The sequence below is a fragment of the Salvelinus sp. IW2-2015 genome, linkage group LG36, assembly GCF_002910315.2.
Source record: "Salvelinus sp. IW2-2015 linkage group LG36, ASM291031v2, whole genome shotgun sequence".
Lineage (NCBI taxonomy): Eukaryota > Metazoa > Chordata > Actinopteri > Salmoniformes > Salmonidae > Salvelinus > Salvelinus sp. IW2-2015.
In genome coordinates, this window is record NC_036875.1 from 14696204 (window position 1) to 14840382 (window position 144179).

Genomic DNA, 144179 nt, shown 5'->3' on the forward strand with positions numbered 1-144179 from the left:
ATAATAAAATTGAGATTTTAATATACACTCAGTGGTCAGTTTATTAGGTAGACCACTCCATTCACAAAAATGGTTTTCTCCTATAGACATTGAGTCAGGTGGCTGCGGCTTGCTATATAAAGCTATATAAAGTAGGCAGACAGGTATGGTATGATCGTAGGTGCCAGGCACCCCAGTTCCAGTATCTCAGAAACGTCTGGCCTCTTGGGCTTTTCACGCACGACAGTGTCTAGGGTTTGCCGAGAATGGGGCGACAAACAAAAAACATCCAGTCAGCGGCAGTCCAGTGTGCGAAACATCTCGTTAATGAGAGAGGTCGAATAAGAGTGGGAAGAATCGTGCAAACTAACAGGGGGGCCACAAACAGGCAAATAATGGCGCAGTACAACAGTGGTGTGCAGAACGGCATCTCGGAATGCACAACTCCTCGGTCCTTGTCACGGACAGGCTGTTGTAGCAGATAACCACACTGGGTTCCACTCCTATCAGATAAAAACAAAAAGTGGAGACACGATCACCAACACGGGACAATTGATGAGCGGAAAAACGCCCGGTTTGCCGAAACCCAGTTCCTGTTGCGAGTGAGGATATGGCGTAAGCAGCATGAGTCCATGGCCCCATCCTGCCTGGTGTCAATGGTACAGGCTGGTGGTTGTGGTGTAATGGTGTAGGGAATATTTTCCTGGCACACCTTAGGTCCCTTGATACCAATTGAGCAACATTTGAACGCCACACCTTGTAGAATCCATGCCACAAATAATTAAAGTTGTTCTGGAGACCGAGGGGGTCTGACCTGGTACAAGATGGGTGTACCTAATAAACTGTATTTGAAAATGACACAGGCACCAATCACAATGGGCATACAAAACAAAACAGGATGTGATTGGTAAATGAGTTGCACACACAATCTATTGTTCAGATATTTGTGACTAATTTACCAATCACATCCTGCTTTTTTGTATTCCCATTGTGATTGGTCCTTGAACCCATAGAAGGGCATTTTGAAATGTATAAAAGTCTCCATGTTTTATTTGTAAAGTAAGTAGGCTGAACACTGGCACTGATGAAGTAAGGGCTAAAATATGGTGGTTTTACTTTTAACAATGAAAAAAGCACTTTTTATGAACTTCCACTGTCTACCGAGAGTTGCTGAATTCCCTCTTCACTTCAGTTTGCTCCTCAATTCATGAGCCTTTGTAGAGCAAGTTAGCAGCATTGTTCCCTTCCTCCTGTAGGCTATCCTAAGTAATTAACCCTAAAAGCGCCAACATATTCTTTGCTTAAAAGTGACAACTGGGGTCATTTTTAACCCCAAATTGGTAATGATTGCAAGAGACACTGTCAAGAAATCTTTTGTGACACAAGCAAATTGTTTAAATTCCCCAAATAAACATATATTTCTTACATTTTCACACATTTACAGACAAATTTGATGTTTAAAAATAAACGTTTGTGTGTTTCAAGATTTGAACAGATATGTTGATACATTTCATCCATATCCATGTGATGAACATTTCTCTGTTATTCATTTAAAGTGTTTCTGTGATAGTCAGAAGATGAAAAATTGGCGATTGGGCTAATCTGACCGATATGGGTGATATAGATGATATGGGCACCTGTGCCATCCGACTTTTAGCTTTAACTCTGGAACCCTATGGGACTATCAACTCAGTTCCAAATGCATCTGAAAGATGAGGCTCACTGTCTGGAAGCTAAATATGTCTTAAAATTCTTGAGTTATTCTTTTGTTATAGTGGCTGCCATGTCCCCCAGGGAGCAAATCTGGGGTGGCTCCATATCTATACATTGTGCCAAATCACAAAGTTTACTATTGAGTCCACATATTGAGTCCACAAAGGAGAGATACTTTTTCATTCCTCCATATTAACACAGGAATCATGGTCGTTGGTATTTTTTTGTTGTCGATAACTATTTGCTTGACAAAGTCCAAACATTTCAGAAGGAAACATTTACCCCTGTTGGAACTTTAATTATAAATACAAAATAAAAACATTGTCATAGCCTACAATTATTAACAACTATTGCAGTTCGTTATACATTTGGCATATGCTTGAAACTATTTTGCCGTACAGTCTTCTTCCCGCCCTATCCAGTGCACCGCCAAACAGTGATTCTACCACACCGGCTTTCATAGAGGTCCATGCGCTGGATGGCAGAGCCATCACCATAGTGAGCAGCTGACCACCAAGACCCAGACAGACGGAGTGGGTAGAGCAGACACTTCACAGACAGCTGTCAAGGCAGTCAGACTGTCAGACGTTTGGGTTCAAATGGGTCACACTTTTCTGCTGCTCTCCCCCTCTGATGACTCAAACACCTGTCAGCTCATTCCTGCAATTATTTCCTCTCTCCTAGTTCAAAGTGAAGTGGAGAAGTTTAAGTCCAAAGCCTTATTGGGCCAGATAAGGTAGGCTAATGTATATGATTAGTTATTAGAAATGCAATCATAATGTAGGCTAGCTAGCCTATTCTAACAATCAATTTACCACCAATCCGACAATCAGAAAATAGATAATAACAAAACTGAAAAATCTAATGGTATGGTGGCATGAAAGGATACAACTTTTGTGTCCTTTTTTAAAGAATGAAGAGATAGATTTGGAGAAGGAGTAGTAGTTGTATGGTATACCTATTGTTGGGCCATCTACCCTGTTGGCCTACAAACCAGAGTTGAATCAACCTCCTGTTCAGTTTGAAAAGGTAATCAACCTCTATTTCTCAACCTTTTTCCTCTATACCAACAGTGTGTCTTGCATTCATGATGACGCATTTCTCATTCACAAGTTACATACATACCGGTAATATAGTATTGTACAATATTTTTGCATAATTGAGAGGAGTAAATGAGTGATGATGATGGTGAAGATTCTCTGTGGTGTCCAGCTCTTGATCCTCTGGGGATCAGTCCGAACAGGAAATAGCGCTTGTTCTATGTGACTACTGCCAGCAACCCAGTAAGCCCTTCATATGCCGTGAACAATTGGAAACTAATCCTGACCTGGATTTGGTGAGTGTTGCTGAAGATTATGTTTTTCTTCAGACTATCAATTCAAAGCAAATCAACGCAGGTAACAATGGGCCAGTCTAAGCCTTTTGGTACTCTTTTCAGAGAGAGACTGGAATGATTGCAGTCTTAGGTTCCTTTATGGCTCCTGGTGTGGATAACATGCTTCTAAGATTGTAGATATGGGTTTGAATTAAGATCTCTTCTACACCCATAGAAGAGCCTTGATTTGATGTTGTGTGTTTGCCTTATTTTTCAACTCCAACAAACGCAATAGTTTCTCCTGGAATTGGAGTGGGCCTTAGCTGTCGTGGAAGGTGAACAGGAAGATTGATGTGGGTCCTCACCCACCCTTTATGAGCAAACAGTAGAAGAGAGCTGCAAAGGAGCGGGCAGAGCAGAGGTGAGAGAGAATTTAATTGATGTTATACCCTGTCCAATTGATGTTATACCCTGGTGTCAGCGACTTGAAACCCCTGCAGTCAGCCCCTCTAATGGAATGATGATGCGCCTCAATCACCTCTGACCGTACATGTGCAATTGGACCTTCTTAGACTTAAAAGCTAAATATGGCCAAAGGAACCGCTTTTCTGTCAAAGTCTGAGTTTTGGAGATATTCAAAGAGATTTCCACTTAACCTCCCAGTGTCCATCACTCTAACATTTTCTGATGGTGCACTCTGAGGAAAGCCAACCTCTGTTTTAAACTATTTTAACTTAAGGTTGCTGGAATGGGGACTCCAGAATACCGGCAATCAGAAGAGCTTTTTCTCACGCTGTCACAAAAAACCCTTTATACATTAAATTGTAATTTTTTTAATAATCTAACTGATAAATGAGATACAGTATATTGACTTAGTACTCTCCAAGTCAATACATGTTTATTTTCCTGTGTTTATAAAGGTGGTGGTCTGTTCAAAACCATCTCCTACAGACAGTTCAATGAGGTTTGAACCATCTGAGAGAAGCCTTAATTCCCTCAGATGGATATCAGAGACTCCTCAGACATCTTCACCTTACAGGAGGAGACAGAAAGGCAGAAGGTACACCAACCCTGTACTGTCATTGACACCAGCTTCACTCTACACCTATTCCATTACTGTTCAGGTCCATGGACTGTACCATTTTATTAGTGACTTATTTGTTTGTTTTTTAGAGATCACATTTGCTTCTGAGGTTATATCCAACTGGCAAACACTTCATCACCCTATATCAAGATGGAACTGGCAATGTTTTGTGTCCTTTTATTAAAGGCTGAGGCTGTGGATCCGTAGGTAACCGCCCCCTTCCTTCCCCCATGGATCCCTTTTCTCCAGAGTTGAAAATTCTAATCACGTTCTGCACATGTGTTTCTTTACCTTTACATTACTCACAAATGTTGTTCTTCTTGCATGGGCTGTGTCTCAATGGCCCGCATCCGCCAATGGCGGCCTTCCGCATCTGTGGTGGAAGGTGGCCGAGCTACAGCGGTGTTTGTCAGACTAAGAGACGTTCCGAAAAACCAGTGATTGAGATTTAGTGTATTGATATTCGAGAGAGAGAGGAGAGAAGGCTGCCTAGATAGATATTTCTCTGCTTGAGCAGCCTTATATGCAGCCTTCTCAGGGTCCAGGCGAATCTTTTACATAAGAACATACAAACAAAACATAATTAAAATACGTTAGGATCACTCTGACCTGCACTCCTATAGTCCCAGTTGGTATTAGATAGATTGTGTAGTCACCTTGTTTACCCTATTGGCTCACAGCAAAAACTTGACATTTTTCAAACACAATTGTATTGTTGTCTGCTTGTTTTAGTCAATTACAAACTACATTTAAGAAGAGTACAACATGTCTAAAGGTTACTTTTCAGCATTGCATGCTCCCAAGCATTACCAAAACGTAATATTGTAGAGCTCCCTCATGCCCCTTTTCGCCACGTGAGTAAGTGTATTACTCTAGTGGTTAGAGTGTTGAACTAGTAACCGAAAGGTTGCAAGATCGAATCCCCGAGCTGACAAGGTAAAAATCTGTTGTTCTGCCCCTGAACAAGGCAGTTAACCCACTGTTCCTAGGCCGTCATTGAAAATAAGAATTTGTTCTTAACTGACTTGAATAGTTAAATAAAGGTAAAAAAAGTGCTAGCTACCAACCAAAACATGAATCTAGCCAAGATAAACAAATGGACTATAATGCTAGTGAGTGGAATTACGAACAGACTATACTACACAAGTTAAATGTCTTACCTGTGACTAAATGTTTTCCACACGTGTAGCCTACTTGGACACTGGGTCCCCACAATTTTCCCCTGTCACACGCCAAATAGCCTGAAGCCACATGGCTCTGCATTACGAACCATAGTTTTTTTTTTTGTGACCTGGTACATTTAATAACACACCAGCTTTTCGGAATGTTTTGTTATTTCTGTATAACAAAAAATGTACGATGAAGTTGTCTCTTTTACACTGGGGGTCAATGGGAAAGAATGTTTGTTTTCCCCAATTTGTGGGCGTGGTCGAGGGGAATTCCTTATTATTACGTGAATATCGACTCTGAGTATTCCTGTTCATAAGAGTTTGGAATTTTGGAATGTTCAACAATCTTTAGTGAACTGGCAGTTGATGCAAGACTCAAAACAACAGTCTGTCAAACCTGGAGGATTTATAAACTGTTTTTCAACTTGGTGTAAGCAAGCAAAGAATTTTAATGTCTAATGTATGTTATTCCAGATTCATATTTTGTCAATATGAAGAAATATGTTATTGACATCTTGAATTTAAGACTACCACAATGTTATATTAAAGACTCTGTTTGGCTAGCTGTCTAACAACTTGCATCAACTTAATTTAGCTAAATTAGCCAGTAGGCCTAGAGAATAAAAAATATTTAAAAGCAGGTTGTTACATTGTTTTAGTTGCCTATGGAGTCCCTGTCAGAGACAGGGGAAGGGATCATGTCAAATGTTTCAACTTCAATGAAATCTCAGGTGAGAGTGCAATTCTGGGCTTTCCTTGGCCTTTTACTGCATTGGGCTAAATCAGGGTCACACAAAGTGATTCTTGTTGGTCTTAAAGAAATCTGCTTTGAAACAAAAGTATACACCTCACACACATGGTTATGGGCTTAAACAAAAGAAGTGACCTGTACCGTGTCGGATAGAGTATAAATGTATTCCGTTTTGAGTTTGCATCCCAATATTACACTTTCTATACATCACAGAAGACTGAAATATAACAAAACTGTTTGACATAGAAACACTGTTTTTTTTGTTGTAAATGTTTTCAATATACTGTATATAATTATTATTTCTCAAAAATATTAATAACCTTCCACCCATGAAGCCAAAGAGGGTGCCTTTGGTCATTGAGTGCAGGAAAGTGCTACATAGAGGATACATCTATAGTACTTGTTATGCCAAATATATCCCAAATATAAATTATAGAGAAATGTCTGGTCCATGTATTGATTGTTTTGTCTTATTAATCAGGGATGCCAACATCACATGCTGCAGAGTAGATAGAATGTATTTGGATGAACTGATGAAGTAAGTTACGACTGTGCATGCATCTGACATTTTTTAAACATGATAGTTATTGTGTTTTGAACACAGACAATTTTTTATTTTGTCAGGATACAAGGATGGAAGACTGCATGTCAGCAACTCAACTCAAGGTAAGCTGTCACCTAGCAAATACATGTGAGAACACGCCATTGCAAAATATAACATAACACAGGCAATGTTCACTTCTTCCAATGAAAACAGAGTGCTTAACTGATTCATTCTATTTTCTGACTTGACATACGATAAAGCTAGGGTCCTAACTTGTGTCAAACATTAAGCCCTTACAGACGGTCGGACTTTCTGCTTAAGGTGAGCTATTTCTAATTACAAGAAAATTGCAGGATAGATGTGATGTTGTTATTGATGTTACTGTATTTATTATTTGATATAGCTAATTACTTTTTTTCTTTCCAGTTAGAATTTCATAAGGAAGCTTTTTATGTTTGTTCTCTAAGCATCATGATGAATAGACACAGTGATCTACTTTTGTAATTTGTCTTCAGATTTGACATCAAAACAACAAAGATGGGGTCCTACCTCACCGCCAACATTGAGCCGTACCCCACAGCAAGACAGAAGGCTACCAAAATATGGGAATCTGCCTCAGGTGGTACTGTACAGTGTTGTTAATCTCATGGACAAGCTCCATCCCATGTGGTCTGACTGTTTTCTGTTGTGTTTGTCTCTCCCAGCTCACCCATCCAGAAGGCCTTGTGATGCTGGGGCCAGACATCCTGCAGAAACATCTCCAAATGAAAAGCCTGGAGATATAATCTCTGCTGGACCGGATTCAGACCAGCATGGCCTACCAGCATTTGGCCAATCCCCACAACATTAAGCCCCCGTACAGCCTCATTGCCCAGATGCAGAGACTCAGAAGCAGATGGAAAAACAAACCTTGCCCAAAAAGACCAAAGCACCCATGGCCTCTAAATAAATATAGTATTGGTAACAACCCAAAGCCTGTGTTGTTTTGGTATAAATCTTGTTGCTATGGAACCAAGGCAATTAGCATTTTGCTAACTAGAAAGAACTACAGACCTGTGTAGTTGTGTTAAAATGTTACATAGAAAAGGCAGGTCATGCTTCTTGTCAGATGCATTTTGAATATATTTGTTTAGAAATGGTTGGCCTACTGTAAATGAAATAATGAGCCAACAGTCCACCGAAAAAGAAGATGAGGGACCTCACTCTACACAATCACAAGTAGGCCTAAAAGATGAAGCTGAGGTGCCAACCACCCTTGAACTCACAGTTGAAAACGTGCAGAGGTTGGAGCAGCAGTTTGAAGGCACAGAATGGCTGTACAGTAGCAGTCGCAACTTGGAGGAGTATGTGGAGCAATGCAGCCAAATGGACTGGGAGGCAAGGAGAATCGAGGAGATCTGTGAGCAGGATAATAATGGTAGGACTACTAGTATTATGTACAGTGCCTTCAGAAAGTATTCCCACCCCCACATTTTGTTGTGTTACAGCCTGAATTTAAAAAAGGGTTACATTTAGATGCTTTCGTTACTGGCCTACACACAATACCCCATAATATCAAAGTTAATTTTCAAAATAAAAATCTGAAATGTCTTGAGTTAATAAGTATTCAACACCTTTGTTATGGCAAGGCTAAATAAGTTCAGGAGTAAACATTTGCTTAACAAGTCACAATAAGTTACATGGACTCAATAATAGTGTTTAACATGATTTTTGAATGACTACCTCATCTCTGTACCCCACACATACAAATATCATTAAGATTCCTCAGTCGAGCAGTGAATTTCAAACACAGATTCAACCACAAAGACCAGGAAGGTTTTCCAATGTCTCGCAAAGAAGGGCACCTATTAGTAGATGGGTAAAAAAAAAGCAGACATTGAATATCCCTTTGAGCATGGTGAAGTTATGAATTACACTTTGGATGGTGGATCAATAAACCCAGTCACAACAAAGATACAGGCATCCTTCCTAACTCAGTTACTGGAGAAGTAGGAAACCGCTCAGGGATTTCACCATGATGCCAATGGTGACTTTAAAACAGTTACAGAGTTTAATGACTAAGATAGGAGAAAACTGAGAATGGATCAACAAACATTTTAGTACTCCACAGTACTAACCTAATTGACAGAGTGAAAAGAAGGAAGCCTGTACAGAATAAAACTATTCCGAAACATGCATCCTGTTTGCAGGAAGGCGCTAAAGTAATGCAGCAAGAAATATGGCAAAGCAATTCACTTTTTGTCCTTAATACAGTGTTATGTTTGGTGCAAATCCAATACAACACATTCCTGAGTACCACTCTCCATATTTTCAAGCATAGTGATTGCTGCATCATGTTGCATGGGTATGCTTGTAATCGTTAAGGACTGGGCAGTTTTTCAGGATAAAAAATACACAGAATGGAGCTAAAGCACAGGCAAAATCCTAGAGGAAAACCTGGTTCAGTCTGCTTTCCACCAGACACTGAGGGATGAATTCACCTTTCAGCAGAACAATAACCTAAAACACAACGCCAAATCTACACTGGAATTGCTTACCAAGAGGATAGTGAACGTTCCTGAGTGGCCCAGTTACAGTTTTGACTTAAATCTACTTGAAAATGGCAAGACCTGAAAATGGTTTTCTAGCAATGATCAACAACCAATTTGGCAAAAACTCACAGCTGTAACCACTGCCAAAGATGCTTCTCCAAATATAGACTCAGGGGTGTGAATAATTATGTAAATGAGAAGTTGCTGAATTAAATTTTCAATAAATTGGCTAATATTTTTTTATATATATGTTATTATGGGGTATTGTGTGTAGTAGATGGGTGAGATTTTTTATTTATTTAATCCATTTTGAATTCAGGCTATAAAACCACAAAATGTGGAATAAGTCAAGGGATATTAATTCTTTCTGAAGGCATAGGTGCAGGTATATAGCCATGAGATAGCTAATAAGCTCAGAATCTTCAATGCAAATAGGCCATGGCAGGTAGATTGCCGTGGTAGACAGATACTTAATTACTCATATGTGCAGTAGACTCCGGTTAAAATGATAGGCTAAGACATTTCTGAATAGTCTCTTCAGAGGAGCTGGACCTGCGAGACCACATGAGGACAGCTTCTCGGGATCTGTGCCCACGGTATTTACATAATTTATGTTAAAAGGAATCTTGTGACCTAATTTAAGAGTTGGCATATTATAAATCTTTTTTGCTGAATAATTAGAAGAAGTTGAAGGAAAAAATGACAGTGCAAGTTTTCATGTTAGTGATATTATTTTGGTTGAACTGAATGCCCTGAACACCATCTACAGTAGGTTTGACTCTCCTGAATATGTGGAGGTCTACGCATTCGATGGCAGAGTTATATCCAGAATCAGCACGAGGACACAAACAGACTGGGATTGGGTGGACCAGAGGAGACATGAGGAGCATAGCCAAGGTAAGAGAAAAGGGTCATTTTACTTTACGGTGAAGTAACGTTGTAATTACTAGGGGAGAGATGATTGGTGATTGTTATAGGTCAGACTCCAGAATTATGGTGTTCTTCAAAGTGGAGCATGTTGCTTACTTAGTCTTCTACTTTATTTTCTCTTGACAAATTCTTCCTTTGCAGACAACATTCAGTCAGAAGAAGTGACACCAAAACCTGCAAAGGAATCAGGGACCCCCTTGGAATGTGTGGATACCACGCTTGACTCCACAATGCTTGAGGTAGATGGGCAAAACAAGGATGTTTTAAAAGAAGGCACTCACTTTGACCAATGTAGTACATTTCAATGTAGTACATTTCACTTTAAATGTGATCCAAGAAATTGCTATTGCCTGTCTCTGAGTCCCTGAAGTGCTCCAAGAGTGCACCTTGTGTTGAGGGGAAAAGTCTACATCTTCATCTAGGGCCATTTTAATTGTTACCAATCTAGCAAGCATCCACATCAAAGATTAGCATAACTGTAGATACAATATCCTGAAATCTGGAGTTTCTCAGTTTTCAATGATTCATGATGAGCAATGTGGGCACTTCTGTTGAGAGTTTAATAAATGATGAACTGCCTTTGTTGTCTCTCTTTAGAATCTTCCTAAAAACGAGGACCTGGAGATACATATGTCCCTCGATAATGAAGTATTGGATACTCTGAGCAAGCATCCCCAAACTCCCACAGCTTGTAGAGTAGAAACTAAACAGTCACCAACACATTTTGAGATGGTAATGTTTTATATTATCACTGTTGGATTGTTTTATATAACTTTCTCAATACAGTTTTTTCTAAGGACGTTATGACTTAGCCTATTCAACTTAACACTGTCGCGACACTGATAGCTGCATTACACCTATCATCATTTCTTGCAGCAAATTTGCATAACATTTTCTGGGGAAAATAGCGTACCCTTGGTACATAGGCCACTGGCTTGATGGACATGCCTAAAAGGCACAGGTTTAGTGCACTGTACTGGATGTTGTCAGCCGAGCTGATTGCCTGGTCTGCTTCTAGATCAGAAGGGCATCCAGCTCAGACTCATCAGGGGAGATGCTGGAGAGTGAGATGGACTCTATTCCCTGTGAGTACTGCCTGCAGCCCAGGAAGCCCACTGTGACCAGAGACCAGATAGTCAACAATATGGACCAAGAGGAGGTGAGGCCTTCACAAACCACATAATGCTCTCACACAAATCTTATACAGCCAATAAGGACAAACATTTTGTGTGTAACTGAAATTCACTGTAATATTTGTCACCATGGAAATAAGATCCATGGCTTGATACTTTTATATCTCTATTAGAGGCAGAGCCACGTCGTAGGTCACTTAGATTGATAAACAAATCACTTCGATAATTACATTATACATCAATCATGTTTTTTTAATATGTCTTTGTGTATTTATATTATACAGCTTTTATTCAAATGAGAAGGCATTTCAACAAATTGGATCTTAATTCCTGACAGAGGCATGTTTGGATATCTCTTCCTCTGATGGGTTTGACATGTTTTTTTAAATTTTATTTTATTTTATTTATTTAACCTTTATTTAGCTAGACAAGTCAGTTAAGAACAAATTCTTATTTAAAATGACGGCCTACCAAAAGGCAAAAGGCCTCCTGTGGGGACAGGGGCTGGGATAAAAACAATAAAAATAAATATTTATAAATAAATAAATAAATATATATATATATATATATATATATATAGGATAAAACACACATCACGACAAGAGAGACAACACAACACTACATAAAGAGAGACCATAAAGAGAGACCTAAGACAACAACATAGCAAGGCAGCAACACATGACAACACAGCATGACAACAACATGGTAGCAACACAACATGGTAACAGCACAAAACATGGTATAAACATTATTGGGCACAGACAACAGCACAAAGGGCAAGAAGGTAGAGACAACAATACATCACACAAAGCAGCCACATCTGTCAGTAAGAGTGTCCATGATGGAGTCTTTGAATGAAGAGATTGAGATAAAACTGTCCAGTTTGAGTGATTGTTGCAGCTCGTTCCAGTAACTAGCTGCAGCGAACCGAAAAGACGAGCGACCCAGGGATGTGTGTGCTTTGGGGACCTTTAACAGAATGAGGGAGAAGCATCGGGGATAGTCGCATTAGAAGGGGTGGGAGATGAGTAAATGTTGGACAGGCAGGGAGGCATAGCTGAATCAAATAGGAATCCTGACTTAATGAAGTGGTGATTAAAAAACTCTTAAGGATCCGCCCCTTTAAAAAAAAAGCCTAAAATGACACTCAAATCGAACTGCCTGTAGCTCAGGCCCTGAAGAAAGGATATGCATATTCTTGGTACCATTTGAAAGAAACCACTTTGACGTTTGTGGAAATGTGAAAGGAATATAGGAGAATGCTGATGGAGGACGATAGCACCCGGCAACAGTCAACAAAGCTCTATTTGAAAGTTTAATGCTTAAAACCAGCAAATCAAATTGTTTGGGCACAGACTTGGTGGAGACAACCGAGCACTGAAGGTGATCCTTGGTAAAGATTGCCACTCCCCCACCTTTGGAAGATCTGTCTGCTGAAAAAGGTTATAACCAGGAAAGTAAACATCAGTATTCAAAACACTCTTCCTTAACCACGTCTCAGTAATGACCAACACATCTGGATTGAAGCTGTGAACCCACACTTTCAATTGATCTAGTTTAGGTAATAAGCTTCAAGTGTTAACGTGCAGAAAACCAGTCAGTAAAGCAGATATCAGAGAATTGGGGCTAGCAACTGTAGACAGGTCAGGGTGTACATGCACATTTCCAAATTTCATCAACAGTAATACAATAAAGGCACGGCATAGGACAGGGAGAGCTCTGCAGTGCTGATTTATGACATCTGAACGTGCATCAGATGGCAACAAGATCATAATGTACAGCAATTTCATCAAGTAATATGAATACAAAGCCGGCGAAAGGTGGTTAGAAATGGTATGGGAGGCCAAAAGTCTAGGTAACCAATAGAGAGTCAGAGTTCCGAGTGCGGGGACAAACATAGTCTGTCCCACGGTTGGGTAGAGAAAGTTCGTAGTCAACAAAGCATGCAGGAGTCATTAGGCAAATAGCAAAATGCACAAGAAAATAATTAAATATATAACGACTTGTGGCTAGCCATTGTAAGATCAGTGTCACTTGCCCCAACAGTGTGGTGGGGGAGATAATCAGGGCAGACGGTGAACAGATCGCCAGGTGGAATCCATAGCAGCAGTGCAGCAGGCAACGGGAGTAGTTTGGGAGAAGCTTTTATTTCTGGAGGCAGAGTTCTTGTAGAAAATGCCAGTGTGTGGTCTCTGAACAGCAGGAGGGGGCTTCAAGGTCTCTGGATTTGGGTGGGGTAGCCTGCCATTTGTTGGGCTCAAAGGCTTCGACACCTCTCACTTCACACGTCAGTGCTAATTGAAGTTGTATCTTCCTGTCAGTTGTTTTGTTGTGAGTTGGCCTGGAAGATGACTAAGTTTCTGATGGAGGAGAAGGAGGAGGCTGCATTCGCTGCAATCCAGGGGAGCAGGAAGATTGATGTAAGCCCTTACCCACCCTTCAAGAAGGCTGCGAAGGAACGGGTGAAGCAAAGGTCATGACCAGTCTCTCGTATGATTGATGGGGCACTGAAAAGATCCCAATATAATACACTCTAATTTAGTGTAACTTTGATATGATATCCCACAGCACTACTTTAAAACATCACTGAAATCTTAATGGTACTATTSTCAAACATCAGGTTGAAAGAATGGGAGAACCAGAATTGCCTGTTTTCAACTAAACAAAGTAAGTCTACTCACAAGGTCACAACCCCTTTGTTACATGACATGTATTATATAATTCTTTAAGATACTGAAAGTTGTTTGGAATCCACTGATTAAAGTGAAAAACTTTTAATATAGTAGAGACAGACATCTTAGGCTGGTGGACTTTACTGACTCATTGTGTTGATGCTTTTAACATTGCAGGATCTAAAGTTAACTTGCGTAACACCATTTGCTATCGACTTTCAAATGAGGTCTGGACTGCAGAGAAGGAAGACTCATTCGCCGAAATGGAAATCATTGATTCTCCAGACACTCTCACACTTTATGGAGAAGAACAAGGACACAAGGTATACTAACTGAACTTTTAATGACAATTTTCAGCACGGGTGATGTTAACAAATAGATTATCTCACTCAATATACTTCAGTGAAGGCCAATGGCTATGCTTGTGCAGTACATGTCAATTCATGATTGCTGTTTGATTTTACAGATCAAGCACACACTAATCAAGCTCTATGAGGGTGGTCAATCATTTGTCACCATATTTCCAGATGGAACAGGACAGGTTTTGTATCCTTTCGGAGASATTATTCAGAAAATGTATTCAAAATATACAATATATTTATTTTGAGTTATATGTTTTATAAAATGTTTAAATGTATCGTTGATCAGAGAATACGCAGGATGGTCAGATCGTTTACCTTAATGGAGTGAAAGCTATCCATCAGGAAGACTTGCCGTTCTCATATTTGCTGTCCATGGTGCTGATTACACCTATGTGATCCTGGAGGACAAAGATCTGGTACCCAACATCCAGGCCATCTTTACATCCAGGGGTCAGGCCACCTGCTATCATCCCAATGGTCTTATATGGTGTGTATAATATAGTATTAAGCAAATGAAGAACGAAAATGGTACCCTATAGATTTTCAGCTTCATTGGGGGCTGTGTAGGCCTATATTTGGTAACTTGACATATAGGGTGTTTCTCAAAATGCATGCTACCATGCTCCGAGCATGCAAATTCGAGCATGGGAGGGTCGGAGTATGAGTCCAAATCGAAGTATGCGAAATGGCTTTTCAAATGTGTACTCYTGTTTGTACATATTTTGAAGCATGCATCAATGGAAGTTTAAACAGAAAGTATGCACAGAACATGTAGCAAACACATTAAAAAAATGATGCACAATTTCTTGAAATCAATTGCGGCCATTATTAAATATAATATATATTAAATATATTAAATAGCTGAAAYGAGAGAAAATACACTCCGACTTCGGAATGAAATGTTGACTATTCACATCTTATATGTTGCCTGACTACAATATTTTATCTTCATACATACATGAATAAATACACACTGCGTTAATTTTGGAAGGTTTACCTGCCTACAATACCCCCGGTAGTAAGTAAGTCAATAGGGCTAACTGGCTAGCTACTACTGTTAGCTAGCCATATAGCCACAAATAATTGTTTGCTAGCTAGCCACCTACGAATAAATGACATCTACCTTGCATAACATTAGTTTTAAGTAATTTTGTCTGTTAAACTATCTGGTTAGCTACATTATTACAATTCACATACAGCTAGTTGATAGTTATGAAGTCAAATGTTTGCTTTGTGTATATCTTGTTTGTTGTCTGTATTGTTGCCATTGTCCTGGCTGGAAGAAGGTTCAGTGAATGGGAGGTGCAGCGTGAGGTCATACAGTAGGGGGAGTGCGAGTGCTTCTCAAACATGGTTGGAAATGTTACTTTCTAAAACTGTATGTTACCAATTGAACGACATCTATTGCAGGATAAATCAATGTTAAAGTTTACATAGCTAGCAATATATGGATGTTAAAATGCACTTTATGGGTTGGTTAGGTTTGCTTCTTCTAACCCATCGCCAGGGTTGGGTAGGTTACTTCTAAATGTAATCCGTTACAGTTACTAGTTACCTGTCCAAAATTGTAATCAATTACGTAATTTTTGGATTACCCAAACTCAGTAACATAATCTGATTACATTCAGTTACTTTCAGATGACTTATGTTATGGGTTGGTTATGTAGGCTTCTTATAACTAATCGCTTTCTACCTCATATAATAATACGATCAAATTTTATCTTTACATTAAAAACCAAAGTCTATCAGAATTCCAATAATTCCATTAAATATTATATTCCTTGATCTTCAAGAACAGGACTTGGAAATATGGAAGTTTAGATTTGCCAAATTGTTTTACCTGAGCATAACCCCAAAACGAAGGACTTATTAGCCAGCCCTACTCTGTTGTTTATGCTTTTGTTGTCATGAAGGACTGATTGAGCTCATTGATTCGAGTTGGATTTTTTTTCTTCTGGAATGGCATGCTTTTAGCACTACTGAAAAATGAATGTCATATGCTGCATTTGCTATAGGCCTATTGTTTACCTTTTTGTTGGTGACACTTTGATATCTTGATAATATGCAGCTGTTTAAAGGGCAAATTTATTTAAGTCCAAAAAATTTAAGCCCAAAAATGGAWGTAGCAAATACAGATTGCCCCTTTAAGTCTATCAAAAGTGTGCGAGTTTGAGAATGTGTCCAATGGATTTTATTTTTTATCAGCACGAATTAGATTGAGCAATAAAAGCCCCACTTTTATTCCACAGGCTGGGATCCACACTATGTAGTTGTTGCAAGAGCGCATTTTTCACTGGCTGCCCACTGGTTTCAAAAACAACGATTGACAGGCAGCTTAAACTTGAATTCAACCATTATTGCGTTCAAATACACATTTAGATTTGTGAACAGCCATCCACAACAACCACAATCCATAAGGCGCAAATAGCTAAATGAGAGAGTAGCAATGTGATTCACATCAATGCGCTATGTAGATATCAATAATAAGTGATATCCTTATCGCCGTAGACTACACCACTGCTGTCACCCTGACCTCCAAGTGTTTATTAAAGTTGGAAAATCTTTGGATGCCGACAACAGTCGCACCATTGGAAGACATAGCTTTGACTGTAGCCTACAAAAGCCTATTCCTGCTCTTTTCTCACGATCCATCAAACACATTCGGTGTGTCATCGTAGGGGTCTCTGACTTGTGGTCATACTCGCTCAGGTGGAACAAACTTAAACTTGGCCTTTTATCAATGCTGATTTGAATGTCATTGAGAATTCAGAGGGGTGTCAAATATTTTTTCCCACAAACATCCTTTCTGAATTTAAAAGTAATCCACGAAGTAATCAGTTCGTTTTTCAAAAGTATCTGTAATCTGATTACAATATTTTTGCTGGTAACGTAACAGATTACAGTTAMAWTTTTTTGKAAACAAATCAAATCAAATCACATTTTATTTGTCACATACACATGGTTAGCAGATGTTAATGCGAGTGTAGCGAAATGCTTGTGCTTCTAGTTCCGACAATGCAGTAGATAACCAACAAGTAATCTAACCTAACAATTCCACAACTACTACCTTATACACACAAGTGTAAAGGGATAAAGAATATGTACATAAGATATATGAATGAGTGATGGTCAGAACGGCAAGGCAAGATGCAGTAGATGTTATAAGTGTACAGTTATAATATGAGATGAGAATGTAGGGGATGTAAACATAAAGTGCATAGTTTAAAGGGGCTAGTGATACATGTATTACATAAAGATGGCAAGATGCAGTAGATGATATAGAGTACAGTATATACATATACATATGAGATGAGTAATGTAGGTATGTAAACATTATATTAAAGTGCATTGTTTAAAGTGGCTAGTGATACATTTTTACATAATTTCCATCAATTCACATTATTAAAGTGGCTGGAGTTGAGTCAGTATGTTGGCAGCGGCCACTAAATGTTAGTGGTGGCTGTTAACAGTCTGATGGCCTTGAGATAGAAGCTGTTTTTCAGTCTCTCGGTCCCTGCTTTGATGCACCTGTACTGACCTCGCCTTCTGGATGATAGCGGGGTGAACAGGCAGTGGCTCGGGTGGTATTGTCCTTGATGATCTTCATGGCCTCCTGTGACATCGGGTGGTGTAGGTGTCCTGGAGGCAGGTAGTTTGCCCCCGGTGATGCGTTGTGCAGACCTCACTACCCTCTGGAGAGCCTTACGGTTGTGGGCGGAGCAGTTACCGTACCAGGCGGTGATACAGCCCGACAGGATGCTCTCGATTGTGTTGTTGAGTGCTTTTGGTGACAAGCCAAATTACTTCAGCCTCCTGAGGTTGAAGAGGCGCTGCTGCGCCTTCTTCACAACGCTGTCTGTGTGGGTGGACCAATTCAGTTTGTCCGTGATTTACACCGAGGCACTTAAAACTTTCCACCTTCTCCACTACTGTCCCGTCGATGTGGATAGGGGGGTGCTCCCTCTGCTGTTTCCTGAAGTCCACAATCATCTCCTTTGTTTTGTTGACGTTGAGTGTGAGGTTATTTTCATGACACCACACATATAACGGATGACATGTAACACGTTACTCCCCAACCCTGTTCTCAAATGTAATGCTTTATGTGTTCCCCACACTCTCGTCTCACAAGAATGTACTCAAGAGAACGTCCTCGGAGAATGCACTCGGAGCATGAGAGTGTGGAACATGGTAGTATGCATACTGAGAAACACCGATTGTATCTGTGATCTTGCTGTTCTGCATGTTGGATGTGATTTTGAGTTCCCTTTCAGTCGGTCACTCGGTATATCATACTATGGAGAGTCAACGACCAATCATATTCACCTGAAGAAAAGTGAAATTACTCCCAACGGGCCGATGGATGCCGAGCCTACCCTTGGAAGCTCCAGCCTTCCTGGCTATAATACCGGGGCTCGCATTCATATCCTCAATTCTTCTCTCTTCAGCTCGCCTGAAGGGAGAACGTGTCACACAATTTACAAACTTTTCAAGCACATGAAGACTACGAGATTCAGCTCTGACGTAGGTGTCTGTTAGTGGTGAGAGAGTACTTGTCCCCCTAGATGTTGCGAGTTTGGGTCTTGGTATCGGTTTCTGTGTTTGCTAAAAACCCACTACTTTCTGCTCTACTTGTCTAGTCAGTACTTCCTTGCTTGAGTAAGATGGCCAGTGGTAAGAATATGTCAAAAAAGGATAACAAGCCAAGTTTGAATCTCCCACTGTGCCTTAGGGCATGTGGTTTCACAAAGAAAAGTATAGATATTCACGAGTGCTGTCCCGTTTGCCTGTGGTGGAAACACGCTCAAGATGCTTTGGCTCGGACCAGTTAGTGTGACCATTGTCTCAACTTCCATTAGGCATTGGGTTGACTTTGTGAAAAAGATTGGAGCTGCTGGCAAAGGGTCTTCCAGTGAAACAACCTCGAGAATGGGACTGTCTGAGGCCAGGAGAGTTCAGCATTTGATTTAACCAGGCAAGTCAGTTAAAAACAAATTCTTATTTACAATGATGGCCTATTGTGTGCCGCCCTATGGGACTACCAATCACAACTGGTTGTGATACAGCCTGGAATCGTACCAGGGTCTGTAGTGACACCTCTAGCACTGAGATGCAGTGCCTTAGACTGCTGCGCCACTCGGGAGCCCTATAGCTGTGGTTGGAGTTGATAGGGGTGTCATCCCATTCTGGTTTCTCTTTGGCAGTGTTCAGAGTCCGGATTCCGGGGATGATATATCCCTGGTTGGCCCTGGAAGGTTTTCAGTGTGAATCGGATAACATCAGTCTGGGGCAGCCTAAAGTCCCGACTTTGTATTCGGCAGGGGGGGGTGAAGCATTGGTGGTTAATGCGCCTTTGATGGAGCTGTGTCGTAGGGTGGCAGATCACCTGGGGTGGATTGGCTGTCTTCTCCCCCGCAGCAGAGTTCCTACAGGTTTGGGGGAAGGTACTGTATTTAACTCCTGTCCCTGCAGCGGTGAAGCGTTGCTTACCTCTGTTTAAAGATTTCACCAATGAGCTAAAAGCGACCTGGGATTTCCCTCATTCAGCCAGGATGGTGCTACCAGGTTATGGCGGGGCTCGTTTGCACACTGCTGATGGATGGAAAGCAGGCAAGTTACTTAGCTCCAGAGGCTAACAATGGGGCTAATCCTAGCAAGATGCTTCCTAATAAACAGTGGAGGTTCTTGTTGGATCAGCTGGACAAAGTGTTCCAGGCTGAGGGTGTGGCGGCCCGGTCGTTGAATGTGGTCACAATGTTGCAGATTTATTATATCAATTTGCTGCATGAGCTGAATAAGACCGTGAAGACGGGGAAGCCAGTTTTAGAGCTTCTCCTCAAAATGTTGTTCTGCGTCTGTCCCGCTGTACTATCTTGGCCGTGGGGAAATGTATGGGGGCGACAGTGGTGGTTCAGCTCCACCTCTTGTTGACATTTTCCTGGATTTGTAAGAGGGACAGGCAGATGTATTTGGACAAGCCAGTTTCGCCAACAAGGGCAACAGTTCTCCCAAGTGGCTCAGCCAATGGGGGCAAGTTACTGGTTGCCGAAGTCCCTAAACCAGGTGTGGGTCGGGTATCAGAACGGCAGTACCATGAAAGCACATTGTTTCTACTCAAGGTTCCTCTGTGTTYAGTGGTATTGAGAGTGTGGTATCGTCCAGGTGTGGGTATAATAAACACGGTTCCTTCCCCACATTCAGACACACGGTTCTCAAGAGTGTTGGATCTGAAAACAATTATCCCAGTCCACAGGGTGGCGCTCTGCCCCTTCGGGACATAATGTATGGGAGACTGGCAGCGTGCTCCGTACGGTGGGAGGCATGGAGAGGGGGCATGGTCTGTAGATCGCTGTGTGCCCCCTCCTTTTTGTGGTGTCATTATGTCAATGGTCCACGAGGTCCTAAAGCCTGTCTTGAGTGAAGAGATTTCCTCTCTCCTTCAAAAGCAGCAGTGAGAAGTGCAGAGCGGTTGGCACAGCCAGTACTTTTTAGTTCCAAAGAGCAATGGAATGTTGCGTTTCATCCTGGACTTGTGCGTTTTAAACCTCAAGATGTGCAAGTTCAAAATGCTCACACTTCGGTGGCTATTGTAGTCGGTGCGTCCCAGCGAATGGTTCACGTCCATAGTTCTGAAGGATCCATATTTTCATGTGGATATACACTGACTGTGCAAACATTAGGAACACCTTCCTAATATTGAGTTGTACCCCCTTTTGCCCTCAGAACAGCCTAAATTCCTCAAGGCATGGACTGTACAAGGTGTCGAAAGTGTTCCACAGGGACGCTGATCCACGTTAACTCCAATTCTTCATACATTTGTTTCAAGTTGGCTGGATGTCCTTTGGGTGGTGGACCATTCTTGATACAGACTGTTGGACTCTAGCTTATAATATACTTATTCATGTTACCATACTTATTGATTACTTTACATRTATTTAAAAAATAWTTTTTACCCCTTTTTCATGGTATCCAATTGGTAGTTACAGTCTTGTCCCATCGCTGCAACTCGGGAGAGGCGAAGGTTGAGAGCCGTGCGTCCTCCGAAACACAACCCAGCCGAGCCGCACTGCTTCTTGACACAATGCCCGCTTAACACAGAAGCCAGCCACACCATTTTGTCAAAGGAAACACTGTACACCTGGCGACCGTGTCAGCGTCGCCAGAGTGCGATGGTACAAGAACATCCCTGCCGGCCAAACGCTCCCCTTACAAGGACGACGCTTGGCCAATTGTGTGGGTCTCCCGGTCATGGCCGGCTGCGACAGAGCCTGGACCCGAACCAGGATCTCTAGTGGCACAGCTAGTACTGCGATGCATTGCCTTAGACCACTGCGCCACTCGGGAGGCCCTACTTTACATGTATAATGAATAAACAGTACCAGTCAAAAGTTTGGACACATCGACTCATTCAAGGGTTTATCTTTATTTTCTACATTGTAGAATAATAGTGAAGACATCAAAACTATGAAATAACACATATGGAATCATGTAGTAACCCAAAAAATGTTAAACAAATCAAAATATATTTTATATTTGAGATTCTTCAAAGTATCCACCCTATGCCTTAATGACAGCTTTACACACTCTTGACATTCTCTCAGCCTGGAATGCTTTTCAATTAACAGGTGTGCCTTGTTAAAAGTTAATTTGTGGAATTTCTTTCCTTCTTATTGCATTTGAGCCAATCAGTTGTGTTGTGACAAGGTAAAGGTGGTATACAGAAGATAGCCCTATTTGGTAAAAGTTCAAGTCCATATTATGTCAAGTACAGATCAAATAAGCAAAGAGAAACATCAGTCCATCATTACTTTAAGACATGAAGATCATTCAATCCGGAAAATTTCAAGAACTTTTAAAGTTTTTTCATGTGCAGTCGCAAAAACCACCAAGCACTATGATGAAACTGGCTCTCATGAGGACCGCCACAGGACAGGAAGACCCAGACTCACCTCTGCTGCAGAGGATAAGTTCATTAGAGTTACCAGCCTCAGAAAMTGCAGCCAAAATAAATGCTTCACAGAGTTCAAGTAACACACACATCTCAACATCAGCTGTTCAGAGGAGACTGCGTGAATCAGGGCTTCATGGTCTAATTGCTGCAAAGAAACCACAACTAAAGGACACCGATAATAAGAAGAGACTTTATTGTGCCAAGAAACATGGGCAAATCTGTTCTTTAGTCTGATGAGTCCAAATTTCAGATTTTTGGTACCAACCGCCGTCTTTGTGAGACGCAGAGGATTATCTCCAATTGTGTGATTCCCACCGTGAAGCATGGAGGAGGAGGTGTTATGGTGTGGGGGTGCTTTGCTGGGGAAACTGCCTGGGATATATTTATAATATAATACACACTTAACCAGCATGGCTACCACAGCATTCTGCAGCGATACGCCATCCCACCTGGTTTGCGCTTAGCGGGACTATAATTTGTTTTTCAACAGGAAAATGACCCAACACACCTTCAGGCTGTGTAAGGGCTATTTGACCAAGAAGGAGAGTGGTGGAGTGCTGCATCAGATGACCTGGCCTCCACAATCACCAGACCTCAACCCAATTGAGATGGTTTGGGAAGAGTTGGACCGCAGAGTGAAGGAAAAGCAGCCAAGAAGTGCTCAGAATATGTGGGAACTCCTTCAAGACKGTTGGAAAAGCATTCCAGGTAAAGCTGGTTGAGAGAATGCCAAGCGTGTGCAAAGCTGTCATCAAGGCAAAGGGTGGCTACCTTGACTAATCTCAAATATAAAATATATTTTGATTTTTGTAAAAAAAAAATGTTACTACATGATTCAATATGTGTTATTTCATAGTTTTGATGTCTTCACTATTATTCTACAATGTGGAAAATAGTAAAAAATTAAGAAAAACCCTTGAATGAGTAGGTGTGTCCAAACTTTTGACTGGTACTGTATATGTTCGGGTCAATGGAGGTTGGTTAAGAACTTGGTGTATGGAAAGTTACTGAGTCGGGCAATGGAGGGAGGCAGAAAATTTAAATTTGGTCAAACATGTTATTGTTTATTCTCATGGATCCTATGGAGGGAGGCAAAGGGCAACAGTCTGGTTTCAGTCAGTGATAAGGTAGGACAGCCGTGGAGTAGGGAGGAGTGAGGAATTCGGCCCGTGGTCAGGTCAGATGAAGTGAGAAGGAACACACATATTACACACATATACTTACATGCCCACTAGATATCCCCCTTTCCCTTTCCCTTCATTAGGGGAAAAAGGTGGCTTGTGTAACCCCTTTTTGGAGATGATGGAACCTGTGTGTACGTGGGCTGCCATGGGCCTCCTAGTTTGGTACCCTCTGGGCTGGCTTTGGACGTGATTGTATGTCCCCATTGTATGTTATACCAAGTGACCGACTCAAAGGGAACTTACAGTTATGAATATAACTACTGTTCCCTGAAGGAGGGAACGCAGTATAACATATTTTGGCCCCATGACGTCAGAGGGTTGATGAAATTCATGCGAGCCCCGCATTATAGCCAGGAAGGCGGGGCTTCCAAGGGTGAGCTGCATTGGCCCGTTGGGTGTTTTCTTCAGGTGAATATGGTTGGTCGTTGACTCCCCATAGTATGTTATCCCTCGTTCAGTAGTTATATTCATAACTGTACGTTTGTGTGTTTTTTTTGCTTGTTTGGCAGGGTGAACCTGACCCAGCTGGGAGGCTCCTGCTGCAGTGACACCGGGGCTATGAGGAGGCGCTGGAGTTGGCTGGACCACGAGCCCCATGTCCACGCCCCTCCCTTCCAGCCCATCTGTCTGACCCTCAGCCCCAACATCAGCCTCCGCATCCAGACCCAGGACTGCATCTACCTCACCTTCACCTCTCGCAAGAGCAGTGTGAGGTTCAACGTCGGTGCCAAACTCAAGGTGAGAGACACTGACATTGTCAACTACAGATTCAATAAAGACACCAGGTGAGTGGCGTATATTACTCTAATCATGCGAGAAGCACAGGAGAATACCATGCTTTATAATGAGCACTGAAGTTGATCACAGGTGTCACATCCTTCCACAGCGTTCTATTAAAACCCACTCATATCAGAGCTGATCACTTTGCTTTTCCCCAGCTGGAGCACTTGAAGAGCCTGATGTTGCCTGGGCCAGACCTGGACCAGAGACACCTCCACATGAAGAGTGCAGAGATCTACAACCTTCTGCAGAAGATCCAGGGCTATATCACCTACCAGCAGGCCCCAAGTCCACAGAAGGTCACGCCCCAATATAGCCTGGTCTCTCAAATGGAGAGACTGAAGACACCTCTGGACAAGCACCACTCAGTCAAGAAGAGAGTTCAGATAGCTACCAAAGCCAAATAATTCATTTTTCATTAAATTATATTGGATACAGCAACTTATCTAGTCTCAAAAACTGCACAATGAGACAATAGTGCTTATGTATAGTGTGAACAATGAGACAAGGACAGCAGATATACTAATTTGTCATCCTTTTTAATCAGATTGTTCATGGATAAATACAGTAGTTACACTATACACACACACACTTCTATACAGAGGATGTCAAAGAAAAAGCTGCAGTTAAAGTTTACATTAACTTTGTAATTCATTGAATGTGGGAGTAGCATTAGGCAAATATATCCATAATATATTACATTTCTGAGTAAGACCACTGACTTCTCCATTCCTTTACAGTGCAAAACTGCTCTCGACAAAGGTCCATTAACACCAAGTTATAGAGAAGTTCAAGCATCCCAAATACAAAAGAAAAGGTAAAAAAAGAAAATTAAACAAGTTCTCAGGGTACTTTTTTTTTTAAACATGTATGCAACAAGTTGAAACATCAATGGAGAGAGCAGGAGGAAGAACTACCATTTGGAAACCACTGACACAGTAAAACAGAAGGGTTCCTTTATTAAAAACAGACCAAGGGAGCAGTGTTAAAACCTGAGAGCCCTGCAGCACAGGCTGTCATAGACCAGAGATCTCCATGTTCATAGAGAAAGGCGTAGAGATGTTACATATCGTGCAGCATGTTTTCTTTTCATTCCGTCTCTTAATCCATGAAGCATAAACGTGGTGGCTGCTCGTCGCTCATTAGCTACCCGACTAATGAATAAAGTTCTATCTCCTCTATTAGCCTGGTTAGAGTGTCCTTATTCCAGCCGCTCAACATTCACCCTTGTTTCCCATTTGCTACGCTCACTGAATGTGCCAACTTATCTTGACTCAGAAATGTTTTATTATGATAAGAGAAATACAGTTGATATAGCCAATAACCCTAGTCTGTGTGGATCTCTCCCACATAAAAAAGTAAGCCCAACACCTTTAAATTTTAGTTGAACAAATTGATTCAAGATCAGTACCAAAAAGAAAGTCTTCATTTCACCTGATCCTACCAACTGAGTGATTGAATGCCTAACTAGACCACAACATGCTCGGAAGCTGTTGGTTGTGTCTGTGTTTGGGGTATCTTTGGCCTTGTGTAGGATCTTTGCAGGTCGAGGGCCAAAGACTAGCACAGTCCTTCTCCTAGACTTTTGCTCCACAAGCTCCAGGTCTGGCTAGGTCAGGGCTGGATTAACTCTCCTGTCCACCCTTCTGTCCAGACCAGACAGAGCTCTGCTGACCAGGCCTTCAKGTTACTTATTCACAGACAACAGCAGGTTAATCTGAAGAAGAGAGAGAGCGAGGACTCACTCCACTAAAAACATCCAGCATGACTTTGAATGTCGCTTCAGACACCACTACACACAGCGAAAAGCTGAATAAACCAAGGTTGAATAAATACACTTGAAAAAAGATCTTGAGATCGAACAGCCATTTCCAGGAAGAGATTGTAAAACCTTGTAATACCTTGCCCTTGGTTATGATTTTGTAAGTGTAGCTAGTACCAGCCTTACCTGTTCCATAGAAGGGCAAGCGATGATCTGAAGGTCCTCGCCACTGTATTCCTCCTGAAGCAAGGCGTGCAGTCTCTGGAACACCTGCTGGATGTTGTTCTGTGGGAGAAAACAGCAGGTTAGTCAGAGAGCTGCTGGAGAGAAATTATCCCCTCGCTGGTCCCCTTTGTATCCCAGTTGCCATGTCAACGGTGTTATTGTGCACTTAGATTCACTTACTGTAGATTAGCACCTAGCTGTGCACAAAGAGCCATGATAATTACTGAATAATTATTCATTTTTAATAAGCAGGAACAAGGCTTAAAAAAAAAAWATCTGCAAATTGCTCAGCCTGAGCACCTGCTGAAAATATCCTATTTGTTATGTAGGTGTGTACTAAAAACCCCTATGAGCTCCTGTTACGCTACAGGGTTAGCCTGGCCCAAGATCTGTTAATTTGTACTTTGGCAAGACAGCAGAAACATATCTGGGACCAGGCTAGTACAGGGTTGGCTAAAGGAGGAGAGATTAAACTCCACTGTCTAACAGACACCCACCCGGACAGGCTTGAAAAGGATAAACTCTGTGTCTCTGTTGGCCAGGTACAAGGACATGCTCTGTAAYGTGCTTGGCAGCTTGCTCTTCATCACCCTGTAGGTAGCCATCACTATGTCGTTGATCTTGGCTAAAAAGGGGAGAGAGAGAGAGCGTGAGTCATTTCTCAGTTCCAAGCCTTCATTCCACCATATGATTTAGAGGTTTCACTGAAATATGATGATACGGTTTCTTACCTGGCTGTGCCCAAGGTTGTTGGGAGAGGTTGTACGTGGGACCTCCTTGGATCGCCATGGTTTTCAGAGCGGACACCTGAAACAACACAAGACAAGTTCCCATCTTCCTCAGTGAAGGACAACGTGAGTTAGACTTGACTATAAGTCCTATTCTAGATTGAGGAAGGCATTTGCTGAAAGTGCTATATACAGGTACCTGCCAAAATAAAAAGAAACACTTGAGTAAATGAGGGACACAAAAGTAAAGTAGGTGCTTTCACACAGGTGTGGATCCTGAATTAATTAAGCAATTAACATCTCATCATGCTTAGGGTCATGTATAACAAAAAAAAGCCCAAGTAGCCCATAGTTTTGGCTACCATGGCTGGAAGAAGAGATCTCAGTGAATTTGAAAGAGAGATCTCAAAATAGCTCAAGGGGTTTAAAGGGTGTGTGTAAGTCACCAGATCTCAACCCAACAGTTATGGGAGATTCTGGACCAAATTCTGGAATTGCTTGTGGAAGAATGGTGTCACATCCCTGCAATAGAGTTCCAGACACTTTGTAGAATCTATGACAAGGCGCACTGAAGCTGTTCTGGCCCAACACCCTATTAAGACACTTTATGTTGGCATTTCCTTTAATTTGGCAGTTACCTGTAAGTCCAATTCATTATAACCACTTTAAGACTGTATGACTTTTAATACTGTATGAGAAAGACCATGGATGATAGGCACTGAGTAGATTCAGAACAGAAGGTCACAATGTTTTAAAACGAAACCCATCACATTTGAAAAGGCCTAGATTCCAGTAGAATAAGATTCACCTTTGAATAGCCCTTTATCTTTCAGTTTTACTGCACAAAATCATGACCCTCAGTCAGTAGTCAGTGAATTACCAGAAAAAGAAAAGAGAAAGTCCAAGGTCATGTTTTTGAAGTCTGAGCCCCAGGCTATCGGTCTGCCTCTCCTCTCTGTCAGACTGACACGTTACCTTGGTGAGAAACTCCTCCAGATTCCCAACAAAGAGGTGAGTCTGCTGCTGGATGAACTGCTCACAGCTAAACTTCAGATGACGGTCCACGTCCTTCTTAGAATCTATGTAGTGCTCCTTTATCTCCGGTGATCCCTAAGGTCCAACAGAGAGAGTTAGTAACTAGTAAGTGGTAGTATAGATGAAAAATGACATATACTGCCAGGTTTTCCTGACATAGGGATAGGACCAGGAGTTTTTGGATTTCTTAACCTTATACTGTTTTACAAAGTGGGATTAAAATCGATGTCATTTTTTGTCAACAAATTACACAAAATACTCTGAGGTCTAAGTGGAAGAATATTTATTTTGAATTCTTAAGATGAAAAAAATTCATAACTAAAATAGTCGTTGCATAAGTGTTCAGCCCTTTTCTTTCAGCAAGCATAAAATTAYTTTACGAGCAACATTTGGCTCAACAAATCACAAATTACATGGACTCACTGTGTGAAATATTAGGGGTAGAATTTTTTTATTGCCTAACCCTTCCTCTGTCCCCATACATATATCTTTAGGTCTCTCAGTCAAGTATTGCATTTCAAGCATAGATTCAACTACAACGACCAGGGAGCATTTCAAAAGCCTCATAAAGAAGGTCAGTGGTTGGTAGATCGGTAGCAATAACAAATCATAAGCATGGTCAAGTTAATAATTATGCTGTGGATTATATATTAAACCACCCAGACACATCAAAGAAAGTCAATCTTCTGAACTGAGCTGCAGGACAGGAATGAAACTGCTCAAGGATGTTACCATGAGGCTATTGATGATTTTAAAACTGCTTCAAAGTTCATGTCAGTGATGGTAGAAAACTAAACATGGATCAACAACTTTGTAGTGACTCCACACTAATGGCCTCAATGACAGAGTGAAAAGAATACAAATATATAGAATAAAACTATTACAAAACTAAAGTAAAACTGCACCATCAAAACAAAAAAGACAGGAAATGAACACACTTTTTGGCCTAAATGCAAAGCCTTATGTTTGGAGCAATTCCAACACATCACTGAGTAACTGTATCCTTATTTTCAAGCATGGTGGTGGCTGCATCATGGTATGGGTATGCTTGACATTGGCAAATACTGGGGAGTTTTTCAGGATAAAAAGAAACTGGATGGAGCTAAGCACAGGCAAAATCCTAGAGTAAAACCTGCTTCAGTCTGCTTTACACCAGAGACAGGGAGAGTAAATTACTTTTCAGCGGGGCAATAGCCTATAACACAAGGCCAAATCTACACTGGAGTTGCTTACCAAGAAGACTGTGAATGTTCCTGAATGTCCACGTTACAGTTTTGACTTAAATCAGCTTGAAAATCTATGGCAAGACTCCAAAATTGCCATCTAGCCATGATCCAACATTTTGACAGAGCTTGAAGAATTTTGAAAGGAATACTGGGAAAATATTGCACAATCCAGGTGTGCAAAGCTCACAATAAGACTCCGCTGTAATTGATGCCAAAAGTGTTTCTAACATGTATCGCCTCAGGGTGCTGAATACTTATGCAACGACTATATTTTAGTTATTTAATTTCTAGTAATCTTTTATTTTTTCTCTCTCCACTTTGACATTAGAATATTTTGTATAGATTTTTGGGAAAAAAGGACCAATACATTTTATCTCACTTTGTAACACAAAATGTGAAGAAAGCCAAGCGGTCTGAACACCATTGTAAGGCACTGTATATGTATTCTATATTTAAACCAAATCAAAAACTTTACCTCCAATAGAAATTCTAGGATAGCGTTGTGGCTGTTGAGTCTGAAGAAACCAGGGACAGATTTTGGGTTCATCATTTTGAAGGCAGCATCTGATTTGAGACAAAAAAAAGAAGATTAATCTTGCTGAAGAAGGATTAGAGTGCCCTCTAGTGTTACAAATGAAATACGATGGCTGAAATGAGTGCTAAAACAGGAACACTTCTACCAAAAGCTACAAGTTATACAGTATCTCAAGTTATTACCACTATTATAATAGTCATATGTGCATTTGATGGACACAATGGGCATTCCCCACTGATAATGACAATATAATGACAGGTTTTATGGAGCCAGAACATACATCCGCTGGCCTAATCTCTCCCTCCTCACCTCTGGTTCTCTTCAGGTCCAGAGAGATCTCCTTGATGGCAAAGTCTGTGTGGAAGGGAGCGATCTGTTCCCTCATGATCAGCAGGTGTTTGATCAGAAACAGCTGACCGTCTACCTGCGTCTGGACAAGATGAAGTCATAGCGCTAAATATAACATCTGAATAATCCAAATGTAACCTTGTTCCAAAAACAAAACTAGTATTGAGCCATTTATGGAGGAAAAAACGAATAACATGCTAATCGTAAAGCTGCAGTTGTATTTCTCAATTACACCGTATACAGGCAGAAACGTATAATACAACACATCACATGCACTGCGCCAACCCAAAAATAAAAAAAATAAAAAGAATCGGCACCAACCTTGTTCTTCAGGATGACATCGGACGCTTTGAGCAGGGAGTGGATGCAGGCAGACAAGGCCTCTTGCGATAAGCCCTGGAAGACTGCTCTCTGGAGGGCCAAGAAATTCAATGCATCAACACAGGGACAACATGGTGGATGGTAGATTAAAGAGATCAAGAGGAAAGGTCAAATAGCATCATGAAATGGACTAGGCTCACAATTCATTCATATGACTATATCTCATATGCTCTCATACATCGAAGAGTAAACATGCAAAATGCCAGATAATCCAAGCACTCACATCTATGCACCTATAGAGCTTGGACAAGCAGACCAGCGTCCGTCTGACTGTGGGGTACCACATGCCATGCAGGTCAGCGGGAGAGATGGATGGCTGCAAGCGGGACGAGTCTATACTACCTGTATGTAAGGAAAAGAGAGGAGGGCAGAAAGGTACAACAGTAAGACTTATGCTTCTACACTTGCATTGCTTGCTGTTTGGGGTTTTAGGCTGAGTTTCTGTACAGCAATTTGTGACATCAGCTGATGTAAGAAGGGCTTTATAAATACATTTGATTGATGAACAGAATGCACTATTCACAACATATAAAGATAAGATATCCCTTTACACTCATTTGTAAACACTGACTTGCGTTACTGGCTCTCCTGTCATTTGGATCTTCAAGCTGCACGTCTGAGAATGACGACTCCTGGGCCATTAGCTTCATCTGCTCTTCCTTCAGGCTCTGGGCAATTTTCTGTAACCCCACGAGCGAGAAAGAGAGAGATGGATTACAAACTGCCTTTATGTTGTATCGAAGACAGCTGCAGGTAGAACTTGCCCGTAGGCACAGATCTAGGATCAGCACACCTTCACCAAATCTTAACCATTAGGGGGGGGTTGTAATAGGAATTACTAGGTGAAAAGTGAAGAGCAGCCGCAGATAAAGTCAATCATAAATCAATCTGGTTAATTACAAGTTGCAACAGCACAGAAGCTGAGAAAAATGTAATGTCTAGCTGGCCTCTTAGAGACAAGCCCTTTATATTTTAAATCAGACAGCACCAAGTGTTCTGTAAACACCAACCCCAGAGGCTTGTAGGAAGACAAAACTAAATGCAGTGACTATCAGCTGCTACAGAATCACATAATACAATAATAATCAAGTGGCCCCTGTCCTTGTACCTCCAGTCTGGCGTAAATTACAATCAACAAAACATTGCACAAACAGAACACTGGAAATCATGTGTATTACAGAAAGGGAACACTTAACTGTTTAACTCTTCAATATTCTAATTACAGAGGGGAAACAAATGTACAGTGGCTTGCGAAAGTATTCACCCCCTTGGCATTTTTCGTATTTTGTTGCCTTACCCCCTGGAATCAAAATACATGTTGAGGGGTTTGTATCATTTGATTTACATAACATGCATACCACTTCGAAGATGCAAAACATGTTTTATTGTGAAACAAACATGAAATAAGCCAAAAAAAACAGAAAACTTGTGTGCATAACTATTTTACCCCCCACCCCCCCCCCTGCAAGTCAATACTTTGTAGAGCCACCTTTTGCAGCAATTACAGCTGCAAGTCTCTTGGGGTATGTCTCTATAAGCTTGACACATCTAACCACTGGGATTTTTGCCCATTCTTCAAGGCAAAACTGCTCCAGCTCCTTCAAGTTAGATGGGTTCCACTGGTGTACCGCAATCTTTAAGTCATACCACAGATTCTCAATTGGATTGAGGTCTGGGATTTGACTAGGCCATTCCAAGACATTTAAATGTTTCCCCTTAAACCACTCAAATGATGCTTTAACAGTATGCTTAGTGTCATTGTCAGGTTTCCCCTCAAGAATTTCCCTGTATTTAGCATCATCCATCATTCCTTCAATTCTGACCAGTTTCTTGGTCTCTGCCGATAAAAAACATCCCCACAGCATGATGCTGACACCACCATGCTTCACTGTGGGGATGGTGTTCTTGGGGTGATGTGAGGTGTTGGGTTTGCGCCAGACATAGCGTTTTCCTTGATGGCCAAAAAGCTCAATTTTAGTCTCATCTGACCAGAGTACCTTCTTCCATATGTTTGGGGATTCTCCCACATGCCTTTTGGCGAACACCAAACGCGTTTGCTTATTTTTTTCTTTAAGCACTGGCTTTTTTTCTGGCCACTCTTCCATAAAGTCCAGCTCTGTGGAGTGTATGGCTTAGTGGTCCTATGGACAGATACTCCAATCTCAGCTGTGGAGCTTTGCAGCTCCTTCAGGGTCATCTTTGGTCTCTTTCTTGCCTCTCTGATTAATGCCCTCCTTGCCTGGTCTGTGAGTTTTGGTGGGCGGCCCTCTCTTGGCAGGTTTGTTGTGGTGCCATATTATTTCCACTTTTTAATAATGGATTTAATGGTTCTCCGTGGGATGTTCAAAGTCTCTGATATTTTTTTATAACCCAACCCTGATCTGTATTTCTCCACAAATTTGTCCCGGACCTGTTTGGAGAGCTCCTTGGTCTTCATTTTTTTAAATTTATTTTTATTTTTTATTTAACCTTTATTTAACCAGGTAGGCAAATTGAGAACACGTTCTCATTTACAATTGCGACCTGGCCAAGATAAAGCAAAGCAGTTCGACACATACAACAACACATAGTTACACATGGAGTAAAACAAACATATAGTCAATGATAGTGAAAAAAAATAAGTCTATATACAATGTGAGCAAGTGAGGTGAGATAAGGGAGGTGAAGGCAAACAAATATATGTATAAATAAATAAAAATATAAAAAGGCCATGGTGGCGAAGTAAATACAACACAGCAAGTAAAATAAAACTAAAAACACTGGAATGGTTGGTTTGCAGTGGAAGAAAGCGCAAAGTAGAGACAGAAATAATGGGGTGCAAAGGAGCAAAATAAATAAAATAACAGTAGTAAAAGAGTAGTTGTTTGGGCTAAATTATAGATGGGCTATGTACAGGTGCAGTAATCTATGAGCTGCTTCTGACAGCTGTGTGCTTAAAGCTAGTGAGGAAGATAAGTTTTCCAGTTTCAGAGAATTTTTGTAGTTCGTTCCAGTCATTGGCAGCAGAGAACTGGAAGGAGAGCGGCCAAAGAAGAAAATTGGTTTTGGGTGACCAGAAGAAAAACCTGCTGGAGCGCTGCTACAGGTAGTGTTTGCTATGGTGACCAGCGAGCTGAGATAAGGGGGGACTTTACCTAGCAGGTCTTGTAGATGACCTGAACAATGGGTTTGGCGACGAGTATGAAGCGAGGGCCAGCCAACGAGAGTGTACAAGGTCGCAGTGGTGGTAGTATATGGGGCTTTGGTGACAAAACGGATGGCACTGTGATAGACTGCATCCAATTTATTGAGTAGGGTTTTGGAGCTATTTTGTAAATGACATCACCGAAGTCGAGGATTGGTAGGATGGTCAGTTTTACAAGGGTATGTTTGGCAGCATGAGTGAAGGATGCCTTTGTTGCGGAATAGAAGCCAATTCTAGATTTAACTTTGGATTGGAGATGTTTATGTGAGTCTGGAAGGAGAGTTTACAGTCTAACCAACACCTAGGTATTTGTAGTTGTCCACATATTCTAAGTCAGAGCCGTCCAGAGTAGTATGTTGGACAGGCGGGCAGGTGCAGGCTGCGATCGGTTGAAGAGCATGCATTTAGTTTTACTTGTATTTAAGAGCAATTGAGGCCACGGAAGGAGAGTTTATGGCATTGAAGAGCTCGCCTGGAGGTTGTTAACACAGTGTCAAAAAGGCCAGAAGTATACAGAATAGTGTCGTCTGCGTAGAGGTGATCAGAGAATCACCAGCAGCAAGAGCGACATCATTGATTATAACAGAGAAGAAGAGTCGTCCAAGAATTGAACCTGTGGCACCCCATGGAGACTGCCAGAGCCCGGACAACAGACCCTCCGATTGACACACTGAACTCGATCAGAGAATAGTTGGTGAACCAGGCGAGGCAATCATTAGAGAAACCAAGGCTGTCGAGTCTCCGATGAGGATGTGGTGATTGACAGATCAAAAACCTTGGCCAGGTCAATGAATACGGCTGCACAGTATGTTCCTATCGATGGCGGTTAAGATATCGTTTATGACCTTGAGCGTGGCTGAGGTCACCCATGACCAGCTCTGAAACCAGATTGCATAGCGGAAAGTATGGTGGGATTCGAAATGGTCGGTAATCTGTTTGTTGACTTGGCTTCGAAGACCTTAGAAAGGCAGGGTAGGATAAGAATAGGTCTGTACTGTTAGGTCAAGAGTGTCCCCCCCTTTGAAGAGGGATAACCGCAGCTGCTTTCCAATCTTTGGAATCTCAGACGACACAAAGAGAGGTTGAAAAGGCTAGTAATAGGGTGGCAACAATTCAGCAGATAGTTTTAGAAAGAAAGGGTCCAGATTATCTAGCCCGGCTGATTTGTAAGGGTCCAGATTTTGCAGCGCTCTTTTAGAACATCAGCTGACTGTATTTGGAGAAAGAAAATGGGGAAGGCTTGGCGAGTAGCAGAGGGAGGGCAGTGCTTGTCCGGTAGGGTAGCCAGGTGAGCATGGCCAGCCGTAGAAAAATGCTTATTGAAATTCTCAATTATAGTGGATTTGTCGGTGGTGACATGTTTCCTATCTTCAGAGCAGTTGGAAGCTGGGAGTAGTTCTTATTCTCCATGGACTTTACAGTGTCCCAGAACTTTTTTGAATTTGTGTTGCAGGAAGCAATTTCTGCTTGAAAAAGCTAGCCTTGGCTTTTCTAACTGCCTGTGTATACTGGTTTCTAGCGTCCCTGAAAAGTTGCTATCACGGGGCTGTTCGATGCTAATGCAGAACGCCATAGGATGTTTTTCTGTTGGTAGGGCAGTCAGGTCAGGAGAACCAAGGGCTATATCTGTTCCTGGTTCTAAATTTCTTGAATGGGGCATGCTTATTCAAGATGGTGGGGAATGCATTTTTAAAAAATGTCCAGGCATCCTCTACTGACGGGAAGATCAATATCCTTCCAGATACTCGGCCAGTCGATTAGAAAGGCCTGCTCGCTGAAGTGTTTCAGGGAGCGTTTGACAGTGATGAGTGGAGGTGCATGCAGCAATGAGCAGTGATCGCTGAGATCTTGTTGAAACAGCAGAGTGTATTTGGAGGGCAATTTTTAGGATGATATCTATGAGGGTACCCGTTTTACGGAATTGGGTGGTACCTGGTAGGTTCATTGATAAATTGTGTGAGATTGAGGGCATCAAGCTTAGATTGTAGGGTGGCTGGGGTGTTAAGCATGTAAAATTTAGGTCGCCTAGCAGCACGAGCTCTGAAGATAGATGGGGGCAATCAGTTCACATATAGTGTCCAGAGCACAGCTGGGGCAGAGGTGGTCTATAGCAGGCGCAACGGTGAGAGACTTTTTTAGAGAGGTGGATTTTTAAAAGTAGAAGTTCAAATTGTTGGGAACAACCTGGATAGTAAAACAGAACTCTGCAGGCAATCTTTGCAATAGATTGCAACACCGCCCCCTTTGCCGTTCTACTTGTCTGAAAATCTGTTAGTTGGGGATGAAAATGTCAGAATTTTGGTGGTCTTTCTAAGCCAGGATTCAGACACGGCTAAAACATCCGGGTTGGTAGAGGCTAAAGCAGTGACAAAACAAACTTAGGGAGGAGCTTCTAATTTAACATGCATAAGCCAAGGCTATTCGGTTACAGAAGTCATCAAAAGAGAGCGCCTGGGAATAGGAGTGGACTAGTACTGCAGGGCCTGGATTCACCTCTACATCACCAGAGAACAGAGAGAGTAGGATAAGGGTACGGCTAAAAGCTATGAGAATTGGTCGTCTAAACTTCTAGAGCAGAGAGTAAAAGGAAGTTTCTGGGGCGATAAAATAGCTAAAGGAATAATGTACAGACAAAGTATGGTAGATTGAATACAGTGGAGGTAAACCTAGGTATTGAGTGATGATGAGAGAGATATTGTCTCTAGAACATCATTGAAACAGGTGATGTCATCGCATATGTGGGTGGTGGACTGTGAGGTGGATATGATAGTGAGCAGGGCTAAGCTCTACAGTGAAAAAGCCAATAAACACTAACCAGAACAGCAATGGACAAGGCATATTTACATTAAGGAGAGGCATGCTTAATCGAGTGATCAATAAGGTCCAGTGAGTAGAGGTTGGTTGGGGTCACGGCGATCCAGACAGCTGCGCGGTAGATGGCTATCGGTAGCAAGATAGCATAGTATGGAAGTCATTTGTAGATACTCGTGCGTTCCTCGTATAGTTAGTGGGGTTCCGTGGTAGAGGGATCAATCCAAAATGGCAAAATAGATATAGTGACCCAAGAAAAAAAAAAAATAATAATAATAATTGTCCGATATACTTATTCAGATAGCAGCCGATAAGACAGCTAACGGTTAGCGGCCCAGATGAGCGTTCAGGTAACGTCGGGACGGAGGTGCCAGTTGGATAACCCCTCGGGCAGATAACGTCGGCAGTCAGTCGTGAAGCCCGTGGGGCTCCGTATCTGCAGAACAAACAAAACAAAAAAAACGGGTCCGGATAGGTGACTGTAGCCCAGGAATGGCTGATGGAACTCCTCAGCTGGCTAGCTCCGGAATATTTGAGTTTGCTCGGGATCGACACGTAAGCCAATAAAGGTCAACCCACGGTTTGCAGCTAGCTAGCTGCAAATGTCCAGAGCCTGCGGCTGAAATCCGGGGAAACTGAGAGAAAAAAAGTCCCGGAATGCTCCGGTCCGAGTCGCGTTGCACAAAAGTGCCGGTAGATTATCGAGCTAAAGGAATAGCTGATGACCACAAAACGTGGGCAGCTGAAACACCAACGCTAGCCAGCAGACCGGCTAATTTCTGGGCAGCTACAGATTAGCTTCTGGCTAGCTATCGGATAGCTTCTGGTTAGCTTTCTGGCTAGCTTCTGAATTAGCCCCTGGCTAGCTTCCACGGTGGATTTTCAGATTTGAGGTAAATAATACTTTTTTGTAATTGGTGAAGCGGGTTGTAGGAGAGCTTTTGCAGGAAAGCTTTTGTAGTTGAGTTCTTGGATATGGTGCCGCTTGCTTGGTGGTGCCCCTTGCTTAGTGGTGTTGCAGACTCTGGGGCCTTGCAGAACAGGTGTATATATACTGAGATCATGTGACACTTAGATTGCACACATGTTGACTTTATTTAACTAATTATGTGACTTCTGAAGGTAATTGGTTGCACCAGATCTTATTTAGGGCCTTCATAGCAAAAGGGGTGAATAAATATACACAAACCACTTTTCCGTTTTGTTATTTKCACTTCACCAATTTGTATTATTTTGTGTATGTCCATTACATGAAATCCAACATAAAAATCAATTTAAATGACAGGTTGTAAAGCAACAAAAAAGGAAAAACGTCAAGGAGGATGAATACCTTTGCAAGGCACTGTACCTTACATTTGTATCTAGTGGTGACTCACTGAAAACAGCCACATCAGACAGACCCACCTCCATCATCTCCAGTTTCTCAGGATAGGCCAGGTCCCCGGGGGCGGGGTTGTATCCGATGATGTCAGTCTGGATGTAGATGTGTGTCCTGTAGACCAGCCTCTCCTGGACATCCTCCAGCATCTGTTTCACCACCGCGTCAAAGGCCCCCAACTGACCAGCTACAAACATAGTCAGTGTATCATTTCAAATCCAAAGTGCTGGAGTACAGAGTCAAAACAACTACATTTGTCACTGTTCCAATACTTTGGAGCTCACTGTATATTGCCATCTTGTATGGTAAGATGTTCTGGTAAATGTAACATAGAAGTGCATATTTCCTACAAAGAGTTAACTGTACCGGATCGTTAGAGTAACCAGAGTAGGTCCTTTGTATTGTGAACAACAGTACCGTTGTTGTGGACGTGGTCCTCCAGCATCTCATTCTTGAGGATGCCACAGAGCTCTGACAGGGTCTCCAGGTGGATAACGTGGATGATGAGTGGCCGCAGGACGTCGTAAAGCGACAGACACAGCTTCTCCAGCAGCTCACTAGAGGGGTAAACCCGACGACAAGCTCCATTATTTCCATTCACATGTCAGACTAGCAAGCACAAGGCTCAGTTTGTTAACTCACTGCAATGTAAAGGTCATATTTGAGTCGTCCTCTTGAAATAATATGTTGGAAGTGTATTTGTTGCTCCAAGCGAGAAACACTAGCTAGTATATGAGAAAGCTAGATAATGATTTGCGTCTCATTGTGTTGAATTGTAAAGCTGCCGTTTTAGATAATGAATGCCTAAGTTAGCAATTACTACAGTAGAGCCATCACATGCTGTAGCAGATACTATTGAGAATACTGACCAGGAAATAGCCATTCATGTGAGCCTTGCCTTCAAGACAAACACCCTGTACATATACTGAAGTAGAACGGGCAGGGCTCTTTGCTTCTCAGTTACAGACACAGCTTCTTCTGCAGCCCACTGGAAGGTTAGATACATTTACATGACACTGTGTTGAATTGTATGGCTGCCCTCAGCAAATTCAGTTAATGAAAACCTGAAGTCAGCAATACAACAATAGAGGTGTCATGAGCTTCAGCAGATACTATGGTGAATACTAACCAACCAGGAAATAGCCCCGCCTCCTTGACAAACATATGCAGAATGTGTTGTAGGACAAACTGTACATGCTTCTTACTCACTCCTATACCAGCACTAGGGGATGGTGCTACTTACTCTAGTCTGGTCGTGGGTTTGGAGAAGAACTCATTGTAGAGCTGGTGCTCATCCTGACAGACGTGAACCATGAAGGCACAGCCACTACGCACCTGGGAGGAGAACACAGGACAGACAGAATCAGCACTGGCAAACCATGTTGAAGGCTTCTCAGATAATCAAAAGTGAATGGATTCTAGTAAAAAAAAATATATATGTGGTCTTACTAATGCACAGTGGTCCTTGTTGTTTTGACTGGTCAGGTCTGTGATGGTGGATGTGATGCTGGGGCTGAGGAGCTGCTCTCTCTGGTCCAAGTAGCACTGGTGGATCTCCTCTAACAGCTGGTGGTACCTGGAGATGCCAGAACGTGGGAAATAATTATACGTAGATGACAGAAAACATTACATAGGTGAGGTGCWCCTGATAATGGCGTTTTAGCATACAAGAGCCCCATACTTACTCAGGAATTCTCTCTGACCTCTGCTCTATTTGTTCAATCAGTGTCTGAAAGAACAATCACACAATTATTAATCTCTAGAAAGACAACACATAATTGCATACCAACAGAAGGGTGGCTTAGAATGTTGATGGTAATTCCAAAAGAAAAAATAAGTAATTATACTAACTCTGACTTTGGGTGCAGCTGCTCTGAACTTGACATAGTACAGTGTGAAGGCATTGTCTGCGTTAGCCAGACCCAATGGATCCTGAAAGAAAAATATATTCTAATCAGACATACAACTCAAGAGCGAAGACAGTTGATTGTGTACCAGTACCAAGTCACAATCGATAATAAAAGTGGCCGAGGAGTTCTTCCTACCCTTTTTGTTAACTGGTTGGTGAGATTCTGCATAGTGTTCACAGTGTGAGTCTTCATGAAGTGCATAGCTTTAGACAGACATTGTTTGAACTTGGCCAGATACACCGGGTAGTCCTTAAAGTTTGGCTGTAGGTGAAAAATAACAGAAATAAGTAAGTCATAACACAATATAGTGACACAGCTCTACAGTAGAATACGGACACTTTCCATTGTGAGCTGAAAATATACTTACATGGGACGAAACATACTCTATACAGTCATCCAATTTTGAAAGCATTGGTATAAATCCTTCACTGTTTACAGACAGTGTGGGTGAGTTTAATTTCTGCAAAGACAGAGCGAGAGAGATGATGACCTTTTGCAATGCTCGGGTTAGGAACAAGATTCCCCTTCAGAGACATTTGCTCAAGGATTTCAAATGTCACAGCAAAGGAGGATGGATAAGAGGTTTAATCAGAAAACCAGCATACTGTGTTGAGGTTCTCCAACTCATTGAAATAGGAAAGCTTCTGCTGTATGCTCTCAGCCAGATCCACCAGTTCGGACTGTTAAAGAGAAAAGTATATGTTGGCAGGGAACTATGATTTTGATAACAGGCTGACATTTCATGTCCGATGTTGCATTCCATTACAAATGGAAACAGGTCCATACTACTATGATCTGTTGGTACCTTTTGTGCCGCTGACAGTCTCACAGCCTACATGTAAAATGGTTCTCTACCTGTTCTTTAAGGAGCTGTTCACAAGCCTCATGGAGGGTGCCTGTCTTGTTGGACACAAACAGGTACTGCTTCTGCAGAGAGTCCAGGTGCTCAAGGGCAGCATTCACGTCACTCAGAATAGCATCACATTGTTCCTGATAACAATTGAGATGGTCTCTGGTTTTCCTGCAGGAATAACACACACGGAACTTTCCAGTAAATTCCTCAGAGATAGAGATCTAATGCAGTTTAGGATGCACTGTATACAAATCTACTTTCAATTTGAGAGATCAGCAAGTGGAAAGACATGAACATCAAGTTCACCTGTGCTTAGCTCCTTCATCTTGATCCATTTGTGTCTGTAGCTTTGAAAACCAGGAGAAAAACTGCAACGCAAAGAGCACTGAAATAGCTAACTACTACACAACAAACTAACACATGCAACAATCATATGATACGAAAAATAGTAGACAGTAAGGGCATGTAATGACAGTGTGTACGTCTCAGAGGCTGCGTTTATACAGGCTGCCCAATTCGTATCTTTTCTCACTAATCGGATCAGCTCTGAAAAAGAGCTGATGTGATTGGTCAAAAGACAATTTGTGGAGAAAATATCAGAATTATTAGGCTGCTTTTGTAATCACAGCCAGAGTGGTAGCATTGAAGTGTAATGAAAAGCAACACACCTGTTGTGCTGTCTCTATCCTCTCATTCTCCAGATCAAGCATCTGAAAGCCCTTGAGCAGGACATCTTCTGTGGAAGCTGGTACAGTTGTCGTAAATGGGGAACGTAAAGAGCGGGATGTCAGGCTGCACAAGTCTTCAATGGGCAACTGGATAGGGAACGCAAATGCGGTTTAAACCAACACATGACACAATCAATACTGTCATAGATCTCAAAATATTAAACAGTTAGAGCTATCTTTACCAGGTTTGATTGACAGGTTACTATGATATGAGGTTATGATTCGATGACTAATGGTATGGTATGTTAGTGAGAGTTAGCTAAGCCTACTCACAGAAGTCATCAAACAAGCATATCAACTCTGGCAAGTTGTTAGCAAAGTAGCTCGTTAGCCTAGCTGGCTAGTGGCTACTAACTAAGACTCAACAAACGACGTGGCAGACGGTTGCTAGCTAGCTATATATTTGAACTGGCAGCTAGCTAGGTTGAGTTGTGACACTAACTAATGTTATGCTCCTTAGCAAGTCCCTCCTGACAATCCTACAATGTAATCAACCAATTTGCCTTCTGGAATGCATCTTTGCACCTGTCAACTAACTGCTAAATCGGTGGTAGCCTAGTTAGCTAGGTTATTAGCATTAGCAGCTAGCTTGTCAACTCACCTCTGCGGGAATAGGGAGGGTTTCAGCGGCAGCTCGGATGTCCAGAATAGAGTCCGTTTGTTTCTCTGTCAGGGGAGCCATGGCATCTGTCCGCCGGTCCCACTGTGACAGTTTTTCACGCGTTTCTTTATCTGTCAGGTCCAGAAAAGAATGGTCTGTAGACGCCATCATCATTCTCAGCAACATTAAACGTCAGCAACAGAGTACTTCCTCTTCCGGAAAAATAGGGGGAGGACTCTGACTACAGCATCCAATGGTATGACTACTTTTCAGAACAATTTCTTACTCATTGGTGGTTGAAACGCTTAAAACGTTGCACACATAAATAAAGGTGATAAAGGAGTGGGTGTTCTCAGGAGACATTTAGTGAACAGTGTCCCAGTACATAACTGGGACCGTGCTCCGACCCATTCAGGACACCTACTCAAAACTGTGCCTGTGGAAGGACCGCAGCATCATCAAGGACCACATACACCCCAACCACGAGCTGTTCACTCCCTTACCGTCGGGTAGATGGTATCGGCTCATGAGTTCTGATACTAACAGGCTCAGAGACCGTTTCTACACAGCAAATGTTCTAGTGTTAAGTCAACACAGACTATAGTCTATATTGGTCCACACTTTTGAGTGTTAAATTAACACTGTGCTTAGTGCTGACCCTGTTACCCTTTGTCAGTGTTAGAGAATTAACACTTTCATTGTTATGCAATAACACCCTGTGTAGTATTTTTAACACTATGAAGTGTATATAGTTTACACCAGTGGTGTTATGCAATAATACCTCATATAGTATTTTTAACCATTACACAAGCATTTCGCTACAACATCATCAACATCTGTTAAACAAGTGTATGTGACCCAAAAAATATATTTTGATTTGAAGAGTTGCGTAACTCTTGAAAAGGTCACTCAGTGTTGGGTTAAGGACATTACAATAATAGTCTTTATTGCCACATGCAAGTGCTTATAAAGACTTTACAACTGGCAGGAGACGTACTCACACTTTAAATAAACATAACAATAACCTACTAAAACTGGTACAACACTTCCACTCACAGGTCACCACTAAGCCATTCCTCAATATAATTACCCAGTGTGCCTTGCCTTTTCAAGTGAATTGTAGAGTTACCACCTATTACTGTATTTGTGACATGGTTGTTGAATTCATACTGTACATGTTCAGTCCTGTGGACTTCAAGTGAGTTTATACTTTAGGCAAATGCCATCATTGAAATTAATCTCTTTATGACAATACATTACATACTGTATATCATACGGCCTTGCTTTGATGACCAAGTTTTACCCTAACACAGTGGTGTTAGGAACCTCCTGGTTTACAGCCCACATCAGGACTGCAAATCACATTATTCTGGCTTGCAAAGTGATGTGTAATTCCTATTAGAAACCAGTCAGAGTTAGGATATCCAACAGTTTTTATTCACCCACAACCTGCATTCAGAATGACTGTCAGGGTTAGGAACATTGACAAAGGAGTCTACCTAAACCATTTAAACTGGATCAATCATTTCAGTAACAGGCACATCTAACTAACTGATTGGATTAGTTTAGAAGTTTAGATAAACATTTTATTTATCTTTGTGCTGCATAAAATTAATTAATTAATCAATGTACATGCAAAAACAGTTTGCCCAGTAGAGCATGCTGGGCAAAACGATGATGATGGACATGGTTTTGATGGGAATGTTTTACTCTCCAAAGAATAAAATGGACACAATGACACTCAACTGATTATTAACACCAACACTGGGGTTATTTTACACCACTAAGTATTCATTTCATTTTTGTTGTTGTTAATTGAACTCCTGAATCAACACTAGAAGTGTTACACTAGAAAATCAACACTTGGTAACACTGGCATATTTGCTGTCTACAAATGACCAACAGAACTTGAGACTTCAAACAGTGAAATGCTTACTTGCAAGCTCTTCCTCAACAATGCAGTAATACTAAGTCAGATAAAAATACACACGTGAATAAAGAAATATACAGTGCCTTCGGAAAGTATAAAACCCCTTAACTTTTTCCACATCTTGTTACGTTACAGCCTTATTCTAAAATTCATAAAATTCAATGTTTGTCCTCTACACACAATCTACACACAATACCCTATAATGACAAAATGAAAACAGATTTCTTTAAATGTTAGCAAACAGAAATACCTTATTTATGTAAGTATTCACACCTTTTGCTATGAGACTCGAAATTGAGCTCAGGTGTATCCTGTTTCCATTCATCATCCTTGAGATGTTTCTACAACTTGATTGGAGTCCACCTGTGGTAAATTCAATTGATTGGACATGATTTGGAAAGGCACACACTGTCTATATAAGGTCCCACAGCTGACAGTGCATGTCAGAGCAAAAGCCATGAGGTTGAAAGAATTGTCTGTAGAGCTCTGAGACAGGATTGTGTCGAGGCACAGATCTGGGTAAGAGTACCAAAACATTTCTGCAGCACTGAAGGTCCCCAAGAACACAGTGGCCTCCATCATTCTTAAATGGAAGAAGTTTGGAACCACCAAGACTCTTCCTAGAGCTGAGCAATTGGGGGAGAAGGGCCTTTGTCAGGGGGGTGACCAAGAACCCAATGGTCACTCTGGAAGAGCACAAGAGTTCCTCTGTGGAGATGTGAGAACCTTCCAGAAGGTCAACCATCTCTGCAGCACTCCATCAATCAGGCCTTTACGGTACAGTGGTCAGACGGAAGCCACTCCTCTGTAAAAAGCACATGATAACCCTTTTGGAGTTTGCCAAAAGGCACCTAAAGAACTCTCAGACCATGAGAAACAAGATTCGCTGGTTTGATGAAACCAAGATTGAACTCTTTGGCCTGAATGCCATGTCTGGAGGAAACCTGGCAACATCCCTAAGGTGAAGCATGGTGGTGACAGCATTATCCTGTGGGGATGTTTTTCAGTGGCAGGGACTGGGAGACTAGTCAGGTTTAAGGCAAAGATGAACGGAGCAAAGTACAGAGAGATCCTTGATGAAAACCTGCTCTAGATTGCTCAGGACATCAGACTGGGGCGAAGATTCACCTTCCAACAGGGTAACGACCCTAAGCACACAGCCAAGACAATGCAGGAGTGGCTTTGGGACAAGTCTCTGAATGTCTTGAGTGGCCCAGCCAGAGCCTGGCCTTGAACCCGTTTGATCATCTCTGGAGAGACCTGAAAATAGTTGTGCAGCGACGCTCCCCATCCAACCTGACAGAGCTTGAGCGGATCTGCAGAGAAGAATGGGAGAAACTCCCCAAATACAGGTGTGCCAAGCTTGTAGCGTCATACCCAAGAAGACTCAATTCTGTAATCGCTGCCAAAAGTGCTTCAACAAAGTACTGAGTAAAGGGTCTGAATACTTACATAAATGTGATATTTCCAGTTTTTTTGTTGTTGTGCAAAAACATATGAAAACCTGCTTTTGTTTTGTCATTATGTGGTATTGTGTATAGATTGATAAGGATTTTTATTTACTTAATCCATTTTAGAATAAGGCTGTAACATAACAAAATGTGGAAAAAGGAAATGGGTCTGAATACTCTCCGAATGCACTGTACATGCTACCGGGGTGGCAGAAAACATTACATGCTAAATACACCGTCCACGAGCATACGCCATCGCACGCGTGTTGATTTTGTCCATCCACACCCAACTCGATCAGTACACGCAGGTTAAAAAAATTAAAACCAACTGTGAACCAACTATATTATAGCTGAAATGTGTTAATTTTTGAGCAACCCAACCAAAACCACATGTGAGTTATAGATCTGTCATTTTCATTAAAAGCAAGTCTAAGAAGCGGTTGATCTGTTCTTTGTGTGCTATGGCTACGCTAACCATCCTTAAGTTTAGTTTTTGTGTATACCAGCTTTAATCTCCTGAATGTACAATACTTTTGGTTGTTGAAAATATTTCACAGCGGAGCGATTTTTGCATTTGCACCTTTAATTTGGGGGCATGTCGAAACACACTCGTGGACATTAAGGTAGCTTGCTACTGCTAGCCCATTTGTCTTGTGTGGGAAATTGTTTAATAACATATAAAATGTCTATGGTCCTTTTTTATGCAGAATCGGAACCTAGTAAGTTATAGTTAGATTTAAGTTATCTTTAATTAATCTCTCCTCTTTTTTCTTTCAAGCAACCACTTGGGTTTGTATCTTCCTGATTTCCAATAAGGAGGGGACTTGTCCATCTCAAATTCAGACGATCATTCATGTGCGCAAGCGGTGTGGGAAATGAATTACATGTATGTGTACATTTATTTTGCAGCGCTTGTGCACTCAAGGTGGCCGGTGAGGTTAGTAGTGCACAGGTCAGCGGTTTCTTCACTTGCACCCACAATTGCACCCACAATTGCTAATAACCCATCCGCAACCACCCAACTACACTACATGACCAAAAGTATGTGGACACCTGCTAATCGAACATCTCATTCCAAAATAACAGGCATTAATATGGAGTTTGTCCCCCCTTTGCTGCTATAACAGCCTCCACTCTTCTGGGAAGTATTTCTAATATATGTTAGAACATTGCGGCAACAAGAGCATTAGTGAGCTCGGACACTGATGTTGGGCAATTAGGCCTGGCTCACAGTTGGCTTTCCAATTCATCGATTGAGGTCAGGGCTCTGAGCAGGCCAGTCAAGTTCTTCCAGACCGATCGCGACAAACCATTTTTGTATGGACCTCCCTTTGTGCACAGGGGCATTGTCATGCTAAAACAGTAAAGGGCCTTCCCCAAACTGTTGCCACAAAGATGGAAGCACAGAATTGTCTAGAATGTCATTGTTTGCTCCTGAGTGGCACAGTAGTCTAAGGCACTGCATCTCAGTGCAAGAGATACAGTTCCTGGTTTGATTCCAGGCTGTATCACATCCGGCCGTGATTTGGAGTCCCATAGGGCGGCGCACATAGGCCGGGGTAGGCTGTCATTGTACATAAGAATTTGTTCTTAACTGACTTGCCTAGTTAAATAAAGGTTCAATAAAAATAAATGTAAAAAATTATTCATTATTCCTCATCCACCAAACTTTACAGGTAGCACTATGCATTTGGGTAGGTAGCGTTCTCATGTCATCTGCCAAACCCAGATTCGTCYGTTGAACGGCCAGATGGTGAAGCGTGATTCATCACTCCAGAGAACGCGTTTCAACTGCTCCAGAGTCCAATGGTGGCGAGCTTTACACCACTCCAGCCAATGCTTGGCATTGCGCGTGGTGATCTTAGTCTTGTGTGCAGCTGCTCGGCCATGGCAACCCATTTCATGAAGCTCCTGATGAACAGTTATTGTGCTGAAGTTGCTTCCAGAGGCAGTTTAGAACTTGGTAGTGAGTGCTGCAACCGAGGACAGATGATTTTTATGCGCTACTCGCTTCAACAACAGACAGTCCCGTTCTGTGAGCTTGTGTGGCCTACCACTTCTTGGCTGAGCCGTTGTTGCTCCTAGACTTTTCCACTTCACAATAACAGCAAAACAGTTAACATACTAAATAAGCTTTTATAAAGCTTAAAGATCACACCTTAACAGACGGTCCGTGTATTGATTCTCTCAAGATGTTGAAAGAATAAATCATGTCTCTGCCCCAGTTCCATTTCTATTTTACTGCAAGAAATGCTTAATTCTGCACAAGTTCATATTATATTAGGCTATGTGAGATGTTATAGAGCACATAGTCAGTGTCCAGAGTTTTGTTAGGCTGCTATTCCATTAAATAATCTGAACAGTATAGTTCCCTTGACGTGCAATTACCCGCCTTGTAGCCCCATGGAGAACCAAGCTGTGTAAATCAATGACACAAAATGTCAAACCCATCAAATGCCTTGCTTGTTAGTGCTCACTAGATTAGTGTCATAGCTGCAACAGTGCGTGAGGATTGCCAGGAAATCACATATTAAAACCCCATCAAAATATGTTGATGTATGTCGATTTTGTGTATAAAGCACACTTCTGGCAAAAAATKGTTATGTTTTTCCTCCAGGTTTTCTTCCATTTTCTGCAGTTACAAACTAGGATGTGGAACAATGTCACATTCAAAACAACTGGGAACTGGGAACTTAGAAATCTCTGACTTCAGTGCGTACAAGACAACTAGGAACTCGGGGAAAAAACAAGCTCCGACTGTTAAAAATCCTATTGAACAGTCATTCAGCTCAAATTCCCATTCAGGAACTTGGGCCCCTTTCTAGATCTCCGACTATCCGTCCTGAAGATTACTGACGTCATGATTTGACCTCGTTTTTTTCGGACAACTCTCTGCAAAATGCTTCCTTCACGGTTTGAAAACAGTGACGAACATCACACGTAGCACCAAAAGGTATGTGGGGGGAGGGTTCTTGAAATGTAACATCTCATTAAAATCTTGGAGCTGGGAGCCAGCGGACCATTCAAACCGTTTTTGCAATACAAAATTCTCCATATCCCCAAGGGAGGCGTGACAGCGACATGATTTCAGAGGAATGGCGACATGAGACTACCCGTCTTGTGGCTGTTGAATATGTACAGCACCTCACAGTCATCTCACATACAGTATGTAACGTAGCAGGCACTTCAATCATCCTCTTTTACTACATCACCAAATCTTTCCCAAACATTAAAATACTGTTCTGGCCTTCCCTTCTATTTCTGTTCAACTCTCCATTTTGCATATTTTCTCTTATTGAAACTCTGACATTGTCCTTTTTGCCTCAGTGAATCAAGTTAACTTTTTCTTCCCAAGTTCCCAAAATAATTTGTCAATTGGTGTGTAGGCCTATTTGGTGTGCTAGTTAGGCTCTAAAGCTTAGGCTACGCACTAACATGCTGTCCACACCGCGGGCGTTGCAAAAATAAATGTACATAAATGTTATTCAATCATTGCACACACACTGCTCGCGAGAGTGTGCGTGGCCAGGCGCTAAAATGGAAGTTGGTTATATTTATGACGCTCAACGCACTGCAAGTCCTGTCTCTCAAATCTCCTCATTGGTTTTTCGAAGCATATACCCATGTGTCACGCCCTGACCTTAGTTATCTATGTTTTCTTTATTATTTTGGTTAGGTCAGGGTGTGACGAGGGTGGGTATGCTTGTTTTGTTTTGTCTAGGGTTTTTGTATGTCTAGGGGTGTTTGTAAGTCTAGGCATATGTAGGTCTATGCTGGCTTGAATTGGTTCCCAATCAGAGGCAGCTGTTTATCGTTGTCTCTGATTGGGGATCATATTTAGGTTGCCATTTTCCCTTGGGTATTTGTGGGTTCTTATTCTATGTTTAGTTGCCTGTCTGCACTAGCCATATTAGCTTCACGTTTTGTTATTTTGTTTGTTTTGTTCAGTGTTCATTCTTTAAATAAAGAAGAATGTACGCTTATCATGCTGCGCCTTGGTCTCCTCCCTACGACGGCCGTGACACCATGTGGGTGATTGAAAGACACTCCAGTCGGTTGTAGTAATGCACCGTAAAGTTGGTTGCCAACCGCCATATCAAGTCCAAAGAAGAAAAAGAAGCCTGTAGGAAGGAGGAGAGATGATGAGAAACAAATTTGGTTTACCATTTTATCTGTGGATTAATTGTCAGAGTAGAGGACCTTGTGCATTTCAGATAAAATAACAACCTAATGCTTATATCCCAGGACAAATTAGCTCGCAACAGCAAGCTAGCTAGCTAAATTGCCATAAATGTTTAGTGCTTTTTGACCTGTCCCCAAATTAAAATATTTGGTTCAGAGTTTGTTTTGATATTTTAACCTACGTGTCCTGATTGCTTCTGGTGTGGGTGAACAAACCCTGTTCCTGCAGCTACCCAGTACTTAATTTGGAAACCAAATGAAATCTGTTCAATAGTAACATGTTTTCACAACGAAACATATTTCATTAAACTGTTGACTGCCCCTGTCTCTGGGCTCTGGAGAAACAAATAAAGGAGATAGGGGACAAGATGGAAACTCATGGTGGTTAGATATTCTGTAGCTAAACGTAAAGTGTCAGTCTACTAATTATGAACATTAAAAAAATTCCCTATTACTAGGCTATTCAAAATCTAAAACAAATTCACTATAATTGTAGGCTAGATCTGAATGTGTTCAATGTAGACCAATTATGTAACAATGATATCTTAAATCAGTATTTAAAAGAAAAAATATTATGCTATGTGTAATATGCGGTTGGCTATGTATTTTATAATGGCACAATCATTATTTTAATTCAGTTTTTTGGGGGGGCTTGGGCTCATATATAGGCCTATGCTTATGTATAAGCTCTAATATGCATGTGAGTTTTTTGAAATAATCATCACCTTAGAAAGCGCTGTCCATTTTGTTGTTAGGCTTTGAAACAACATCACCAATGACCATGTTTTCCACTCAGTTTCAACCTATTGTTCAACCTATTGTTGAACTTCTTTCTTCAAATTGATCATTCACAGTGAGGTGAGTTTTAAAAGCACATACTGTTTTGATGATAAGTCTTTGATGTGATTTTCGATTTGCATTTGCATTTATACCAGAGTGGTTAAAGAGACAATAGAGCCATGAGTACCAGGCCATTAGCCTGATGATTGTTGGCGAGTTGGGTAGGCTACTACTAATGCATGCATTATTTGCTCGCTTTGAGGACAATACAGTGCCACTGACACGGCCCGCTACCACAATCTGCGGGCTCTCCTTCACGTGGCCAACGTAAGTAAAACATTTAAAGGTGTTAACCCTCGCAAGGCTGTCGGCCCAGACGGCATCCCTAGCCGTGTCCTCAGAGCATGCACAGACCAGCTGGCTGGTGTGTTTAAGGACATATTCAATCAATCCTTATCCCAGTCTGCTGTTCCCACATGCTTCAAGAGGGCCACCATTGTTCCTGTTCCCAAGAAAGCTAAGGTAACTGAGCTAAACGACTACCGCCCCGTAGCACTCACTTCCGTCATCATGAAGTGCTTTGAGAGACTAGTCAAGGACCATATCACCTCCACCCTACCTGACACCCTAGACCACTCCAATTTGCTTACCGACCCAATAGGTCCACAGACGACGCAATCGCAACCACACTGCACACTGCCCTAACCCATCTGGACAAGAGGAATACCTATGTGAGAATGCTGTTCATCGACTACAGCTCAGCATTTAAACACATAGTACCCTCCAAACTCGAGACCCTGGGTCTCGACCCGCCCTGTGCAACTGGGTCCTGGACTTTCTGACGGGCCGCCCAGGTGGTGAGGGTAGGTAACAACATCTCCACCCGCTGATCCTCAACACTGGGCCCCACAAGGGTGCGTTCTGAGCCCTCTCCTTGTGCTCCCTGTTCACCCACGACTGCGTGGCCATGCACGCCTCCAACTCAATCATCAAGTTTGCGGACGACACTACAGTGGTAGGCTTGATTACCAACAACGACGAGACGGCCTACAGGGAGGAGGTGAGGGTCAGGAAAATAACCTCACACTCAACGTCAACAAAACAAAGGAGATGATTGTGGACTTCAGGAAACAGCAGAGGGAGCACCCCCCTATCCACATCGACGGACAGTAGTGGAGAAGGTGGAAAGTTTTAAGTTCCTCGGTGTACACATCACGGACAAACTGAATTGGTCCACCCACACAGACAGCGTTGTAAAGAAGGCGCAGCAGCGCCTCTTCAACCTCAGGAGGCTGAAGAAATTCAGCTTGTCACCAAAAGCACTCACAAACTTCTACGGATGCACAATCGAGAGCATCCTGTCGGGCTGTATCACCGCCTGGTACAGCAACTGCTCCGCCCACAACCGTAAGGCTCTCCAGAGGGTAGTGAGGTCTGCACAACGCATCACCGGGGGCAAACTACCTGCCCTCAGGACACCTACACCACACGATGTCACAGGAAGGCCATAAAGATCATCAAGGACAACAACCACCGAGCCACTGCCTGTTCACCCGCTATCATCCAGAAGGCGAGGTCAGTACAGGTGCATCAAAGCGGGGACCGAGAGAGACTGAAAAACAGCTTCTATCTCAGGCCATCAGACTGTTAAACAGCCACCACTAACATTTAGTGGCCGCTGCCAACATACTGACTCAACTCCAGCCACTTTAATAATGTGAATTGATGGAAATTATGTAAAAATGTATCACTAGCCACTTTAAACAATGCCACTTAATATAATGTTTACATATCCTACATTACTCATCTCATATGTATATGTTATACTGTACTCTATATCATCTACTGCATCTTGCCATCTTTATGTAATACATGTATCACTAGCCACTTTAAACTATGCCACTTTATGTTTACATACCCTTCATTACTCATCTCATATGTATAGACTGTACACTATACAATCTACTGCACCTTGCCTATGCCGTTCTGTACCATCACTCATTCATATATCTTTATGTACATATTCTTTATCCCTTTACACTTGTGTGTATAAGGTAGTAGTTGTGGAATTGTTAGGTTAGATTACATTTACATTTAAGTCATTTAGCAGACGCTCTTATCCAGACGACTTACAAATTGGAAAGTTCATACATATTCATCCTGGTCCCCCCGTGGGGAATGAACCCACAACCCTGGCGTTACAAGCGCCATGCTCTACCAACTGAGCCACACGGGACCGTACTTGTTGGTTATTACTGCATTGTCGAATAGAAGCACAGCATTTCGCTACACTCGCATTAACATCTGCTAACCATGTGTATGTGACAAATCAAATTTGATTTGATTTGATAATTAGCGGAGGAGTGGTGACCACCCCTCTGATAGCTTGCACATTATTTGAAAAATTTGGAGGAAAATGTACTTAAAAAAAAAAAAAAGTTTGGGTTTGGAATTTGTTCGAAGCTGCAAAGACAAGTTTGATCTTTTTACAGATGTTAACGAACCATCAGTACTGTACCAGTAATGTGGGAGTTGGACGTGAATAGATTTGCAAAAGCAAATTTAATTAATTAATCAATGATAATGAATAATCTACCTTGATAGGCTATCTGGGAATTAAACTTTAATTTACCTGAGAAGTTGGTTCATCTAGGTTAATATGGGAAGTTTAGAAGTGTCTCATTTGATTGAAAGAACTTTAAGGTATGTTCAACAATTTAACTTATTAAATTTAATTAGACGATGATATCCAGTCAATGGAGATTGTATGGATTATCATAAGTGTAAACAGCAGTTAGATGTTAGGGTACATTCACCACTAAGTTCACTTCTTAGTAAGGCGAAGACACATGGGATTCCTGCTGGAGGCGGGACTTCCTTCAGTACTGGGTAGTTTGGACTGAGCTTTGCACAAGCAAATTTTACTGATGAATTAATATTAATGATAAATCAAACTTGTATATGCTGTTTGGGAATTAAACTTTAAATTAACCTGAAAACCTTGTTGATCTAGGTTAATGTGGAAAAAGTTTACATTGTCTCATTGTAGAAAAGTAATCTATTTGGATATTATTTAAAAGATCCACTTGAGAAGGTAAATCTGGCAATGTTACTTCTTAGTTAAACTTCTTATGGCTGCAATCCCGGTAACGGGATGATATGACAACAGCCAGTGAAAGTGCAGGGTGCCAAATTCAAAACAACAGAAATCTCATAATTAAAATTCCTCAGACATACATGTGTTTTAAAATTTTAAATGTAATCTTGTTGTTAATCCCACCAAAGTGTCGATTTAAAATATGCTTTTCAGCGAAAGCACTACAAACGATTATGTTAGGTCACACCAAACCACAATAAGCACAGCCATTTTTTTCCAGCGAAAGATAGCAATCACAATAAGCACAAATATAGCTAAAATTATCACTAACCTTTGATGATCTTCATCAGATGACACTCATAAGACTTCATGTTACACAATACATGTATGCATATATTAGCAACTATGACTGAGGAGCAGACCGTTTACTCTGGGCACCTCTGTGCACCTTTCATCCAAGCTACTCAATACTGCCCCTGCAGCCATAAAGAGAACATCCCTGGTCATCCCTACTGCCTCTGATCTGGCGGACTCAGTCAATACAAATGTTTCGTTTGTAAATTATATCTGAATGTGACCCTGGCTGTCCGTAAACAATTTACAACAATGAAATTGTGCCGCCTGGTTTGCTTAATACAAGCAATTTGAAATGATTTATACTTTTACTTTTGATACTTTAAGTATATTTTTGCAATTACATTTCATTTTGATAGTTAAGTATATTTAAAACCAAATACTTTTAGACTTAATAATTTTCTATTAAGGTATCTTTACTTTTACTTAAGTATGAATATTGGCTACTTTTTCCACCAATGGAGTGCCAAAGTGGTGTTGGCTTGTGGAGAGATGTATACAGCAGTGATAATTATGGATGAGATCTCTATTGGTTGATAAAAGGGTCTGCAGCTTACCGTGAGGTATTCTGTGTCAGGTGAGCAAAAGCTAAAGATTTCCTTCTCACTGGAAGTAGCCCACCAGTTGGAGTTTATGAAGAGGGACTTGCCCAAGGTCGCCTTCGTCCGATTGTGACACCACATGGAGAAACCACTGAGTTCTATGTACATAGAGTCATTCAGCCACATCTCTGCTAGGAATTTTTTTATTTACATTTTTATAAAAAACATTTTTTTTATTTAACCTTTATTTAACTAGGCAAGTCAGTTAAAAACAAATTCTTATTTACAATGACAGCCTACACCGGCCAAACCCGGACGATGCTGGGCCAATTGTGCGCCGCCCTATGGGACTCGGTTGTGATATAGCCTGGATTTAAACCAGGGTGTCTGTAGGGACGCCTCAAGCACTGAGAAGCAGTGCCTTAGAACGCTGCGCTACTCGGGAGGCATATTCTGTAAGATTGCAGCTTTTCAAGTCCATCTGATAGAAGACTCTCAAACAAAGCTCATCCATCTTATTCTTGAGTGACTGGACATTTGTCAATAGAACGGAGGGGATTCTCTTAGTCTCAATCTCACCAGGATGCCGGCTAATGTATCGCATATACGCATGCAGAATTTTGTTAGMCCATGAAACAAAGCAATGGGGTCCGGTATGAGTAAGGGAACAGCTGAATCAGAGTTGAAATCGGATTTGAAGTCAAAATCAAGTTTAGTAATTGGCAATCTGATATCCAGAAGTGCTTGGTGGTCATATGTGATAATAATATGAACTTTCTGTACAACAAAAGTAAAGATTAACATGAAAAAAGTCACTAAATAGCAAAGTCGGGTTGGAACTTGTAAGATGTCACCCTTCTTGCCATCTGAATACACAGCTACAGACCCACATACAAACATCTTATTCTGAAAACTAGGTAGGCCTAACTACTGCACCTGCTATTTTTACCCAGTATAATTGTATTTAAGAAATATAGGTATGTTATGATACTGTGTAAATAGCACAAATACAGATTTGATCAAATTGACCGGCAATAATATTTCACTCATGTTTTTTTGTACACAAATATTTACAGATGCCTCCAATCAAACTACGCAGGTCTCTGTGACATCATTGTAGCCAGGCGATGTTCGTGCACTCGAGCTATGTCATGATCCATGTCTCGAGGGTGTCCGATGGTGAGGTCACAGTAAAATTCAGATATGTTCTAGTCTACTTTAGTTGAAAGGATTGGGGTCCAGTGGTCTTAAAGCCATGTTACTTGAGCACAAAAAGAGATGTCAGAAGGAATCTCATCACAGCTTAATCATTGTTGTATTGTGCTGAGGAGTTATTTAGAATAATAGTGACACACTTTTTAAAAAGTGGGTTAATAAAGGATACAGTGTGACATTAATGAGACATTTATGGTCAGTGAATTTAATCACAGCTAAAATACATCAGGTGAACCACATTGTTTTACCTACAGGGGTATCTGAATTCAATTAAAATTACTGTTAAGATTAGGTAGCAGACAATTAAAAATCATTATCATTACAATTTAGATGTTTTATTACAAATTCACTACGTGAAAAGTTTGTTGATGTCACTTTATTACATTTTTAACGAGGAATGTATACTAGTGTGAAAATAATGATGCAGGCATCAGAAAAAGTCAAATTGCTCAAATACCAAAAGTATGTGAACATACAGAGCCAATATGTGAGAAGAAACCAGCAAGGTATTTASAGAGATTGCACATGGTGCATTTAATTACAATTAACCCCCTGTAGGTCTAAGCCCTTAGATCGTCATATCTACTAAGCTAACATATGGAATTGGTCATAAAATGTATAATTTAGCCATTTGATTTAGAATTTTAGGGCGCGTGTGAACAGGCACAATGGTTTCCACTAGCTACCACATACACAAAGTTAAAAGTACAGTATATATCATCAAATAAATCCTTAAAAACCTTTGTGGCCGTGGTAACTASTGACGACCAGATACAATTCCAATTTAAAATGTTTTTTCTCGAAGTGGCCTGCATGTCACGTGTCCTACTTATATCAGTACACACGTAACAACCTAATCATTCTGAAAGTTATATTCAATCAAATAAGCCACATGTAGCAAATAAGCGCATTTTTCAAAACCAAATTCGACACACTTTCTTTGACCAGACCAAAAACTCCTGTGCTTGGTGAGCAAAAAATAAATAAAACACTCAGTTATCCCTCTCGCTTCACCTCTTCTTCTCGGGTCTTTAGCAGAAACACACAAGGAGCTATTCAATATTCAAAATTCCATCACCATGTGACGCGGTGGTGCGTCAAGTTATTTCTGTATCGAAATTTCACTTAAAATGGCTTCTATTTCAAATGTACATTTTCGACAATAAKAAGATTTTTAACATCATAGTGGTTTTTAACAAAGAGAAGATGAAGAATTCTCTCTGTTAATTTGTCAATCATAGTCAAGTTGTCAGTGCACTAAATCACCTAAGATGAACTCTTAAAATAACTCTTAACATGTTTATTATCATTCTAATTGTAGAGAGGATCTTGGTACACCTGCATGAAACAGAACAGGTGTAGATGACTAATCCTGATATGACTGCTTTATGAAGTAATCTGTGGTACTGCTGCTATGATGCCATGTCAAAATCAACAGGTTACACATAAAACGTTTATCAACATGCTGCTAACGATGGATACATGGAAAGACAGAAACAACCTTCTATATTTGTAAGAAGGAAATAAACTATTCTCAGAGCTGCATGAAAATAAGTTTGACTGAATTTCAAAACGTTATATCCATCTTCCTCTCTAAGCGCACCCCAAAAACCAACAAGCATACATATAGTAGTGTGCATGAATGTGCAAAGCAAGAAATAAAATCCAATAAATGGTTTCCATAAATAATTCAAGAAATTCATTTACTTCTAATAAGAGCATGATTAGAGACATCTGGGACCATGGCTTTATTCTGTTTTATACAGCATTGGTGCTGGGACAAAAAGGCAGCCAGGTGAGGCTGCAATCAGTCTGTTCTGCTCCCTCTGTGTCTCTGTGTTCTATTAGCTGGACTGTTAATCCCGGCAGTCTGTTCCCTCTAGGTGGTCTGGGATGGGCAGCCCTGTGAGGACAGTCAGACACTTGTTCCACACGTTGAACACGGGACAGACTGGCTGAGCGAAGGCGATGTCGAACGTGTACAGGTGCTGTGAGCCGGCGCCATCGTAGAAGGCCAGGGAGCCAGCATCGTAGTCCAGCAACACCCCCACACGACGCAGGTGGGGGGACGGTTCGATGGGCATCTCCTTGCTGTTGTGACGTACTACCCAGGAGTTGTTGCAGCGAGACAGTACCCACGAGGCAGAGTTCTTGCCAATCCACTCATGTTTCGGTGCTGACTTGTAAGCAACGCCCACAGCAAACCTGATAAAGATAGAAAAATAGAATATTGAATGTTGATGGCTCATTTTCTGGTAGTGGTCAAATAGCACCGATGGGAAATGATAGGCCTAACATCCTAGAGATTTTAGATTTTAAGATTGCGTTTACTTTAGAGTAACAGAGACCATGATTGGATTTCCCAATCTGATTCTCACACACATTTGTCTCTCCAAATGTTCTAGTCTGATGTACTTCAAACACCACAGGTCCATATCCTTACCATGTGCTCCCTCCTATCAAGGCTTCCCAGTAGTGGCGCCCGCTGTCGATGTACACGTTCCCTGTGACGCCGTAGCTGCCCTGGCTGGTGAAGCGGTCCTGAGTGTGGCTCTTCTTGGACAACGTCTCGTCTCGCTCCACTGTCAGGTTGTCATGGGAGACCTTCAGCTTCTTGTGAGCAGACTTTGGGTCCAACTTGAATGGTTGACCTGTTGACCATTAATAGATTAACAGTAAACAATGGTAAATATGCTATTTCCGTATATCAAATCTCCAAAGATGCTTAATGATATCAGCATGGTACAGCTATTCGAAACGCAAACATACTGTTGGTCTTGAGTTTCCAAGGCTCACTGCTGCGACTCCCTGCCTGATTGATGGCCTTGACGATGAACATGTACTTGGTGCCACACTGGAGTCCATGCACCGTGTAGTGGTTCTGCTTGATGTTGGGCACAATCATCCAGCTATCAGCTGAGTTACACAAACCTAGACCACAGACAAAGACAATCAGTTAATGGCAGATGAGAGAGAAAAAAACAACCACTGGATTGTAACAAACACACAATGTAAAATACATTTGTTGAGATAAGAACACCTCCAATGAATCATTCTCCAATTGTTGTCATTAAATCAAACAATAACATTACCTATTCACTGTAGTATGAACAGGCACTGGGGCAGAAGAGGGCCAATTGCTTGATTCAGCATGCTGTAACCCTGTTAGGGTGATCTATTCCAACAGTCTGTCACTTACATGAGCCACAGGGAAAAATTCTGCCCATAATCTGCCTATATCCTCTTGCCTAGAGTCTGTGCCAGAGAGATACAGAGCAGAGATCTCTGATATCTTATTATCCACACAATTAAATGGTTGTTGCACCCCTGCTGACATGACAAATTATTTATTTGATCAGGATAGTGCAATGAAGACCCCAAAGCTACATACAGTAAGAGGCTTTATATGTATGATTGCTCTCAGATAGCCTACCTTTCATGATTTAAAATGTTGTACCACAACAGATGTACTGTACAGACACACCCAACATACTGTACTGAGGACATCTAGACAAGAATTGTATACTTACTGACAACATTGGCTTGTCCGGTGAAGATGGCATACTGAAGCTCATAGGAGACCACACAGAACTCGTCATCAGACGTCCAGTGAACAGTGATGGTGTCATTCGATGCCGTACATAATTCCGCCCGGATTATTGGGGGATTTGGTGCTGCAAATAGAAAAATATAGTTATTTTTAATCACGTCAGTTCCTGGTATGTGTCATTTAATGACAACAATGATGGACAGTTGACATAACACACAGTAGAGTACCGTACTTTGGATTGACACAATCAGTGTATTTTCTTATGTCCAACGTGTTATGTGCGGGGGATTGGAGATTTTAGGTAAATACAACCAAGCCCACTCTTGCAAGTGACTTTTACTGTGCGTTTTTCTTATTATTTTTTATTTAACCTTTATTTAACTAGGCAAGTCAGTGAAGAATGAATTCTTATTTACAATGACGGCCTAGGAACAGTGGGTTAACTGCCTTGTTCAGGGGCAGAACAACAGACTTTGCCAGCTCGGGGATTCGATCCACCAACCTTTTGGTTACTGGCCCAATGCTCTAACCACTAGGATACCTGCCGATTCAGGTGGAAAAGTTACTGCTCCTTGAGCTACAACCCACTGCCTCAATACAGAACAGAGGACAGGACACCCTGCTGAGAATGTCCTAAAAGCCAGAACACTCAAAAGCCATTTCATTAAACTGTAAACAAACCTCAAACTGTATCTTCTACACTTGTGAGCATTTCCTTGCCCTCAGGAAGCACTCAACAAAGCACCAAGGGTATTACCCAGTCAAAACCACTGTACACGCCACATAGCTTCTGACATGAGATGCTACACACACACACATGATAACATACACATTATACACAAATATTCACAACGATTTTGTGTTGTAGATACGTGGTAGTAGAGTAGTGGCCTGAGGGCACACACTTAATGTGTTGTGAAATCTGTTCTGAAATGTATTGTAATGTTTTTTAAATGGTATAACTGCCTTAATTTTGCTGGACCCCAGCAAGAGTAGCTACTGCCTTGGAGTAACTAATGGGGATCCATAATAATTACAAATACAAATACAGTGTAGCTGTTTTCACTTTGACTTCTAAAGAAATATATAAACAGGGATTGCACTATACCATAATCTCCTATTTCAGATAGATCTGAGTTATAGATATGTTCTTAATATCCTTAATATCAAGGATCATGTTCGGAGTTGTGTTCACCTGTGAGGTAATCCAAGCTTTCCAGCATTTTCTTTTCCCTTGTGAAGTCCAACGCAAACGTATCAAAGGTGTCATTTAGGTTGATCTCTGGTATCAGGATCTGAGAGGATGCTGTTGCCATGGACACTCTGAAACCCAAAGATACAGGATTCACGTGACATTTATCTTATTACAACCTGTGACTCTCAGTCAGTTGAGGGTTTGGATCATTATCACCACAATCGGTTGACTTGATAGCTCACCTTTCACAGATGCTTTTGGCTGTTTGCAGGAAGCGGGCATGGTCTGTCTCCTTGAGGGTGTGATCAGCCTGAGTGATGAGGGACGACGATCTCTCAATGATCTGCTTGCAGCTGGCGATCTGCTGGGCTAGCTTTCGCAGACGTATAGCCTGAAAAGAAACAATGGATTATTGAATTCCCTGGTGCAGAGGCAGGTACAGTAGACCTGCAGTATCAAGTCTACAAACCTACTTCTCAGGCTACCGCGGCTTCAGAAACTGAAGGACTACCAAGGCTCCAGGTTCAATTGAGTTGACAGTTCCTTCTTTAACTGTCACAATCAAGAGGTAATTCATTTGTACATAAACATATCACCATTTTCTCAAATTCAAAACATGCTTTTATTTCATCACATCTGCTTAAACCATTGTAAGAGACACACTTTGAGGATGGCACGAGGAGAATCTACATCCTCCATAACATCACCAAGGTAACAGAGCCATTACATCCTCCCCTCTGGGAGTGTGGCTGCTTGCCCCCTCCGTCCATCGGCAGGGAGCAGAGAGCAGCCTCTGACTCCTGACTGTGACATGCGGCACAGGGCGAGGAAGGAAGCAGTGCTCCTCAGAGGGATCACAGGAAACAGGTGTGATGTGGCTCTGAACATGGCATAGCATGCCAGAGCCATCCCTCCGAGCCCCTCAATCTCTCTCTAATGACACTTATTTAATTTTTTTATCTAACCTTTATTTAACTAGGCAAGTAAATTAAGAACAAATTCATATTTACAATGATGGCCTACCCCGGCCAAACCCTAACAACGCTGGGCCAATTGTGCGCCGCCCTATGGGACTCCCAATCACAGCCGGTTGTGATACAGCCTGGAATCGAACCAGGGTCTGTAGTGACACCTCTGGCACTGAGATGCAGTGCCTAACATGCTGACCAGACTGGACACGTCGCATGCGCGAGCGTCGCAAAATAAATGTAGGAATCCATGTTATTCAATTATTGCACCCACACTGCTTGCCACGACTGCCCACACTGCTTGCCAGTGTGGGTGCAACAATTGAATAACATGGATTCCTAAATGTATTTTGCGACGCTCGCGCACGCGACGTGTCCGGTCTGGTCAGCATGTTAGGCACTGCATCTCAGTGCCAGAGGTGTCACTACAGACCCTGGTTCGAATCCAGGATGTATCACAACCGGCGATTCCAGGCTGTATCACAACGAGCGTCTGTGTTGCTAAGGGCTAAAATAGAAGTCATTCCTATTTCTAACGCAGATCGCGCTGCAAGTCCTGCCTCTCCCATCTCCTCATTGGTTTATAGAAGCAGGTACCCACGTGCCATCTCCTCATTGGTTATACCCACGTGTGTGATTGAAAGACAAACTTTGTTGCCGGTTGTCGTGATAATACAATGAAAGTTTAGATGCGATCACCATATAAGTTCAAAGATGAAAAAGCCTGGAAGGAGGAGAGATGACTAGAAACGATTCGGTTGGCCGTTTTATGTGTGGATTAATTGTCGGAGTAGAGGTCCTTGTGCATTTCAGGTAAAATAACAACTCAATGTTTATATCCCAGGACAAATTAGCTAGCAACAGCAAGCTAGCTAAATAGGACAAATTAACGTTAGCTAGCAAGTGCAAGCTAACTAGCTAAATTGCCATACATGTTTAATGCTTTTTGACCTGTCCTTAAATTAATGTCATTGGTTCAGAGTTTGTTTTGATATTTTAACCTGCGTGTCATGATCGTGTTTGGTGTGGGGGGGGGGTAAAATAAATGTATGAATGATAGCGCACGATGGCGCACGCGCGCAGCCGGTTTGGGTTCCGTGTTAGACCACTGCGCCACTCGGGAGCCCATAATATTGGGGGAAGGGATAGAAACCACTAAAGGAGCAGAGTGGAATTGTTTAAGTTTCCTAAATGCTTTGCCAACAATACTCCATTACTGTTAGTAAGCATACTACAGGATACATACTGTATTGCACGTACACAACCAAGCTATTATAGCTGGATCAGTCACGCAGCACTGAACTGACAACACATTTTCATAAAATCTGAATTCCAGAGTAAATTAAATCATGCATTCTAACAAAGAAGCCGACTCTTGTTTATGTTTGTCTCTTGAGGTAGGCTACATAGTCAGTGAAAGCTGTGCATGTCGAGCAGAGACTTATGGTATGGTAACAACGTACACGCTCAGAAATAAAGGTTTAGATGAGTTTTTAAAGGGGTACAAACACTTTTCACTGTAGTGGTATCCTGTAAGTGTAAGGTACAGTATATCCTATGTACTTTTAGAATGGGTGCATAATTGGACCCTTGTTATTTGTACCTTAATCGGCTGTCCCCATAAGACACATGTCAAACTCACTCCATGGAGGGCCGAGTGTCTGCGGATTTTCACTCCTCCCTTGTACTTGATTGATAAATTAAGGTCATTAATTGGTAAGGATCTCCCTCACCTGGTTGTCTAGGTCTTACTTGAAAGGAAAAAACAAAAACCAACAGACACTAGGCCCTCCATGGAATGAGTTTGACACCCCTGCCATAGGAGAAGCCTATGAAAAACCCTTTTGGGTTCCAGGTAGAACCCTTTTCACAGATGGTTCTACCTGGAACCCAAACGGGTTATCCTATGGGGACAATTGAAGAACCCTTTTGAGGCAGGCGTATGTTGAATGTGTAGTTTTACCCAAACACAGTGGTCTGAATCTCCTGGTTTGCAGTTCCATTATGGTGGCTTGCAAAGTGATATGTCATTTCTATTGGAATCCAGCCCGAGTAAGGATATCCAAAAATGTGAATTTTTAATCACCTGCTACCTGCATTTAGAATGACTGCCAAGGTAGGAAACATTTTATAAATGTTACTACCTAAACCATCCCAACGGGAACAACTCAGTAACCGGTGCAATAAATCCAACTACTAACAGATTGTATTATTTTGTTATGTATGTTATTTATCTTTGTGTAGCATAAGATCAATCAATCAATTTGCATGCAAAAACACACATATTGAAACAAACAGTTCTAAAAACAACCTGCAATAAGCATGCTGGGAAATATGATAATGATGGCTGTTGTTTTTGAGATTGTGTGAGAGTGTACATCCTCAGCCTTAACAGAAAGTTCAACCTTGGGGACACGAGGAAGATGAAGAGCAAGACTGAGCATCTCCCAAGGGATAGGCAGCCTGACCCATCTGCCCTCCTCAATAACCATCAAAACATACTAACGCCTAAGAAATTACCTTGCCCTCCTTTATCTTGGTGGCTATCATCTGCCTTCTCTGCTGTATGATGTCGATCAGGAGGTCACATTCTTCAAGGAGCTTGTTCTCTTGTCTTGATGCATTACACTTGGGAAGAGATTAGAACAGGGATGGTCAAAGATATGAATGTGGTGGTAGTTGATGATTTTTCATTGCAGTGGCTTTGGCCTGATACAGGATAAAAGATAGTACAATATTCATTGTTAAAATACAATAATGCTCATATACAGTAACAAAGCCCCTCTGGCTCGTATGAGATAATAGTCCACTTGAGGCAGAAGACCTACCTAGGGTTTCCCAGGTTAGATCTACACAATACAGTCATCACACACAGGATAGCACAGTGCCGCAGGTGAGAATCAGCGGAGCATAGTCATTGCAGCAGTAGTTCTTTTTCCTAAATACAGCCAGAGCTGCTACATGCCCAGTCTCTCTTTCATCTCTCTGTGGGCACGTTGTGTCATCTGACATTTTAGTCCTCAATTGGTTCAAATGTTCAAATGTTTTTGCTGTGTTCTATCTATCTATTCCCCAAATAACCCTATACCATGCACATACACACAGACAGTCACGCACGCTTGCCAATATTGCAATGTTTATAGGCTACAGTAAGATTAGCCTATATCCTACTTTATACAGTTAGGTTTACTGGCATATCCACTTTATTGTATACCCAGTGAACATATTCATCTCAGTAACTGTGTCCGTGAGATAATATGATATTATATCGAGAGCTTGGTTCTAAGGTTCTATCTGCATTTTTGTCAAACTTGAGTGATTGACATACTGTAACCTTATTCTATTCAATGTACTCTACCTATATAGTGCTCTAGATACCCCAATTCATGTTGTTAATTTCAAAAGAATACTAGATGAAAAGTGCTGACACCATTTAAACCAGTGAGGGTTTGGAACTTTAGAGCCAATTATCTCGGAATCATCTTTTTGCAGATACAACCTTATGTCACAGTTTTCTAACATGTTCACTGAATTGCAAAGTTTTGCATTTCACAGAATCTGGTGAGCTTGAATGCTAAATGACAATATTGAGGTTTGAGGCAATTTTTTTGTTTTACCAATCAGAGATATTCCTTTTCCTTTTCTACGCACTTTATGTCAGCAACCACTGTATCTATTCTGGCACGTAATGGGTTACATGTACAATACTCACAAGGAAGAAATCAACAAATCATATCATCAAATAATCAAACATTAGAAATGACACAGAAACTGGGAGATGTGCCACATAGCCTAATAGGGAAAGAGATAAACGTCCTTACCTCCACATGTTGGCAAGTCTGAATCAACTTGCCCATCAGAGTTTCCAACTCATTGTTCCTCTTGATTAGATTGCTGAGGTTAGAGTCCAAGGCTTGCTGTGGAAAAAAAGAATAGAACAAAACTATGAACAACAGAGTATGTAACTGAAAATAATATTCCTCTAGCAAACTGTACACAGTTCACAACATTTAGAAAGAAGCCATGTCTGTCCACTGGTGGAAGATGATAAGCTAACAGAGAATCCCTTCATAGGGTCTGGTTGTGTACCATTTGGTGTGTGATCAGTCAGTCAGTAACCTCTGAGCTAGCCCCAATGCCATTGCTCCCATCTTTCTGGCTGCTCAATAAGCTCCCAAAGTTGAGAGGGACAAGAAGAGCATCTGCCAGAGATTTAGGCAACTAAACCATGCATGCATTAATCACCCGCCGATGACTCAGATCAAACTCTCTCACAGCTTGACTATCTACGGCTCTATGGCTAGGTAAATATTTGGGAAGTTCTGTTTGGCTGTTATGCATCCAGAAGGTTCTTTATGTTGTATTATTGTCTGGCACAATGATTTAGATTGCAATGTATTACTCTTCTCCATGAAGGATTACATTGTCTTGCCACAGGGGTTATGCAGTGAGGCGTAAGGAGGGCACAAGGGCATTGGTTAGATGTCTGAGAGGGTTATTTGTTAACGGTATATAATCCTGGATTAATTTAATACTGTGATTATGCTCCAGGAGAATTGTTATGTGTGTATGGGTCTATAGATAACATCATGAGCCTACTTCACTGAATAAAAACAGTAAGAGAATACAAAAATGGAGTGCTATACCATTATGTTGCCCTCTAGATAACAGTCAATTGAAATGAACTTGAAATACTAGATATAAAGATTGTCCACCATGTTTTTTTTTTATTGTTTTTTTATCATATTAAGTACAAGCCCAGATGTATGATCTTAATTTGATCAGCCTGTTGCAGGAGAACTTTCCTGCAATGCAGGACATTTTTAACTTGTAGTATATTTGAGGTTTGTAATTTCCACTTTGACATTTCAGATTTGACTTTCCCTTACGAATAATGTAAAAATTTCAGATTTGACTTTCCCTTACGAATAATGTAAGGGAATGTCATCTCCTACAAAAATGTCCATTAATTATAATCCACATAATAATTCACATTTCCTGTTGAGGCGGGAACATTTTCCTGTTGTAGTAAACATGCTCAAATTAAGATCCTACATCTCTACTGTATGATGAAAAGTTTAAAGAATTGAGTGAACAGAGAGCATAGAACTTTGGAGATCTGAAGGTGTCTGTGAAGTCACTGTTTAGCTAATGGTGGGGAAAGCTCTCTCAGGTCGGCCTTTTCGCATTGCGATTTCATAAGGCTCTGTGCGTCAGCCGTCAGTGTGTACAGAAATAGCATATTGTATTTTTTTACTGCTCTCACCAAGATTATTTATTTATATTCAAGCAGAGGTGATGAAGCCATTAGAATAGCTCTGTGCTGTTGTGGATTGAAGGTGCAGGGGACCGACCCGGAGAGCCCTGGCTAGATAACAGCTGAGCGAGCTGAAGTAGCCTCACCAGAACAACAACCCACACACTACAACGCAATGAAAAATGCTCCAATGCAGTTCCTAAAGTATGAATGGATGTGTTATAATAATTGAATCTACCGAAAAAGGCAATTATATACAGCAGTGTGTTAATTTGTATGTTTGACTGTATAGTTGTATAATGCACTTGAAATAATTGCCTTGGTGAAGAAATTTTACATAATGCGAAAACAAAAGAAGTCATAGAGGGTATAGTAATGAATGATATGCCTCTTGGTGGGTTAACACTCTGTTGCCAGGCCAAAACAACATTGCTTTATGTAAATAGGGTATTTCCCTCTCTCTCCTGTCTCTCTTCCATAAACGTTTGACAGTTAGGGTGGCATGCCAGTTGGCATTTCAACTCCCAACAGGAGATAAAGCATCCACTTCCTCTCAGAGATGATTTATCCTGTGCCATTAATCTGAGAGGATTTGGATCCCTGCAGAAGCTCCCAGAACAACTCTGAGAGGAGAGACAGCAGGCCCATGCTGGAGACTAGATAACCCACTCTGCCAACTCCATCTCTCTCTGTTACTCATTTTAGGTGGACGTGGCTTCCTTTAGCCTTTTGAGGGTTGATGCACAGTTTTTGATCGTGGCCACTGGCAAGTCATCTACATGGTAAATTTCATTGTTTTGCATGTGAACGCACTCTTCCCAAGAAATGCACTATTTTATAATATATTAATAGAGTTTGAAATAATAAACCAGGCTATTGCCTCTTTTTACAATCGACACAATCAAAGCGTTCACTGTCCTTAGATCAGGTGGTAAAATTATGGAAAAGTTGGCAGGACAGTTTCCAAACATCGACAGTGGTCTGACCTGTCCGGTTTTTGTCAGAAAGGAAGAGAGACTGAGCAAGCCAAAGCCAAAGAAAGGTGTGGGACCAAAAGCATTCCTCATCCAGAGGAAGCAGCTATTCTTCTCTCATCACATCTGGATTACTTTAGGAAAACAGAACTCCATTGCAGGGAACTGTATAAACATGTTCTATGGTTGATGCAAAAAGTTGCACAATGAATCATTATAGTAGGGGAAATTAAGTTGAGAATCTTTCAATGAAAATATGAACAATATGTCAGATGAAAGTGAGGACAAAATGTAAAACTACTGGATACTCTACAGTACAATAACCAATAACGATCAGTCTCATTATATAAAAGGGAAAATGTATTTTAACCTCCTTACCCTCTCTTCCTCACCTCTCTGTCTGCATTCGTCACAAGGTAACATAAGAGATTTCAGACATGTACAGGTATCGAAATACTACTGTTACGTCTTTGATTCGTGTTCCTCCTACGTTAGTCAGAGAGTGCTACAGTGCATGTGCCCTCTGGGATGTAACCAAATAGGGCAATGATGGGGCTTGGCAGAGGACCATCAGCATACTGTAGTCTAGCTCGTCAAGACTTGTGAAAATAAGAAATAGGGCATGCTAAGTGTAGTTAATTTTGCAACACATGTAGGATTATTTTTGCATTGAGGCCTATGGCTGCATCTCCATGTCCAAAAATATCTTATCCTTTTCAAATACTCTCTGTTAACATTATTTATTTAGATAGGATTATTTTGTACTTTGGCTGTTGTATATTTTATAGGTTTACCTTCAAAAGGTGAAGCGGGGTGACTTATCACTTTTATGTTAAAGATTAAACTTTTCAAAATCAAGACAATAGCCCCATGTGACAGACACAGAGCACAAAGGACAGTGCTGCAACAACATAAAATTAAGCCAAGACCAGGTCATCCTAGCCCCACTGTATATGCTGACTTGGGGAGATAGTGTGACAATTCCTTGGTACTAAGGTCAGGGGGAATAGAAACAGACAAAAAGTAATCATATACAAGGGTATTAAGGTCTATGACGATAAGTAAGGACCAGTGTGGTTGTGACATTACAATTGCCATGCTCAGAATAACTTCATTCATTTGTTTCTGCCTCAGACATTCTAATCACATATATTGCAGGATTTGCAGTGAAAAATGTGACCACGCACACTGCTAGCCGTTTTTGTAATTTGATCAGGAACTTACTGTATTAATCAACAGTATAATACTGTATAAACTAAACCAAGTAGATTACCGTAGAATGCACAGTAAAGTACTGTATTTGTTTTACAGCACACTGAAAGACCTTTCTGTAATTTCAACAGTAAAACACTGTAGAATGCACAGTAAAATACCGTATTTAAAAAAAAAAGTATTAATTATGTTGCATTGTGGGAAAATGTGGGCAGGGAAAGAATCTCTGGCTCATTAACATATTTAAATCACACTTTGTAAGAGGCTATATTTGTTGGACCTGTGAGTGAGAATGCTGTACCCCCACAGAATACAGTAATATACTGTATTTTTGGAATTCTACAAATCTTGTCCTGAAACTCTACAGTAGCTTACTGAACATTTGCTGCCAGTAATTTACTGTAATTCAGAATATAGTACCATATTGCATTTTTGGAGCACCAAAAGCCTTTTAAACATTAGTGGATGCATGGTATTGTTGTTTCTCACTCATTAATATATTTTGAGGCGTGTCTTGTAAGAGGCTATGTTTGTTGCACCCGCTAGTGAGAGTGCTGTACCAATTTATTTGATATGTGGTAGTAGTTACCTAATACTTAATCTGATATAGGAGACAGATCAGAGTGGCAGAAAGTCTAAAATTGTTAAAGGTTGAGTGCAGGGCAAAACAGATCAAAAGGACATGAAACACCTAGTATTCATTAATATTCTTTAATATGCAAATGCATACAGCCAACCTGCTTGCTCTAATTCCTTGTAATTACAGTAAAATACTGTAGAAATAATTTTCATAGTTTATAGTCACTTTTACGTTATTGTACTGTGTTTCATTGCATGAATTTACTGTGAATATTTCAGTATTGTATTGGCACTATCCAGAGATGACCTATGATACAGTATATAATAAGATGTCTTGTTGTAATTACAACTATTTTGAAGACCAATGTATCCTTAACTACAACATTTTCAGTAACAGTTAGATAAACTTTTACTTGCTATGACTGTGACGTGTTTTTTTTTTAAATCAACCTTGGTTTAATGCACTAGATGTAAGTTGTTAAGGACAAGAGCACCCACTAAATGACCAAAATATAAATGTTAAAAATTCAAACTTCAAAGAACACTGGGTAATATGTCGCTGCATGGGCAATTTCAGTAATGTACTGTAAATTAGATTACAGTAAAAAATTTGGTAACATGTTTGGATTACTGTAAAATGGATTACAGTAGCGTACTGTAAAATTAATTACAGTTACTTACTGGCTTCAACTAGCCAGTGTAGTAGATAGAGCATCTTACATCTGGCAAGTAATATTGGACATACATGGGTTATAGTTGACCACAAGTCTGCCACTGCCCACTCTTAGTAATACCATTAAAATACAGTGCAACAGTGAAGTAGGGGATAGTTATTTTCCTAGTAATGTAAATCTGGTAATGTATTTTTTTTTTTATAGTGTTCTCTCTTGTGTTTATGTAACAGTATGATGGCACAAAAAGTGAAACTATGTTCCATAGTACATATCTACAAACTGTATGTATAGATATGTCACTACGCATTACGTAAACTATGCAGATCTCGCATAGAGGCCATGAAGCCATCCACAATAAAATGTGGACTATATTCTAAAGGTCAGGTTTACCGAGTATTTGCACATGTGCAAAATATGCTCCTGATATTTTCAGAGGGGAATAAAAGCGCCCCGGAAATGATCTAGATTTGACCTTAATATAATTTCTACTGTATATTGCATCATATTTGATACTCTAGTCTGTAGGTTTTATTCCCCATTGAAAATAGCAGCTATAAACTCTTAGTAGACCTGTCCCTGAATGTAGATACCGTAGATATCACCTGGTATGCTTCCTCCTGTTCACTCCTCTCACTGAGATAGCAGTCTGGAGTTCTCTGCACAATGACAGCATGATCAAACAAAGGAGAAACTGGTTAAGGCTGATGCTCTGACCTCAATCGCTATACTGCAATCTAAGATTACCGCATCTCAGTTTCACTGGGAGTCTGGGACCAAGCTTGACATTCGCCATTGGCATTCTCTTTGTTTTTGGTGAAAGGACAAGCAAAAATAGTTTGTGTGTATCATGTAATGCAAAACCCCCTTTTTATGATTCATGCTCAAGTAGTGTTATATATTTATATATGTGTGAAAAGTCCTGTGGTCTTTCAAAGCCATGCAGTGGAAGCCATGTGATCCCTAGAAACCTTTTCGCTAGACTTGACACCTACTCAGTTGCTACACTATTACACTGACTTCTTATTTACTAAAGGCATTAACTAAACACTGCCTTATGCAAATATTTACAAAAAATGTATACGCCATCAATAGCCTGTGATAGAATGACAATAGATAGGCTATGTCTACTGTACAGTACAAATAAAAGACGGTAAAACATGTTAACTACAAAAAAATTGTTTTAGCATCCACTTGATGAATTGCAAATACTAAAATAACAACTTTACTGAGAAGATATTTCAATACTTTATATGTTGATCAATATAGAATGTAAAAGGTTGAGGTCTGCTAACATCCCAGCCCTGCTTGCTGCATCTCTTGATAGAACTTGTCAAATGTGAGGGTCAATTTCCATGTGAAAGGCTAACTATAACACACAGCTGCATGGTTCTGCCTTGTAATAAAGCATTAATTGCTCCCATGAGGTTTCTGGAGCCATGATCGTGTCCCATGGCGTGTGTTGGCAAAATACTAACCCACAAAGCCCGAATCTCAGTGCTTTGACAGGGGCTCATTCAAGTCTAAAGTGGAAGGAATGCGTGGCCACCTTTTTGTGTGTTCCAGCTAACAAAGTCTCTCTCATGACGCCTTATTAATATGGAACCATGGAGGGAAAGTGGTTAGCTCTACTTAACCTGAAACCCTGGAAGCAATATTTTTTATTGGTTGGAATTACGTGGCAAATGTTACATTTAAGGCCGTCAAAGAAAGAGTGTCTTGATGTGTGATCTCTCCTTGTTCCCAAAGCTCTTGCTTTTGAAATATGAACAGAAATCACATTAGTTTAATGCTGTTGTATTATTGGGGAATCTGACCGAACGGGGATTTCCATTAGCCATTTCTGTAATACTTTCTTTTAAGGTTTCGTACGTCAAGAGCCCAGACATCTGTAGATATATAATACATATCATATAATAGTGAGGTTGCCTGATTGTATATTGTGCTCTTGTACTGCACTGTTACCATCAGCAATGACTCCTGATTCACCCATTAGTCTTAGTCTGGGGAAACAGATCTAAAAAAGAGGATATCATTGGGGGAACGACTATTTATTGAAATATTGGATAATATGTATAATGTTAATGACTCAAGTTTAATGTGAATCTCAAATATAATTTACAAATTCCATCATCACGATGTCTCTATGACATGTTGAACAATGTGTTTTTTTCTCAAACTGCAGTAGGTCACAGATTTTTATGATATGGCCAGAAATAAAATATTACATTCTGGAAACAACACACTATATAACAATCAAATCGTTTTAATGTTTTTGAAAAGCTGCTGATATGAAATAGTAAGTAATGAAAAAATGAACTGATCTCTGAAAAATGTGTGGTGAATCTCCACAACACAAAAAGTGAATGGTCAAATATTGAATTTGATCAATATTTGTGTCACGCAATTCAGGCACAATCTTGTTAATCTAGTATACTTAAAAATTCAAACTTGTTTTTTATCAAATTTGATTTTACATCTCACCATGTGTACACAATGAGCTCTTCACAGTCAGTCATTAACTCCCCAGATACTCCCCAGACATTCCTGAAGCTGTGCACAGTATTGTACAGTAGCATCTCTTACCTTCAGTTTCTCGTAGCGGTCGCTGAGTGCTGCTACTTGGTGGTCCCGATGCCGACCGACCAGTTTGCACAAGGCACAGATCAACTGTTCATCTGTGACACAGTACATGTTCACCTTCTCGTCCTCGTGCTCCAGACACATGAGTCCCCTGAKGTGGCAGTCCGRCATGGGCTCGATCAGACGGTGGCYRGTGAAGGGCTTCTTATTGGGGTGGGTGGCCTTCARGCAYTCRTCGCAGTAGGACACCTCRCAGGTGACACAGGTCTTGACGGCRTCYTGGGGAGGGTCYTGCTCACAGAACTGRCACTGCACCSTCTCGCTGGGGGAGGTCATGGCCKWGCYGTCYRGGGCGRCCCGCTCRCGGCGAGTCTCRCTGGGGGAGTTGGGCCCGCTCACGGAAGCCTTCTGAAAGCGGTCAATGATGTTCTGCAGAGTGACGTTACGCTTCAGTCCTTCTAGGCCCCTCTGGCTGAGGGTGATGACATAGCGACAGGTTGGGCACTGGAAGGCGCTGATGGACTGCACAGGCTCGTTGGGGGTGCAGTGGGAGACTAGGATGCGGTGGGCACAGTTGAAACACAGGCTGTGAGCGCAGGGCAAGAGCAGTGGGTCCTCGAAGAGCTCCAGACAGATTGGGCAGGTCAGCTCCGACTCCAGTGTTTCCATCTTCACGCACAACAAAGCGGTGTCGTCAGCAAAATCCAGGGAAGCTGATCAGCTATCTGTAGGGATGACATGTAGTACATCATTAGAAAATGGGAGAGAGAGAGAGAGAGAGAGAGAAAGGAGGGAGGGAGAGGAGAAAGAGAGAGAGAGAGAGAGAAGAGAAAGAAAGCGATAAAGAGAAAGAGAGACAGAAAGAGAGAGAGAAGTGAAGGGTTCGAAAAGGGTTGAGCTATAGGGGGTTGTCAACCTTCCCAGAAAATAAATTAATGAGTGGTCTTTCCACATTCCTAATTTAAAGAAAACTGGAGATTACTTGATGTACTAGAGGAATAAATAGCAGGTACTGGAAAACACATCTGTGGTATCTTTATCAGGGGTATTGAATGAAATGAGGAAATGAGAAATGAAGACTCTTCTGAGTTTTGGCGTGTTCTAAACCCTTCAGACAAATATAAATGATTAAAGCGCCATAGAAATGAAAGTGATGTTCGTAAAAAAGTTAAGCAATCCGTGTGGATCTTAATTTCCCCTGAACTAATCCATACATATTTTATAGGGAGGCACATCTGTCCTTATTCCCTGTGATGCAACAACCAAACAACTGAAGACTGTAATTGGGAAAAACAAACAAACAGTGAATATTTTATGTAAGCGTTTTGAGCTGTTTTGATGATATAACTCCAGAAACACGAAAATGACTCAAGTAGACATACAGTGCATACAAGAATAGCCATGTATACGGAAAGGCTTGGTCTGGCTAGCTAGCCCAGGGCAGTGCAGGACAGTGAGGCCAGACAGCTCAGTGAAGCAGAAGTCCCTGGCCCAGCTGGAGCTCCACACTGTGACTGGACTGATGGACACAGAGCCTTTGTTACTGGCCAGTCAGACACCCCAGCTGCGAGTAGACACTCTGTGACCACCACGTCTCCCTGTGTAAACTCTCTACCTCCACTAATTACGTGTGAAAGAAGGCAAAAGCTCATTATCAGGCCAGCCGGGCACAAGTGGTCTTTGAAGTTGTGAGGATACAGCAATTATCCCAGGCCCCAGAGCTACAGGCCCGGGTTTGTTCCCCCTCCTATTCTAGTCAAATCCGCAGAGGCACTCAGCTAACCTACTGTATGAGACAAGAGACAATTGTCTGTTACACTTGTCTCCCATGTCTGTGATGCAGACAATATGAATGCATCTGTGGGGCTTTGTTGTGCTACTATATTTGGTTTGTGCAGACATGGAGTTTAATGCAGGTGTCTGAATGTGATTTTTTTGGAGTAACAAAGTTCTCTTTGTTATCCAAGTTGATGAGACAAACTTGCTGGCTAAATGAGTAGGGGGGTGGAGTTTGTGTATCCAATGTTCAAAAGTGATGCTCAGAGAGTAGAAATATAACAATAGTTTGTTAGCGGTAAGGAAACATACAGTATAGGCTACTGTACTGCATTTTTCAGAAACAGTTAGAAACATTATGATAGTTTATGGTTTCCTCCATTAAAAATGTAGTATAATCTTAGTGTCTTGACCTTGAACACCCAAGACACTTCAAATCATCTATTTTAAATGTCATTTTAAATCATCTATTTTCATGCACAGTGCACACGACGCCAAGTTTAGATGTTTTGCACACTGAAGTATAAATTAATCTGGTGAGAAGTGAATGACAAAATCTCAACAATAATTGCTGATACAAAGTATATTGGTGCTCATGTCTACTGTAGTGTAAGAATAGTTGTTGTAGAAGTAGAGTGGCAACTAAATCCACAGATGATCACCGTCCTGACATGTTTGTCTCTTGTAATGTGTTTGACAAGTATTCGACAAGTCAAACACAACTCATATGACACATCGGTCAGAATATATATTTTTTGTACTTTCTCTAACCAAATGACCATACAACAGTAACAGTACAAATATCCTGAAATGTGTGACCTGTAAATTATTTAGTCTCCATTCAATGAAGCCAAATAATAGTTCATAAATATGCAAAAAGATCTAAGAGCTTTGCATGGACAATACAAATACTGTACACAAATGAAAACGTCTCAGCCTTGATGTCATCATACAAACAGCCACAAAAGCCCTACAGTTACACAAAAACCCTGTAAAAGTATACTGTGGCAGAGAGCCAGAACAAAGTGCTTCACAGCAACTGCACCTTACGCACTCCCCTGAAAGCTTTCCCATTCATAAGCAGTTTACTTTACCCACCGATGGATTTTGCCCCGCTTTGCACTGCAGAGACATTTCAGTTGAGGGGGAACTTCTGACCCAAATCATGAAAGTATATTAAACAACAACAAAAGAAACCCCCCGAAACGAGGCGGTGGCAGCGTGCAGTAACAGAAGAGAGGCCAGCATCCAGATGGAACAAGTCTTCATAAGGAAGTAATCCTGCGGTAGCGGAGCAGGGCTGTCATTAACCAGGAACCAGGAGACGGAGAGCAAGAGGTAGCAAGTAGCAAGCACAACAGGAAGAGCTGCCCCACAATTCCAGGAAAGCCAGCTCCACCTACAGTAGGAGAGCCGGCCAGCACTCAATTACTCACTGGAAGTATTGGCAGAGAGAGAACAAGAGAGAGAGAGAGAGAGAGAGAGAGAGAGAGAGAGAGAGAAGAGAAAAAAAGAGAAAGAGCGAGAGGCTGGATATAAGCAGGGACAGAGCTCCATAGGACCCTGGTTGGTCTAGTCAGTATAGCTTTGGCCCTCACACAGGACAGACAGGTCAGTGTCCTCTGTGCTCTGAGCCCTGCCCACTGAGCCGTGATCCAGAGAGGAGACAGAGGACAGCGTCAGGATCCGTTTCCCTCCGTGACCGTCTCCTCTGCCTCTCCAGCGGCACAATGCTGCCCTGTGTGGCGGAACTTTTCTTGGCTCTGTCACCAGGGATTAAAAAAGAGAAAGCCTGACAACACACATGCACACATATACAGATGTAGGATTTTAATATGAGCCAGTTTGCTACAGCAGAAAAAAAATTCTGCAGCAACAGGAAATGTGAATTATTATGTGGATTATAATGAATGGACATTTTTGTAGGCGTTGATATACTTTCGTTAGGGCAAATCAAGTCTAAGTGGAAATGACAAACTTTAGAAGCCATTTTAAAACTCGAAATATATTACAAGTTAGCATTTCCTGCTGTGCAGGAACATTTTCAGCAATGAAAGACTGGTCAAATTAAGATCCTAAATCTGTACACAGGCATGCAGGAATGTGCACACACACAGGGGATGGGTTGGGATGGGAGCCTTGCTGGCAGCAGGATTCATCTGAAACACAGGGAGGGCATGCAGGGATCTCTGATTCCCTGTGCTCCCAAACAACAAGTTGACGTAGACYGCACAGATTACATCTGTTTCACAAAATCATTATTAGACCACAAAAGCTCTACAATCTGTTTTAAAATTAAACCATTCCATATCTAGCCCTCTCCTCAAGACCAGTGCAATCTGTAGACATGTGTCTCTTCATGATAAGACCTGTGTTCATTTGTTCCAGTGCCTTCTAAAGCGGGATTAATCACTTTTAGGTAAGGGTTTGTGTTCACCAAGGCATGTCTACCATCTACTATTCGCTCTTCATGTCCCTCCCTCCCTCCGGTACATTTGAATTCTCCTATCATTCAAAATTACATTGAGATAGAATCCCCTCTCTGACAGACAGATCCATACTGTAGACATTATAGACATGCCTTGGTGAACACAAAGCGGTGGGTATGAAAGTGAGAGACACATGGTGTTGGAGATGGCATGGGAATGTGAATGGCATTCCCCTGACTGACTTCATGTGAAGCCTCCAGCTGGGCAGGAATGCCTGCTGTACTGCTGTAGTGTTCTGTACTGTAATGTCAGTGACTCAGTGTCAGTGAGTCTCAGTGGGGGAGAGTGGGGTTCATCAAAACACACTCAGGACCCAGATGTTCCTAATGAAAAACCCATGCCCACAGTTCATTTCCACACCCATAGTAGCCTTACACATGCCTGCTGTTTTAATTTTTTAAAATTCTACACAAAGTACTCAAAGAACATTGCCACAAATATGCAACACATTCATGCAGAATACAAAATGAATTAATGGCATTTTTAAAACACTGTCTATAGGAAATACAACTTTACTATGCGTCAGTATTCTAGTCATACACAAAGATCATGTTGCATTAACCTTTTTCCCATTGACAAAACATTGATTGGAGATGAATGATCAATTGCCTTGAAGCCAGTCGCCTGTCTGCCCACTGCCAGCTTTGGAAAAGGCCCATATGAAATGTGACCTTTACGATGGGGCTGGGACGGGCTCTACAGCCAACCGGGGTTGGCACCTACAGTCATTGGTTGGCACTGAACCCACCATCGATAGCCAGTAGGACTGTGCATCAGCGTGGCCCGAGAGAGGGAGAAACACCACACAAAGAGCCAACTAACACCGCCTAATGTGTAGCCACACCTAGACACCACCAGCCTAAAGAGCCCCACAAAGCTCTCGTCATAAAGGTTGTAAATCCCCAACATTTAGAGCCAGCAGGGTCAGATTAAGTGCAGGAAAACTGATAAATGGCTTACTCACAGAGTTAACTGTAAATAGTTTATTCCCAGGGCCCAGACATGCAGGGTGGTATCTCTGCAGAACTGAAAGAGCAGCGGAACAATAAACAGGGATAGGCATCACTGCACGTGGTCACTGACAGTTTTCCAGTGTGGGATAGGTGCTTGCATCTTGTATCAAGCATTAGTACTAAGCAATATGGCACTTCAGGGAAACTCTGAATTTGGATATTAGGCCTAATAACTACATTGAAATGTTATTTAAACTAGAGTCATCCTTGGACAAATATTACCTTTTGGGCTCCTGCGTAGCTAAGCTGTCTAAGGCATTGCATCTCAGTGCTTGAGGCATCACTACAGACACCCTGGTTCGAATCCAGGCTGTATGACATCCGGCCGTGATTGGGAGTCCCATAGGGCGGCGCACAATTGGCCCAGCGTCGTCCGTGTTTGGCCGGGGTAGGCTGCCATCGTAAATAAGAATTTGTTCTTAACTAACTTGCCTAGTTAAATAAAGTTTACGTTTAAAAAGAAACAAGATATGTGCTCTCATTCTCATTTTTGTGGCCGATTGTTTTCTCTCCAATTCAAGCACCTTTTAATTGGCTATGCCAGACTCTTTTATCATCTCTAATGATGGCCGCAATCCATATATTTATTATTAGAGAGAGAGAACTTGCTCTTTTCCCCTTTTTTCCTGGGGCAGATACCTAACATCATTATCTGTAATCCTGTCTTCACAGCGTATCTGTGACCAATGTGTGGCCTGGTGCTGCACCCAAAAGCAGCCGTCTCAATGGAGCGGCCCAACAGCCCACTCTGTCTGCCTAATGTGATTTACAGCTGTGGCGAGAGGCAGATGATTAGACAAAATCTCTAATCTCCCAAATCTGCACCCGTACACATCACTGTGATTATCAGCAGGGGCCTCATCCTGACCCACATTCACCAAAAACATGGGAATTTACTGCTTTCATATATTAGAAAACAAACGAGGAAGCACAGTGGTGTGCTGTGCTATCTGAGTGGATGATAGAAATCAACATTTGTTTTACTTCAAGGGTACTCCACCTGTCAAATAGGATTATGTTGAAAAGGCAAACCAGCTTTATTCAGGGGTTTGCATTATACTGCGTTTCTACTATTGTGGCGAAGCTAATGCACAACCAATTGACTATGGATTTGTACTGCATGTATGGAATTATAATGATGAGCATGTGACCTGTTGTAAATTTCGACAATCATTTCAGTATATTTCATATTTTGATTTATTAGGATTCTCATTAGCCGACGTCAATGGCGACAGCTAGTCTTACTGGGATCCGACACATAACAGAAAATACATTACAGACAAAAGACTAGAATTTACATACATTTAAAAACATGAACATGTAGTTTATGTGCATCTCTCAGTTACATATACATGTCATTACATACACACAACAAGTAGGTCACATGGGGGAGAGGCGTTGTGCCGTGAGGTGTTGCTTTGTTTGTTTTTTAAACCAGGTTTACTGTTCACTTGCACTATATAAGATGGGAGTTCCATGCACTCATGGCTCTGTATAATACTGTACGTTTCTTTGAATTTGTTCTGGACCTGGGGACTGTGAAAAGACCCCTGGTGGCATGTCTGGTAGGGTAAGTGTGTGTGTCAGTGCTGTGTTTAAGTTGACTATGCAAACAATTTCGTATTTCCAACATATTAATGTTTTTTATAACAACAAGATGTAATGCAGTCAGTCTTTCCTCAACTTTTAGCCAAGAAAAACTGGCATGCATAGCATTAATATTATCCCTTTGATTATAATAAAGTGCAAGACGTGCCGCTCTGTTCTGGGCCAGCTGCAGCTTAACTAGGTCTTTCTTTGCAGCACTTGACCATATGACTGGACAATAATCAAGATAAGATACAACTAGAGCCTGCAGGACTTGCTATATTGATTTTGACAGTACAGTAGGTGTTTCATTTGTTAAGTTGATGTTCTGTTGAGGGATATTGATTACAAATGTGTGCCAATAAACAGTAGCCTAGAGTAAGGGGTGTACATGTGAACAGACAATAATACAGTTATGAAATGCAACCATCTAAAAAAAATACACTGCAAAGGTTTTTTTTTTGCAGCTGAGAGTCCAATGCTGATTTGAGCAAAGATTAGAAACTGGAAACGGAGGCCACTAGTTGGATTGATACATTGCCAGTTAGCCTTTAGCCAGCCAAGCAGTCAAAGAGCTTTAGAACAGAGGGTTTGTTAACTAGGCCAGCTGCTGGCAGGGCCAGTCTTTCTGTAGGTCATCCTGGTCAGTAATCAGAACAGCCAAACTCTCCCATTTCCTCCCTGCTGCTTGGCAGGTGGCATCAGCAGGAAAATGTTGTTTTCTTTCCATAACCATATGAACTTTCACTGAATCCCCCTAAGACTGTTGCTTTCCCAGCAAAGCCCTAGACCAGCATAGATGTCATGATAACAGAATTGGTCGCAGTTGGATTACACTAATCTCAAATTCCAGTCGTTTTAATTAAAACATGATCAATCAAAACATCTTTCGTCCCTTGATCCCCAATAACTCAGTGGATTAAATTGAGGGTTTATGAATATCTCAAGAAGATTATGCGTCATTGAAATTACTCAAAAATGTATGGGTTAACTTCAAGAGATATATTTTCATTCTTATGAAATGTACTGTTTACATAGCTGCGTTGTGATTTCAGATCACCACATAGAAATTGATGGACAACTCAACCCACTGAAAAACAGGTTAAAGGGGGACATCTTGTGGCTGACATAGAAACTGCCTGACACTGCCGATCCCTGACATAATTGAATATTTGGTTATGCTGATGATAAGTTATGAGCTATGCATACACAGACTTCTGAAATACTTTCTATAGTAGCGTCAAACAAAAAGTTACTGTTGTAGACTCCCAAACAAACACACTATCCCGACTGTACCGTTGCTTCTTTACCTATTTCAACACCTACATTCCAAAGACTGAATCTCAACAAATGATTCACTGACTGACACATTCCCTGATACCTCTAGTGGCCAGCCCACAAGGTTTCCATGGTGATACATTATTTACCACACAAGTGATCAAAGAGCGACTACAGAGAAAGTCAGGCATTCTTCAGCTCTACTGGGAAACAATGAGTTACTAATTAATAAGGAAAACCCCAGGCTCCAACAGCAAAGTCTAAATGTTACACTTAGAAAATAAGACGTTCATAAGGATGACTTGCCCACAGATAAGCTCTGTTGTAAAACTACAGGCAAGCTTCTGTCACAATATTACACATAATGCTTGAGAGTTAAAGAGGTAACCCAGATCACGAAACACTGCTATCTTTCACTTGTCTTACTTTCACTTGTCTTATCTTATCTTATCTGAGGTGTATTACATTTGGTGGGGCATCAGGAGATGTGTTTTGTCTTCATAAGGACATATTTCCAATCCCCTGGTAGCACTAGTATAACCCTCAGACTGTGTAACAAACTCAAGGTCTTTATTGGCAATACACTGTTGAAAAATAGCAGCTTCACTCAACAAAAACAGCTTTAATTGACATTTGTGAGAAAATAACATTCTAAACTGGTCACATTCTACAAGCTGAAGAACAATAAAGGCTGGCATTTCAACTGCATTCTGCAAACAGCCTGCTTGATTCAAATAAAGATGGATTACTTCTTGCACCGGTCTCATAAACGATGTTTTCATGGCGATCAACGTGTAAACCTTGGCATGATGTCAGCACTGAAATTGGCATACCAGCTTTTCTAATCACAAAATGAGGTGACATCCAAAGAATGCTGATTACAGACAACACATTGCACATAATCACACCATTGATGTGTTGTTATATTCTTTCCTTTCACATTCACATGGCCTCTCCACCGCTGTGTTATTCTACACTCTGTAACGTCACTTTGATAATTCATCTGTCGTCAAACATAATGGCATTTCTGAGTGCAATGCAGCAGTGACATCAGCTTTTGAACTGTACCCTGCCTCGAGTCTCAGAAACTTGTTCTGTCGACACACTGATATCAAGCACTTACTGCACACGCACACACACAGGCACACACAGGCACACACACACACACAGAGAGAGAGAGAAAAACCACTTGCTTGAAGGAAAATAAGCAACCCCAAAGTAAGCAGTAACCTCTTTTTTTACCTGCCACATGGCTAAAGTCCCATCATCCACAAACAGGGGGAAAAGAAGAGAGGTCTCACAGTTGACAAGTCTGGTAATACTGTACTAGGCCAATCCACTGTAGCAATCTGGACAAACTAGCTCACCCCTACGCTTAAGCGTTTACCTCCAGTACCAGTATATTGGCTCTGATTTAAGTTTCTGGTCCTCTAACCCTGTCCTCTCAGCCTATTGAGAAGAGGCAGGAGGGTTGAAGCTGTCCTCCTTTTCTCTCTGTTCTACTGAGTACTGTATCTGGCCCCTGTGGGCTACAAACTGTTGCCCTAACCAATCACACAGAGGGGGAGGGACCTCTGAGAGGGGGTCGGGTGCAGTCTGTTCAGGGATTGTGAGCTGAGAAGCATTGCCATCTAATGCTCTGTTAAGACAGTATATCCAAATGGCACATATGGTATTACTGTACTATAGCATGTTTATAATCCAATAACCATAAATCATAACTTATGTGCGTTTAAGTGACTTGCCGTTGATGTAAAACCACAACAGGTATAACAACGTTATTAATGCAGTATATCACAATGATTTTCGTTATGCGCCACAACATACCAATGTTGATCTAATTGATGAAAAACACATCTGTAACAATATGAGGTGGTGGGTCTCATCCCAGTCCCCGGGAAACTCAACACAGACCAGAGTCATATAGCCAAGCAAAACAGTCAATGATGTCACCATGCATGCACTGTAAAATGATGCATTCATATTACAGTACACCTACTGTAATGTAAATACGGTATCAAAGCAAGTACTGAGTAATGACACACAGTACAATACGTTAAAATTGACTGTATTATACTGTAAAAAAAGTAAATTATACTGTAATCGGAATTAATTAATTAATGGATGAATTAATTACATTTATTGAGGGGAGGAGGTTTGTATTTCACAGTATTTTACTGTAATTACAGGGGATTGGTGCAAGCAGGTTGGCTGCTAGGTAAAGTGTTTACACGTTACAATATACTATATTGATGAATATTTGTTGTTTGATATCACTTGCACTTCTAGAAGCTTTAACAAAGGCTTCCCGAACTGGTAGCGACGATAGGGCAAAATGCTCAACAATTTAAGGTTTGAAGGTCATGAACAGTCAAAGTAAGGATCAAAGTATCAAAGTAAGATGACCAAAGTATGAAAAATGACTGTTGCTTTTACATTGATAAAGTTTGATCATAAAGTTACTGGCTCTCTCCCCCATGTCAAACACTTGGATTCAGGAGGCGGGGTTTATTAAGGCAGTAGGGTGACCTCACCCTAACTCTCATTTTAGTACACCAATGGTAACATGATATTCTCCTACCTAATTTCAATAAGTACCGCCTTGTCAGCAAATATATTTAAAAGTGTGCATTATTCATCTATGACAAAGATACTTATATGTTTCCCCTTTCATCTGTGTCTGGTGTTAGCTAGCTACTGGCTAGCTAGGTCATCATACGCTCCAAAGAGTTTTTTACTGTTGATAATACCCCAAATTACCATATAATTTACATTGTTACGTTACAGATTGTATTATACTTCCACAGAATTAGACCACTGACATAACAGGTCAGCAACACCCGCAGTGGAAAAAAACAAATGACTTCCATAGTCATATTGGCTATATTGTTACCCATTCGCTTCTTTATGAAAACTGTGTTTATTGTCACAACAGCATCTTTTCAGCATTCTCATTGGAAACATGATCATAATGCTGACCTGACAAAAAAGCAGAACACTGGGATGTTTTATCTTGACTTCTATCAAACTTGACCAGTAAGTTTCTCACACCGAGCACACGCTCCATCTTGCCCGGTAAACACTTTTACTGTCACGGCCGTTGAAAGAAGTGGACCAAAGTGCAGCGTCGTGAGCGTACATATTCCTTTTATTAGAATGTCGCCAACAAAACAAGAAACGAAAGAAACAACCGTGAAGCTTACAGGGCTATAGTGCCACTAACAAAGTTAACTACCCCCACTGAAAGAAGGGAAAAAGGGCTACCTAAATATGATTCCCAATCAGAGACAACGATAGACAGCTGTCCCTGATTGAGAACCATACCAGGCCAAAACATAGAAATAAAGAAACATAGAAAACATAAACATAGAATGCCCACCCCACATCACACCCTGACCTAACCAAATAGAGAAATAAAATGGCTCGCTAAGGTCAGGGCCGTGGACCAGTAACCTCCCCCCCCCCCCCCCCCTCCAAAGGTGCAGACTCCGGCCGCAAAACCTGAACCTATAGGGGAGGGTCTGGGTTGGCATCTATCCGCGGTGGCGGCTCTGGTGCGGGACGTAAACCCCGCTCCACCTTGGCTCACCCCACTTTGTGGCGCCTCTGGTGCGGAGACCCTCGTCGCCGACCCCGGACTGGGACCCTCGTTGCGGGCCCCGGACTGGGAATCCTCGTTGCGGGCCCCGGACTGGGGACCCTCGTTGCTGGCCCCGGACTGGGGACCCTCGTTGCGGGCCCCGGACTGGGAACCCTCGATGGCGGCTCCGGACTGGGGGCGTCGCTGGAGGCTCCGGACTGGAGGCCGTCGCTGGAGACTCCGGACTGGGAACCCTCGTTGCGGGCTTCGTGCCATGACTCCTCACTGGAGGCTTCGTGCCATGGATCACTACTGGAGGCTTCGGCCATGGATCATCACTGAGGCTTCGTGCCATGGATCATCACTGGAGGCTTCTTGCCATGGATCATCACTGGAGGCTTCTTGCCATGAATCATCACTGAGGCTTCGTGCCATGGATCATCACTGGGGCTCATGCCATGGATCATCACTGGAGGCTTCATGCATGGATCATCACTGGAGGCTTCTTGCCATGGATCATCACTGGAGGCTTCTTGCCATGGATATCACTGGAGGCTTCGTGCCATGGATCATCACTGGAGGCTTCTTGCCATGGATCATCACTGGAGGCTTCGTGCCATGGATCATCACTGGAGGCTTCTTGCCATGGATATCACTGGAGGCTTCGTGCCATGGATCATCCCTGGAGGCTCCTTGCCATGGATCATCACTGAGTGAGGAGACGTATGGGCAGTCTGGTACATGGAGCTGCCACAGGGCTCACCAGGCTGGGAAGACATACAGGAGGCCTGGTTCTGGCAGCAGGCACAGGACTCACCAGGCTGGGGAGACACTACCGGAGGCTTGGTTCTTGGGGGAGGCACCGGATACACTGGGCCATGGAGGCGCACTGGAGGTCTCGAGCGTAGAGCCTGCACAACCCGTCCTGGCTGGATGTTTATCTTCGCCCTGCACATGCTGGGCGCGCACAGGACGCACTGGGCTGTGCAGATGCACCGGAGACACCGTGCGCAGAGCCGGCGCAGGATATCCTGGGCCGAAGAGACGCCATGGAGACCAGGCGTGCTGAGCCGACACCATCCGTCCTGGCTGGATGCTCACCCTAGCCCGGCAGATGCAGGGAGCTGGGATGTAGTGCACCGGGCTGTGAACGCGCACTGGAGACACCGTGCGCTCCACCGCATAACATGGTGCCTGACCAGTACCACGGTTCTCCCCACGGTAAGCACGAGGAGTTGGCTCAGGTCTCCAACCTGACTCAGCCAATCTCCTCATGTGCCCCCCCCCCCCCCAAATTTATTTTGGGGGCTGCCTCTCGGGCTTCCGTGCTAGCCGTGTTCCCTCGTAACGCTGGGCCCCTTTACTCGCTGCCTCCGCCTTCCTCGATGCTTCCACTTGCTCCCCCGGCAGGCGATCCTTTCCGGCCAGGATGTCCTCCCATGTCCAGGATCCCTTGCCGTCCAGGATGTCCTCCCATGTCCAGGCCTCCTGAAAGCGCTGCTCCCCCTTACCACGCTGCTTGGTCCGTTTGTGGTGGGTAGTTCTGTCACGGCCATTGAAAGAAGTGGACCAAAGTGCAGCGTGGTCAGCGTACATATTCCTTTTATTAGAATGTCGCCAACAAAACAAGAAACGAAAGAAACGACCGTGAAGCTTATAGGGCTATAGTGCCACTAACAAAGTTAACTACCCACACTGAAAGGAGGGAAAAAGGGCTACCTAAGTGTGATTCCCAATCAGAGACAACGATAGACAGCTGTCCCTGATTGAGAACAATACCCGGCCAAAACATAGAAATAAAGAAACATAGAAAACAAAACATAGAATGCCCACCCCACATCACACCCTGACCTAACCAAATAGAGAAATAAAACGGCTCTCTAAGGTCAGGGCGTGACATTTATTGGACATTGAAACATGGAAATAGAGGAATGTGTTTGTGGTTGAAACAGTTGACTGAGACCGTGTTGATAGTCTCAGTTTGTTGGCACCAGTTGCACCGCTCTGTGGTCATGTGGGGGAAAAACTTCCTCTCCTAACGTCTGCAGTAACCAGGCAAGTTTGGCAGCCGCCTGTTGATGCCATCACATCGTATAACATCTGATCAATGCAAAACCTTGGCTTCCATCACACCTCCATAGCTAAAGGTTAAGGTATATACCGTAGCTCAGCTCACATGTTCCACTACCTGGAATGACCTTTAATCAATGACCTCATGGGATCACTATGACTATTGATATCTCATAATAAACCCTGTGTTAGTTTACCGTGCTAAGGCTCCAGCACAGCATGCTGGCTACAGAACTCAGGCAGTAATCGATTTAGATTGGTAATTACCCAGAGCCGGACCCCTGCCATGAGAACGCTCAAATTTCCTTTTTCACCACTGAAAGAGACATCCAGTTCTTCTTGGGTTGAGCAAAGATTGAGCAATGAATAACAATATCTCAGTAACCAATTACACTAGAGCAACTGGGCTTACCGTGATGAAATACTGTGGTTTAAATGTGGTACAAAACCACAGTAGTGTGCACAGTCTATTTTGACAACTAATCAAAACAGAATCCTCTGAGATGAGAAGTGTGTGTGAGTGGCCAGTGCACACTGCATAACGTCTGTCATGGAAATCTGCTCCAGTATGACGTTGATGGCCTACAGTAAATACAATTGCTGCCATTGTTCCTTCTTCATCCTAATCAACATTGGCATATCAGTCCCTCAGAGGGCTGACACAAAACAACATTGTACAGTTGCCCTATCTTAATTTGATCCAGTTTGCTACAGCAGGAAAGTATTACTGCAGGAACAGAAAATGTGAATTGTTATGTTGATTTCTAATTATTGTTCTTTTTTTGTAGGGGTTGAGCCATTTTTTGTTAGGTCAAATCAAGTCTGAATTTTTGGGGGGGAAAAGGACAAACTTTAGAAGCCTTTTTAAATCATGAATACACTAGAAGCTTGATCCTACATCTGTAGGACACATTTCCAGCCCTGTGTATTCACTGTATTGTATTGGACACTGGCCAATAGCTGTGTACAAATACTTCCACTATCAATCAATAGTGACCTCTACTTTCCTGATGGATTTAAGGCCAGACACCACACCCTAATCGGGTACCCCACCCCCCACCCCACCCCCCTTAGCTGGCAATGGTTTATTGTGATGTGATTAAGAGGTCACTAAATATAATCTATTTTGGTATTAAAATGTTTGATACATATTTTTTTCTAATATGCAAATGAGGCGCTATCAATTAAATATACAAATGTAAATATGTATGTTTAATGTATTTTTGGCACATTATTCAGAAGAAAATGTTATCTAGAATAAAAATTGTACAACACATCAACAATTCATTTTGTAACAGTCTGGAAAACATACTTTATCTAAGAATAACCACACAAAAGTTGATGAACGTAGATGCTTCTGGAGCTGAGAAAAAATGTGTTGGTGTGTTGGAAGAATCTAACTTTTGGGAAATGGCAGTTATTAAAGACAAGTACACTACATTTAGACTACTAAACGCCAAACGCCTATTTAGACCCAATCACCATCTCTTCAAAGAAAGTTACTACACATATTCCAGTTTGTAATGTCCCCTATGAAATGGGCTTTTAAATTGTGTTGGATTCAATGTAGTGAGCTTTGATATTATGGATATTTAAATATATATACAGTGCATTCGGAATGTATTGAGACCCCTTGATTTTTTCCACATTTTGTACGCTACAGCCTTATTCTAAAATTCTATTAAAAATAGTTTCAGGAAACTAGGCTTATGTCGCGGCTCATTACTTCACAGGAGACCTGTTTGAACGTAAACTTATTTTTTTTATCAAAATGTGTTTTTTGGCCTTCTCGAACATGTGAATTTGCCATCTGTAAAGACGAATAACATTGTTAAATTACGAGCCTAGTTGATTTAGCCAAAGAAAAGACAGCAACCTTCCCTCTAGCCATGATTGGATGGACATGCCGAGAGATGAGTTTGGATTGGTCTGCAATGTGGCGCGCTTCTGTCTATTTGAACTGGTCAGTATGTCTAGGTAATCCTGTCTAATGCTTCTTTTTTTTTAAATGTATCGCGTATTAAAATTGCATATGTGTTGCTCCCCAATTTCTGGAGGACCGAGTTTTGAAATCAGTGGACTTCGAGTATGATAGCTATAGGAGATGGAGAAAACACCTTTCTCAGGATTACATCTTCAAACTAAGGGCAACCATTGCATCTGACAGGAGACGCGTCCATCCATGAATGATGTATACAGGTAAGATAGTCTAGCTAGCTACATTTTCAGATATTACACGTTTCTAATTTTGAGAGAAAGGGCCATTTGCTTGGCTAGCTATAGCCTAATGTTAGCTAGCTATTATTTGTCTATCAGAGCCATTTGCTTAGCTAGCTATAGCCTAATGTTAGCTAGCTAACAATGAACCTGGTTGGTTTGGTTTATTTACCTGCAGATTCATGCAGGGTAGTAACGTCATGAGTTGCGATTATGGTTCATTGTTTACCTAGCTAGCTACATGTTTTACCAAAAGACTCCATTATCCAAGTAACCATTTTGGTGCGTTCGTAAATTGAGTCTGGCCATATACTCCGATATCATAGCACTCTCATCTGTTTGTGTCAGAGCGCAGAATAACTGCTGAATTTACGAACGCTCAACACCCATTGAAGATGGTCGGTGTCAGTAAACGTCGGCAAGAAAGAGTAATTCAATTGTAGCCAGCAGCACAGTTAGTCACCAACGCTCCGGATAACATGAAAACAGCCTTACCAGCTCTGCTAGAGCGAGAAAAATGGTCAGAGTGGGATGTTCTCTCATTATGTGTATGGAAGTAGCTAGCAAGCTAGCCAATGTCAGCCAGTTAGCTTGGGTGCTTGACTGCCGTTGTGAGGTTCAGAGCGTTGGGTGTGCGCTCTGAACTCTCAATCTGACAGCACAGTTGCGGTTACCAACGCTCTGGATTGCATAACAGCCTAACCAGCTCTGCTAGGGCGAGTAATGTTCAGTGAGCTGTTCTGTTATTTCTGTCTGGAAGTAGCGATCAAGTTAGTTTGGGTGTTTGACTTTTGTTGTTAGTAGAGAACGCTTGGATCAACCCTTAAAGAGATGGGTGGGGCTAAAGCTTAAGAGGGTGTGAACGATGCTGAATGGGTCAAATTTTGCTACATAAGAACGATTTGAGCCGGTCGGTCACAAATAGTTTTTTCCCCCTCATCAATCTGCACACAATACCCCGTAAAATAAAAAGCAAAAACAGGTTTTGCTAATTTCTTAAAAATAAAAACTGAAATATCACATTTACAAAAGTATTCAGACCCTTTACTGAGTACTTTGTTGAAGCACCTTTGGCAGAGATTACAGCCTTGAGTCTTCTTGGGTATGACGCTACAAACAGGCACACCTGTTATTTGGGGAGTTTCTCCCATTCTTCTCTGCAGATGCTCTCAAGCGCTGTCAGGTTGGATGGGGAGTGTCGTTGCACAAGTAGTTTCAGGTCTCTCCAGAGATGTTTGATTGGGTTCAAGTGCGGGCTCTGGCTGGGCCACTCAAGGACATTCAGAGACTTGTCCCGAAGCCACTCCTACGTTGTCTTGGCTGTGTGCTTATGGTCATTGTCCTGTTGGAAGGTGAACCTTCGCCCAAATCTGAGGTCCTGAGTGCTCTGGAGCAGGTTTTCATCAATGATCTCTCTGTACTTTTCTCCATTCATCTTTCCCTCGATCCTGACTGGTCTCCCATTCCCTGAAGTTGAAAAACATCCCCACAGCATGATGCTGCCACCACCAGGGATAGTGCCAGGTTTCCTCCAGACGTGAAGCTTGGCATTCAGGCCAAAGAATTCAATCTTGGTTTCATCAGACCAGAGAATCTTGTTTCTCATGGTCTGAGAGTCCTTTAGGTGCCTTTTGGCAAACTCCAAGTTGACTGTCAAGTGCCTTTTACTGAATAGTGGCTTCCGTCTGGCCACTCTAATACATTTCCCCCCCCCAAAAAAAAACTGTTTTCGCTATGTCATTGTGGGGTATTGTGTGTATATTGATGAGGACATTTTTGTATTTAATACATTTTTGAATAAGGCTGTAACATAACAAAATGTGGAAAAAGACAAGGGGTCTGAATACTTTTCAAAAATATATACGCAACATACAACAATTTCAAAGCTATTACTGAGTTACAGATCATATAAGGAAATCTACATAAATTCATTCTGCCCTAATCTATGGATTTCACAGCCACTGGGGAGCCAGGCCCAGCCAATCAGAATATTAGTTTTTTTCAGGCTCCAGTGATGGGATCAGCTAATGTGGACATACATATTGCGGGCCGAACGTTCCACCACCCCGTCTGGGTTGCCGAGGTCAGAGAAAAGTGGCTGTTGATTTTGGACCTCCTACGCAGGGAAAGCTGACAGCTGGATCTTCGAGCTGAGGTGATAATCTTTTATGGCAGTCCTGCCATACATCTTCAACGTTCCCGAAGACTGAGACACTCCAGACCCCAGTACTATCGAAGCCTTGCCCTTTGGAAGAAGACATCTCACCCCCACTAGCAGGCACGCAACCTGTGCAACCCCCCAGTGTACAGCACCCAGTGGACGTGATTACACCAACCTACCCCATGCCCAGCCTGACTCAACCCCTATTCCCCACACTCATCTAAGCAGTGACCCCCAGATGTGGACTACAACCAGGTAAATTACATAACTGTCAAGGACTCCTTCCAGCTGTCTCGGGTGGATGAGTCCCTTGACTTGGTGGTGGGGTCCACATGGTTTTCTTCTTTAGACCTTCGAAGTGGCTACTGGCAGGTGGCCATGGCTCCAGGGGACAAGGCAAAGACTGCGTTCACCACAGGAAAGGGCTGTGGCTGTTCAAGACCATGCTGTTCGGACTATGCAACTGCCCAGCAATGTTTGAACGACTGATGGAGAAAGTACTGGCTGGCATGCCTCCTGAATGCTGTCTAGTGTTCTTAGAGGATGTGTTGGCACATGGGCTGGACTTTGCTGCTGCCTTAGAGGCGCTGAGAGAGGTCTTAGAGAGGATCCGTGCCGCAGCCTCAAGCTGCACCCTGAAAAGTGTTGCTATGGGAGGTCATGTTCCTCGGCCACAGAGTGAGCAGTGAGGGTCTCAAATCAATGGAGGACAAAATCGTTGCAGTTCAGGACTGGCCTACCCCCAGAGACATTCACTAAGTACCGGCATTCTTGGGCCTAGCCCAATACTACAGGGGATTTGTGGAAGGCTTTTCAATAGTGGCTGCTTCTCTGAACTGGCTCCTGAAGAAAGGGAATGACTTCCAGTGGAACCAAGAGCAGCATGTTGCCTTTGAAGCCCTGAAAAAGGCCCTTTGTGATGCCCCCATCTTTGTTGCCCCAGACTCAGAGAGACACTTCACCCTGGCCACCGATACCAGTGGAAGGGTCTGGGAGCAGTCCTGTCACAGGTCAACCCGAAGGATGAGCGGGTAGTGGCATACTATAGACATACAGTACCATCAACAAGGCGGAGAGGAACTACTCCGTCACTCGCTGAGAACTCTTGGCAGTAGTGGACTTTACTCATCACTTCCGCCACCACCTCTGTGGCCTGCCCTTCGTTATACGAACAGACCACGCAGCTTTGAAGTGGCTTCTTTCCTTTAAAGAACCTGAGGGCCAAGTCGCCCGCTGGATAGAGCAGCTGCAGGCTTTCCAGTTCACCATTGTTCACTGTGCTGGGGAGAACCACTAAAATGCTGATGCACTGTCCAGGCGGCCATGTGGTCCTGAGTGCAAGCATTGTGAGCACACAGATGCTTGTGAAGTGCTGGCACTGTTGCCAGCAGACACTGATAGGTGGATAGAACAACAGCAGGCTGATCACGACCAACAGATGGTGTTTGGCTGGGTGGAGGAAAGATCTTGCCCCCCTGCGATGAGGTGGTGGAGCAGTCACCCATAGTGAGGGAACTGTGGTCATAGTGGCCTGGGTTAGAAATAAGAGATGGATAACTAAAAAGAAGCAGGTTGGAACCAGCCACAGGTGAGGCTCGTTCGCAGTTGGTATTCCCCAAGGTCCTGAGAGAAGAAGTGCTCGAGCTACACAATGGACGCCCTGGTGTAGGACATTTTGGTGTTACCAAGAGACTGAAGCGAACCCACCAATCCTTCTACTGGGGACAATGTAGACAGGATGTGGAGGATAGTGCCCTCACCATAGTGCCCTCAAAGCTCATCACTAAGCTAAGGACCCTAGGACTAAACATCTCCCTCTGCAATTGGATCTTGGACTTCCCGACCGGCCGCCCCCAGGTGGTAAGGGTAGGAAATAACACATCCAACACTCTGATCCTCAACACGGGGCCCATCAGGGGTGCGTGCTCAGTCCCCTCCTGTACTCCCATGACTGCATGGCCAGGCACGACTCCAACGCCATCATCAAGTTTGCCGATGACACAACAGCAGTAGGTCTGATCATTGACAACGATGAGACAGCCTGGGAGGAGGTCAGAGACCTGGTCGTGTGGTGCCAGGACAACAACCTCTCCTTCAACGTGATCAAGACAAAGGAGATGATTGTGGACTACAGGAAAAGGAGGACCGAGCCCGCCCCCATTCTCATTGACGTGGCTGTAGTGGAACAGGTTGAATGCTTCAAGTTCCTTGGTGTCCACATCACCAACAAATCATAGTCCAAACACACTAAGACAGTCGTGAAGAGAGCACGACAAAGCCTATTCCCCCTCAGGAGACTGAAAATATTTGGTATGGGTCCTCAGATCCTCAAAAGGTTCTACAGCTGCACCATCGAGAGCATCCTGACTGGTTGCATCACTGCCTGGTATGGCAACTGCTCGGCCTCTGACTGCAAGGCACTACAGAGTGTAGTGCGTACGGCCCAGTACATCACTGGGGCCAAGTTTCCTGCCATCCAGCGCCTCTATATCAGGAAGGCCCTAAAAATGGTCAAAGACTCCAGCCACCCTAGTCATAGACTGTTCTCTCTGCTACCGCACAGGAAAGCGATACCGGAGGGTCATGTCGAGGTCCAAAAGGTTTCTTAACAGCTTCTACCCCAAGCCATAAGACTCCTGAACAGCTAATCAAAGGGCTACTCAGACCGCTCTTTTACACTGCTGCTACTCTCTGTTTATAATCTATGCATAGCCACTTTAACTCTGCCTACATGTACATTTTACCTCAATTACCTCAACTAACCGGTGCCCCGGCACATTGACTCTGTACCGGTACCCCCTGTATTTAGACTCTCTTGTTATTTTACGGCTGCTGTTCAATATTTTTTATATWTTTTTTTATTTTCTCATTCCTATTTTTTACTTAAAACTTCTTATGGCTGCAATCCCGTTAACGGGATGACATGACAACAGCCAGTGAAAGTGCAGGGCGGCAAATTCAAACCGCAGAAATCTCATAATTAAAATTCCTCAAACATACATGTATCTTATACCATTTTAAAGGTAATCTTGTTGTTAATCCCACCAAAGTGTCCAATTTCAAATAGGCTTTACAGCGAAAGCACCACAAACGATTATGCTAGGTCACCGCAAAATCACAGACAAACACAGTCATTTTTCCAGCCAAAGACAGGAGTCACAAAAAGCAGAAATAGAGATAAAATTAATCACTAATCTTTGATGATCTTCATCAGATGACACTCATAGGACTTCATGTTACACAATACATATATGTTTTGTTCGATAAAGTTCATATTTATATCCAAAAAACCTCAGTTTACATTGGCGCCATGTTCAGAAATGCCTCCAAAATATCCGGAGAAATTGCAGAGAGCCACGTCAAGTAACATAAATACTCATCATAAACTTTGATGAAAGATACATGTTTTACATAGAATTAAAGATACACTTGTTCTTAATTGCAACCGCTGTGTCAGATTTCAAAAGCTTTACGGCAAAAGCACAATATTCAATAATCTGAGAACAGCGTTCAGCCACAAAAGGAAGCCATACAGTTACCCGCCAAATTGTGCAGTCAACAAAACTCATAAAAAGCATTATAAATCTTCACTTACCTTTGCTGATCTTCGTCGGAATGCACTCCCAGGACTCCCACTTCCACAGGACATGTTTGTTTTGTTCGGTAATGTCCATCATTTATGTCCAAATAGCTATTTCCGTTAGCGTGTTTGGTAAACAAATCCAAAGTCAGGAAGTGCGTTCACTAAAAGCAGACGAAATTTCAAAAAGTTCCGTAACAGTCAGTAGAAACATGTCAAACGATGTATTGAATCAATCTTTAGAATGTTTTTAACATAAATCTTCAGTAACGTTCCAACCGGAGAATTACATTGACTTCAGATGTGCGATGGAACAGAGCTCCCTCTCATGTGAACGCTCATGGTCAGGTCATGATAGACCTGACTAATTCCTGTCTCCTTCGGCCCCACTTCACAGTAGAGGCATCAGACAAGGTTCTACAGACTGTTGACATCTAGTGGAAGCCGTAGGAAGTGCAAACTCATCCATATCCCACTGTGTATTCAATAGGGTCTTGGTTGAAAATCGACCAACCTCAGAATTCCCACTTCCTGTTTGGATTTTTTCTCAGGTTTTTGCCTGCCATATGAGTTCTGTCACAGACATCATTCAAACAGTTTTAGAAACTTCAGAGTGTTTTCTATCCAATACGAATAATAATATGCATATATTAGCAACTAGGACTGAGAAGCAGGCAGTTTACTATGGGCACCTCTGTGCACCTTTCATCCACGCTACTCAATACTGCCCCTGCAGCCATAATATATATTTTTTTCTTAAAGCATTGTTGGTTAAAGGGATTGCAAGTAAGCATTTCACTGTAAGGTCTACAGCTGTTGTACTCGGTGCATGTGACAAATACAATTTGATTGGATTTGATTTTGATTACACAAGGCATCTGCAAGACCGCATGGATGTTGCCCACAGATTTGCCGGAGAGCAAGCCAAGGCAGCTGGTGTGCGACAAAAGAGAGGGTACGATGTGCAGGTGATGGGGCAACAATTTACATCAGGAGACCTGGTGTGGGTGTATGGCCCTAAGAGAGTGAAAGACAGGAGCCCCAAGCTGGACAGCAACTGGGTGGGTCCCTGCTACATGGTTGGCCGGGTTGGAGAGGTCGTATACCGAGTGAGGCTAGCATGGCCACACAGTTGTCACCCACCGAGACAGAATGTCGTCTTATCAGTGCCAGAACCAGGCCTACTGTAGCTCACCACATCCCAGAGACCGCAGCTCACCATCCAACAGAGACTGCGGCTCACCCTCCAGCGTCACCCATTCAACCCCCAGTTACCAGAGGGCCGGACGGCCTCACCTGTGGTTACCCGGCAACATAAGAGCCACTTCTGAGGTGAAGTGGTGACCCCAATGGGGGCACTGGTGCCTCCATCAAGGCCAAACACTACATTCCCTGCTTCCACTCTCGCACCCAGAGCTGGGCACCCTTCTCCGCCTACCCCCATTGCTCCAACCCGGAGGCTACAGCGTTCAGATACTTTATCCTTGGGGACGAGGACTTGAGGGAGGGAGCAATGTAGCGACCCTCAAGGGGTAGGGTGGGCAGACCCTGCCCCAACCTGTCAGCACCAGTCACATTCAATGTTTATGGTGTTTGTCATGGTAATAGAAAAGGGCTGCTCATAGGTTTTGTCGGGATATAACCAGTGTCTCTCTTGTGTTTATCTCTCTGGGGAGATACCTCCCGACTGTGATGTATCTAGTTCAGGCTAGGTTTGTTGTTTTGTGCAACTCCCTGTTACCCTGTGCAGTGTAACATTAAAATACCTTTTGGCGTTAACTGTATTTCCCTATCAGTCCATTTGTTATTTAAGCTATCAAAGTTATAAGATCGGGAAACCCGTAAACGCCACAGTATTTTGATATTTTTACTACATAAAAAAACAAAATGCTATTGTTGCCTTTTTCACTGGTGTTACCTATATTTTAATGACAATTCAACCTTTCCAGAATGTAATTTGATTATTTAATTTGCATATATATTCAAAGACAGAAAAGGTTCATGATAAAATTAAGAAATGTTTTTGATTAGTAATAATTTACTTTAAACAAAACACATTTTTTGTTTAACGTAAACGAGTGACTGTAACACCAGTGACCAGAAACACCAGTAACAAATCTTCAGACTATTCTACTAAAACCAGCAGGAACAGTAACACCAGTGATGGTAACACCAGTCACAAATCTGCAGAAAATATAGAATATCTAAGATGGTGGCCACAGTATCCAAACCACATTTCTTAAATTCTAAATAAATCACTTAATCATTTGATTTCATCAATTATTTTAATTAAATGTCCCTTAACCCTTACTTTAAACTGTGTAACACCAGTGACACATCTTAAGGCTTCACCTGAAATGACCAAATTAATCATTAAATTGCTATGAAGAGAGAGAGCCCTACATCCAATGAACCTTTGACCAGGTAAGAAGTTCGTTTTTTAAATTGTGGTTTTTATAATGGGGTAACACCAGTGACATTAAATTGAGGGACAGCTATTCCCTGTAAATTATTAATAAATAGTAGTTGATATTTAAGTATTTTAAGTAATACACAAAACAAATATAATACTTCCCTTGGTATTCTTAGATTTAAAGTGGGAGAAAAAAAAACATGGTACTAACTATGTTTTATGATATATACAGTACCAGTCAAATGTTTGGCAAGCGTGTACAAAGCTGTCATAAAGGCAAAGGGTGGCTACTTTGAATAATCTTTTTGATTTTGATTTGTTTAACACTTTTTTGGTTACTACATGATTCCATATGTGTTATTTCATAGTTTTGATGTCTTCACTATTATTGTACAATGTAGAAAATAGTAAAATAAAGAAAAAGTATGGTGTGACTGGTACTGTATATATATAAAAGTTTGCAATATAACTGTCTTACATATGTTTTATTAACATTGGTCTAGGGGTATGATTCTCGCTTGGGGGTGCGAGAGGTCCCGTGTTCAAATCCCTGACGAGCCCCCACTTATGTTACGAATCCCTTTGGCCCGACAGTCTAGGGGGAATGGTAATGGGACCCGCAACATAACTCATGCAAATTATAGTAGTGACAAAGTAAGAGTGAGAACGAAATAACCACAACAACTAATATCTACCGTCAAACACTCAGGGTTTATTTACAAACACATGGTAATGGCGGGAGCAGGAAAAGGCGCTGAGCTGGACACAAGGAAAGAAATAATAAGTATCCACAAACACCCCTAAGCTAGACTAGCCTACTTCACCAACAGCTAACTAACTAACCAAAAATACAGTAGGTGGTGCGCCCAGTCCTAACTAGTGTATTTAACAAAGTATTCCTACGGGTAAAGTATGCCCATGGGCGACTTATCTTGGTACCCCCTTTTCCCACTGTCAAACAAACACCATAACAAAACCAATGCTCACCAGCTGTGTCCTCAAATACTGTTGACATTAGTAGGCAGATTGCCTTGGTACCTTTGTTCAGAGAGTCAGAGGTTGACTCCTATTTTTGTGTATTTGAACGTATAGCCGTAGCATTGAAATGGCCTGAAGAGGTATGGTGCCACTACTTCAGTGTAATTAACTGGTAAAGCCCAGAGGTTTTGTCAGCGCTACCTCTGGAAGACAGTTGGAATTATGAAGTGGTCAAAGCTACTGTATGTTAATTTAAAAGTGGTTAAATTCATAAACATTTTGATAATTCATAATAGTATGATAAACTAATAAATTAGATTTTAATTTGTATTTTGCATAATAAAGGAGCCAAACTCAACGAACTAAACTATTCTCTTCATATTAACACAGAGAGAGATGTCACCCTACAAAGGATAAACCATCCTCATCACCACACTACTATGATGCTTGAATTTGATGTCTTTGTTAATAAAACACACAAAACCAGCTCTCCTGTATGTACACACTATCGATAAGATCAGCTGAGGCTTGCGGCCAGCTGACCACGAATCAGAGGGCAGGTCAGAAACTTCCATCATGGAAACAAACAGAGAATCTTGTGATTATCTCTTACCAGTCACTTCTCCACACACAGCCTGGGTGACAGATGAACATAGCACTGGCTTAGATGCCTTGAAGAGCAGGAAAGAGCTGAGAACACCACTTTCCTTCTCAGGAGCCTTTCTCTCTGACATGGTTGGTCTCTCCTGGTCCTCGCCTTTGCCACTATCTGTGAAATTCTCATCACTCCCACACACCACACACACACACACACACACACACACACACACACACACACACACACACACACACACACACACACACACACACACACACACACACACACACACACACACACACACACACACACACACACACACACACACATACACACACACACACACCACAACACACAAACACACACACACACACACACACACACACACACACACAGCCCCTCTCTCTTCTCTAATCCTCCTCTTAAAGAGTGCAATCCAAATAACTCCAGCAGACTGCAGAGACTTCTCAGGCTTTTCCTCTTTGTGTTGTGTTGTTGGCTGGAATCATTAACTTGGTCCCTGGAGACTTTGGGATGTAAATAATCCCCCTCCTCCATAGGGAGGATGTCAATCAAACCTGGTGGTGGAGACTGAGGGGGCTGGCTGCCAAGGAGACATCCCTGATTTAAGCAATAAGGCCCGACGACGTGTGGTATATGGCCAATGTACCACGACCAAGGGCTGTTCTTATGCACAACGCAACATGGAATGCCTGGATACAGCCCTTAGCTGTGGTATATTGGCCATATACCACAAACCCGCAAAGTGCCTTATTGCTATTATAAACTAGTTACCAACATATTTAGAACAGTAAACAAGTCATTTTACGACATACCCATGGTATATTGTCTGATACACCACGGCTTTCAGCCAATCAGTATCCAGAAGCCAAACTACCTGTTTTATAATGGTAATTAGGAAATTGCAATGTATGGGATAAGAGGGATATCGGGGAGTGGGGATATGGGGACATGGGGATGGGGGTATGGAAATGGGGGTGTGGGGATTTGGGGATGGGGACGTGGAGGTGGCACAGCTGAGCTGGCCTGTACATTGATATTGGAGCGGTCTAATGCACTGCATCTCAGTGTGACACCCTGGTTCGAAACCAGGCTGTATCACATCCGGTCGTGATTGGGAGTCCCATAGGGTGGCGCACAATTGGCCCAGTGTCGGCCGGGGTAGGTCGTCATTGTAAATCGTAATTTGTTGGCGAGCCTAGTTCAATAAAGGTGGCGAGCCTAGTGCAATAAAGGTAAATAAAATAAAAAATAAATATTGATTTGCAATAAGAGACTTGATACATGTAATATATGTGTACTTAGCTATTTAGATGGATTATTGTTCACCATACAATTTCATTGTTCATATGCTACAGTTATATATCTACAGGCATTTAGCTTGCGAGTACAGTATGAGCATTTTCTTCAAGACATAAGATCATTTTTAAATGCATGAGTAGGGATGGCATTGAGGAGAGTTGGCGGGGAGGTGTAAGGCTTTGGTTGCCATGGTGGTGTGCAACAGCTCGACAGTGCATCTTGGCTCTTGTGCCAAACAGCACTCTAATCCTTTCATGGCAAGTCCTCCAGCTCAGCTCTCTCTCTCTCCCAGATCAAAGCCTGCTTGTCTCCTACTGGGGCCCATGGCTGCCTGTCACTCTCCTCCTGCTCTCCTCTCCTCACCCGCAAGCTTTCCTCTTCTTACTGTGATGACTGGTCAAATGTTTTGAAAAGGCAAAGCAATTTGTTTACAAAGACTCTCTTCGCACAAGGCAACTGGACTTGTGAAGGGTCTTTCTGTTCTTAAGCTGACGACTTGACATTGAGAGGCTTGAGGAGTGTTACTGATGGAAGGTTTACACAAAGGATTCATAACAGAGGTGTTCAAGTTGGCGTTTAGTAAACCTGGGTTGCCTGCCCCTCTCTTCACATTTTAGCTTGACAGGAGCTTCCAATGAAAAATTTGTGAAATGTAGTGTGTTAAATATTAAATTAAAACAGCATTTTAACATGTATACATTGCCCTCATTTAAAAAGATCGGACAAAGGATATGCAAACAACTCATGACTGTAACACATATCCTGTACACACACAAAGCCGTGTTTGATTATTCTCACTTCGCTTGACAGAAGTATGTCCCACCCGTCATTATAATACCACATGTGCCAACTCTAAAAGACACCAACCCTGTACCCATCTGACACACAAATGACAATATATTTCTACACTATAGAAATACTGCATTGAAATAACTCTTATACTATAGCTTCTGTATAGTTGCCTCTGTATAGTTTCCAGGTAAAGCTCCAGAGTATACGGGATTGGTCCATAATAGCATTTTCCACTCAACTTTTTAGAAATTCCATCATGATTGATGCAGCAGTGTTGTTTCCTCAGCAGTTAGGTTATTTGGGGACAAAACATTTTTTACTGGTAACAAGTGGTTTAGCAGCAGAAGGTCAAGTCCAATATCACACCCATTTGGAGCTGAAATAAAGATTGAGTGGAAACGGTTTTATTTTGTTACATTTTGAACCACTCCAAAAGGACATGTCTGGACTGTGGTTAAGCAACTGTCTCCACCTCACCCACATGAAATCCAACCTGATCCTAAATCCAGGCTGACGCACAAAGCTACATTTATGATTTTCTGAGAGAAAAACAAAAGAAACAAAAGCATGATGGTTTTGAACTATTAACACTTTTTAATAAACTTCCCTCAACAACATAATAATACCATAAACAGTCAACTTCTGTTCCATCAATTTGTAGTCTACATCTGACAGTGTTGTACTTGACTGAAGTATATAGCGTCGAAACTGAGACTGGGATGAATTAGGTTAAACATTAGGCTACACTCTTAAAAATAAAGGTGCAAGTTGGAACCAAATAAGGTTCTTGAGAGCAATACCACAGGGAAACTATTTTGGAGTCTCGGAAGAATCATAAATGGGACGGTTCTTGAAAGAACCATACAAAAATTCCAAAACCAGGACAGGAATTGAATAGCCCTGCTTTAGGGTTTTAAACCTTATTTACATATTTCCCAGGGTGCCTTTAGAGTGAATTGTAGAGTTACCAGTACCACCTATGACTGTGTTTGCTAGTGACAGAGACATGATTGATGCATTTATTCATTGACATAGCTATGGCCTTCATGTATAATTTTGTCATAAAAATGTAATTATTTAATACAAGGCCTTCAGTTGAGGGCCTTCTTTTACTCTATAGAGTGGCCTGTAACTCATAGATTACTGCCCACATCAGGCCTGCAAATCACATTATGCTGGTTTGCAAAGCGAAGTGTAATTCCTATTGGAATCCAGCCTGAGTGGGGATATTAAATATTTTCAGAAGAAAAATCACCCGCAACCTGCATTCAGAATGACTGCCAGGGTTGGGAAGATTAAGATACTAGACTACTGTACCTTAATACCAACACTGGGGTTATTCTACACCACTGAGTGTTAATTTAACTCATTACAGTGCTAATTTAACTCTTGAATCAACACTAGAAATGTTACACTGACAAACAAACACTAGTTAACACTGGCCAATTTCCTGTGTGCTATGAAAGGGACACATCTGCATGCTTCCATTCATTTGAAGAACCTTTTAGAATTCTGAAGAACCAGATGCCATGTCAAGAACCCCACACTTAACTCAAAGGTGCTTATTCGTGCAAGAGTTCTTGAAGGAACCTTAAGAACTGAGGAAGAACCATTTTAAGAACCTTCATTTTTTTCAATGTAGCAACAAATACAGCTTCATCAAATCCTGAATTCTTTGAATATTCATCAGTGAATGAAAAGTTATAAACCTCTTATGTAATTTACACTCAGAAATATTTACTTAGAAGTAATTGTCTTGTATATATGAGCATTTACCATTTGCTCTGATGACTACCATAATATAGAACAATTCTTCCAAACAGATGAATATTCATCCATGCTAAATAAGTCCATTAGTAGCTCAGGGCTACTTCCTTGGTGGTGCTGGGCAAGTCAAACATAAGAAATTGTGGCTTAGAAAAACCTTCTTGGAGTAGAAGATAAGGGATGGAACAGAGAAAGCACTGAGGCCTGATGGATCCAAGAGTCTAAAGCACATGGGTGTGTCAGATATGGGATGTGTCATATGGACTGGATTCACACAGATCCATCCATAATTTACTTGCTTTGGTCTGGTTGTTGAACAATTTAACTAGTCCACATGATTCCAACTAAACAGATAGATTCATATTGAAGATTTCTGAACATAATACACTTCTACAATGCAAGATTTCAGGTACAGGCCATATTCTCAAAACAAGCCATATTATTCCCTATTTTCAAAAAATGGCTTAACAAGGTCCATAAATATGCTTCATTAATCAAAATGCTGTTATGTCCTTCAAATCTTATGTCCTTCAAAAACCTCAAACTAGAAATACAAATCTTAAGGATTCATACAACACAATTACAAATGAACTTCTACTGCACATGTCCAGATAATGGATCACCATGTCAAGAAGCTCAAGAAGCTATGCCTATATATGACATGTTCCAGCAGCTCAGAATAAATAGCTAGAATCATTAATTACAACAACTTTCCACAACATTTAGCCCTTGCATAACAAGCACTACTCACATGCTATGGTCCAGGGTGGTCCTGTCCAACGGAGAGGAGAGATGTAACACCCACTGAACGGTTAAACACTCTACTGCATGTCACTGGCACATGGATGAAACTGTGCCTCCAAACAAAACACAGCCACCTAGTTAGTGTGGTGCCTCTCCCTCCCTCTGCCCCTGACCCAGCCGTAGCCGTATGTTCATGGAAGCGTGTAACGGGCTGGAGTAGCGTCACTTGCACTGGGTTATTTCATGGACGCGGCATCCATTAAAGGGCTGGGACTGTGCTCTTGGCCCTGACACTCCCCTGTCGCTCCCCTCTCTCCCCTCTCCACCCCATAAGACAAAAGGCAAGCAAACAAAGACGGGGGAGTATGGGGGAACCTTGGGGATCAGGCTGCACACAGATGGGGTCAGTCTCCAAGCCTCTGCTGCATCGCTGCATCACAACCATACATCATCACAAAAGATACATGAAGAATACACTGCTCAATAAAAGCTCCTCATGAGATCATGGTGAAATAAATGTGCAACTGCAAGAGGCCATACAATGGGAGAAGATCTAGGGGAAAGGAGGACTTCTTCATTGATGTGTTGATGTGTTAGCAAATCAGATGTGAGAAAACGCAGATGTAATCGAAGTGAAAGCATGCGTTAGGGATAGTTTTTTTCCCCCACAGACTTATTATAAGGTCGTATAGAATATTTATCTACACATTAAAACATCTAATAATAATAGAATCAGATAGGGGTTCTGCGGCTTGTAAATATCAACTTCATGAAAAACATGATTTTATAGATTTAGCGGAACCCTTATTTGAAGGTTCTATAATGAACCATGCTCCTAAAGTTCTAAATGGAACATGCACTGTTCTATAAAGAACCCTTTCCCAAGGTTCTATAAAGACCCATTAAAAAAGGTTTTATATAGCACCAAAAAACCTTCCGCTATGGTTACAACCATTTTTGTGGCTTTTAGAAGCCTTTTTTATGGTTCTTTATAGAACCTTTCTCAATCTGAACGGTTCTTTGTAGATCCTTTTGAAGAACCATGCAGACTTTTTTATTCTGGTCAGTCATTATATTCCATAGGTGTTATTGCTGTGTTCATTGACAAGTTAAATCAAGTGAGCTACCTTTGAAACAGCTGGGTGTCCTTAAGGAGAGAATTGAGAACCACTGACCAAATTGGTCATCTTTCACAAGACACCATCACTGGCCAACGTCATCTAATATATGTAGTGGCATAACACAACACATTAGATAAACTGGAATGACACTCTTACTCATGGTTGCACAAAACGCCGCCGCTACTTACAATTGAATTATCACTAAAAGAGCAAATAATCATTTTGCGAACTGTAAATAAGAGCTTAAATGGTTCTTTGTGTCATTATGGTTGCACATAGAACCATCACCCTTTCCAAAGTCCTCGATTTTTTGTGTATATTCATTTAAGTAATTTAGAAGATACTCATATACAGAGCAACTTACAGTAGTGAGTGCATACATTTTTCATACTGGTCCCCATGGGAATCAATCCCACAACCCTGGTGGTGTAAGCACCATGCTCTACCAACTGAGCCACATAGGACTGTGTACTCAACCACCCAAGTACGTTCAACCACCCAAGATACACAACGTTAACTTGAGGGATGAATCCAGCATGAACTGCACTGCACTGAACACAATCTGCATCATTCTGAGAGAACATTATCACTCCTGTTAAATTCTACCTTACTCCACTGTCCCCACGGACAGTTCTATGTGCACACGGTAACCATGGCAAAGGTTCAAGATTTTAATTACTCTGCTGGCCTATCAGTAAGATGATCTCCCCCAAGGGCTCACTACTGAAACACACAGGGTTGATGGATCAAATAAATAAACATATAAATGCATTTCCCTCTGCAGCAGTGTTCTACTACAATAAATGATGAACCCTCCTCTAATCTATCAACAATACAAACAAAAGAATAGCAACGAAGATAACATCTAGTATCCTCTTTACCTTTGCTTCGGGTTTTTCATTTGAGTAGCTGTGGTTGAGTTTCAAGCGAGTGGAACTGGAAAGCCATGTGTGTGCCACAGCACAAGATGCCCTTAATGTAAACAACCTTTGGACTGCATTCTGATTAGCTTGGATAACATATAGTTGGCTGTGAGGGGCTATAAGAGGCATTGACCTGGAAGTTATGCTTTTCCTTTGAGTATAGGGCGGCTATACTACAGCTTGATTGTCTCCATGGCTACGGCCCTGCCTGCCAGCACTGTGGCATCAGATTCCATGCAGCTTTTTCTCTGCTCTCTCTCACACAAGCTCTAGCCATTCAACAGCAGCCATGATCTGAATTGACACAGTGAGGTATGTTTTTAAGAACATAGATGGGGAAATACTTGGAGGTGTGCTGTTTATTTACAGTGAAAAGCAAATTCTCCACTGTAAAAAAAACATCAAGTATGTGTGTGAGTCTGAGTGTGCACAGCAAATTCTCCAGTATTAAATCAACACTGAAAGTGTGGATTTGTATAGACACTGGAACAGTGTTAAATTAACACATTGCCTTTCGAGTGAATTGTAGTTACCACCCATGACTGCATTTGTTAGTTACAGAGACATGGTTGTTGTATTCATCCGTTTAAAATTAAAGTACATTTATTTAAAAGGTCATGAACAGTCAAAATCATGTTTTTCATGGAGTAGGGTGATATTTGGATGAAACCAGATCAACGTAAGATCATAAAGTTGGGGTGTCAGCAAATATATTTAAAAGTTTACATTATTCATCTATGGTAAAGATACTTACATGTTTCCCCTTTCATCTGTGTCTGGTGTTTGCTAGTTACTTGCTAGCTAGGTCTTCACCCAGCACGGAACAAAAGGGGGGAAGGGTCATTSAAAACACTATCAGTGCTGCTGTGAACCGCATCACATCAGACATGACAAACGGGAGATGTATATATAAAATGAAAATACAACATTCATGCAATTTAAATGTTTGAGAAGCTTTGTGTATTACCAAATTAGCTTRAGGTGATTTTACTGCAATACTGCTGTCTGCAACCACGCTGCTTGACCTTTATTTAATAAGGCAAGTCAGTTAAGAACAAATTCTTATTTACAATGACGGCCTACCAAAAGGCAAAAGGCCTCCTACGGGGATGGGGGCTGGGATTAAAAAAAAAAACAAATAGGACAAAACACACATCACGACAAGAGAGACACCACAACACAACATAAAAAGAGACCTGAGACAACTAAATAGCTTGGCAGCAACGCATGAAAAGACAGCATGGTAGCAACACAACATGACAACAACATGGTACAAACATTATTGGGCACAGACAACAGCACAAAGGGCAAGAAGGTAGAGACAACAATACATCACGCGAAGCAGCCACAACTGTCAGGAAGTGTCCATGATTGAGTCTTTGAATGAAGAGATGGAGATGAAACGGTCCAGTTTGAGTGTTTGTTGCAGCTCGTTCCAGTCGCAAGCTGCAGTGAACTGAAAAGAGGAGCAACCCAGGGATGTGTATGCTTTGGGGACCTTTAAAAGAATGTGACTGGCAGAACAGGTGTTGTATGTGGAGGATGAGGGCTGCAGTAGAGATCTCAGATAGGGGGGAGAGAGGCCTAGGAGGGTTTTACAAATAAGCATCAACCAGTGGGTCTTGCGATGGGTATACAGAGATGACCAGTTTACAGAAGTATAGAGTGTAGTGATGTGTCCTATAAGGAGCATTGGTGGCAAATCTGATGGCCGAATGGTAAAGAACATCTAGCCGCTCGATAGCACCCTCACCTGCCGATCTATAAATTATGTCTCCGTAGTCTAGCATGGGTAGGATTGTCATCTGAATCAGGGTTAGTTTGGCAGCTGCGGTGTAAGTGGAATGATTACGATAAAGGGATCCAAGTGTAGATTTAACCTTAGCCTGCAGCTTTGATATGTGCTGAGAGAAGGACAGTGTACCATCTTGCCATACTCCCAAGTACTTGTATGAGGTGACTACCTCAAGCTCTAAGCTCTCAGAGGTAGTAATCACACCTGTGGGGAGAGGGGCATTCTTCTTACCAAACCACATGACCTTTGTTTTGGAGGTGTTCAGAACAAGGTTAAGGGCAGAGAAAGCTTGTGTGTAGAGCATTTAACACAACATCCAGGGAGGGGCCAGCTGAGTATAAGACGGTATCATCCGCATATAACTAGATGAGAGAGCTTCCTACTGCTTGAGCTATGTTGTTGATGTAAATTGAGAAGAGCGTGGGACCTAGGATCAAGCCTTGGGGTATTCCCTTGTTGATAGGCAGTGTCTGAGACAGCAGATGTTCTAACTACAGTGCACTCTTTGAGAGAAGTAGTTAGCAAACCAGGCCAAATACCCCCCAGAGACACCAATACTMCTTAGCAGGCCCACAACAATGGAATGGTCTACCGTTTCAAAAGCTTTGGCAAAGTCAATAAAAACATCAGGACAACATCGCTTAGAATCAAGGACAATGGTGACATCATTGAGGACCATTAAGGTTGCAGTAACGCATCCATAACCTGAGCGGAAACCCGATTGCGTACCCGAGCTAATACTATAGACGTCAAGAATGCCAGTCAGTTGATTATTGACAAGTTTTTTTTTAACACTTTTGATAAACAGGGCATATAGAAATTGGCCTACAACATTTAGGATCAGCTTGATCTCTCCCTGTTAATAAAGGATGCACCCTGGCTGCCTTCCAAGCAATGGAAACCTCCCCAGAGAGGAGATACAGGTTAAAAAGGTCAGAGGTGGGCTTGGCGATCATAGGGGCAGCAACCTTAAAGAAGAAAGGGTCTAAACCATCTGACCCAGATTTTTKGGGGGGGTCAAGTTAAACAAGCTACTTTAGCACCTCGGACTCAGTGACCGCCTGTTGAGAGAAACTTTGTAGCGGGCAGGGGAAAAAGAGGGAGGAGCATTGGGGAYAGTCGCACAAGAAGGGGTGGGAGATTAGGAAATGTTGGACGGGCATGGAGGCATGGCAGAGTCAAATAGTAATCCTGACTTAATGAACTGGTGATTAAAGAGCTCAGCCACGTTCTCCTTGTCAGTTACAACCACATCATCAACATTAAGGGACATGGGCAGCTGTGAGGAGGAGGGTTTATTCTCCAGGTCTTTAACCGTTTTTCAGAACTTCTTGGGGTTAGACCCACAGAGAGAAAACTGCTGCTTAAAGTAACTAACTTTGGCCTTCCGGATAGCCTGAGTGCACTTATTTCTAATTTGTCTGAACAAGAGCCAGTCAGCCTGAGTATGCGTGTGCCGAGCAATTTGCTAAATGGAATTCTTGAGGTGGAGTAACTCTGCCAGATCACGGTTGAACCAGGAGCTGAACCAGTTTTTAATTCTAATTTTCTTTATGGGCGCATATTTGTTAACGATACAACTGAAAATATCAAAAAAGAAGGTTAAAGCGTCTTCAACAGAGGGGGTCAAGCTGATTATACACCAATTTACAGAGGCCATGTCAAATCAGGCCATGACAAATCAGGACAGGTTGTTTCACTGAGCAGCCATTACAAACACAGGCTGTAAAACAGTGATCACCAAGGTCATTACAGAAAACACCAGACTGACACCTATCAGGATTATTTGTAAGGATAACATCAAGGAGAGTAGCCTTTTCTGAGAAAGATTTAAGGAGTCCCATTGCTTTAGGACTTGGTCAGGTGGTTTAAGCATGTCAATGTTTTGTTCGCCTAGCAGGACAAATTCAGACTTAGTGTAAAGGGCCAGGAGAGAGCTTAGGGCATTTAGGGTACAGGCCGGTGCTGATGGTGGCCAATAACACCCGGCAACAGTCAACAAAGAGTTATTTGAAAGTTGAATGCGTAAAACCAGCAAATCRAATTGTTTKGSGACASACTTGGTAGAGACAATCGAGCACTGAAGGTGATCCTTGGTAAAGATTGCCACTCYMCCACCTTTGGAAGATCTGTCTTGCTGAAAAAGGTTATAACCAGAAAGGTTAACATCAGTGTTCAAAACACTCTTTCTTAACCACATCTCAGTAATGACCAACACATCTGGATTGGAGCTGTGAACCCACACTTTCAATTTATCAAATTTAGGTAATAAGCTTCTAGTGTTAATATGCAGAAAACCAAGGCTTTGAAGAGAGCAGAAATCAGTGAAGCAGATATCAGAGCACAAAKAAGAATTGGGGCTAGTAGATGGGCCAGGGTGTACATGCACAATCCCAGATATAAGCAGCAGTAATACAATCAGGGCACGGCAGAGGACAGGGAGAGCTCTGCAGTGTTGATTTAGAACATTTGAATGTGCATTAGATGGCAACAAGATCATAATGTACAGCAATTTCATCAGGTAACATGAATACAAAGCTGGCGAGATGTGGTTAGAATAGGATGGGAGGCCAAGAGTCTGTGTAACCAATAGAGAGTCAGAGTCCCGAGTGTGAGAACAAACATAGTCAGTACCACGGTTGAGTAAACAAGCAAATTCATAGTCAACAAAGCACRCAGGAGTCATGAGGCAAATAGCATAAAGCACAAGAGAAAAATATAACGACTTGGGGCTAGTCATTGTAAGTTCAAAGTCACTTACCCCAACAGTGCGTGTGTGCTGGAGGAAAGCGAAAGCTCGGGAGAGAGGAGGGAGTGTGGTGGGGGTACCTGTACCAGACAGGGGGAGACAGGCCAGGGCAGATGGTGAACAGATCACCAGGTGGAATCCAAGCAGCAGTGCAGCAGGCAACGGGAGTAGGTGTTACACCCACTTGGGAGAAACTTTTTTCGGGAGGCAGATTCCTTGTAGAAAATCCCAGCTGGCTAGCTAATGTAGCTAACAAGTCTCTGTTCACCGTCTTTTCCACATGGAAAAGGAGGTTGTTAGCTAGCTATATCTTTTCAGTTTCGGMGAATGGTCCTTTACGACGTCCAAACAAAGTTGTTTGTGTTGGATGGTATTTCCAGGTTCCAATGTGTTTCTTTTGCAGGTTTTGGTTTGTTCTAAGTTTTTTTTCTTGATGATCCTTGGTGGTAATAGTCCAATCAGATAATTTTGCCCAAAATCAAGGTTTAGGTATGGAATTGTGATTTGGAATGAAGGTTTTGATGTTGATGGTAGTATCCTGTATAAGTCCTTGCGAAAGATTCAAGTTTATCTACATTTATCCAACTCTAAATTCTATCAAAGTAAGGCGAGCTCATTAATTTATCTCCCCACCCACTCAGTCTGTCTTTTCAAACTTCCTGGTAGTGAGAGACAAAGTACTCAAATGTTGAGCAATTCTATCCGAAACAAATATTATGTGTGATATTTTAGTCACTCAAAGGCTATTTTACATGGGAATCAGAATGACTGTTCGGGACCTTTAACACACTATAATATGTATTTCATAAGGCCTGGGTTTGAGGTCCTACACTCTAAACATAAGAACTCTGTAAATGCTGAATTAACATTCATTGGTGTAAAATAATCCCAGTGTTGACAAAATAACCAGATTTGAACCAAAACCACTCCCATCATTATCATATTTACCAGCATGCTCTATTGCAGGATGAATTTAAGAATTGTTTGTTTCAATATCTAGGTTCTTGCATGTACATTGATTGATGAATTAATCTTATGTTTCTCAAATATAAATGAAATGCATTTTCTAAACTAATCCAATATGTTACTATTTACTGAAATGGTTGTTCCAATTTAGACGCTTTAGGTAGTCTAATATTGCAGTTTTCCCAACCCTGGCAGTCATTCTGAAWGCAGGTTGTGGGTGATTAAAAATGCTCAAGGTTGGATATTGGCACTCTGGCTGAATATCAATAGGAATTACACATCACTTTGCAAGCCAGCATAATGTTTCAGGTTGTGTGAAAAACCCAACAAGCATAGGTTAATTAAACCATCAATTTAGTTTTCATTCTGGGTTGACCAAGCAGATGGAATAATGTAATCTATAGGTTATATTCATGGGGCGTGGCTTATTAGGGGTGGGGCTTTAACACAGTTAATGTCATTCCTGGTGATCATGTTAACTTTGTTCACAACAAAGTCATATTTTAATTGAACACAATTGCACATTACATTTTTATACACAAATATAAATGCCTTTATTTTCATATTAGTGCTACATAGTGGTTACTATCACATTGGGCTTTGCATATGCTTTCAAAGGTCATCCARTGTCAAAATCAGTTTTTTTGTGAAATTGGATGATATTTGAAGGAAACCAGATTAAAGTATGATGACCAAAATATGAAAAGTTATTGTTGCTTCTACATAGATAAAGTTTGATCATAAAGTTACTGGTTCCCTCCCCCATGTCAAAAACTTGGATTCCTTATTAAGGGGACAACGTGATGTCACCTTTACTCTAAATTTAATTTGCCAAAGGTAACATGATATTSTCTAACCTAATTTCTATAAGTAACATCCTTGCAACCAACATCAGAGAAGGCATGTTTGCGGAGGGGTGTGGTTTATATAGCTAGATAGCTACTCTACTGGTGCCAACATTTTACTGTAGGGTGTCAGCAAATACAGTGCATTCGGAAAGTATTCAGACCCCTTGACTTTTTCCACATTTAGTTTTTTTCCCACATCGATCTACACACAAAACCCCATAATGACGAAGCAAAAACAGTTTTTTAGAAATGTTTGCACATTTATAAAAAACAACAACTGAATTTACATAAGTATTCAGACCCTTTACTCAGGACTTTGTTGAAGCACCTTTGGCAGCGATTGTAGTCTTGAGTCTTGGGTATGACGCTACAAGCTTGGCACACCTGTATTTGGGGAGTTTCTCCCATTCTTCTCTGCAAATCCTCTCAAGCTCTGTCAGGTTGGATGGGGAGCGTTGCTGCACAGCTATTTTCAAGTTTCTCAAGAGATGTTCATTCGGGTTCAAGTCCGGGCTCTGGCTRGGCAACTTCAGGACATTCAGGGACTTGTYCTGAAGCAAATCCTAAGTTATCTTGGCTGTGTGCTTAGTGTTGTTGTCCTGTTGGAAGGTGAACCATTGCCCCAGTCTGAGGTCCTGAGTGCTCTCTGGAGCAGGTTTTCATCAAGGATCTCTCTGTACTTTGCTCCATTCATCGGTCCCTCGATCCTGACAAGTATCCCAGTCCCTGAAAAACATCCCCACAGCATGATGCTGCCACCACCATGCTTCACCGTAGGGATTCTGCCAGGTGTCCTCCAGACGTGACGCTTGGCATTCAGGCCAAAAAGTTCAATCTTGGTTTCATCAGACCAGAGAATCTTGTTTCTCATGGTCTGAGAGTCCGTTAGGTGCCTTTTGGCAAACTGCAAGTGGGCTGTCATGTGCCTTTCACTGAGGAGTGGCTTCCGTCTGGCTACTCTACCATAAAGACCTGATTGGTGGAGTGCTGCAGAGATGGTTGTCCTTCTGGAAGGTTCTCCCATCTCCACGGAGGAACTCTGGAGCTCAGTCAGAGTGACCGTCGGGTTCTTGGTCATTTCCCTGACCAAGGCCCTTCTCCCCCGGTTGCTCAAGTTTGGCCGTATGGCCAGCTCTACGAAGGGTCTTGGTGGTTCCAAACTTCTTCCATTTAACAATGTTGGAGGCCACTGTGTTCTTGGGGACCTTCAATGCTGGAGAAATGTTTAATACTCTTCCCCAGATCTGTGCCTTGACACAATCCTGTCTCGGAGCTCTACAGACAACTCCTTTGACCTCATGGCTTGGTTTTTGCTTTAACATGCACAGTCAACTGTGAGACCTTATATAGACAGGTGTGTGCCTTTCCAAATCATGTCCAATCAATTGAATTTACCACAGGTGGACTCCAATCAGGTTGTAGAAACATCTCAAGGATGATCAATGGAAACAGGATGCACCTGAGCTCAATTTCGAGTCTCATAGCAAAGGGTCTGAATACTTATGTAAATAAGGTATTTCTGTTCTTTACGTTTAATAAATGTGCAAAAATTTCTAAAACAATGTTTTCGCTTTGTCATTATGGGGTATTGTGTRGAAAAAGTCAAGGGGTCTGGCTACATTCCGAGTGCACTCTATGATTAAAGGTTTACCATATTCATCCATATGGCAAAGGTACTAACATGTTTCCCCTTTTATCTGTGTCTGTTACTGGCTTGCTAGGACTTCAGCCAGCATGGAACAAAAGTGGGGCAAGGGTCATTAACAACTCCGACACAGTTGTCAAGTCAACACATCCTTCAGTGCTGTGATTTTCTTGGTAAGTTTTTATTAGGATCCAAGATGGCGTAGCAGTAGAACGTGTGTGTTTGTCTTTGTCTTATCCCGTGTAAATAGCCAGTCTTTTTCGTATATATCTTAATCTCWCTATCTATCTACGAACTAAATATACTTTCCTGCAACTCGCCTCCCCCAATGCGGTACGGATCWRCTATTTTTATTCCTTATAACTGGAACTTCCATCAGGAGCTAGCCAGCTRACTAGCTACTAGACGTTGTTAGCCACGGCTAGCGGTCTTCACCTTTTTCTTGGTAACCAGCCAGCCTTAGCTCGGACAACACCTGCCAGTCTGCACAGCGCGATATCAACCCAGAGCATATTGGACTGCTTCTCTTTACCATATCACTGGATTCCTGCCGCTCTGGATCATTACACCGTATCATCGCAGCTAGCTAGCTGCAAACGAGTGGCTACTGTTAGCTAACGCCTCTGTCCCGAAGCAAGCACAAGCTAGCCTTGAGCTAGCCTCGAGCTAGACCCATATACCTGCTAATTCCCATATACCTGCTCGGGCTACAATACCTCCTTTGCCATTTGGCCTGGTCCCTTTATTATCAACACGGAGCCCTGCCGATCCATCACGACTTGACTACCGTCGTGATCGCCCGATGTGGTCTCAACAGGCTATTCTGTTACGATGTCGCCGAAGAACCATCTACWAGTTCCKGCCCGCTAGCTTTTCTGAACGCTGTGTCCCCTAATCGCCTAGCATAGTAGTGACTACCRAACGGCACCCTGACTCACCTATTGCTGCTCTTTTGACCATATTATCACTCGGCTACACAGCTGATCCCTCCTGGACTGTTTCAATAACACTGTACCTCATATTGTTTACCTGTCTGCCCCAGCCTCAAACTCAGGTCCTGTATGTACCTAACTGACCCACTCTGCACATTCATCGCCATTTACCCGTTGTTGTCTTAGCTTTCCTGATCAACACCTGTGATTGCTTTATGCCTCTCTCTAATGTCAATATGCCTTGTCTACTGCTGTCTTGGCTAGTTCTTATTGTTTTATTTCACTGTAGAGCCCTCAGTCCCGCTCAACATGCCTTAGATAGCTCTTTTGTCCCACCCCACACACATGCGGCGACCTCACCTGGCTTAACTGGTACCTCTWGAGACGAAACCTCTCTCATCGTTACTCAACGCCTAGGTTTACCTCCACTGTACTCATATCCTACCATACCCTTGTCTGTACATTATGCCCTGAATCTATTCTACCACGGCCAGAAATCTGCTCCTTTTACTCTCTGTCCCCAACGCACTAGACRACCAGTTCTTATAGCCTTTAGCCGTACCCTTATCCTAGTCCTCCTCTGTTCCTCTGGTGATGTAGAGGTTAACCCAGGCCCTGTAGCCACCAATTCCACTCCTATTTCCTAGGCGCTATCATTTGTTGACTTCTGTAACCGTAAAGGCCTTGGTTTCATGCATGTTAACATCAGAAGCCTCCTCCCTAAGTTTGTTTTATCCACTGCTTTAGCACACTCCGCCAACCCTGATGTCCTAGCCATKTCTGAATCCTGGCTTAGGAAGGCCACCAAAAATTCTGAAATKTCCATCCCCAACTACAACATTTTYCACCAAGATAGAACTGCCAAAGGGGTTGGAGATGCAATCAACTGCAGAGATAGCCTGCAGAGTTCTGTCATGCTATCTAGGTCTGTGCCCAAAAGGTTTGAGCTTCTACTTTACAAGATCCAAATCAAATCAAATCAAGTTTATTTTATATAGCCCTTCGTACATCAGCTAATATCTCGAAGTGCTGTACAGAAACCCAGCCTAAAACCCCAAACAGCAAGCAATGCAGGTGTAGAAGCACGGTGGCTAGGAAAAACTCCCTAGAAAGGCCAAAACCTAGGAAGAAACCTAGAGAGGAACCAGGCTATGAGGGGTGGCCAGTCCTCTTCTGGCTGTGCCGGGTGGAGATTATAACAGAACTATGCCAAGATGTTCAAAATATTCATAAGTGACAAGCATGGTCAAATAATAATCATGAATAATTTTCAGTTGGCTTTTCATATCCGATCATTAAGATCCACCTTTTAGAAATAAGTCTCTCACTGTTGCCAATTGTTATAGACCCCCCTCAGCCCCCAGCTGTGCCGTGGACATCATATGTGAATTAACTGCCCCCCATTTGTTCTTTTAGGTGACCTAAACTGGCATATGCTTACACCCCGGCCGTCCTACACTCTAAACTAGATGCCCTCAATCTCACACAAATTATCAAGGAACCTACTAGGTAAAACCCCAAATCTGTAAACACGGGCACCCTCATAGATATCATCCTGACCAACCTGCCCTCTAAATACACCTCTACTGTCTTCAACCAKRATCTCAGCAATCGCTGCCTCATTGCCTGCGTCCGTAATGTGTCCGCGATCAAAGACCACCCCTCATCACTGTCAAACGCTCCCTAAAACACTTAAGCGAGCAGGCCTTTCTAATCGACTTGGCCCAGGTATCCTGGTAGGATATTGACCTCATTCCATCAGTAGAGGATGCCTGGTTATTCTTTAAAAGTGCTTTCCTCACCATCTTAAATAAGCATGCCCCATTCAAAAAAATGTAGTACAAAGAACAGATATAACCCTTGGTTCACTGCAGACTTGACTGCCCCTTCGACAGCACAAAAACATCCTGTGGCGTACTGCATTAGCATCGAATAACCGCCCGCGATATGCAACTTTTCAGGGAAGTCAGGAACCAATATACACAGGCAGTTAGGAAAGCAATGGCTAGCTTTTCAAACATAAATTTGCATTCTGTAGCACAAAGTCCAAAAAGTTCTGGGACACTGTAAAGTTCATGGAGAATTAGAGCACCTCTTCCCAGCTGCCCACTGCACTGAGGCTAGGAAACACTGTCACCACTGATAAATCTACGATAATCGAGAATTTCAAGAAGTATTTTTCTACGGCTGGCCATGCTTTCCACCTGGCTACCCCTACCCCGGGCAACAGCTCTGCAATCCCACAGCAACTTGCCCAAGCCTCCCCCATTTCTCCTTCACCCAAATCCAGATAGCTGATGTTCTGAAAGAGCTGCAACATCTGGACCCCTACAAATCAGCCGGGCTAGACAATCTGGACCCTCTCTTTCTAAAATTAACCCGTGGCAATTGTTGTAACCCCTATTACTAGCCTGTTCAACCTCTCTTTCGTATTGTCTGATATCCCTAAAGATTGGAAAGCTGCCGCGGTCATCCCCCTCTTCAAAGGGGGAGACACTCCAGACCCAAACTGTTACAGATCTATATCTATCCTACCCTGCTTTTCTAAAGTCTTTCGAAAGCCAAGTTAATAAACAGATCACCGAACATTTTGAATCCCATGATACCTTCTCCGCTATGCAATCTGGTTTCAGAGCTGGTCATGGGTGCACCTCAGCCACGCACAAGGTCCTAAACGATATCATAACCGCCATCGATAAAAGACAATACTGTGCAACCGACCTGGCCAAGGCTTTCGACTCTCGTTGGCTGGCCCTCGCTTCATATCACTGCATTCTTATTGGCAGACTCAACAGCCTTGCTTTCTCAAATGACTGCCTCGCCTGGTTCACCATCTACTTCTCAGATAGAGTTCAGTGTGTCAAATTGGAGGACCTGTTGTCTGGACCTCTGGCAGTCTCTATGGGGGTGCCATAGGGTTCAATTCTCGGGCCGACTCTTTTCTCTGTATACATCAATGATGTCGCTCTTGCTGCTGGTGATTCCCTGATCCACCTCTACGCAGACAACACMATTCTGTATACTTCTGGCCCTTCTTTGGACACTGTGTTAACAAACCTCCAGGGAAGCTTCAATGCCATACAACACTCCTTCTGTGGCCTCCAACTGCTCTTAAATGCAAGTAAAACTAAATGCATGCTYTTCAACCGATCGCTGCCCGCACCCACCCGCCTGTCTAGCATCACTACTGGACGGTTCTGACTTTGAATATGTGGATCACTACAAATACATAGGTGTCTGGTTAGACTGTAAACTCTCCTTCCAGACTCACATTAAGCATCTCCAATCCAAAATTAAATCTATAATCGGCTTCCTATTTCGCAACAAAGCATCCTTCACTCATGCTGCCAAGCATACCCTTGTAAAACTGACTATCTTACCGATCCTTGACTTTGGCAATGTCATTTACAAAATAGCCTTCAACACTCTACTCTGCAAATTAGATGTAGTCTATCACAGTGCCATCCGTTTTGTCACCAAAGCCCCATATACTACCCACCACTGCGACCTGTATGCTCTCGTTGGCTGGCCCTCGCTTCATATTCGTCGCCAAACCCACTGGCTCCAGGTCATCTATAATTCTTTGCTAGGTAAAGCCCCGCCTTTTCTCAGCTCACTGGTCACCATAGCAGCACCCAACCGTAGCACGCGCTCCAGAAGGTATATTTCACTGGTCACCCCCAATGTCAACTCCCCCTTTGGCCGCCTTTCCTTCCAGTTCCCTGCTGCCAATGACTGGAACAAATTGCAAAAATCACTGAAGCTGGAGTCTTATATCTCCCCCACTAACTTTAAGCATCAGCTGTCAGAGCAGCTTACTGATCATTGTACCTGTACACAGCCCATCTGTAAATAGCCCACCCAACTACCTCATCCACATATTGTTATTTAATTTGTTGCTCCTTTGCACCCCAGTATCTCTACTTGCACATTCATCTTCTGCACATCTATCACTCCAGTGTTTAATTGCTAAATTGTAATTATTTTGCCACTATGGCCTATTTATTGCCTTACCTCCCTAATCTTACTACATTTGCACACACTGTATATAGATTTTTCTATTGTGTTATTGACTGTACGTTTGTTTATCCCATGTGTAACTCTGTGTTGTTTGTGTCTCACTGCTTTGCTTTATTTTGCTTTATCTTGGCCATGTCGCAGTTGTAAATGAGAACTTGTTCTCAACTGGCCTACCTGGTTAAATAAAGGTGAAATTATATATGTATTTACTTTTAATTGCAAAACTGCTCACTGCATCCAAGTTGCTTGACATAGGCGTTTCAATGAGCTGTCAGTCAAGGTGAGGTCATCAATATAAKCTCCCCGCCCACTCAGCCTGTATTTTCCAACTTCCTGGTAGCTAACCATGAGAGAAAAAGTACTTTTCAGAATGACTGTCCAGGACCTTTAACACTTTCAAAAGTGTTATTTTAATACCAGTTGAGTGGTGTACATTTCACACTTTCCGAGTTAAATGTACAAAATAGATTTTACTTTGCAGGCTATGACTAGCTACCATGGCTCACTCTAAAACTTGAACACCCTAAGCACAAAGTCTGCAGATAAAGTGTGACTCAAATGTCCAGCACAAATAAATCATTTGCAGAGAAACGCAGGGATGAGTTGCAATATTAATTTTTTGCATGAGAAACACAATACAATACTGAATGTCTGTTGTTTTCCCAGTTAAATAGGGAGATAGAGGCAGTAACTTACGGGAAAATAAGGTTATGTGTTATGTTTAGTTCCACAGCACAGTCTAATAGCCAAAGCTTGTTGGCTTTTCTTTTTTTCCTGAAAAATGTATCCTTCTTCTGTAAGTCTGTGGTGAAAGCCTGCCACATTCTTTTCTGCTTGGAGAGCCCTGTAATTGCTTCCAGCAGCTGATGGATTTTCTTAGACATTGTTAGACTATTAGATGTATGTCTTTATTAAGCAAAATATTAACTTAAAGCTGTTTATCGCAACTCAGATGAAAAGGTGGGAAATGTCTAGGTAATTCTCAGATATCTCAGACACAGTTACACAGCTAAAAACTGGCTGACTAAACTTAGTCATTAGCACATTCATGATACCTGCTTAAATCATCAGTTAACTTTAATACAGACCCTATTGTACTGTTCCTTGTATCTCTCCCAGAAACATACAGTTTTACTAAGACACTGAACAAAGTGGAGACTGGCTAGGGGGGACTGTGAACATCTGCTGTTCTATGCTCCTGTGTCTTATCCTGGGAGAGCCGTGGATAGGATGAGCGCTGCAGGAGCCCTCAGCAGGAGAACCAGCTCTTAGAATCTGGGTCTGAGCTTTGGGTCTTGGTCTGGCTGGGTGCATTCCATCTTCACTACACTACAGGCTCTGTCAAAACACCATCAGCTCTGGTTTGGTCTGGTCCCTCAGTGGGAATAATTACATAATGCATTGTTAGAGGCAGAACGGGTTATCATAGACAAGCAATATAGTGGATAAACGTTAGCTATCACTTCTTGGGATATAATTTTTACACTATAGGTTATAGTTTCTGTAGAGGGCCCTGGCTAGATGGGGTTGAATAGTCCTCAACAAGAGTTAACTGAAAAAACTTGTAAGCTTCATTGCTTTGGCTGGCTAGAAGCATGCAGAGTATCCTCCTTTCATTCCTTCTCCATATATATCTCACTTGCTCTAAAGTCTTTGCAGGACACATTCCCCAAACTTGGCTCCAACAATAGATTTTTCTCCCATTTCAAAATGGATTAAACAGTCGCCTTTTCCACTGAGCTCAGATTGTCTTCTCTGGGAACTGGAGCTTGTGCTCCAGCCTCCAACAGCAGAGGAGTATCCAACCACACATTGTGGTGACTGACTCACAGACTCAGCATCACTCTTTCCACAGTCAATGCTACAGTACAGTACAACCCTTGGGCTCACATCAACACAGAGGTGTGCTCTGTCACAACCAATGGCTGGGAATAATATAGGAATGGACAAAGCCATTGATCACATGACACCATTGATTCCTATGTGAAGACTCAATAGCGCATTTGAAGCCAAGGAAGTCAGGTTAAGATGCGCATGCACTTTGAGTTACTCCAGGTAGGGACGTTGCAGGCTAGCTCAGTGTTGCCCCCCCCCCATTGAGTATCTCAAGTTGAAGGCCGCCCGTGTACTACAGGCTGCCATTAGCTACTAAATTATCCTCATAACTTCTTCTGTTTGCAATTTTAAAATAATTGGTTAAATAATCGAGGACATACATCTGGTGTAATAGAATACATTATTGGTCAAATGATTGTCTAAAAAAATGCTTTATTTACACCAAGATTGACCATGAAGTTTGACATTTTCTCATTCATTTTCTCATTCCCTAATGGGGATCCTGTTTTTTTGCAAATAATACCTGCAGTACCGCGGTCTGCCTTGAACTTCGTGGCTTCAATTAGAGTGGGCAGTCATTCTCCCCTGGTCACAACACCCAGGCCTAGCGAATTCACACTCACTAATGGCCCTGGCTCTCTTGACCTGGGATGGATACATTGGGTTCATTTATCATTAAGAAGGATAGTAGTGAGGCAAAAGTGGGGTTTAAGAGGTGATACACCAACAGAAACTACAATTCACATTGCTAAACGTAAATAAAAAATCACAAGAAATCCATTGCACTCAGGATTATTATAATGTATTGATGAGAAATTACTCATCTGGCCTGTTAAAAAATAAAAAAAWTWAATTAAAAAAGAGCTGGTTACGGAATTCAGTCCTCAAGGCAAAGAAAGCACAAAATATTAATGTTGAGAGAAAGTACTACTGTTTCAGTCTATTTAAGACAAAGTTTACAAAGAAAGTGTTTGAAGTGTTTGAACACTACCAGATGCTTCTAGGCTGCACTTGAGGGAAACTACAGAAAACCAAAATGAATATACCAGATTCCCACTTTTACCATTTTTGGCTCAATTAAATGTACTGTATCCTTTCCTAAAATAACATGGTACTGCTTTYGTTTCCACCAAAAAGCTTTAGGTTAAGATATATGACATAACGTTTATTTTAAATTATAAGATTTATGGTGTAAAATTACAAGGAACGGAACCTTCTAACCTCCTTATGTACAGTAGCCGCATGACAGTTGACTGTTTCCCTGAAATGAAGTATACGTACATTTTTCTGTTTAATAAGCCAAAGTCAGAACAGTTTCCTCTTTGTGGTACCTGGTAACTCACTGGACCTGTCAGCAGGTATGATTCATGTCCACACCAGTCTCAACCTGTTCTTTTACAGCAATTCCTGCTCCTCCTTACTTGGAACACACACTCCCTCTCACACACACRCACTGGGACTTCAACACCTGACCAGTAGCTCAGTAACAGGAATTCACTTACAGCACATTCCTATTCTGTTGTCTCTCAGACTGGCAGAAATTGTCAAGCAATATTAGGCCCCCGAGTCTCATCAATATCCATTTAAGAGAGATTGATCAAATCTTTATATAGGCCTTTTTTTATAGTCCTTCTGATGCAATACTGAGGATGTATTATCCTAATCACTTTGTAATCCCTAATCACATTCTCTGCCTTTGCGCAAGAAATTGTACACCGTGTGCAGGGGAGACAACAATGTTGAGTCAGCAATGGTTAGCTTAACAATTTGGTTGTTGAGGGACGCAAGTGAAAGTCATGGAGAAAGTTATACTGTACAAAAACTCAATCCTGAATACAATTCATAGTCTCATCACTATTCCAATGTTGCCATTTGTCCTTAGACCTCTACAGTATGCATCTTACCTGGCTCCCCATGGCTGCCATGTGTGAGTCTCTCCCAGGTGAATAATGGCAGAACAGCAGAACGTGGCCAGGCAGAATGTCTCCGTCAGGCAGCAGTCAGCCAGGATTCCTCTGGTAAAAACATACAGGAGGTTGGAAGGTGTTCTGTCTCGCTGCTGTACACTCCCCTTCATCAGGGTGTGTACACACACATACCATATTGACACACACTCTGCTTCTCATCTGCCTCACAGGTTTACACAGGAGCACAGAAAGCTGGGCTGGGGTGAGTCCTTCCACCCCAGGGGAGCTGCCGTTACAGTAATGCCTTTACAGTTCTATCCACACACAATGTACAAATATTTCCATTTAAATTCACCCTAATTATACTCACTGTAAGTCATCATCTGACCTACCCATATGGTGGGGGAACTTATCTGTTCTGCACCTAATATGCACAAACTTTGTAACTTATTGATTATCTTTTGGTAGTTAGCTGCAAAAAACAACAACAAATTAATTAGATAGAATTAGGAGGAAAGTCAGGGAGACTTGTGTTTACTAGGGCTAGGTCTGTTAGCCGTGGGTGGAAAATCAGTTCCTGATAATGGGGATAAATGCTCTTTCATCTTAACAGTTTATCTCACATGGCCCTGGGCATTCTCCACTGAGATACCACAGCAGAGAAGACAAACAGAGATAAAGAAGTCTGGAACAGAATGAATCTCCCTAAGCATCATCCTACGCCAACAGGCAACAAACCCGTTGTAATTAGAATTGAATTTCTCAGCTAAAGACTTTAAATGCTGCGRGATTGATTGCAATGTTTGAAAAATGAACGATTTCATCATCACAATGGTGTGATCTTATGGGTCTGGAGTAAACATATATCTCCCAACCTCCCTGAGGACAAGTCATATTTTATGCTAACTGGACTTTTTTGGTAACATAGCAGAAGGCTCAATGAAGACCTTAGAAAACCTTGAGGAAATTCCCTCAGTTTCAGTGACTCCAATAAAATGAAATGACTACTTATTATCAAGGCCTATCTTCTGCTTAATTGCTGCTTGCTTTCACTTGACATTTCTTTGATACATAAAACGCATAATTATATGGTTGGAAACTAGATTTATCGCTCAGTGTCTCCTGCTTTGTCTGAGCGCCAATGTTTTACCCCAATCAATTTAGCAAGCATTAATATTGAAATTAAGACATGCCTTGGAATGTTAACTAACAGCCTTCAGCGTTTTCTCCAGTGAGTAGTACACTCTTAGACAAAAGCGTTTCAAAGGGGTTCTTTCGGCCTTCCTCATAAGAGAACCCTTTTTCGTTCCAGGTACACTCTAACGAATGTTGGGTTAAAAACAAGCAACCAACTCGCTATCAAGCTTTGATTATTTGAATCAGCTATGTAGTGCTAGGGCAAAAAACAAAATGTGAAACCAGGTGGGGCCCAAGAACCGAGTTTGGGAAACCCTGATTTAGTGTAGCTATGATGCACCGGGTCAGATCAGAAGACTGGAGGTGTGGCTTAGTAGGGGCTTGGCTTTCAGCTAGTTATTTTTGCTCACTCGGGAGAGTAAATATAATTCCAATGAATCTGTTCTGTTGTAAAGTCAACATGTTACGTTTAAGCACTGACACTTTTGGGGTTTTAATGAGGTTTATACAAGAGTATGAGTTCTTTAAGTGCCTCTGCATATCTGAATGTTGGGTTAGTTACTGCTTAGTTATGGTATCTAATAATAATGCAATTACATTTTATATTACAATGTGTAAGGTGCAAAATAATTGAAATGTGCATGTACAAATTAAACATGATGAACARGAATGATATTTACTCTCACAGGAGGCCAAAATAGTGATATGGAAAGCCATGCCCCTAAAAGGCCATGCATTATTAATTTATCCATCAGTTGGGGGGAGTTTCACTTTCATGCTGGGTTGACCCAACAGATGTGTATTTATATATTTTTTTTATATTGCAGTCCATATGTTATTTTTAGGAGGCATTGCCTATGTGTGGTGTGGCATTTAGATTGTTATAATTTGCCACCCACCAGAGCAAATGTCATTCCTCTTCATCATGTTGTTTACATTTCCTGAAATATTATTGCCTGTTACATATTTTAATGTACAATTAGTAACATCATTATTTAAAAATCATAAAGTGTTAACTAAGAAATATAGTTTTGTTGGTAAACAAAAGGTGTGGACTAACAGTGAAATGGTTATAGACCCTATCCAACAAAGCAGAGAGAAAGAAAATAGAGAAATAATGGAAAAGTAAAGAGCCAGTGTGGTAGGATTCAATCTTAGTCCTGTAATGATGCTTTGCCTGTTTGTTGCTTCATCGGCAGGGTGTAGCGGGAGTTCTTATCAACGTCCGAGTTAGTGTCCCACTCCTTGAAAGCAGCAGCTTAGTACTGACGTTGCCGGTAATCCATGGCTAATGGTGGGGACAACATCATCAATGCACTTGGCATACACATAGGCACTTGAGACAGTCAACTTGTGTAAGGCTCACTACACAACAAAAGTCAGTGCTCAACCTTAACACATGCTGAAAAACACAACAGAACAGATTAACCGGAATTACATTTACTCTCACAGGTGGTAAAAAATAGCTATCTGAAAGCCAAGCCCCTACTAAGCCACACCTCCAGTCTTCTGATCTCACCCGGTGGATCATAGCTCAATAACCCAGCTAAGTGACACAACTGGCTGGGTTAAAAATAACCCAAAGTGTGTTCTGTCCACTCTTTACCCAGCGTTGGGTTGTTTTTAACACCACATTTTTTAGAGTGTAGAACCCTTTTTCATTCCAGGTAGAAMCCCTTCCAGAGAAGGTTTTACATGGAACCCAAAAGGGTTCTACCTAGTACCAAAATGGTACTACAAATGATTCTCCTAAGGGGAAAGCCAGAGAACCCTTTTAGGTTTAGATAGCGCCTCTTATTCTAAGAGTGTAGTAATTACCTTTTGTGAATGTGTACTGAACAAAAATATGAACGCAACATGTAAAGTGTTGGACCCATGTTTCGTGAGCTGAAGTAAAAGGTCCCAGAAATGTTCTACACACACAAAAATATTATTTCTTCCAGAGTTTGCGCAGAAATTAGTTTACATCCCTGTTCGTTAGCATTTCTCCTTTGCCAAGATAATCTATCCACCTGACAGGTGTGGCATATCAAGAAGCTGATTAATGAGCATGATCATTAAACAGGTGTACCTTGTACTGGGGACAATGTAAGGCCACTCTAAAATGGGCAGTTGTGTCACACAACACAATGCCACAGATGTCTCAAGTTTTGAGGGAACATGCAATTGGCATGCTGACTGCAGGAATGTCCACCAGAGCTGTTGTCAAAGAATTGAATGTTAAATTCTCTACCATAAGCCACCCCCAATGTGATTTTAGAGAGTTTAGTACTGCGTCCAACCAGCCTCACAACTGCAGACCACGTGTAACCACACCAGCCCAGGATCTCCACATCCCACTTCTTCACCTGCAGGATCATCTGAGACCAGCCACCCGGACAGCTGATGAAACTGAGGACTATTTCTGTCTGTAATAAAGCCCGTTTGTGGGGAAAAACTCATTCTGATTGGCTGGGCCTGGCTCCCCAGTGGGTGGGCTCCTGTCACGCCCTGACCTTAGAGAGCCGTTTTATTTCTCTATTTGGTTAGGTCAGGGTGTGATTTGGGGTGGGCAKTCTATGTTGTCTATTTCTTTGTTTTTGGCCGAGTATGGTTCCCAATCAGAGGCAGCTGTCTATCGTTGTCTCTGATTGGGAATCATACTTAGGCAGCCCTTTTTCCCACTTTCTGTTGTGGGATTGTGTTTTTGTTAGTTGCTGGTTTAGCGCTACATTACTTTACGTGTCGTTGAATTTTCTTGTTTTTTTGGTGTTAATTTAATAAATTCAAAATGTATGCCTACCACGCTGCACCTTGGTCTCATTCCGACGACAGCCGTAACAGAAGATCCCACCACCAACGGACCAAGCAGCGTGGTCAGGAGGACTGGACCTGGGAGGAAATCCTGGAGGGAGCAGGACCCTGTACAAGGGCCGGGGAGTATCGCCGTCCGAAGGAGGAGATGGAGGCAGCGAAAGCGGAACGGCGACGTTACGAGGAGTTATAACAACAAAGCAAGCACGAGAGGCAGCCCCAACATTTTTTTTGGGGGGGGGGGCATACGGGGAGATTGGCGGAGTCAGGGTTCAGACCTGAGCCAACTCCCCGTGCTTACCATGGGGAGCGAGTGACCTGTCGAGCACCGTGTTATCCGGTTCTGCGCACCATGCCTTCAGTGTGCATACACAGCCCGGTGCGCTCTGTGCAAGCTCCCCGCAGTTGCCGTGCTAGAGCGGGCATTCAGCCAGGATGGATTGTGCCGGCTCAGCGCTCCTGGCCTCCGGTGCGTCTCTTCGGTCCAGGATATCCTGTGCCAGCTCTACGCACGGTATCCCCAGTTCGCCAGCACAACTCAGTGCGGCCTGTTCCAGCTCCCCGCACTTGCCGTGCTACAGGGGGGATTCAGCCAGGACGTGTTGTGCCAGCTCCAGACCTCYAGTGCGCCTCCACGGCCCAGCATATCCTGCGCCGGCTAAAAGCACTATGTCTCCAGTGCGCCTTCATAGCCCAGTGCGTCCCGTGCCAGCTCTCCACACTCACCGAGCTAAAGTGGGTATCCAGCCAGGACGTGTTGTGGCAGCTCCCCGGACCAGGCTTCCAGTACGTCTCCCAGTCCGGTGAGACATGTTCCGGCTCCACGTACGAAGCCTCCAGTGATGATCCATGGTCTGAAGCCTCCAGTGATGATCCATGGCACGAAGCATCCAGTGATGATCCATGGCCCGGAGCCTGTAGTGGTAACCCATGGCACGAAGCCTCCAGTGATGATCCATGGCCCGGAGACTGTAGAGACAATCCATGGCAAGGAGCCTGCAGCGACGGTCCCCAGTCCGGAGCCTGCAGCAATGATCCCCAGTCCGGGGTCTCTTGCGACGGTCCCTAGTCCGGGGTCTCCTGCGACGGTCCCCAGTCCGGGGTCTCCAGCGACGGTCCGCAGTCCAGAGTCTCCAGCAACGGTCCGCAGTCCAGAGCCTCCAGCGACGATCCGCAGTCCAGAGCCTCCAGCGACGATCTGCAGTCCAGAGTCTTCAGCGACGAGCTGCAGTCCAGAGCCTCCAGTGGGGGTTCCCAGTCCAGAGCCTCCGGTGACGATCTGCAGTCCGGAGCCTCCAGCGGTGGTCCGTTTGTGGCCCGTTTGTGGGGAAAAACTCATTCTGATTGGCTGGGCCTGGCTCCCCAGTGGGTGGGCTCCTGTCACGCCCTGACCTTAGAGAGCCGTTTTATTTCTCTATTTGGTTAGGTCAGGGTGTGATTTGGGGTGGGCATTCTATGTTGTCTATTTCTTTGTTTTTGGCCGAGTATGGATCCCAATCAGAGGCAGCTGTCTATCGTTGTCTCTGATTGGGAATCATACTTAGGCAGCCCTTTTTCCCACTTTCTGTTGTGGGATTGTGTCTTTGTTTGTTGCATGTGTTGCACTCCGAAGCTTTATGTTCGTTGTGTTGTTTATTATTTTTTGGGTGGAACRTTTAATAAAGAAAATGTACGCCTACCACGCTGCACCTTGGTCTGGTCATTCTACCACTAACGACGGACATAATAGCTCCCCAGCTCCAGAAAGAGTCTTGGTGGTTTTAAACTTCTTCAATTTAACCCTTGTGTTGTCTTAAGGGTAAAAAATGACCCGCCACTATGTTTAACAGCCGAGAAAAYCCCCTAAATGAAATGTTTTCTACTTGAAATTTTATGACTTTGTCTTAGGGTCATTTTTGACCCGAAAGTTATAAAATAATTTACACACRCACACCAAATGAGAACTTGAGATTGTGTGCTACTGATTGAACTCAGCCAGCAGCTCCTGAAGAGGAAGATCACCATGGTTGGCACAGTTAGAAAGAACAAGACTAAGCTCCCCCTGCACTCCTCGCAACAAGGGGGAGAGAGGCCTTCTCATCAAAGTTTGATCATGAGTGATCATGAGGAAAGGAAGCCAGCCATCATCCTGGACTACAACCACAACAAAGGAGGCGAGGAACTCGAACTTACAGCTGCAGGAAGATGACTGCCCACTGGCCCCTGGTCATCTTCCATAACATCATTGACGTGTCCTCATACAATGCCTTCATGAAATCGAACAAGATCAACCCTACCTGGATGCCTGATAAGCAGAACAAGAGGAGGGCATTCCTGGAGCAGCTGGGAAAGGCACTTGTAACCCCACACATTCAAAGAAGGGAGCGCCTCCTCTGCACAGCAGCCTCTGCAGCGCTTGTGAAAGCTGTTCAGGGGGCTGAATCTTGTCCTGATCAACCTGAGGCTGCAGCTGGGTCAGGCAAGAGGAGGAGATGCCAATTCTGCACCCCAAAGAAGGACTGTAAAACAAATACTATGTGCTGCAGATGTGAGAAATACATCTGCAAAGTCCATGCGCACACACTTGCATACTGTCCTACATGTGCTACTTAGAGTTGGTTGATTTATGTTCTTCACGTTTTTGATTTGTATCTATTATCTTATTATTATTTATTGTTGTTGTTTATACACGTTATGGGTAGGGGCAATGGTTCAACAAATGGGAGAAGACCAGTTTTTTGTAGTTGAATTCCTCATTGCACAGTATATAAGAATATATCACTATGTTGCCAAACAAATGTAATCTTTTATTGTTTCCCTTTAAAAAAATGCATTCAAAACTACTTTATGCACCTTTCTGCTACTTTCTTAGGCTATACAAGTGCTATCTCTTGCAAAAAATGTATGTTTACACCTATGCAGTATCTTTAGCAATAATAATAATAATAAACCTCTACTTTAGTAAGGAAAACAATTATGACAGGTGTCTTGTGATAAAAATGAGTGGTGTCCACTGATTAAATGCAGTCTTTCTTCATTGTGAAGAGGGAAAATCCAGATATTCACAAAGTTTGTGATGAATGACAGCTTGTTTCTTCATGCCAAATAGATTTGGGGTTTAACATTTAATTAAGCTGCTTTATTTTAGGGGTTTAGTGAAGGCAGGTCATTTTTGACCCTTAGGACAAGGGGRGTATACAGAATGTTAAGACTACACAAGGGTTAAGAATGATGGGGCCACTGTGTTCTTGGGGACCTTCAATGCTGCAGAAAGGTTTTGGTACTCTTCCCCATATCTGTGCCTCGACAGAATTCTGTCTCGGAGCTCGAACAATTCCTTCAACTTCATGGCTTTGTTTTTGCTCTAACATGCACAGTCAACTGCCGGACCTTATATAGACAGGTGTGTGTCTTTCCAAATTATGTAAAATCAACTGAATTTACCACAGGTGGACATCAGTCAAGTTGTAGAAACATCTGAAGGATGATCAATGTAAACAGGATGCGGCTGAGCTAAGCTTCGAGTCTCATAGCAAAGGGTCTGAATACTTAGGTAAATAAGGTGTTTCTGTTGTACATTTTTAATACATTTGCAAACATTTTGAAAAACCTGTTTTTGCTTTTATTCAGGTTTGATCAATTATAGTCTTCATACTATAAAATAATATAMAATAATGCCATGGTCCGGCAGTTGACTAAGCAAAAGCGTGTCTTCTAAATGAACTAGTGTAGTCCACAGCCATATGGCATAACCAGATCAGGACCTAACATAAGGACAACTCAGAGTATGCTATTCTGTTCTTCTGAAATAGATTACATTTTCTTCATATTGTGCTTCTTTAGACCTGTCTAAATAAATAATGGATTTATGTAGGGTATATTACATGGATTTATTAGACTTTTAAAAATGTAGATGTTCCAAAGGTCTGCATCAGTGGCTTGTGTGGAAGCCAGTAGATGCAATATGTGTTTATGTTAATTACCGGTCAATTACTGTGAGACTGACAATCCCCGGCTGACGTAATTTCGTGTCCGCCAAAGCCCTAACTGTAACTCAGTAAAATAGTTAAAATTGTTGCATGTTGCGTTGATATTTTTGTTCAGTGTACATCTGAGAAACTGCAATGTTTCTAGTTATTTACTTTGAGATATTTTTCCCCCCTGGAATTTGTTAATCTTGAAATCCAAAAAAGTTACCGAAGGGGAACAAGCAAATTGTATACACTCAACTACTGTGATGATGCTTTCACTATGCAGTCTTACCTGTAACAACACAGATGTGTGGTCTGTAATATAAGTTGCAGTCAATACAATAAGTATTTCCCAACCCGACATCAATATTTTGTTGATGTCTCAAGAAACATTACAAAGCAAGTATAGTTATGGAGAACAAACAAGCACTGCTAAGCAATATTTCAGCTTCAATCTATCTTACAGTCACTTTTGAAAACCCACATTGTAATAAAAAATCTGTTTACAAGATCAGTCTTTTCAAATAGTTTGTCAACGAGACTGCTCTGGACTGCTCCAAATGTGATTATTTTACAGCCTAGTTCTAAAATGGATTATATATTTTTTCAATCTATAGACCATACCCCATAATGACAAAGCAAAAACAGTTTTTTAGAAGGGTCTGAATACTTATGTAAACGTCATATTTCCGGGTATTTTTTGTAATACAATTCGCAAATGCATTACAAAAAATACCCGGAAAAATCACATTTACATAAGTATTCAGATCCTTTACTCAGTACTTTGTTGAAGCGCCTTTGGCAGTGATTACAGCCTCAAGTCTTTTGGGTATGGTTCTACAAGCTTGTTACACCTGTATTTGGGGAGTTTCTCCCAAACTTCTCTGCCGATCCTCTCAAGCTCTGTCAGGTTGGAAGGGGAGCGTCACTGCAAAGATATTTTCAGCTCTCTCCAGAGATGTTTGATCGGGTTCAAGTCCGGGCTCTGGCTGGGCCACTCAAGGACCTTCAGAGACTTGTCCCGAAGCCACTCCAGCATTGTCTTGGCTGTGTGCTTAGGGACATTGTTCTGTTGGAAGGTGAACCTTCGCCCCAGTCTCAGGACCTGAGCGCTCTGGAGCAGATTTTCATCAAGGATCTCTCTGTACTTTGCTCCATTCATCTTTCCCTCGATCCTGACTAGTCTCCCAATCCCTGCAGCTGAAAAACATCCCCACAGCATGATTCTGCCACCACCATGCTTCACCGTAGGGATGGTGCCATATTTCCTCCAGATGTGACGCTTGGCATTCAGGCAACAGAGTTCAATTGGTTTCATCAGACCAGAGAATCTTGTTGCTCATGGTCTGAGAGTCCTTTTGGTGCCTTTGGCAAACTCCAACCGAGCTGTCATATGCCTTTTATTGAGAAGTGGCTTCCGTCTGGCCACTCTACCATAAAGGCCTGATTGGTTTCCGAATGCACTGTGTCTGTAGCTCTGAGAATTACTGCTCCTTGTTGAATTTGCACAATTCTCTGATTGTTAAGGAGTTGGATACTCTGTGTCTATATTGGGAAGTGGCTTTTGGTTACTATGATGAAGTAGAGTGCTAACACATTTTCTAAAACAACAATTGTTAAGAATCAGTTGGCCAGAATAAGGACATACTGAGGTTGACCCAAACTGATCTCCTGTCCCACCATGTCCAAAGCATCTGTATCCCCATTGTGCTAAAGTATAGTATGTCGACCCAAGAACAGATCATCTAAATAGGATCATCGAAAAATGACCTTTCTCCTAGAGGATACCAATATTTAAAATGTTTTTCAAGGCATTGTTCACACACATACGCTACATGCAGTGGTGTAAAGTACTTAAGTAAAAATACTTGAAAGTACTACCTAAGTAATTTTTTGGGGTATCTGCACTTTACTTTGCTATTTATATTTTTGGCAACTTTTACTTTTACTTCACTACATTCCTAAAGAAAATAATGTACTTTTTACAACATACATTTTCCCTGACAACCCAAAGTACTTATTACATTTTGAATGCTTAGCAGGACAGGAAAATGGTCCAAATCACATACTTATCAAGAGAACATCCATGGTCATCTCTACTGCCTCTGGTCTGGCGGACTCACTAAACACAAATGCATCTTTTGTAAATAATGTCTGAGTGTTGGAGTGTGCCCCTGGCTATCTGTACATTTTTTAAACAAGAAAATGGTGCTGTCTGCTTTGCTTAATATAAGGAATTTGAAATGATTTATTATTTTACATCTACTTTTGATACTTAAGTATATCTTATCAATTACAGTTACTTTTGATACTTAAGTATATTTAAAACCAAATACTTTTAGACTTTTACTCAAGTTCTATTTTACTGTGTGACTTTCACTTTTACTTGAGTAACTTTCTATTAAGGTATCTATACTTTTACTCAAGTATGACAATCGGTACTTTTTCCACCACAAAAGTATGTGGACATAACTTTATATGAGTGGATTTGGCTATTTCAGCCACACCCTTTGCTGACAGGTGTATACAATCGAGCACACAGCCATGCAATCTCCATTGAGAAACATTGGCAGTAGAATGGCTTGTACTKAAGAGCTCAGTGACATTCAACGTTTCATAGGATGCCACCTTTCCAACAAGTCAGTTTGTCAATTTTCTGCCCTGCTAGAGCTGCCCCGGTCAACTATAAGTGCTGTTATTGTGAAGTGGAAACGTTTAGGAGCAACAATGGCTCAGCCGTGAAGTGGCAGGCCACAAATCTCACAGAACGGGAGTGCTGAAACGTGTAACGTGTAAAAATCGTCTGTCCTCGGTTGCAACACTCACTACCAAGTTCCAAACTGCCTCTGGAAGCAACATCAGCACAATTACTGTTTGTTGGGAGCTTCATGAAATGGATTTACAAGCAGCCGCACACAAGCCTAAGATCACCATGCGCAATGCCAATCATCGGCTGGAGTGGTGTGAGGCTCACCACCATTGGACTCTGGAGCAGTGGAAGCTGGCAGTCCGATGGGCAAATCTTGTTTTGGCGGATGGCATGAGAATGCTACCTGCCCCATTGCATAGTGACAATTGTAAAGTTTGGTGGAGGAGGAAAAATGGTCTGGGGCTGTTTTTCATGGTTCGGGCTAGGCCCCTTAGTTCCAGTGAAGGGAAATCTTAATGCTACAGCATACAGTTACATTTGAGATGATTATGTGCTTCCAACTTTATGGCAACAGTTTGGGAAGACCCTTTCCTGTTTCAGCATGACAATGTCCCCATGCACAAAGCAAGGTCCATAAAGAAATGGTTTGTCAAGATCCGTGTGGAAGAACTTGACTGGCCTGCACAGAGCCCTGAGCTCAACCCCACCAAACACCTTTGGGATGAATTGGAACACCGACTGCGAGCCAGGCATAATCGCCCAACATCATTGCCCGACCTTGTCTTGTGGCTGAATGGAAGCAAGCCCCTGCAGCAATGTTCCAACATCTAGTGGAAAGCCTTCCCAGAAGGGTGGGGGCTGTTATAGCAGCAAAGGAGAGGGACCTACTCATGATTTTGGAACGAGATGTTCGACGAGCACGTGTTCACATACTGTTGGCCATGTAGTGTATCTACAGTGCCTTCAGAAAGTATTCATACCCCGTGCCTTATTGCACATTTTGTTGTGTTACAGCCTGAATTTAAAATTGAMGATTTTTTTTCTCTCACCCATCTACACACAATACCCCATAATGACAAAGTGAAATCATGTTTTTAGACATTTTTGTGAAATGTATTGAAAATGAAATTCAGAAATATCTCAATTACATAAATATTCCCACCCCTGAATCAATACTTTGTAAGAAGCAGCTTTGGCGGCGATTACAGATGTGAGTCTTTTTGGGTAAGTCTCTAAGAGCTTTCCACATCTGGATTGTACAATATTATTCTTATTCTTTTTTAAATTCTTCAAACAACAAGCTGATTGTTGATGATTGCTAGACAGCCATTTTCAAGTTTTGGCATAAACTTTCAAGACGATTTAAGTAAAAACTGTAACTAGGCCACTCAGGAGCATTCAATGTCATCTTGGTAAGCAACTCCAGTGTAGATTTGGCCTTGTGTTTTAGGCTATTGTCCTGCTGAAAGGTTAATTCATCTCCCAGTGTCAAATCAAATCAAATGTATTTATATAGCCCTTCTTACATCAGCTGATATCTCAAAGTGCTGTACAGAAACCCAGCCTAAAACCCCAAACAGCAAGCAATGCAGGTGTAGAAGCACGGTGGCTAGGAAAAACTCTCTAGAAAGTGTCTGTTGGAAAACAGACTGAACCAGGTTTCCCTCTAGGATTTTGTCTGTGCKTATGGATTCATTGCGATAATTTTTTCCTTAAAATCTCCCTAGTCCTTGCCGATGACAAGCATACCCATAACATAAATACACAAAGCGTGGTACTCAGTGATGTGTTGTGTTGTACTTGCCCCAAATAATGCTTTGTATTCAAAACATTAATTTCTTAGCCAAATTTTTGGCAGTATTACTTAAGTGCCTTGTTACAAACAGGATGCATGTTTTGAAATATTTTAATTCTGTACAGGCTTCTTTCTTGACACTGTCATTTAGGTTAGTATTGTGGAGTAACTACAATGGTGTTGATCCATCCTCAGATTTCTCATATCACAACCATTAAACTCTAACTGTTTTAAAATCACCATTGGTCTCATGGTAAAATCCCTAAACAGTTTCCTTCCTCTTCGGCAACTGAGTTAAAAAAGACACCTGTATCTTTGTACTGACTGGGTGTATTGATACACCATCCAAAGTGCAATCAATAACTTCACCATGCTCAAAGGGATATTCAGCGTCTGATTATTTGTTTAATTTTAATTCTTCATATCTACCAATCGGTGCCCTTCTTTGCAAGGCATTGACAAACCTCCCTGGTCTTTGAATCTGTGCTCACTACTCGATTGARGGACCTTACAGATAATTGTATGTGTGAGCTACAGAGATTGGGTAGTCCAATTAAATCAGATCAAATTTTATTGGTCACATACACATGGTTAGCTGATGTTATTGTGAGTGTAGCGAAATCATGTTAACCACTGTTATTGAACACAGAATGAGTCCACGCAAATAATTATATGACTTGTTCCGCACATTTTTACTCCTGAACTTATTTAGGCTTGCCATAACAAAGGAGTTTAATACTTATTGATTTAAGATATTTCAGCATTTTATTAATTTCTCAAGTGTTCTACAAACAAAATTCCACTTTGACATTATGAGGCATTGGGTGTAAATCACTGACACAAAATCTCAATTTAATCAATTTTAAATTCACAACAAAATATTGAAAAGGTAAAGGTATGTGAATACTTTCTTAAGGCACTGTCTTTAAATGTCTTATTACACTGAAATAATATAGTGGGAATGAAATAAAGTGTGTTAGCTCAAATCCCAAAATACGCTCAATATATTTCCTTTTGGATCATCTCCTCACAGGTGTGATTGCTACCTCTGAGGGTTTAGAGCTTGAGGTAGTCACCTCATACAAGTACTTGGGAGTGTGGCTAGACGGTACACTGTCTTTCTCTCAGCACATATCAAAGCTGCAGGCTAAAGCTAAGTCTAGACTTGGTTTCCTCTATCGTAATTGCTCCTCTTTCACCCCAGCTGCCAAACTAACCATGATTCAGATGACCATCCTACCCATGCTAGATTACGGAGACGTAATTTATAGGTCGGCAGGTGAGGGTGCTCTCAAGCGGCTAGATGTTCTTCACCATTCTGCCATCAGATTTTCCACCAATGCTCCTTATAGGACACATCACTGCACTCTATACTCCTCTGTAAACTGGTCATCTCTGTATACCTACCGCAAGACCCRCTGGTTGATGCTTATTTATGAAACCCTCCTAGGCCTCTCTCCCCCYTATCTGAGATATCTACTGCAGCCCTTATCCTCCACATACAACACCTGTTCTGCCAGTCACATTCTGTTGAAGGTCCCCAAAGCACACACATCCCAGGGTCGCTCGTCTTTTCAGTTCGCTGCAGCTAGCGACTGGAACAAGCTGCAACAAACACTCAAACTGGACAGTTTTATCTCAATCTCTTCATTCAAAGACTCAATCATGGACACTTTTACTGACAGTTGTGGCTGCTTCGCGTGATGTATTGTTGTCTCTACCTTCTTGCCCTTTGTGCTGTTGTCTGTGCCCAATAATTCTGTACCATGTTTTATGCTGCTACCATGTTGTGTTGCTACCATGTTGTCATGTTGTGTTGCTACCATGCTGTGTTGTCATGTGTTGCTGCCTTGCTATGTTGATGTCTTAGGGCTCTCTTTATGTACTAGCGTTGTGTTGTCTCTCTTGATGTGTGTTTTGTCCTATATTATTATTATTATTTTTTWTTTTTTACCCCYGTCCCTGCAGGAGGCATTTTGCCTTTTGGTAGGCCATCACTGTAAATAAGAATTTGTTCTTAAATGATTTGCCTAGTTAAATAAAGATTAAATAAAATAAAAAATGAACATGTTCTTTTGAATAACAGACATTCCTTCTGTTTTACATGGAGAGGTAGCTGAACAGAGGTCTAGAAGACTGAATATGAGGTTAAAACAAGCACCTCAAATGAAATGAAATACATTTTTATTTGTCACATGCACAGAATAGAACAGGTATAGACCTTACCGTGAAATGCTTACTTACAAGCCCTTAACCAAGAAATAAGAAATAAACTAAATTAAAAAATGAAATAAAAAGTAACACAATAAAATAACAATAATGAGGCTATATACAGGGGGTGCCGGTAACGAGTCAATGTGCGGGGGGTACAGGTTAGTCGAGGTAATTTGTACATGCAGGTAGGGGTAAAGTGACTATGCATAGATAATAAACAGTGAGTAGCAGCAGTGTAAAAACAAAGGGGGAGGGGGGTCAATGTAAATAGTCAGGGTGGMCATTTGATGAATTGTTCAGCAGTCTTATGGCTTGGTGGTAGAAGCTGTTAAGGAGCCTTTTGGATCTAGAGTTGGCGCTCAAGGTACCGCTTGCCGTGACCATTTTTTTGGGCCTTCCTCTGACACCACCTAGGATATAGGTCCTGGATGGCAGGAAGCTTGGCCCCAGTGATGTACTGGGCCGTACGCACTACCCTCTGTAGCGCCTTACGGTCGGACAGAGCTGCCAATTGAGAATGAAACAAAGCAGATCTGTCCAGTGGTCTGCCAGTCTTAGTGAGAGCAAGAATGTTTCACATTAAATTACTAACAGAAGGAAGGCTGAGAAGGAAGGCTGTAATTATATGTTCTGACTGAACACAGGATCAAGGAATACACTGAGCTAAATGTAGTAATGTATAAGTAGAAACATTACCAGACCAATGTTACTGTAGCATTTTCGTTTTATTTGTATGGGGACAAACACCTTGGCCAGGAAGAGCATGAGGAGGAGCAGATGGGTTGGTGCACCCACAGTGCTGGTGTCTCCGTTCTCACCAGGACCCTGGCAAAGACAAGGAGAAAACGTCTGTCAGGTTTGGCCAAGGTACTTTATGCAGATGACTTGATATGTGTCCTACTAATCTCAAGGATGACTTCAAATTAGTAATGTATGTTTTTTTTGGAGGGGGGAGTGCATTTGATTTAGGGCATTGCCTGTATATGCTATTTAAATAAGTTCACTTATCTCAGTGTTAATACCTGAATAAAATATCAAGTAAACCAGTTTCCTAGAATATATGTTGCCTTGCGCCTTTCAAATAAAAAGGTATTGCTCAGAATCAAAAGACTGACAACAAAGTGCACCCAATTACTTAAGCATGTCTTATCTTTAAAAGTAATGGTAATAATCTGAAGTCAAGTGAAAAAATGTGGGTCCTCTAAGAAGATTTTGAATTGGTCTAGGCTAAGAGGCTTAATGCAATCAGTGTTAATCCTTTAATCGGAAAGAACGTTTTCTCTAACATAAAGTGGTGTTCACTTCCTCAAATGGGTGTTTCTTATGACTGTTTAATTGGTAATGAGTGTTTTAGTAGAATACTAGTAGAAATAGCGAGTGATAGGCTCGATGCGTCAGAAGTTCTTCTAGTAGGGATAGCAGCTAATAATAGCAGTACTAAAGTAAAGCAGCATGAGACATTATGTTCGGGCTGTTCAATGTTTCCATTGATCACATTGTTAACAAAACATGTGACAGATCTACTGAGACTGGTTGTGGAGTGCAGACATATTCTCCTGCTCTTGAATAAGTTCTAATGGATGTTCTGTTGTTCCTGCATGTCCACCCACAGTCTCAGCTACAACCTTCCTTTGTCCTCTCTGCAGCTGCTGCTGCCAGTAAACAGGTAGGATGGACCCCCCTGTGAATGACTGAGACTCCTCTCCTCCCAGCCAGCGGATCAGCTTGCATTTGTCAGTACAACCCTGATAAGAGGTGAAATCAAAATATTTCAGATTTGTCAATTGGCTCTACAGTACATTGCACCCATCTCTTCAGAGCAATGTTGTTTCCTATGACGCTTTTCTATCCCCGACCTGGTCTGTTTCTTCTTAGAGAGGATGGATTTGCATGTGTGGTGGGGGTGGAGGAAGGCCTGTTTCACTCTGTAGTGCAGATGGAAAGTGGAAGTGGAAGTAAACAGCAGTGTGGTTGGTTGGATTGGTTGGATTCCCTATAAAATGCATCCAGACATCCTGCTCTGTCTCTCTGGCCTGGTCAGAGAGTGTGACAAGCTCTTTGGTGGCCAGAGTGGAATAGCAAAGCCTTTAAACAGCTGTGAAGGCAGATATGGCCCACGTAGTTTAACCACATTTCTCAGTGCTGAGTAAATCCCCTGGCTTTGCCTAACAAGGAGTAGACTGTTTTTGACAACAGAAGCCAGATGTCCTATTTTGGCAATTGTTCCAACGAAGAGCAGTGTGACGACTGGACATTATATTCAGCAGCACATCTTTAACACACCCACTTGGAGATTTTGTTGAATAATGAACAAAGGCCTAGTGATACTTTACTTATACCAAGCTTAAAAAATGTATTACTCGCAACACTGTCTGCATCGAGAGACTGAGCAGAGACTAGGGTTGCAAAGGTAGGGTATATTACTAACAATCTAACTACCAGAATTTTGTTATCTTTCAAKGATTTTATGTCATCTATCACAAGACATCTACTGGCTCCTTTGGGTACTTTAGGTTATCACAGGTGTCTGTAATAGTCTCTGGACCTCTGTGACGCCTTATAAGATTCTTTAAAAATAAAAGAATGACAAAGCTGTAAACTAAATATACACCATCAACTTAGTGAATACTATTGGTGTTTAAACCACCTAAGGTCGATGTCCGCTCCCCAGTGGGAATGTAATTAGCATAATATAAAAATCCCCCCCAAAATCTGTCAGTTAAATCTAGAGATATCTGTTTTTTTTATAATGGATGCCGCATCCGCCTATGTGGCACTTCCGAATCTGCTGTGAAAGGTGACAGAGCTAAAGCAGTGTTTGTTAGACAATGAGACAAACCCTGAAAATCGGTCTTCTCACAAAATCATCTATAGCGTTCCGAACGGCTTACAGACTATTATGTTCCATGTAGTGAATCTGTTATTCTATGCGTTTGTATGGGCTAATAGCAGTAAGATCACTTTTTTTTGTACATCAAATAATTTTTAAGGATTTTTTGCTGGATACTTCAACAGGTCTTAAAATTAAAAATAAAATAGCTAAATGATCCTTGTAATGACCTTCTTAAAACAATTCCAAATAGCTTAGCAGAACACTCAATTCTCCAGCTTAGACAGGGCTTAGACTGTTTAGTGCCAAAAATAAGTGGATAAACACATGTAAAATAACAAATAACAAATGTTTCCTGATCTTTCTTATATCGCACAGATATATGAGAGATACTTCAGAACAAACTTACTTTTGATATTTTTTGGGGACTATATGTTGTTCCATGTAGTGAATATGGTATTCAATGCATTTGTAAGGGCTAATAGCAGTAAGATCAAAAAAACATTTTGATCAAATCATTTTTGTATTTACAGTACCAGTCAAAAGTTTGGATACACCTACTTATTCCAGGGTTTTTCTTTATTTTTACTATTTTCGACATTGTAGAATAATAGTTAAGACATCAAAACAATGAAATATCATATATGGAATCATGTAGTAACCAAAAACGTGCTAACCAAATCAAAATAGATGTTATATTGGAGATTCTTCAAAGTAGCCACCCTTTGCCTTGATGACAGCTTTGCACACTCTTGGCATTCTCTCAACCAGCTTCATGAGGTAGTCACCTGGAATGCATTTCAATTAACAGGCGTGCCTTGTTAAAAGTTTATATGTGGAATTTATTTCCTTCTTAATGCATTTGAGCCAATCAGTTGTGTTGTGACAAGGTAGTGGTGGTATACAGAAGATAGTCCTATTTGGTAAAAGACCAAGTCCATATTATGGCAAGAACAGGTCAAATAAGCAAACAAAATGACAGTCCATCATTACTTTTAAGACTTGATATTCAGTCAATCCGGAAAATGTCAAGAACTTTGAAAGTTTCTTCAAGTGCAGTCGCAAAAACCATCAAGCGCTATGATGAAACTGTCTCTCATGAGGACTGCCTGTAAGGGGGTGCGTGCTGGTGGCAGGGAAGTCAGGCGCAGGAGATCRAACTTGGTAGAAACGGAGCAGTTTAATAAGTGCTCAAAAACTCCGAAAACCAAAATATACAAAATAATACAAGTGAGTACAAAACCCGTCGCACACCAGAACATAACTTGCACATAGCTTACAAACGAACAATCACCGACTAGACATGAGGGGGAACAGAGGGTTAAATATACAATGTAATTGATGGGATTGGAACCAGGTGTGATACAAGACAAGACAAGACAAAACCAAWGGAAAATGAAAAGAGGATCAGCGATGGCTAGAAAGTCGGTGACTTCGACCGCCGAACGCCGCCCGAACAAGGAGAGGGACCAACTTCGGCGGAAGTCGTGACACTGCCACAGGAAAGGAAGACCCAGAGTTACCTCTGCTGCAGAGGATAAGTTCATTGGAGCTACCAGCCTCAAAATTTGCAGCCCAAATAAATGCTTCACAGAGTTCAAGTAACAGACATATCTCAACATCAACTGTTCAGAGGAGACTGCATGAATCAGGCCTTCATGGTCAATTTGCTGCAAAGAAGCCACTACTAAAAGACACCAATAAGACTTGCTTGAGCAATGGACATTAGAATGGTGGAAATCTGTCCATTGGTCTGATGAGTCCAAATTTGTGATTTTTGGTTCCAACCGCCGTGTCTTTGTGAGATGCAGAGAAGGTGAACAGATGATCTCTGCATGTGTGGTTCCCACTGTGAAGCATGGAAGGARGTGTGATGGTGTTGGGGTGATTTTCTCGTGAAACTGTCTGTGATTTATTTAGAATTCAAGGCACACTTAACCAGCATGGCTACCACAGCATTCTGCAGCAATATGCCATCCCATCTGGTTTGCCCTTAGTGGGACTATCATTTGTTTTTCAACAGAACAATGACCAAACACACCCCCAGGCTGTGTAAGGGATATTTGACCAAGAAGGAGAGTGGTGGAGTGCTGCATCAGATGACCTGGCCCCCACAATCACCCGACCTCAACCAGATTGAGACGGTTTGGGATGAGTTGGACCGCAGAGTGAAGGAAAAGCAGCCAACAAGTATCAGCATATGTTGGAACTCAAAACTGTTGGAAAAGCATTCCAGGTGAAGCTAGTTGAGAGAATGCCAAGTGTGTGCAAAGCTGTCATCAAGGTAAAGGGTGACTACTTTGAAGATTCTGAAATTACTACATGATTCCATATGTGTTATTTCATAGTTTTGATGTCCTCACTATTATTCTACAGTTTTGAAAATAGTACAAATAAAGAAAAACCCTTGAATGAATTGGTGTGTCCAAACTTTTGACTAGTACTGTATATTTTTTGATACTTCAAGTGGTCTTAAAATTCAAAATAAAATAGCTAAATTATCCAATTCCATTTAGCCTAGTAGAACCCCCTCCCCCGGCTTAGACTCGGCCCAGGCTCTGATGGGTTAATATGAGGGTTTCAGCATAAAATATATTTTATATATATTTTTTACWAACTTTTATTTATTTACTATGTAAATATGCATTTGTTGTCAATGTTTTGGTGTCAAACTGGTGGCAGTTGTGGGGGAAAAAAGTCAATAGTTGGAAGATTTGCAGCGTTAATTGAAAATAATATAATAATAATAAAATAGATGCTTTTTTCATTAATTAGGCTATTTCCTCTTGAACCATATGGTTTAACTACTAGAAAGTCAATGACATTATGTACACAGATATAATAAATGAATCCTATATATTAATATAACGTGTACATTTTACAGTAATTTTACAGTATAAATTACCAAAGTTACAATAGATTGCCATATCATTTTTGTTAATTACCAAAATTACTGGTAGCTTTGGTAAATTATAGATAACTTTGCAATCCTACAGTAGCTGAGACACACGCTGTAAATAACCAAAACCTACATAAAGGAAGATAAACAACCATTTATGGATATTCAGCAAAATAACACAGGTATTGCAACCATGGTGAAGATAGAATGTTATAATTTAGAAAAAGTTAAAATTTTGAAAATATTCCTAAATTTCCCTATTGTAATAACAAATTCAAAAGATATGCAATGCAGGAAAACACGATCATCGAGAACAGGACATTCCATTTGGTCATGGTTCCCTCTTGTGGCCGTTCAAAGAAATTATTTGATTCTAGGTCACAATAACATCAACAAACACTGTGTTTTATCTATATGCTCAAATATTTAGCATAATCTCACAAAAATCATACTCCACCGTAAGCAAACAGAGTTAAGTGGCGAAAGGACCATATAGTGGCGAAAGGACCATATAGGATTGGGCATGATAACTCACCCCACCCATAAAAAGATAAGCCAGTAATCAGGAAGCGAGTTTGCCTGTGTTCCAGTCTGGGGAGAGGAGAGGTGAACGCCCAATGGTTATGTCTGGGACCCTCTGATCCACTTCCTGGTTTGTGAGAGTGGTTTCTCAGAGACCAGACAGCTCCGGCTCCGGCACTTCATTACAGTGTTGAAATGTGCCAGAATTAAATCTTTATGGAGTCTGCGGAGAAGCTGCAAAGAGAGACACCTTCCGCTCCAGTTCATTAGAGTGTGAACCACTCACATTGTTCCTGACTTCCCTTTACACAGAATGGGCACATAAGAAGTAAGAGCGAGAATAAATCATTGTAGTAGTTGGAGCATACTGACAGAACTCTGTGAAGTAGAAATTAAAAGGCATTTTAAAGACAGTAAAAGGTTATAGCCACATAACCTTCTGCGTCATTTTTAGTTTCTATGTATAGWTTTACAGAGGATGATAACAAGATGATAAAATTACTAATATCACATCATGGAAGTCATAGGAAAATGAACATACAGTACAACAATCAGGTGGAAGAAGGGTTCGAGTTGGCAATAATACCGTATTAAAGCAGCTTGATTAGATTAAAAACATGTCAACACTGATGTTGCACAAGGTACTAAAGCATGACTATTAGCATTAGCAACGTAATGTTAAGTCAAAGTGAACATGAACAAGTCTTACTAGCATGACTAGCCATCTCAGAGACAATACTGTAGTTGTTACTAAGGCATAACATTTGGTCAGGACAAACAAACAATATTTCCCAGCAAATAACAACGAAAAAACTCAGTGAAAGTCATGACCATATTTATATCTTAGTACAGTACCTTCATTTCCCCTCAAAAGCTATAAAACAAATTATAGGGGAGAAGAATAAAACAAACAAACTTGGTACATTTCATGACAGTGGCATTCAAGCACAAACTGAGTGATGCTTTTCTCTTTTTCTGTACTCCGTATTGTGGAATTACATTCATAATGTTCTGTATCGTACAGTTTCATTTCCCTTCAAATAATCAAAACAGTTAGATGACAGTTATTGTTTTATTTGGATGCGTGAACGAGTCAATGAATTAATGACTATTACAATCAGTTGCAGAAGGCCACAAACATTAAAATTAGTTATAAAAAGCAAGTGACCTAAACAGTTAAGTTCAATATCACTATCAAAAAACACAAACAATCAATTTTCATTTGTTCGGCAATAGCTCCACCAAGATACAAATAACACAAAGACACTTACAGCATCAAACATAATTTGATGTCATGTTTCACTAAGAAAGTTGTATTTGATTTTGCTTATAACATATCTGCATTATATCTCACAGGGTGATATTACAATACAAAAACAAACATTGCATGTAGGCTATTAGTACCAATACGTTTAGGATACATTCAGATTAATTCTCACACCATTGTTCTGAGTTGAAATAAAATWAAAAAACATAAAGGAAAGAAAATKTAGTATTTAGTTACTATGGGTAAACAATATTCAGATAGTCACATGTCAGTGATGCTAATTTGTGTCTCTGTTGAGGTACTGTCTTAGTGGCAAAATGTTGGAGTCAGACTTCTGAAATATGAAAACTGTAAGACACACATCAAGAGTGAAATAACAACATTTACTCACAGACAATTGGCACATCTCAGTAAGTTGAACCTACAATTTAGAGAAGGACAAAGTAGTTTGAGCGTTATAAACATGCGTATAAACATCACACCAGTGTCTCTGGTAGAGTGTATTGYCTGCTGATAGGAGCTGCCCTATCTGCCGCCTCTCCTTCGGCAACTCTGGGCTGCCTGACACCTTCCCTTCCAGAGGACCAGAGGGGGTCGTAGGGGCCACAGTCTGGGGCCCAGGGCTGCTGCTGCCCTGGGGGGGGCAGTTGTGGATTCTGGGTGGGTCACACACC

At 41.8% G+C, this 144179-nt stretch overlaps 2 protein-coding genes, 1 non-coding gene and 1 pseudogene across 7 annotated transcripts; all 4 read right to left on the reverse strand.

Annotated features, from left to right (window-relative positions):
• Positions 1-25303: 25303 nt before the first annotated feature.
• cog3 (component of oligomeric golgi complex 3) lies at positions 25304-42004 on the reverse strand. Its single transcript, XM_023981258.2, has 23 exons — positions 41801-42004; positions 41140-41286; positions 40778-40839; positions 40474-40639; positions 40224-40298; positions 39986-40078; positions 39754-39879; positions 39560-39640; positions 39394-39437; positions 39158-39284; positions 38952-39043; positions 38126-38265; positions 37735-37895; positions 30907-31015; positions 30559-30677; positions 30276-30365; positions 29916-30036; positions 29547-29635; positions 27786-27920; positions 26814-26889; positions 26580-26707; positions 26044-26142; positions 25304-25812 (listed from the first exon to the last, which is right to left on the reverse strand). The coding sequence occupies exons 1-23, from the start codon at positions 41984-41986 to the stop codon at positions 25783-25785; spliced, it is 2496 nt and encodes an 831-aa protein (XP_023837026.1). The 5' UTR covers positions 41987-42004; the 3' UTR covers positions 25304-25782.
• A 10300-nt stretch (positions 42005-52304) lies between these two features.
• trnat-ugu (transfer RNA threonine (anticodon UGU)) lies at positions 52305-52381 on the reverse strand. The gene has a single exon. It is a non-coding gene; the product is annotated as a tRNA-Thr (tRNA).
• A 1942-nt stretch (positions 52382-54323) lies between these two features.
• Positions 54324-102967, reverse strand: mid1 (midline 1). Of its 5 annotated transcripts, none has more exons than XM_023981303.3 (11): positions 102714-102967; positions 72344-73065; positions 70363-70416; positions 64886-64981; positions 63585-63692; positions 60339-60487; positions 60097-60224; positions 58882-59025; positions 58121-58282; positions 57795-58002; positions 54324-57556 (listed from the first exon to the last, which is right to left on the reverse strand). In XM_023981303.3, the coding sequence occupies exons 2-11, from the start codon at positions 73007-73009 to the stop codon at positions 57208-57210; spliced, it is 2064 nt and encodes a 687-aa protein (XP_023837071.1). In that variant the 5' UTR covers positions 73010-73065; positions 102714-102967; the 3' UTR covers positions 54324-57207. The 5 variants fall into 5 exon arrangements, with proteins under 5 accessions (XP_023837071.1, XP_070293659.1, XP_023837070.1 ...); XM_070437558.1 differs by lacking the exon at positions 102714-102967 and adding an exon at positions 98096-98216; XM_023981302.2 differs by lacking the exon at positions 102714-102967 and adding an exon at positions 81726-81973.
• Positions 102968-143051: 40084 nt separating this feature from the next.
• The window catches only part of LOC111959353 (rho GTPase-activating protein 6-like), a 70018-nt pseudogene continuing 68890 nt past the window's right edge, over positions 143052-144179 (reverse strand).